Source organism: Orcinus orca, chromosome 12, assembly GCF_937001465.1.
Source record: "Orcinus orca chromosome 12, mOrcOrc1.1, whole genome shotgun sequence".
Taxonomy (NCBI): Eukaryota; Metazoa; Chordata; class Mammalia; order Artiodactyla; family Delphinidae; genus Orcinus; species Orcinus orca.
In genome coordinates this window covers 2,177,270-2,303,245 of record NC_064570.1, presented here as the reverse complement: position 1 = coordinate 2,303,245, position 125,976 = coordinate 2,177,270, and the positions used below count along the sequence as shown (strand labels likewise).

Here is a 125,976-nt window from a genome sequence, read left to right as displayed (position 1 = left end):
CATATGTTGCTTTTCCATATCTTATGTCATTCTTTATGTCTGCTATAAACCTAAAACAATAAAACAGCCAGTTATTTTACCAGCAAAACAGGTTTATTCAGGAGCAGCAAAGAATTGCTATTTGGGACCGGCAACTATGGTGAACCACGTGCAAGTCCAGTAAAGCAAATGAGAGAAAACTCTTTTCTAGAGGACAAGGGGACGTTGGAGGCTGTAATAAACAAAATTCCCTTGGAGGAAATTAGTTTAAAGTGTAGTGGCTGTTCATTGGCTGAGCTGTTTCCAGATAAGGAGAAAAAAAATCTTTCTCCCCACTGCGGGAGATAGTAAAGTAGCATCCATTCCTGGGGGAGATGCAAGGTGCATCTCTTTTTGTTGGCGTCTGTATTGACCTTGAGTGGTACGTGCATGAGAGCTCCCCCTTCTGGCCACCCCACTCTTTTAGTGAGGTTTCCCTTTAATAATTTCCACCTTAATTTATTTTAAAATATCAGATTATCGTTCCCACCTATGTGGGAGGCATGACTTTCTGGCTTCCTTAGAGCCAGTGATCCCAGAGAGCAACATAGGAGAGAGCGCCCTCCTCTGGAACCCAGCCTCCGAAGCCAGACGTCACCATTTCCCTCGCATCCCACTGGTTGCACACTTATGTCCTCCCTGTTCAGTGTGGGAGGACATATGGACCCTAATTAAAGGACATTCTACAAAAGACCTAACCTGTACTCTTCAAAAACGGCGATGTCATGACAGACAAGAAAGGCTGATGCCACTCCAGCTTACAGGAGACTAAGGGGACTTGAGCAGTGGTGACTGTGGACTGAATCCTGAAATGGGAACAACGTCTGCTATGGGAACAAACAAATGGGAACAAAGTTTGACTATGAATGGCAGATTAGATACCAGTGGTAGTGGGCCCAGGTGGCCCAGAGCTTACGGTTAAATATTGAGGAATCTTGCAAACTGGGTGTTAAATTGTTGGTAACTTGAAATCAGCCATGGCGAGCCATTTCCCATGGAAGTGGCAAGTGTTAGGAATTAGGACTCCCCCTGCCTCACCCCCAGTGCACCAGCATGCCACGTGACAGTTGGATTGTGACAACATTCAATTTCCTGATTTTGGTCACTCTACCGTGTAGGGCGACCTTCTTTTTCTCCGGGAGTCCACAGTGAAGTATTTGAGGGTAAAGGGACCCAATGTCTGCTGCTTGCTCTCAAACAGTTCAAGATAGATCAATTAATCGATCATACGTAGATACACATTCATAGGTGATAGACAATAATACAGTAATACAACAAAATGGTGACCTTTGGTAAATCTGGGTAAATAGTTCTTTGTGCTATTCTTGTCACTTTCTGTACGTTTTAAATTAAAAAAAAAACAAAACAGAAACAAAAACTCCAACTCTAATATGCTGTAGGCTATGAAGTCCTGGAAACATGACTGACTCGCAAAAGTCACACAGGATGTAGCTCTTTAGTCTAAGACTCTCATAGCAACTTGAAGTGGCCTTTCTTAAAGATTTAAAATTTTCTTTAAAATGTCTTATGATAGGGCTTCCCTGGTGGCGCAGTGGTTGAGAGTCCGCCTGCCGATGCAGCGGACGTGGGTTCGTGCCCCGGGCTGGGAAGATCCCACATGCCGCAGAGCGGCTGGGCCCGTGAGCCATGGCCGCTGAGCCTGCGCGTCCGGAGCCTGTGCTCCGCAACGGGAGAGGCCACGGCAGTGAGAGGCCCGTGTACCGCAAAAAAAAAAAAAAAAACAAAAACAACAAAAAAAGAAGAGATGGTATATGTATATACACGTATATATGAGACATTTGAAGTGGCTGGGGTTTCTTTCAATGGACATATCCTGATCTCTGTGTGTTGTGTATATTTTATTCTTCTTGTTTATTTTTTAGATTCACCAATTAAAGGAGCCTAATTTTCTATATCACCCATGTTTTAGAGAATGAATTCACATCTATCTTGGACTTATAATAGTATTAAATTCTGTTTGATTTAATTAAGTTAATGGTTTTAATTAATTTATCCTCGCTCTAACATACTGGTCAAATTCTGACCTTCAGCGTCAAGGGTATTTAACTAATGGGTTAAAACAATGGGTCAAAATAGTAACGACAACTCAAAGTGATTTTTTAAAATCTCAATTCTTCAAGAATGAGTAGTACACATCTTCTAAAACACAGAGAACGTACATTTCCAAGGTTTGAATGTACCATACACTGATATGGTACCATAGAGATGGCTTCTTGTACCAGCCACTTATGCTTAGACGTGTACTTAGCAACAAGATAATTAAATTCATAAAGAGGGCTAAACATTGTAAAGCTAAATAAATAAATAAAACCCGAGAGAAGTCGTGCAGTAGAAGAAAACCACTTTCATATTGTCCTTGGCATTGAAGAATATCTAATTTAAAGGCATTAGCTAAGTGGTGAATCTATTATCTGACAGCATTAGCTATCATATCTTAGAGCAGTTAATGAAAATTAGTGAGAAAGGTGATCCTTGCCAGTTGTCCTGGTGCACGCTGCCCCCTGGTGGCTCTGAATGCATCTTTGAGAAGGTAGACTCCCCTTTCCTATCTCCTGCAGTCCATGTCTTCAACCAGTCATTTTTTTCTATTTTTTAATTCCATTTGATTTAATCAAGTTACATTATCTAAACATTGGGAGGAGTATTTCCGTAAAATATTTTGAGAACCAAGTAGACTTGGATGGTTCATCTTAGCTGCTGTGTGACTGTGGGTAAGCTGCCTAACTTCTCTGAGCATTAGTTGTCTCATCCATAAAACAGAGCTTAGAAAACACAAAAATTAGCTCAGAGTATCATGGAAAAAATGCGATGAGGCTGTATATAAAACCAACTCATAATAGTTAATATTCTTATCGTGCTCTCTGTTTTAGACATTCAATACTATCTAGCAATCTTTCTAACTATACATATTCCCACACATGGAGAATTTTACCCCGTTTACAAATCGGAAACCAAGGCACAGAGAGATTAAGGAACTTGCTACAGTCAACACAACCAGTAAGAGGATCTGAACTCATGCAACATGGCTCAAAAGTCCATACTTTTTTTCTTTTTTTTTGCGGTACGCAGGTCTCTCACTGTCGTGGCCTCTCCCGTTGCGGAGCACAGGCTCCGGACGCGCAGGCTCAGCGGCCATGGCTCACGGGCTCTGCTGCATGTGGGATCTTCCCGGACCGGGGCACGAACCCTTGTCCCCTGCATCGGCAGGCGGACTCTCAACCACTGCGCCACCAGGGAAGCCCCAAAAGTCCATACTTTTAACCACGACACAAAATCCGTTATCAGAAAATCTTCGTTGAAATAATGAACTAAGTAATTTCAGAAATGTGTGATGAATATGCCAACAGGGGAAGTAGAGACTTCTCTTTTCCAGCGTGTTAGTGTCGTTCGCACAATCTGTGAAGCATTTATGAGAACTCATAGGTCATGAAGCACTTTGTTCATTCTTCACCTCTGTCTAAACCATCCCGACCTCTCAAGCACAGGACGGCTGACCTCAAGAGAGAAAGCATTAATACTCCTGAGTGCAGATGGAGGGACTATAGCCCCATGAGTCAATATGCATTTTCAATTTCTTGATATTAAAGAAACAGGGACTTTCTATGCCGAGAATACGCAAGTAGGAAGTCAGAAGGCATTTCCCCTGCTCCAGCCTCCTGAACTTATTATCAGAATCTAGTAAAAGAGTTTGTTTCTATAACATAGTCAGATCTCTTCAGTCCATCTTCTCTGTACCCTCACTTCCGCAGCATTGCAGCATGAGTCCAGGCCCTTCTTCTTCTTTTTTTTTTTTTAAAGCAAATTGTCTATTTTTAGGTGTCAATCAGAAATACATTGAAAAATATATGTTCACACAAAAAGTTGTACGTGAGTGTTCACAGCAGTGTTTTTCATAATAGCCCAAACTAGGAAGCAATCCAAATGTCCACTGACTGATGAGTAGATAAATAAAATGTTATAACCATACAATGCAATATTACCCCTTATTAATAGTAATACGAAATGAAGTACAGAGTCAATGCCACAACATGGATGAAAATTAGAATGCGGTGATGTTGCACAACTCTGCAGATGTATGAAAATCATTGACTTGTACACTTTAAATGGACGAATGTACGACGTATGAATTATTTCTCCACAAAGCTGTGACAAACAGAGTGATACACTGAATAACTCCCATAAGGAGGTGAGTTCAATAATGTCAAATCATCAACTGTGTACTGTTTCTCTTAAATAAAACACGGAGGCTAAATTAGAAAATACAAGAACAAGCGGAATGTGAGCACATAAACTGGTACCACATCTAAGGGTATCTTTTCTATCATTTCATTGTAAGTATTTTTTTAAACTTTTAATCCATCAGTTTGGGTGAGATATGGAAATTAATAAATGAATAGCTCTCTTACCTCCCAACTCAAACAATAATGCATTTCCCATTTCTTCTTCCTTAATTTAAGGCTTATTTGGGACATTTTAAAAATTGAATGGTATGTTTCCTTCAGTTAGTAAAATAAACTTTAAGCAGTAGTATTAAAAATCCCATGTTTACAAAGGATAAATAGTGACATCTTCGGCCTTAAAGTGCTCAAGGAAGTGAACGCTTTTGCACAGAGCTTCTACTTTGTTGACTTTATGACAGGAAAAACGCATGCGTTTTAAGGCAAATTCCCCCGTTGTATAAACGACTCCCTGGGAGTGAGGAGTTATACTAACTTTTATGATAGAGTAGTAATTGAAATAATACCCTAGTGACTTCGAAAGTTATCTTACAAAGCTGCTAAAAGAATCGAAATGGAGAACCGTAGCTTAGCTGAAAGAGGAACTCTAGTTGCAGACCTAGAAAAAGCCAAATAAAGATCAAGTGCACCGTGGCCAACTCACTGCCCACAAGTTCCCTCTGCCCGCGTCCATCTCCCCTCACCCCCATCAGCAACAAATCAGATCCACATTTATGTTATTTTAAATTACAAAACTCTATGAGGTAGGTTAATACTTGACAGCTGAGGAAACCGAGGCTGAGAAAGGCCAAGAGGCCTTGAGAAGTAACAAACGGTACAAATCCTCAGACCCAGGAAACCCAGCGAAGGCAGATGTGCTAGTAAACGTTTAACACCTGGCTCTCTGTTTCTTCTTTTTTTAAAGCCCTCATTTACAGTATTTGTCCGTTTCCTTAGTGTTTCCTACCATAGTGGGTTTCAAGCTACCAATGTGATATCATGGGAACACGCCTTGGGTTGATAGTTGGCTGTCATATTCTTCCTTCAACATTTTTCTATCATTAAGAAAAAAAACCTGACTCCACAGTCTTTAAAATTTACTATTGCCTCCATTTCCACAAATGCTGGAGAGATCGCACAAGTCAGAGCCCCCCGCCCCACGTGCATCCCCTCCCGCTTAGTCACAACTGCAGAGCTGTGACACCACCCCGGGGGGTATGGCCACCCCGCTTACTACCGAGGGTGGGTCCTCGTGGCCATTCGGCTGGTGAGTACCCCGATTCCAGAAGCCCCTTCCGAGGTCTGCTTCACATGACCCGATCTGGGGCGACTGTCTTGGTTTGAGTGCCCCAGAAGCAGAGCCTAAGATAAGGCTTTGGGTGCAGTTTATTTGGGACAGGATGCCAGGAAGCACCAGTGGGGAAGTAGGGAAAGGGGACCAGGCAGGGAAGGAACTAATAAAGGCTGTGTTTTCAAGCACGTTTCTGTTTAACTAGAGCTCAAACCCGAAACACTGGAAACTAGTGGACACAACTTAGATGTGCCTCCTGACCCCAGGGGTGAGGGGCTAGCGCTCCTTACCCACTCATTGCCTGCAGGCAGACAGCTTCTTTTCATAGACATGTTACAAACACACAAGTAATTTTTCTACTTCCCTAATTTGGATCCTTTGCTTACCGTCTTTTTTTTTTTTTTTGCGGTACGCGGGCCTTTCACTGTTGTGGCCTCTCCCCTTGCGGAGCACAGGCTCCGCACGCACAGGCTCAGCGGCCATAGCTCACGGGCCCAGCCGCTCCCGCGGCATGTGGGATCCGGGGCACGAACCCGTGTCCACTGCACCGGCAGGCGGACTCTCAACCACTGCGCCACCAGGGAGGCCCCACTTACTGTCTTTTAATTTACTAGTTTCACTTCATAATTCCTAATCATCTCTCTCTCTCTCTCTCTCTCTCTATACATATTCTGCCTCATTCTCTTTAACTCCTGCATTCTCTGTAAGGATGTTTCACAGTTATGCTTTGTAACTAGACTACGGTCCATTTGCATTTGTTTTGTTGCTGTGGAGGTTACTCATATCAGTGGTTACAAACACAAGGGGAAAATACTGAAAGGTCTGAGTCCTCCCTGTTCCCCTACGCACCACCTGGTACCATACCCTAGACTCAGCTACAGTTAAGGTTGTTTTTAATTCTTCTAGTTCTTTTCATTATAACTCTAAATAATATACATCCTGACCCATCAACCGTAAATAGCATATTTTCAAAGGATAAAATTTTATCTTCTCTTTCAGCTCCTAATTGTAAAACTTACATTACTTTTAGTTCTAATGGTGGAAGATTTTGTGACTTTATTTACCTAAGTCATTTTTTATAAACTTACATATTCCCTATTGGCTCCCTGCAAAGGGAGATGAGGAAATTAGTATATTTACTCTCTCTCACCCCCCCCCACCAACGTTACAAGTCTGAGTTCTACTTTTATACTGTCAAGAATTTGCATTCGCCTCTGCAATTATGATTACATCTTTCAAACTTTGCCCATAATTAACTGAAAACACTCAGCAGCATTCACGATATTAGGGGTACAGCAGGTCTGTAGGCAGCTCGCATATGCCTTTCAGCTGAACCTTTTCTGCACCCGGGTCAGCCTCCAGCTGTCAGCACTGAGGTGACTTGGTGTCAGCTTTGGCTTTTACCGGCCACCCTAACCTCCTCCGCTTCGCCCACCGTCCCCAAAGCGCCCGCCTCCGGAGACGCCCGAGGCCCCGCCCCACGCCCGAGGCTCCGCCCCCGCTCGAGGCCCCGCCCCGACGTGACGGCTGGCTGCGCGCCGGCGCCGGGAGCGTGGGCTGACCCGCGTTGCCGCGCGCCGTGCGGGCTGCGGCAACCGTCGGCAGTCGGCGCGGCTTGGGCGGTTGTCTTGGAGAAGCAAGATGGCGGCGACGGCGGCAGCGGTGGTGGCGGAGGAGGACACGGAGCTGCGGGACCTGCTGGTGCAGACGCTGGAGAACAGCGGGGTCCTGAACCGCATCAAGGTTGGGCGGGAGGCCGGGGGGCCGGCGGAGGGGAGGCCGGCCGCGGGCGTCACAAAGGGGCAAGGGACGCATCCGGCGGGCCGCCTGGGCTGAGGTCCGAGCTCGCGGGCCACCTCGGGGCGGTCCGCGCTCGGGTCGAGGGTCTCTCCCGGGGAGCTTCCGGGCCGCGCGGCGGCGAGCGGGTGGGGGGGGGCCCGGCCAGCCTTCGTCGGAGGAGGCCGACCGCGGCGTCCGGTGGTCGAGTCGCCCGCTACCCACTCTGGTCCCGATCCAGGCCCGGTGGTCGAGTTGCTCCCCGCCCCTGGGTGTCCCCCGCCCCTGGGTGTCCCCCGCCCCTGGCCTCTGCTGCTGGGCAGCGAGCCCCTCCCGCTGGCGGTGACGAGCGGGTGGCGGGCTGCTTCTCGGAGTGTACTTTGCAACCTTGACGCGACCGATGGGCGTCATGAAGGACCGGAAATCAGGATCGCAGCCAGAGTGATGGGTGCTGACAGTGCCGGGGGACAGACGGTGGGCACGGGGCACAGAGAGCTTGCGCCCCTTCGTCAGGACGTCTCGGGACGCCTTCTGGTCTCTCTTTGCACCTGCCTGCTGAGCGTTATCATCTTGCTAGTTTTCCCTTTGCCTTTTGAAATTTCAGCTGGTGAGCTTCTTGTCCTGAAAATGTCCTGAGATCATTTTTGTTCCTTTACCCCTGCCCCCCGCTTTTTTTCAAGGCTGAACTCCGAGCAGCTGTGTTTTTAGCGCTAGAGGAGCAAGAAAAAGTAGAGGTACGAAATCTACAAAGTTTAATGACTGTATTCGTTTATGTTTAATTTCTAATTACCTAAAAGCCACTCTAAAACAGTGTTTAGAGGAGTGTGTAGCCAGGGACAATTTTGAACTAAGGATTAAACTTCTTTACTGTTGGGAGAGGGTCAAGATTATTCTCTTTTCGTGTATATTTTAGAGGTTTGGAGTAATCTAAAGAAAGTTAAGGCACCACAACTCCGAGGCCAATAGTAGATCTCATAGATCTCTTTCCCTAGGGGAAATCCAGAACACCTGAAGAAACGGTTTCACAGTTAGTGGGTTTACTGCGGGACCCCTTAGAACCTTTAATATGCTAATATGCACTGTGAATCCCCACCAGGTGGGAGGAATATCGTATGCAGCTTTTCTCCAAGTTATCCGGTCACCCAGTTATTTTATTTCATTTATGTATGTATGTATGTATGTATGTATGTTTGCGGTATGCGGGCCTCTCACTGTTGTGGCCTCTCCCGTTGCGGAGCACAGGCTCCGGACGCGTAGGGTAGCGGCCATGGCTCACGGGCCCAGCCGCTCCGCGGCATGTGGGATCTTCCCGGACCGGGGCACGAACCCATGTCCCCTGCATCGGCAGGCAGACTCTCAACCACTGCGCCACCAGGGAAGCCCCACTCAGTTATTTTAAAATCATGTAGTCTTTCTTATGTCAAAGGTCCTGTCACTTCTCTCTGTATAAGTGTATTTAGTTTTTTCTCTCTACGGCACGTCCTGCCACCATCTTGAGTAAATATCCTGGAACCTGCCGTCAGCAAGCGTTACTCCATAATCAAGGCCTTCAGCTTCCTCTGTGACAAATCAGCCTCTTCTCCTTCTCACTTTAGACCTAGATGCCTTGCTCCTCTGTCACTTCATGAAGGTCTTCACTTCTGTGTTTTTCCAGACATGTCTTCTCTTAGCTGCCTCTTGTTCTTAGCTGGTCTGGACCCCATGGTCCATATCTCAAAAATCCTCACTACCTCGGGCCTCCCTGGTGGCGCAGTGGTTGAGAGTCCGCCTGACGATGCAGGGGACACGGGTTCGTGCCCTGGTCCAGGAAGATCCCACGTGCCGCGGAGCGGCTGGGCCCGTGAGCCATGGCCGCTGAGCCTGCGCGTCCGGAGCCTGTGCTCCGCAACGGGAGAGGCCCCAACAGTGAGAGGCCCGCGTACCAAAAAAAAAAAAAAAAAAAATCCTCACTACCTTGCCTTCCAGTCATACTTGATTTGGGGAAAAATCTTAAGGGTCATTTAGTTGAGCCGATTAACGCCCCTCCCCGTTTGTGTCCGTCTGCGCTCGAGCGGTCCCTGCGCTGGACTGCTCATGTTCCTGGTTGGCGGTTCCAGCCTCTGAGGCCGTGAGCTGCTGACCCTGATTCTCGTCTCTGCTCAGCAGCTCCCACTTCGCCTTCACGTTAGCGTCCTACATCACCTGATTCCTTCACTGTTGACAGACGGTCTTGTCTCTCCCTTCACTAAATAATAGAAGCATCAGATCCTAACTTTTTGTGTCCTCCCCCACAATCTGTCACTCATCTCAGAAAAAGCTCCCCTGCATCTGTGTTCATCTGTTTCTCGTTCCTTCCTGCTTTAGTAGAGGCGACTCTATCTTGTCCAAGAATAATCACTTTCTCTGGGTTTTACCTTCTAGGTGTTAGGTCAGTGCCTCTTCTATACGCTGTTAATCTTTGGCCTCTCCCTTTCTGCTGGCTCTTCTGTTGAGCATGGAAACATGTTTACGTCTCTCTCAAGGAGAAAGCTGATTCCCTGGACTCATGTTCTGCTTTTTAATACCTCTGCAACTTTTTCCCTCAGTTTTGAAAGACTGTGTCTGTCTTATACCTTTCCTTGTGCTCCAGGCACCCTCTAATTCATTAACATCTTAAATCCATTACTACTACACCTAAGTAATTTCTTTTGTTGCTGTCAAGAAGAATCACCTAATTGAGTATATCTCAGTCCTTACCTGTCTCAGTCCTTACCTTAGCAAAAAGTAGTTCCTGTAGTAATCAGTAGTTATAGAATGTGTTTAGCCATCATTTTGTGAGTGACAGTATTTAACTTAATATCTTTGCCAAAATATTAAACTTTAGTCTACATTTTGTAGTCGTTTGGGGATAAATGTATAACACTTAAAATATTTCATTTTTTAACAGAACAAAACTCCTTTAGTCAATGAGAGCCTGAAAAAGTTTTTAAATACGAAAGATGGTAAGATGTTTGTTGTTGTTTATTTTGTCTGTCTCTGAATTTTCAAATCTTGACTCCATTTGGGAGAAATGAGGAATTTCAGATTAGTTTTTGAAGTATCTGATTCTTCTAGGTGCTCATTTTAAATTGTATATTATTGTACAACTGAGTTGCCATTAAATATCAGTGGTCATGGGAAATTGTTGGTTACAGCCAATTTTATTGTAAAAAGCTGATTTTCCTGTGAAAAGCAAAACACTCATCCATTTATGAAATGTCACATTGTGTTACTGATAGTTCCAGACCAATGGTCCTAATGCAGAAATGGCGGAACTGAGATGTTCATCACTTCATTGTATTATTCAAGAGAAGAAATTTGCACTTTGAAACATTGAGAAACTTCTTTTCTCCCTTTACTGTAGTTATCTTACTTCCGTGTCAGTGAGGAGGCCTCGGGCTCCTGAAGACCCTCTCCCACCTTCTCTTTTGCTCTTTGCAGGCCGGCTGGTGGCTAGTCTCGTTGCCGAATTTCTTCAGTTTTTCAATCTTGATTTTACCTTGGCTGTTTTTCAACCTGAAACTAGCACAGTAAGAATGATGCTTTTTACGTCTGTCTCTGAAACTGCCTTTGATACAGATGGGTTCATTACAAGCTGAAAGTTAACAAAATTTGACAACTTACTTAGTTTAATCTTGCATAAAGATTATATTTTATAGTTGATTATCTTTTTCTCAAAAGCCATCTGAGCTGTCAGATAGCTGGCATCAGTGTCCCTGCTTCACATAAGTTGACAGAAGTGTTGTTATAGAGTTAACTTGTTCTGCTCTAAGCCTATACCTGGTAATGGAGACTTTGAATGCAGAGACTTGGTAAAAGAAATATATAATTCTTAAAAATGGATGTTTCATTCCTTAGAAAAATGGCCTCTTTGAGTTTAGAGATGTCTTTAAGTTCTGAAAATATTTTTCTTTAATCTCTGAAAATAACTTTTCTATATTTTGGTGCATTTATACTTCTTTATATCTTATTTCTTTCCCAGTTTCAAGGTCTCGAAGGTCGAGAGAATTTAGCCCGAGATTTAGGAATTATTGAAGCAGAAGGTACGGTGGGTGGACCCTTATTGTTAGAAGTGATCAGACGCTGTCAACAGAAAGAAAAAGGGCCAACCAGTGGGGAAGTAAGTACAGTCCTGCCCTTTGTTACCTGTTTCTGTTTTCCAGTCATTGCCTGTCTAGTGCGGCCACGCAGATTAGTGCATACGTAATGAGTCGGATTTAAATAAAAAGAGGTTATTCCTTCAAAACAAAAGAAGACATACTCAGAGATTGTATAAATGCACATTTTGATGATAATTGGAGATGCGGTAGCTCTGAGGCTGCTGCCGCACCTGTCCTGGGGAGTGATGCTCAGATCAGGGAGTTCAGGGGCTGGGCTGTGTGGAGCCAGTCCCAGCTCCTCCACTAACTAGCCTCCGGCCTTGGTCCTCCTTTGTGGATAGGATGGTAGCCTTCGTTGCAGGCGTCGTGGGGCTTACAAGCGTGAGTTAGTCCACGCGTGAGTTAGTGCATGTGAAATGCTGAGAACACTCAATTGTTGGTTGTTACTTTTACTACTATTTTTAAACGTAGAAGGGCTGAATTATAGACTAGTTAACAATTTTTTGAACTTAAAGGCTTTTTTAAACTAGGCTTAAAACTCTAAGCTGTTGATTTTGCAGTTTCTAAACATTTTCATACTTCGTTTTTTTGATTAGCCATTGTCTTTCTTATCCTTTCTTTTTAGAAATCGTGCTAATGAGATTAATGGTCTGATTTCCTTTACAAACATTAGTGTTACATAAAGATACTGTTTCATGGATGTAGACAACATCGTGACTGTTCCAGATACCTGGTTGAATGTGTGCTTTTAGGTCAGGTTGGTCTGTAGGAATGTGGAAGGTAATGGGCTTTGGACTTGTGATGCTGGAGAAGAACACTAGGTGTGGATTAGCCCGCTGAACTCAGTGAAGCTTGTACCAAAAGTGCATTTTAGCCCCCCCTTAAAAACCAGGTTGCTATGCCCACATCTTTTCAGTCTTTTCTATTCATGATTGCTGAATTAATTCAGCTCTTTCTCTATTTCTTTCCTCTTTAAACGTTACAGTGACTATGTAATGGCAACTGAATAGTCTCCAGGTTCCTCAACTTGAAGATCCTGCATGATGTGGCACGAACCTGGCTTTCTAGCCTTACGCCTTTTTTTGAAATGTGCAACCTTGTGCGTAGGCCAGGTGGAGCTTACCTGTGAAGTGGCTTTTGCTTTCTTGCCTTCCCCCTTTTCTCATCTATTCTGCACCTGAAATGGTACATCCTCTCCCATACCTAGCTGTGCAATGTTACCATCCATGGTCTCTCTTTTTTTTTTTTTTTTTAGTATATTTATTTTATTTTTTGGCTGTGTTGGGTCTTCTTTGCTGCGTGCAGGCTTTCTGTACTTGCAGCGAGTGGGGGATATTCTTTGTTGCGGTTCGCGGGCTGCTCATTGTGGAGGCTTCTTTTGTTGCGGAGCACGGGCTCTAGGCACACGGGCTTCAGTAGTTGTGGCTTGCGGGCTCAGTAGTTGTGGCTTGCGGGCTCTAGAGCGCAGGCTCAGTAGTTGTGGCTCACGGGCTTAGTTGCTCCACAGCATGTGGGATCTTCCTGGACTGGGGCTCGAACCCGTGTCCCCTGCATTGGCAGGTAGATTCTTAACCACTGCACCACCAGGGAAGCCCCACCATCCATGTTCTCTTGACTCTGACTTCGGGGACGTTTTTTCTTGTTTTTACTCACTCCCTCTTGGCAGCCCCTGTAATTTAGTGCCTCATCCCTCATAGTTGTAATAGTTACCTGTTTTTTTAAAAAAAATTAATTTTATTATTATTTCTTTTAGACAGCAGGTTCATATTAGTTATCCATTTTATACATATTAGTGTGTACATGTCAATCCTAATCTCCCAGTTCATCCCACCCCCCCCACTCAGTTACCTGTTTTTGTGGGAGTCGCTTATATCTATGAATAACGCAGCACCAGGAGCCGCTTTTGGAATGTACTCCTGTATTTATGAGAGTTGCTAGTTGATTTTTTTTGAGACAGTGAAGTAAGGAAGCAAGTCAAGGGAAGGTAGAAAGAGTAGATCTTTGAGAATCACAGGACAGTGTTAGTGTGGCGAGTTGGGAAAGCAAAGTGAGAAGGTTAAATAACTCTGGAAAGGAAGCTTGGGGGCATGTTTAAATGTGGCCTGAGTATAGCCTGTTCAAGGTGTTTGGGTGAAATACTCAGCAGGTAATTAGAATCACAAATCTGTTTGCTTTGTGTTTTGGTAAAATTTGAAGAAAATCTAATGAGGATATTTATATTAATAGGAAGAAATAAAAGTGCCAATATTGTATAGTGGTTTTAAATGCTGATATTCTGTTGAGGTATAATTGGTATGTTCATGCTTTATTTTTAAATGTTTTAATTTTAAACTGTGAAATATTTCAGGGTGCACTAGATCTATCTGATGTACATTCTCCACCAAAGTCACCAGAAGGAAAAGCAAGTGCACACACTCCTCCCAGTAAGGTGAGTGGGCTAAGGCTCCACGGGGCTCTGCTTTCTGTCTCTACTCGTTACAAGTTTTGTTGTTGTTAAAGTGCTTTCTTGTCTTTGATGAAGTATATATTTTAATGTTTATTTATTTATTTATTTATTTAGAGAGTCTTCTAAAACTTTAATAAGCTCCTTTGGGACCATTATTGCAAGACAATAGGTTTTTAAAAATGCCATGTAAATATGCTCTTAAATTTTTTGTCGACAATTTATATGTTGAGCCACGTGAGATTTTGATCTCAGTATACACTTTCCATTTTTAAAATACTGAATTTATTAAAAAAATTTTTTTAATTTTTGAAAATTCTTTTGCTTTGATATTGTTTTGAATATTGTATCGTAGAAAGAAATATGCTGTTAAATAACAGAATTGTAGGATGTTTGGATTCATTTGGTGCTTTGAGCGTTTTGTCCTTCAATTAACAAGGAAATTTACTTTTCATTTATAAATTGCTGTAATTTGAGAATACCAGGCTCCAACATATAGAATTGTTATGTTGAATACTGTAGACAGGGGCCCAGATTTGGAATTGTAAATGACCATGATTTTTTTATACTAATGAGATATTTTAAGGATTTATAAAAAGTCTATGCACTCTGGTTATATTTGTATGAGCTGTTAAAGTTAAGGCCTTCTGATTTCAGGGGTTTGGATTAACGGAGAAAACAATTGTGTGGAACCTTTGAATTTAAAATCAAGGCTCTCTGTAATAGTAGGAATGGATAGAAAGGTGGTGGTCTGGAAAGGCATCTTCCTGTGCCTGGCTGAGCACAGCACGGTGGATGAACCAGCCCATCTTACCCCAGGGCGGGCTTGGGTCTGATTGTGTTGTGTGACTTCCTCTGACTTCTGTTTGGAGAGGTGCCGTGGAGTACATCCCCAAGGTGGCTCCTGGTGCTGTGTTATTCGTAGATACAAGTTGTGTCTTTTTAAATTAGGTGAACGTCTGGAGGGCAGCAATTGTGCTGCTAGGTTCCTTGCTTTTCCAGATGCCTGGGCGTAGACACCAGTGAATGGTTCCTGTTGCTGTTTATTGCTGGTTCTTTGATTTTGTTGCTCCTTTTTATTTTTTAGATTTAGAAATCAGAGGAATGCTGTGCCTTGGGAACGAGGCTCTCACGCTGCTGGTAGCTGTTCTTTTTCCCGAGGTCTAGTTAGCCTTTCCTAATAGGGTCGGTTGGTCTTGGAAGCATTTTCCCGTGATGCTCATTGGAGGCTGGAACCTGCTGTACAGGGAGAACGAGGTCGTGAGTGAATCTAAAATTCACTTCAAATTAAGTGCCAGATATAAGAGCCTTAGTAAAAAGAAAGGTTTGCTTTCTGTGAAAATATCTGGCTTTAGAGGGATTAAAATTAACCATATTCCAAAACACGTATTAACACCTATAGTATTGAGTTATTTGGAAGTTCTCTTTTTAGCATATTATTTTCTAAAGCATATTGGCAGTACTAATTTTCCACATATTGTGTGTCTTCAAGATAAAATGTTAATGCCTGTTTTACATATCCGTATGCTCTCTACATAAAAAGAGTTTTAAGCTCTATCATGAGAATTATCAAGAGAATCTTAAGTTTTAAGTCAGGAAATGTTGCTCTAAATACAGAGAAGTGATGGTAATTTTTAAGGTGTCTCCAGGTGGTCCCTGCTTCTGCCACCTTCCGATGGTTTTCAGCCTTGCCTGGGCTGTCAGTCGCATCATCGGCCTGCGGGCGCAGTGAGCACTTCCGGACACCGTGGCCCGTCTCTAGTGGGGCTGGATGGGGTCTGTTTTAAGACAAGGCATTCTTTTGGCAGTTAGACCGCAGTTCCCCTGTCGTCCTACAGGGTCTGGATTTGGGATTCCAGCCCTTGCCCCACCCTTTTCTTGCCCGCTTTCTTCTCTCTCTGAGGTCTTTGAGTGGTTTGGGGGCTCTACGAAGGGCCTACAGGGCGCCTCATCGGTCTGGAGAGCACTAAGAGTTCCGGGAAGTTGGGGCCAAGCATGGGGTCCAGCCAGGCCCTTAGAAGCGCGCTTTGTGTCCTCCCGGGGAAGGAGAGGTGAGGCCAGGGCGGGCCCCAGAGGAAGCTGCTGAGGCGTGCAGGCTGGCTTTCTTAGCGTGCTGCTGGACGGAGCGCGACAGGAGTGAGTCCCCACCCACAGGAGCTGAGCAGGGGCTCTGGTCCCTACGTTGAACCCTGGGACTGTTGGAGGGAGAAATTAAACGTGAGCTGAACCACTTTAGGAAGAGTGTGAAGAAAAGACTAAAACAGTGGATTTCAAAATGAAGCATATTAGTTAGATTTTCCATTTTTAAGAAATTTTCTAATAGGAATCTGTATTGGTTTGGTATGAATTAGTTTATTTTTAAAGATTTATACTTTGTGGTAAAATGTCATTTTATTCTCATGCTCAGATACCAAGGTATAAAGGACAAGGTAAGAAGAAGCCAAGCAGGCGGAAGTCTGGTGCCAAGGTAACGCGGGGCGGCCGAGGAGGAGAGCGGCCTGGGCTGGGCCGACCGCCGGCCTCACGCGGGCCTCCTCGGGCGCTGAGTTCCCACTGGCCTAGGGTTACGTTTTCCTTCGAAATGTCACTTTCTTTTATCTGTGATCAGAACATGCCAAAGTCATGGTGACGTAAAAGAAAAAGTAGTCTGACTTTCAGTTTTTATCCAGGTGAAAATCATAGTGCTGTATTTTAAAACTCTGCTCTCGGTTTTGCTTTGAGAATTCCTTGTTTTTTTGGCAACAAAAACAAGTTGAAGATACTTACTTTCCTCTTGAATGGATGGTCACCTATGTATTCTTAACGTTATGATTTTTATCTGAGGTAACTAGAACATCAGACTACTTTTTGGATAAGTTCCAGTCGATGAGTAAAGGCCAGCCCTGGTTTCCTTCAAGACACTTCTGTTTGTGTTGAGCAGCTCGTCAGCCCCTGCACGTGTTAGCCTTTCTGAGCGCTGCCCCACAGCAGACTCACGGGGGCGCCGCTGTGTCACCGCCTTGGCTGCTTTTTCTCCTTCCCCAAAGATCTGAGAATTCGACTAAGCTAGTAGATGAGCTGCTTATAAAATTTAAGTATTGGAGTTCCCAGAAGCATTAATTATCTGTATAGTTCTTACACTTATTTTGAATAAGATCAGGTTATTTAACGTTCAACCGTGTGAGAATATCACTAGTCCTTGTGGAGCCTGTAGGTTTATGTGTAGATTTTTTCAGTAAGTTGAGGGCTTCCAAAATTAAAGGCTTTTGAACAATTGTATTTGCTGTGTTAGCTGGCTTTAGTTCTAGTGGTTTCAATGGTAAGTTCCTGTTACTATATTTGTTCACACTATTCTTTATGCACTACTACATGCGAAGATGTTTTTAAATGTATTCGAGTATGTTGGAACATTTACATAGTGAAAGTCTTTGTTAAGTGCTGGGGGCAAGACAGATTTAACATGGGTCCTCACTTAAGCAGTTTATGGTCAAATTGGAGACGTGAGACAGACCTTAAGAAAAATAATTAAGCATATAAACTAGCATGCTTTTTTATAGATGTTTTAAGTCAGTTTCTTGTACTGTTTTAAAGTATATTTCGTAATATTAAATTTTAAAAATCTTGTTGGTGTCATGAGTTTTAAAGAAGTTAAAACGTTTGAAAGAAGTTGATACGTAGAACCAAAGCCACTAGGAGACACATTTCGCTTTGTGTGCTGGACGCAGGGGCGAGGGCGCAGACATCGTCCCCCCTCTGCGCCTCCCTCTCACGTGCTCTGCGGGTGACTGAAGAGGCTGCACAGGCCTTATTCTGGAGCTGCAGGCTGCACGTCGGGCCCCTTTTATTTCACGATTATATTCCTGAGCCCAAAACACTTCCTCAGCAACTTGGAAACCTTTTCCATTCTATTTCCCTGTTCTTGTTTCCAAATTGCGTCTATAAGAAGTCCGTGTTGTACCCAGCGTTGCCTGTTTCCAGCCCAGCAGAGGAGCCGTTAGCTCTCCCTCCCTCTGCCTTCACCTTTTGCCCTGTGCATGCAGCAGGGTCCCAGTACCCTTAGTATCCTAACTTTCTTAACATCTTAATAATCCAAATCCTGAGCTGCATCTGGTCATGGGGGTTGTCCACAGCCAGGCTCCAGGGGGAGCCGTTCACAGGGTAGGTAGTGGCACCTTCGGGTGGGCAGAGCTGGGAGTGGTAGCCCAGGGCGCCCAGTAGGAAGTGTCTGTGTCTTACTGTTTCTTTTGCCTGCAGGGAGGCACAAGTATTAACTGCTCATTCAGAGACTTCTGGCTGTTTTCAGGGAAGCTATATTCATATCAGAAATAAACTTTAAAAAATCAGTTACATGTTTAACTGGTTTGTACTTAGTATTGTAAGCCCGTTAATATGCAAAGCAAAATCTAAGGGTTTTGAACTAATTTAATTTGAGTAAAAATAAAAGTTACGTTTCTTTTTGTTATTGTTGTAGGACAATAAAGGATGCTAGAAGAGTTAGAATACAAGATGCATAAATATTAGATGGGAGGGCATTTCTTTAACGAGTTAAACATTTTAAATGTGCATTAACACTTCCAGAGTATCATCCGTAATAATCTATTTTGGTGTGAACCGTTTTGTTGTACCAAGCATTGTGCTAGTTGTCTGAAAAAAATAAATGCATTTTATTTATTACAACAGACTTTTGGTAGGCTCCACTAAGGTTTTTACCATTCAGTTGAAAAAACTAAATAAGGTATTTGATGTTTTCGTTTGTTTTTAACATGAAGCTGTTTTAATCATCACATTAAATGTAGCATGGAAGGTTATCCTTTCTTTTCATAATCGATTTTTAGGTGTTTTAAAACTGATTTGTGTTGAGGTGTTTTTTTGCTTCAAGTTCTTAATAAATGACATTTCTAAATTTGTTCCTTGTTTTCAAAATTCTGGGATAAGCCCAGCTTTATGTTGATTTAGGGCATTGATGGGGATCACGTGTTGTGTACGTTTGGGAGCGTGTGTTTCCGCATCTTTTGCGGCTGCCTTCGGGTTTTCGAGCTGTAGAAATGATCCCCGAAAGTATAGTCTCACCTTAGGGTTTTCTGGATGAACAAAACAGTATTACTCTGTACACACACGCGTGCGCACACACACCCCCCCACACCCACCACCCCCTCAATGAAGGGATGCATGTGGGTGAACAAGATGCCAGCACTTGGCCCATAACCCATAATTGTGCCTGGCCTTCTGCTTCAGATCCCAGACTTCTTGTCCGCTGAACCTGCGAGCTGGCTGCACAGGGTAAGAGAGCAGAGCCGCTGGACAGAGGGTAATCTTCAGGCCGATTTCACAGCCAGACATTGGTTCTCATGTGCATCTGTGGGAATTACAGATTGTTTATACGGCATGTACAGAAAAACTGAGTTTTTAGAAAGAGGGGCTTGTATGTCTGTTTTGTGGTTTTCAAATTCCACAGTGTTTACTTTCTAGATAAGTACATTAAACCTTTAAATATATGTGTGTTTTACACACATATACAATGGTAGTAAAACTACTTTTCTAAAGAATTCATTAGTAAGTCATGGGTCACAAACTGTCTTTGGCGGAGTCGGGGAGGGGAGCTGCAGGCTGAAGTGTGGGCGGGGAAGAGAATTAGAATTGCACAAGTATTTTTGAATACTTTTGCAAAACGGGGATGTTTCTTTGGCTTTGCTGTTCCTCTGTTATGAACAGTACAGATTAAGCCTTTAGTTTAGAAAAACAAAATTATTTCTTCCAGGTTTTTAAGACATTCTACTGATAATTCAGTTTTTGGCTACTGGAAAATTGGTAGTTATTTCTCTGTGAAACTTCTTTATGATGCTGATTTGCTGTTAATCTAGAAATGATTGAAATCTTGAATGTGTAAGTATACTAGTAGAAAATTAAACATGCACTAGAACTTCCTTACAGTTTGGCTGTAATTTACCATAAAGCTTATTAGCCCTGGGGTCCATCCAAGGGCTTAAGTGACTGCTGTAGTGCTGTGCAGTAGGCCTCCTGATCTGGAAAGACAAGACTTTGTTATGTTTTATTATAATTACCTCTTAGTTCCTCGGGCAGCTGTAACAAAGCACCACAAAGTTGGTAGCTCGAAACAGCGGAAGTTTACTGTCTCACGGCTCTGGAGGCTGGAAGTCTGAGATCAAGGTGTCTGCAGGATTGCCTCCTTCTGAGGCTGGGACTCTGTTCCTGGCCTCCCTCCCGGCTTCTCGCAGCTCGCAGCAGTCCTCGGTGCTCCTTGGCTTGTAGACACATCGCTCCAGTCTCTGCCATCATGTTGACCGGGCTTTCTCCCTGTGTGTGCCTGTCCTCTCTTGTTGGGACACCAGGCGTATTGAGTTAGGGGCCTGCCCGCCTCCACTGTGCCCTCCCCTTAACTGGTTACATCTGTAGTGACCCTACTTGTAAATGACTGCACATTCTGAAGTACTGGGTGTTAGGACTTCAACTTACCTTTTGGGGGGATGCAGTTTAACCCATAATAACCTCCAAGGCTTCTGAGGTTGTCCAGGGAATGAATTCTAAGGCATTGTCATAGGAATTTTTTTTTTTTTGCTTACATTTCTTTATTTTAAACAATTCTTAATCTTAGCTGTTTAGATTTATCCTGAGTCTTAATTTGTCCACATCTAGGTGATAGAGACTTAAGTAACTGAAGTTTGTGTATGAGACTTGTCTTAAGCCATGATAAAAGTTTTTTAAACAGATCCCAGTCTATTTCAATTTCAGTTATAAGAAATAGACCATATTTTCACTAGACCAGTTCTTCTTCCTGTGTTCTCAATATCAGTTGATAGTCTCCAAAATTGAAACAGGGAGCCATTCTGAAATCTCACTCCTCTCGCAGTTCCCATATTAAATCCATTACCACGTCCTGCTAACTTAACTTGTATGTACTTGTCTGAACTGTCCCGTCTAATTAACCCTTATTCTAGCTGTCAGTTTCCTCATAGGCAAAATGGAATGATATTGTGTCATTCTTGTCAGCATTATTATGCCAGCTTTACAGATAAAGCAATGGAAGCATAGGGAGATCAGGGCCTTGTGTAAAGTTACATAACACAGAAGAGTTGGGATTTACACACAGCATCCAGCTGCTCTACAAATCCCTTAAATCCCTTGTACCTTTTTTTTTGGAGTTTTACTCAAACAGCCTCCTAACTGTTCTCCTCTTTTAAGGGTTTTGGCTCTTCAAGTTTGTTTTTTACGTAGTCACGTGATCTTTCTAATCTGCAAACATGGCTCCTCCGTGAAATCTCTCTGTGATCTGGGACCTGTCTTGCTTTATTCTGCTGAGCCTCGCTTTAACTTCACACTTTAGCGATTCTGAGCTCTTTGTGTTTCTTGGTGCGTATCCGTTGTTTCTCAGTTTTGTGCCTTTACTCTAGCTAATCCACTGCCTAGAATACCCTGTCCTTAACTCCTGTCTTCAAAGCTCTGTTTATTTTTAGAACTCAGCTTAGACATCTTTACCTCCAAGAAGACATTTTAAAGCTTCCTTTTTTTAAAGTTTGTATTTGGTGTGTCCCATGTGTATCTCCATTATTAAACTTACCGTTTAAAAATCTAAAAAATAAAAAAATAAATAGATCCCAGGGTATATGCATCGTGAGTTGATCTGTTGTTGCTCAAAAACTTTGGACTTCCTCCATGGAAAATTGCTCTTAAAGTTTTGCAGTACTTTTGTTTCAGTCTACAGAATGTTTTGATAAATGCTTCTCCTCTTAGTGTGGATTTTTTTTTAATAGTAAAAAATATTTGGAATTAAGTTTAGTGAATTCATTACTAACCCGGTTAGGTAATGGTCTTTTTGATAAAAAATGAGCCATAGTTACGAAGTGATGACACATTCCTATGTGATTTAGAAATTGATTTTGACAGCGCTTCCAAAGCAGATTGCGTGTTTTTAAAGTTTAATTTTACTCCACAGATAAATAGAACTATAATTTTAAAACAAATTATTATTTTAAAAAATACGTATTGTGTTGAACATCATAATGTGCTACTCCATGAAACTTGTCTTCCTAAAACTAGTCTTTTGTTTCATAGCAAGACTAAAACCTGTCAAAAATAATCATGGATCTATATTGGTTATTAAGTTCAGATAGTTCATTATATGGACTTAAATTATGTTGCTGTGAATTCATGGGGAGGAAAGACTTTGTTGGAATAATGATTGTTTCCTGTAATGCGCTTTACATTTGTATTTGTCCGTTTCATGTCAGGTGTCCTTTTCAATTTTCTCACGGATGTTTTGAAGGAGACAGTCTTGCACTGTCTCAGTATCTGTAATCATAAATGTGTTTAAACAGCACAAGAATGCAGGGTATTTATTTCCAAATGCATATTCCTTTGAAAAGATATAAGTCAATTTTTAAAATATTTATAAATGAGAAATTATAACGGGCATGAATACACTTAAGAAATACATAGGTGGGTGGTGCTTCTCTATAATTGATAATAATAGGAAGACTTCAAGAAAGTTATTGGGAAATTTGAAAATGTGCCTGCTTCTTTGAAAATATCCTATGTTGTCTAAAAGGGTGATAACTTGGTATTTATTTCTCCAGACATCTCTTTTTACAACCATTGATGTATCTGTATTAATAACATATGGAATGTATAGCTCTATACAAGGCCCTAAAAATTGTACAGCATATATCTTACCTTCTGTCAACTAATCATGGCCTCTAATTAGTGTAAAACTGTAAGTGTATATCTTACTGCATAGTACCTTCTGTCTATACACAGATTGAAAGTGCAGTCATCCTTAGTGTCTCCTTGAGTAATTTCTAACCGGCGTTATTACCACTTTTCCCCAGCTGCCCATCCCTTTTTCCTTACCTCCTGGTAATAATTGGACTTGGAAAAGACTACTGTGGTTCAATTCTTGAGGAAATTCATGCCTGAGAACATTAAATTCCTTAAAATTACATAGTTAGTAGTCGAGTGTGGACTACATCACACATTCCATGTTTCAGGAGATGCTCATCTCACACACTGTGGCATCTGACGCAGCACTGCTCTCTGTAGTGTGAAGGCTGAATCTTGGGAAACTGTCATTTTTAACCCATAAAAACTACAGTTTCATATGACTCAACCTAATAGCAGAGCATAAGCCTTTAGAGCTAACCTCTGGAATCAGACTTTGATATCAGACGCCTTTACTCCCCGGCTTGACAAGTGACTGCAGTGTCTCTACATCTCCTTTTCCATTTCTGCAGAGAAAACAGAACCTGCCCCACACACCATAAGGTTATTTTGAGGATTAAAATGAGGTAACACATGGGAAGCATTTGAAGACTTTCCATAAATGTTAGCTACTTTTATTATTACTATCATGATATTTTGGTTTTGTTGTTATTATTTTTATGTTGTTGACATAGAAGTGTCTAAAGACAAAAAGAAATCTGACCAAGGATAGAATAAAATTAGGTTGTGAGGGTTAGGGCTACCTGAAAACAAGAAAATACAGTGTGCAGTATATTTTCTGCTAACATCACCAGATCAGTAGGACAGGAGTAAAAATGCTTGAGAATTTTGTATGTTGGTTTCAGATATATAGAAACATATACATCAATACATGCATCCATGGACGTTGAAGGGAGGTGTGGAATGGGGAGTTACTCTGAAAGTCTAAAGACCAGTGATAAAACTAGCAAAACTTTACTTTAGAAATGTGAACGGTAAAGGCGGCATCTTTCACCTTGATGTCCGCTGTATTTGGCACTGGATGGAAAACTGCTAGTTTTATTGACGACCACTTTGTTTTAATGCTTGGTTCATTTATGTGATGAACTAATGATAATGAACTAATCTTCCTTATATCCTTTATTAGTAATGCTTTTTATTTGCGAGTTGAAAACATACTAAGGTAATTTATGAAGCAGTGATATATATGTAAGGGGAAATGGGAAAGTTTGTGTATAAATTGGCTAGGTAAAGGTATTTCCATTTGGGGAGGGAGGAGAGGAATGGTACAAACATGTTTGACGTTTTTCCCCTTCAAAAGTTAGTTATGCTCTGAAGCCTGGGGATGAACTGGTAGGTCCGGGGGGTCCCACTGCACCTCATGCAGTTGCAAGACCCCACGTGTGTATGCATGTGCATACACAGAATTGCGTATGTTCACGTGACTTTTTTTATTATTTAAGATGTCTTATTAAAGTTTTATTTCGCCAAGGAGACCTTTTCTCTTTCCCTCTCTTTTTCTAGAAGGCCAGCAATGATGCTAGTCAGAGTGATACCAGTATCTCATCATCAGAACCAAAGAGCAAAAGTAGTCTTCACTTACTGGGCCATGAAACAAAAATTGGATCCTTGTTAAGCAACAAAAGTCTAGATGTCAAAGACAAAGCTGGTCCTTGTCCAGATGAAGATGATATGGAAGGAGATTCTTTCTTTGATGATCCCATTCCTAAACCAGAAAAAACCTATGGTTGGTGAGTAACCTGTGCTTTTATATTATCAGACTAGCGGCTTAAAAATAGAATTTCTAAATGTTTTATGTTTAAGAAATAATGAGCTACCAAATGGTTCTGTAATTAGTGAATTTGTAAGTCTGATTTTGTGTCATTAAAGCCTTTTATGTTGTCAAACAATTCCAAGTTTTGAAGGACCTAGATGTTAATGATCTCAGCAGGTAGGTTTGTACTGAGTGCCTGCTGTATGCCAGGTACCGTTTCAGGTACAGGTGCAACAGTGATGAAACAGGCAAAATCTCTGCTTCCGGGAGCTCATACTCTGGACGGCAGCAGCAATAAGTTAAGAGTCCCCAGGTGCTGTGTCGCCTAGATGCAGCCCGTGTTACAGGAACTGAGAGAACGGAACGGCGGAGGGCGGGAGTGTGGTTGTGGAGGGCGGCCGGTTCTCAGTAGCTGTTGGAGAAGGCCTCACCTCAAGGGCGAGCTTATGGAGGGGAGAGCAGGCCAGGCGTTAAGCTGGGCTGCCGGAGCCCTGCACAGGCAGAGGTGAGTGGTGCGGTGGGTCCGAGGACCTGCGGCAGAGGAGCTCGCAGGAGGTGGAGTCGGGCCAGGGGCCGGGGCCACCGCAGGGCTTAGCTTGAACCCGAGGGGCCCGGAAGCCCCGGGCTGTGAGCAGCAGCGTGACTGCTCCGATGTGCGCAGTGACACGGCCCCCTGGACGCTGGGTCTCCAGGCGGGAAGCTCTTAGGGTTTTCCAGGTGAGGGGTGATGGCGGAAGTGGTGAGCAATAGGCGGTAGGGGATGTATCTTGAGTTTGGATCCAAAAGGATTTGCTGGTAAGTGTGCGAGAGGAAAAGCAATATCAAGGGCAGCTCCGGGGTTCTTCCCAGGGTGAGTAACTAGGAGTTTTTCCAACTGATCGAGGTGAAGAGCAGGGGGAGCGAGGCTGGATCGCGCAGGTGAGCCGCGCGGCGGTCCAGAGCTCACTCTCGACCAGCGAGTTCAAGAAGGTCGTCAGTGGAAAGGTGAAGCCTGTTTTCGGGTGTGGGTGTGGGCATTCAGGGAGAGGTCTGGGCTAGAGGTGACAGTTAGGGAGGCATCAGTCTTGGCTGAGGTCACAGCCGGGAGACTGGAAGAGGTCACCAAGGAAGGGGCACTGCAGCGGGAAGGGGACCCAGAGAACCGGAGGGAGAGGCGTCCTTGGAGGAGGAGGCCCAAGTGAGCAGCTGAGTTAAGTTCTGCTGAAAGTCGCCCTTTGCACTTAGCCCCGATGCCCCTCGCGGGCGGCCCTGGGGCAGTGTTAAAGGGTTAGCGTGGGTTCAGGAAAGCCTGAGGCGAGAGGACTGTATGTGGCAGAATGATTTCCTGATGAGTTTTCCTGTACAGGGTGCAGAGGGATGCGCGGTGGCTGGAGAGCGGGCATGGGGCTAGGAATGTTAAACGGCGAAGAACAGTAGCACGTACGTGTGTTGATGAGAATGATCCGGTTTTAAAGAGGAAAGATGAACGAAGTAAGAGCGGGAGAGGGGAATTCCTGGAATGCTGCACCTCCGTGCCGGCGCCGGAGGAGGTGAGAGGGCGCCGGGCCGGAGGGCGAGCCTGCGGGCTGCTGGGCACTGCCCCGCGTCCGCTGCAGGCTGGCGGTCAGGGCTGTGTGCTGAGGTCAGCTGGTGGCGTCGTTTGCGACCCGCTCTCCGGGGCACGTCTGGGCTGTCGTGCTGTGCTCGTCAGCTTCTGCGCTGTCCCTTGCCTGCATCTCTGGGCCACGGAAGGGGCTTCCGATAAAATCCCCGACAGTGAAGCCCACGAAGCGGAGCGGTTTAATTTGTGAGACGCCACACGCAGTTCTAGAGAGGGGGAACTTCCTGCGCGAACCTGCAGTGATTCTTAGTCTGTTTTGCCTTGCCGGGTGTACTTCATGATTTCGAATCTGTGAAATGTATATTCTTTATTGCCCAGCTCCTGTGTTGCCTACAAGATATATTCAAGCTGCTTGTGTTTTAATGGCAGAATGTAAGAATCCCATTTAACTGTACACTTGTTTCTTGCTAGGAGAAGTGAACCTAGTAAGCAAGTAGGAAGCCTTGCATCGCTCTCGGACGCCCCCCCCTTAAAAAGTGGACTCAGCTCCCTTACTGGAGCTCCCTCATTGAAAGACTCTGAAAGTGAGTGTCTGGAAGTTCCTAGGTTTGCTGACTGAAGACGTGGACTTTGAATGCTGATGATATTTTTTTCTCTAATTAATTAAGTAGTGTATGATCATTGTTTATTTTTTCAGGAAAATATATGTAAAATCATAAAAATAGCCCATAATTTTACTACTCAGTGATATTTTTTGTTAATATTTTATTTTTAAAATTTCTTTTGAGCATGGTCATATTCTCTATATTGTTTTGTATTCTGCTTTTCCTATGCCATGGAAATGTTTTTAGGAAATTGACTTTTTAACCGTCTTCTATAATAAATAGACATTATAATTTTTAAGCCATCTCTTTTTTGGACATTTAAATTGACTTATGTAGGATTTACTTACAATTAATTTTTAAAACTTTTTTTTTTGTTTAAAACTTTATTCCGTAGATAGCACAGTAATCATCGTAAGAATGTTAAAATACTATTCTCCCTTTAGGGATTTGGATCAGATGTGTCTTTTTATATGCAGCAGAGGTAGGGATTGTTAGCTAGACGTGGAATGGCTCTCCTACTGCACACAGATGGTGACAAGACCAAGGATTTCAAAAGCAAAGCCTTAAACATGTAATCATGCAGATGAGCTTTGTACACTATATCATAGTAAATATAGGATTTAATTGGCAGAGTGTTTAGAGTATAAACGTGCCTCTTTGAGTAGAGCTTTATTAGGAAATTGCTGTGGGGTTTTGCATAATCTTGTAGTACTTACTAACCATTTTGTGTTATGTGATAGCACTGTAGTAGGATTTCTCGGGGCACATAAAGTAAACTAGCCATGAGTCTGTTAATTCGGCCCAGTTTCCCTCTTCTTCTCCTTTCCCAGGTATTGTCACCTTCAGTGAAGGAATCCAGAGTGTCATGATCATGTCACTCTTAATACTGACTAGGAAATAATGATTTAGAGAGGGCCTTGAGAACTGGGCACTGAAGAAATAAAAACCAATGAGGAGATAAGTTTGGTAAATGAAATAGCGATTAAATTGAAGCAAAATTTAGATGTTCAAAGGAAAAATAAAACTGATGAGAATAATTAACTGTAGTCCATGAATTCATACCCAGTAGGGCTTCTTATAGAAGGCTGATATCTGATAGTTGGGTAGAAAATGATTTTGATGGTCAGGTTCCAATAAAAAGTAGTATGGCTACAAAAAGGATATGTAATAGTGTGGTTAAAAAAGGGCTGTGTGATACATAGTGTAAGCGTATTATATTGTGTAATGCATAATAATGCATAATGCAGTGTAATTAATCACAGTTTGTAATTTTCTTCTTAGTTTTTGGTTATGATGTATCAACAAACCCTGTACTGCAAAAAAAAGTTGACATGGTTTAGAGACTATTATATTCTAAAAGTCAATTTAATGTGACTATTTTTTCCTGTTCACAGGTAAAAGGGGAAACACAATTCTGAAAGATCTTAAATTGGTCAATGATAAAATCGGATCACTTGGTTTAGGTCAGTAGATTTCCAGTCGCAGTATGGACTGCTTTAAGGCGATTATTATTATTATTTTTTGTGGTACGCGGGCCTCTCACTGTTGTGGCCTCTCCCGTCGCGGCGCACAGGCTCCGGACGCGCAGGCTCAGCGGCCATGGCTCACGGGCCCAGCCGCTCCGCCGCACGTGGGATCCTCCCGGACTGGGGCACGAACCCGTGTCCCCTGCATCGGCAGGCGGACCCTCAACCACTGCGCCACCAGGGAAGCCCTAAGGCGATTATTTTTTAGAATAAAATCTTAAATGAAGTGTCGGTCAGCCTACCGTGAGCACCTCATGCACAGATGGTTGAACGGTTTTTATGTATCCAGGGTTACTGTGTCGGCCAGGGGTGGAGGGAGTAGTAACCACAGCGGATGCTGTCCTCATGGGGTTTAAACCTAGCAGGAAGATGGGTGTTAAACAGGTGCCTTACGGGTACTTTGAGTGTTAGAAGAGTCAGGCCGCAACCTTACGGAAGCGGGGAGTAGTTTGACTTAGCCTAGCCTTGGCGATGGGGGAGCCTCTCCCAGGAAGTGACTGCTCTGCGAGACCTGCTGGGGCAGGCAGAGGGGAGAGCCTGCCGTTCGGACCGCGAGCATAGTGCGTGCCGAGGCAGAGGCGCTTCCCTGGGGCTGGCGGAACGTGGTCCGGGCCCCAGGGAGTCAGTCTGATGGGGATGGACGTGTAACAGGAACTCTGGGGTGTTGTGCCCCGTCCTGTGGCCTGGAGCAGCAGCGGGAGCGGTACTCCTGCAGCAGGAGAAGCCTCCGAGTGCCCTGGGCCACTTGTGGGCACCGTACCGCCTTCAGAACCTTGACGCTTCTGGAATAAGGCTTTAGAGCACAGTTTAGTTCGGGAGACAAAAGTATTAGTCAAAGGCACTCATGTTCACAGACAGGTGCTTCACATGCGTAAAGCTCGAGTCGGCAAACTCTTCCCGTAAAGGGCAGGTGGGCGTTTTAGGCTTTGCGGGCCGCACGCAGCCTCTGGGCGTTCTTGTATTTATACAGTCATTGGAAAATGTAAAAGCCATTCCTAACTTGCAGGCTGTAGAAAAACAGGTTGTGGGCGGATTTGGCCTGCAGGACAGGCTTGTATGTGTGACCAGGAAGTCAGAGGCTAATGTTAGGCTCCAGCCCACTCTTCAGTGACTATTTTGTCCTTGAATTGGCTACAGAAGCCGGAGGAAGGTGGGGGAGTGGGTGGTTAGTTTCCCCCAAATCCAAACTGCAGCCCAGCTGTTCTTTTTAATGATGCCATATAATTCAGTAGTGTAGTTTTTGAAGGAAATGTGTGTCTAATTGTAGATAAATTGTGAGGTGTGTTTATATAAATATAACATATATATCTTTTCTTAAACTTACCAGGGACTGGAGAGGAAGATGACTATGCTGATGATTTTAATAGGTAAGAAAAATGGTTGGACAAGAAATACGTAAATTGTAAACAGTTCCTGAACAGGAAAGTATGACAGGATTACGTTGGTGCTTATTTTAGTCTTTGATTCTCTTGTTCATATTGATTGAAGGTGAATGAAAGATAGTTAATCCAGAATTATACATTGGACTTTGAAGCGTGTTTTTGATTTTACATTAGGATAAGAACATCTGTATTATGTGCAGGGAACTTGATAAGAATAAGAAAAGGAAGTAACATTGAAGGATCAACTCAGAAGCCAGCAGAAGCAGTTGGGCCACTGGGTTGTCAGTGCTTTCGTTCTCCCCTTTCTGATCTCAGTGGGGGAAATTGTCTACATTCGGCTTAAACAAATTGCCCCCTCAAATGGTTTTTCTGATTCATGTGACATTTCTTAATATTTTGTTTTAGGTAATTTTTTTATATATGTAAAGAAAATATAACCTATGACTTGGCTAATAATTAATTTGGAAGTAATATTTGTTGTAGATATGATTAGAAATTTTAAATCAGAGTTTGAGAATTTTATGTAACTGATAGTTTTTTTCCCCCAATTTAGAATTTGTGTTTACTTCCTAACATACAGTTTTTTGAGAGATGAAATTTTTAAAATCTGGGTTTGCTTCTTTCATGCCATTGTGACCATAGTCACTAGTATGAAGCTTAGTGTTCTCATCTGGTAAATGGACTGGACTATTCCTGTGCCCTTGCTGAGTTATTTTAAGGCTCAAGTGAGATGAGATGTATGGAATTAATGATGTGTTAATAGTTTATTCTATTTTATTTAAAGAATTAAAATAATTACATGAAAGATTGAAGAATGCTAGTTACTCTCTCTAAATGTTTATATTCAAAGTTCTTATTTTTCTTTTTTTTTCCCCCTGAAATTAGTACCAGCCATCGCTCAGAAAAAAGTGAGCTAAGTATTGGTGAAGAGATCGAGGAAGACCTCTCTGTGGAAATAGATGACGTCAATACCAGTGATAAAGTATGATGTTGTGCTTCTCCCATGGAGTGCTATCTGTGCCTGTTGCCTTGAGTTACTGTAAAGCTTCAAAACTTTATACTTTTTGCAGGGCAGGAATAGAAAGGCAGACTTAGAGAACAGATGTGGGACACAGGAGGGGAAGGGGGGAGGGTGGGATGAATTGGGAGATTAGGTTTGACGTAAATACACTAGCATGTGTAAACTAGATAGCTAGTGGGAACCTGCTGTGTAGCACAGGGAGCTCAGCTCAGTGTTCTGCGATGGCCTAGCTGGGTGGGGTGGGGGTGGGGAGGGAGGTCTAAGGGGGAGGGGTGTGTGTACGCGTAGGGCTGATTCACTTTGCTGTGAGGCAGAAACTAACACAACGTTGTGAAGCAATTATACGCCAATAAAATAAAAATTATACTAACTAGGAGAAAAGCAGTTGAAAGTTCCGTAAAGTTTATGACGGAGTTTCCTGGTCCAAATCTAAAAAGAATGTCTGTAATGAATGTGTAAAATTGTTTTCAGTTGTCGCCTGCTTTGTTAACTGAGTGCTTGTGAAATGCTGGCGTGTTATTACTGGGGCTTCAATTGCTGTGGGTGTAACTGGGCCATGGTGGGTCAGGATGAGAGTCAGAATCGACCACCTCAGGGTGTAGACACTGTAGGTAGGAGGTCCTTTTAAGAGACGTCAGTATCGAAGGTTTGTGTGTATATAAGATCCCTGTGAATGCAGGAGCTGAAGCAGAGACTGGGGTGTGGACTGTTCTGAGCAGGCAGGGAGACAAGACAGCAGAAACGGGGAGTCAGGGTGTAAAATTAGGAGTGCGTTTTGGAGATCACATTTGACCTTTTCTTGGGCAGAGAGCAGATACTTAGGTGTATGATAGATCTGCGATGTAAGGTAGCATCTCAGGATCAGATATCAGTGCCCACGGTAAACTGGGGGTGAGTCTGCCTTTGAGGTTGTAGGTCGCTACAGCCTGGAGGTGAACCTTGCTTTCCAGAATGAGGAGAGACTCTCCAAGTGCTCGTGACTGTCAGGGACTGTCATGCAGGGAGAAGGCCTTGGAGAGAAGCAGCGTTTTATATGAATCTGGGCCCGCGTTCCTATTCTTTCATGCATGTGCTTTCTCAGGCGAGCTGCAACCTTTGATCCTCGGTTTCTTTATTCGTGAGAGGAGGTGTCAATGCCTCCCTCACAGGCTTGTTCTGAAGGTTAAGTGATAATATATAACGTGCCTTCTCTAATTCTTGAGACGGTATAAGTTTGTAATAATTTGTCTTTCTCTTTTTACCTTATGTCATCCTAAAGAGGCCTGAAAATGTTGCTTTAAAGTTATGAAAAGAGCTACAGATGGGTTATTTTAACAGCCAGTCTTCTTGTTCATGTAGAGTTCAACTGTTAGCTCAGCTTTCAAAAAAATCTCAGAAAAGGAAGAAGAAAGTGAGGGCGAGGACTTCTGCCTGTGCAGCAGTTTGTAGAGCATAAGACGGCGCTTAAGCTACAGCGTAGATGTTAAACATTATTTAAGACTCTGCTTGCATCCTGACACTAGTTCTTTTCTTTCTTTTGAACAACGAAGCTTGATGACCTGACACAGGACCTGACTGTGTCCCAGCTCAGTGACGTTGCGGATTATCTGGAAGATGTTGCCTAGGCGATGAAAGAAGGAAGTATTCTAATCGGCAAAGGGACAAAGGACTCTGATCAGTTCTTTTTTTTTTATCCTGGACAATCTCTCTTTGCTGGAATGTCTGCTCCCTGTTGGTGCCTGTGTTCCAAAAAGATTACAGATATTAAAAAAAATTAACTTTTGGGCTTCCCTTGTGGCGCAGTGGTTGGGAGTCCACCTGCCGATGCAGGGGACACGGGTTCGTGCCCCGGTCCGGGAAGATCCCACGTGCCGCGGAGCGGCTGGGCCCGTGAGCCATGGCTGCTGCACCTGCGCTTCCGGAGCCTGTGCTCTGCAACAGGAGAGGCCACAACAGTGAGAGGCCCGCGTACCGCAAAAAAAAAAAAAAAATTAACTTTTCATTATACTAAACAAAATACTCCTATTTGAGACCATGCGTGGAAGATTCAATATTCTTAATTTGGTTTAGCTATGTGCTTCTCTATGGAAGTTGATTACGCTCAAATTCACTACAAGGAGCGAGTCTGTGAAATGCCAGTATTAAGTGCATAACGAAGGCGCCAGTAAAGCCGTAGGTTCCCAAAGCTCCGCGTGCGCACCTGTGGGGCAGCCGCCTGGGGTCAGGCACTTCGGCAGCAGGTGGTTCTGCAGGTAGTTGGCAGGTGGCCTGGGATTTCTGCAGTCCTGAAGCCCATCACTGTAAGTTACATTTGATAGGTTGACTTTATTTTATATTTCCTTCCATTTGGAAGGTTTGTTAGACCATTAAGGTTATATTAAACTACTCGTGTGTGCTACTTAGTTTTGCTTGTTCTAAAGATTAAAATCCAGATGTGGTTATGACTTTTGATTCATGGAATTGTCTCTGACAGCACTTGCAGTCGCCACGCTATGTCCATGTAAGAAGCTTTATTCACAGGTTCTCCTTGTCATAGTCATAATTTATTATTTGTAAAGATGCCTTGAAACATATTAAATACCAAAATGCATCTGAAACCATTAAGCAGTGCTTTTATTTCAGATCTATAAGTTGGTTATATTAAAATCCAAATTGGACTGTAACAGTAGTAATGGCCTAAGACCATATCCAGTTTGACAAGCTTTATACACTGTACATAGTTTCATTGTAACCCTTAAAAGTTGAGCCAATGACAGCATTTCAGGCAGTCTCGTTTACATTCTACCCATTGTGCTGCTGTTTATGTAGGTTGCAGACATTACTGATCCTGAAGTATCAACAAGCACAGTTGGAACTGATGCATGCGTGTTCATGTGGATGTAAGTAAAGCTGTGACTGTGTTAAATTTTGTACTTTTTAATTTCAGTTAAATTAAAGCTTTTTATTGTCACCTTTATTAATAAAAGGAGCGAATTAGACCTAATTCACTGATCTCAAGAAGTGAACAGACTTTGTGGTTTGTATAATGTTAGTTTTTCATTGCATACTAGTCTAAACACTTCAGAAATATTTACTAGGCTCCGAAATGTAAAGGGAAGTGATCATGTATGGATCAAGGTTATGTGACATTAGAATCTGATTTTATACCATTTAAGTGAAGCTGAGCCATGAACACCAAGAGGAAGCAGGACAGAATGTGGGCCAGGGCAGCCTGGGAGCCGCTCCGCCAAGCTGCCCTCAGTCTGTGGGCCGTGATCTCAGTCTCGGTCAGGCTTTTTGTTTCACGTGAGGAAATAGCGCTGCGTGAAGATGTAGTCTGTTGCTAAAAGTCCCCCAGTGTGCTCACTGTAAAATGTATTTCCTTGGATGTCATCTCTGTAAAAAGTCATTTTCTATAAAGATTGTGGTTCTGTTCTGGCCCTCTGGAATCTGTGTCAAATGTGTGATTTATTTTTGATATTTGATAGGAGCTAGGTTTCTGTGCAATGATTTGAAATCATTTCAATGGAATGATCATCGGGGTGTGGCGCTTTAATTTTGCAGAAAACTTTTGAATAGTAGCATCTGAAATCTGTCATTTTTCTGTTACCCACAGAATCTGATCTTTTTATGGTATCTGGGAGGATGGGGAGAAAATGCCAACTATGAGACTCGCTTTGTCATCAGCAGTACATACATCTGATCCAATAGTTTTAATAGCTTAAAATTCAGCTGTGAAAAAGCTCTCTTTCCACATGTGTCCCTTGATTAGATAGAAGGTTTTGAGTGTGATTAGCATTTTCTTTTTGTTGAGAAGTACATATTGAAACATTAACCCAGGAAATAACATTTTTATGGTAAAACCTGTATTGTACGGTGGAGTTTTTCAAATGTTTCTTTGTGTGTCAGATGTCAATAAAAGTCTCGTTTTATTGATGACGACTAAAGTGAGTGAAAGCTCACGCCCTTTGTATTTCATAGTGACAGTAACCAGGCCCCAGTTGTGCTGACCTTGGTCCTGCCCCGATGGCCGCCGCCTGCCTCTGCCCCTCGCCCCTCTTTCCTCGCTCCAGCGCCGCACAGCACCTGCGAGCTGCCAAGGTGGGTCCTGTCTGGGGTGTATCTGCCTCTCCTTGTCTGGATCGTCCTTCCCACAGAATCCTGCCGGGCTGGCTTGTTTCCGTCTCGTTCTCAGAGAAGCTCCAGCCGGAAGGGGGTGCCCGTTTTCCCTCCCGTCACTGTCACGTTTGCCCTGTGTATTTTCTTCATCTCTCATTGCTGTCTGAGATGCGCTGGGTTATCATCCGTAAGCTCCGTTGGAGCAGGGACTTTGTAAGCAGTGTGTATCCCTGGTGCCTGGAGCGGAAGTCAGCCCCAGTACGTGCCCGGGGAGGATCCAAGGCGACCACATGCACAGATCCAGGGGTCTGGGAAGCACAGGCTGGGGCTGGGCAGCTGCCGCCCGAGGACGACACGGTACGCTTTCAGGGGGACAGCCATCCTTACCCTGAACCCAGGGAGGCCCCCGCTTCAAGTCTGAGGAGTGGCTCAGGGACAGCGGGCCTGGCTGCCCCGCCCCGCCCCCGGCTGGTCGGAGCATTGCTCCTGACGGACGTGGGCAGGCCTCCTGTCTGCGGCTCAGTGTGGACACTGGCACAGGGCAGCAGCGGGGTTCGAGGTTGTGCACTGACGGCCCCGTTGGATGTGCTGGAGGGCAGCGCTCACCTGGGGAAGAGCACGCCCCACGGCCCAGGTGCAGACCCTCCTGGACTCGGCCTCGGGCTGCCTGGGACCCCACCTGGTCTCTGCCCTTGCACGCTAACCCACGCCGCCCTCCTGACATGGTCTACACTGCCAGCCCCCATTGTACGAAGGGGCGTATTTGGTGGAAACAAGTGCAGAGGAAATGAGGGCAGCCACTCTCCTGGGTCATCCACGCTGGACGGAGGAGGAAAGTGAACAGCATGTGACAAAGGCTGAGATGAACCAGCAGAATGGCTTTTCTTGGGGGAAACGATTCAGAGAACAAAGTAATTTTAAAGTAAAAACCTAATTGAACTACTTGAGATTTGAGAACGTTTGTACCTACAAAAGGCTGCTTTGAAAAAGGTGCAGTCAAAATGATCTTTTAAAATTAATTATCTTTGGCTGCGTTGGGTCTTTGTTGCTGCGCACGGGCTTTCTCTAGTTGTGGTGAGTGGGGGCTACTCTTTGCTGTGGTGAGCGGGGGCTACTCTTTGCTGTGGTGCGCGGGCTTCTCATTGCAGTGGCTTCCCTTGTTGCGGAGCACGGGCTCTAGGTGTGTGGGCTTCAGTAGTTGCAGCACGCAGGCTTAGTAGTCGTGCCTCACGGGTTCTAGAGCGCAGGCTCAGTAGTTGTGGCACATGGGCTTAGTGCTCCGCGGCATGTGGGATCTTCCCGTACCAGGGCTCGAACCTGTGTCCCCTGCCTGCATTGGCAGGCGGATTCTTAACCACTGTGCCACCAGGGAAGCCCCCAAAATGATTTTTGATTAAAAAATTGTTGCGCCAAGTCATTCGGTGGACGGATTGAATGATGGGATAATGCAAAAAAAAAAAAAAAAAAAATTAGTAACCTCAAAGGTAAAGAACTCCCTGCACGTGTAGCAAAAAGACCAAGGTGGAAACAGAATGGTCAGGAGATGCGGACAGAGGATTGACTAAGGACTGCAGCAGCTACGTGTCCATCCACAGGGTTAAAACTGAGGCAGGAAACATTGGCAGAAACGTGCACAGGTTCAGAGACACCTGAGTGTCTGGATGAGTGAAAGCCAGGCCCACAGCTGGGTGGATCCTGCTTAGTGATCATTTTAAAGGAATGAGAATGAAATTGCCTGACCGGCTGCTACAAGTAATAGAGCAATAACTACAGAGTTAGGAGGGAAAATGAATTTTGAGCATAGAATTTCTACCCTGATGGAAAAAAAAAAAAAGCAACCTTCCTGCCTTGTCGGAAATGGATCGCAAAGCAAGGTAAGATGGGTCTGGCCTCTCACGTGGCATCAGGCTCACGTCACGTCTCCGCGGGGCAGTCTGTGCTGCTACCGGCAGTGGGAGGGGACTTGTGGACCCCTCCCCACCTTCTGGAGCACACTGGGCCTTTACCAGGGCTTTGCCTCTGCAGAATGGTAACTCTGGGTAAAGTCGGGCCTGCTTCCCCGGAACCAGGAAGGAGAAGAGAGGGCAGGGGGTTCCCGGGCCTGCATCTCAGGGTGGATGGAGAGGAATAGGGACAGGGGAGCAGCAGGATAGAGGTGTCTGGGCCATGCCTTATATACAGGGGTCATTTCGGATATTTTCACCTGAGTTTGTTGTTTTGGCAATTTATGAAATCTTACGGTTTGATAATGAAATTATTTTTCCCGTAAATGTTTAATTTTCAAACCCTTCTAGTTGCTAAAAGCCAATTTGGGCATGTTTTATAAATCACTAGACTATTGGATATGGACCTTAAACTCTCTTTTAAATCATTTATAGTTTGTAAAACTGAATGGTAGCTCTTCCGAAATGGAAATTTTTGATGAATGAGTTCCCTTTTTACTTCAGGCATTTTTACTTCAGGCATTTAGCATTTCTCTCCCCTTTCTGTCTCAGTCCATGTGATGTGTGATTTTTTATCTGACCTTATGTTGAAATTTTGGTATACAGAATGCTGTGCTGCGCCCACCATCCTTAGTCTGGTGTTGGGTCTCGATGGCAGGCGCTCCTGCAGCCCCAGGTGCGTTGGCTGTTTGGCTGGGGTGCCACCTTCCCTGACCCCTCTTCCCCATTGCACACACCTGGGCTACGCTTACCCTTTCTCCTCTTTCAAGGCCCAGGTTAGAGGAAGCAAGTGTTTTGTCTCCTTCGTGTGCCAGGTACTTGTCATCTGTCCCTTTGGCTCCCTGCACATCCCGTTGTGGGGGAAGTATACCAGAATTCCAGCCGATGTTTACAAACGTTTAAGGTGCTGGGTGCCAGGTGCTGTGCCGGTGCGCGCACGCTCTGTGCACAGTCGGCAACGGGGACTTGGGAAATACCACATCTGTGCCACCGCGTGCTGCTCACGGGCCCTGTGAGAAGGTTACAGCAGGACCACCAGAAAGATGATGCCTGAGATGATCTTTGGACTTTGGTTCCCTGGAAACTGGTGGGCTGATGGGTTCTGCCCAGGGTTGCCGGACTCACGGGGAATGAGCCAAGGGCCCTTCTGAGGAGGAAGGGTGTCACCAGCAAGGAAGTGTGGGGCAGCAGAGGTTCAGGGGGTTGAGTAGCAGAGGGATTGGGTGTACATGTTGCAACCACTGCACAGATCAGGATCCTGGACACCTAACTTCTGGCTGAGTGCTGTCGGGCAAGTTATTTATTATCAATGTTCTCAGTTTGCTCAGTACAAGGGGGAGTGAATACTGCCTGACCGAACGGGGCGGTTGTTGTGTAACATAAGTAATGTATGCAGAGTGTTGAGCAGTGGTCTTGGCAAATAATACTCAGTAAATATTAATGTATTTTTTACTAAGAAGGTAAGAGTCACGGGACGTAGTTTAACTTGGATGTGGAGGGCAAGGAGAAGAGAGAGTGCCTTGGGTAATGGCAGATGAATTTCTGTTCCTCTCCCGAGGCCTGATTCAGATGCCACTTCACACCAAGCCTTCTTCCCCCCACCTCGAGCTACCCGCAGTGTAACGTGTTCATGGTCTGGGTTTTCCTTGTGTCCCCGTCAGTGGTGTCCCAACGGGAGTTTCTAGCTGTGACTGCACACCACTTAAAGGAGACCTGGTGTGGTAATGGAATGAAAAACACCCAGACTGTTTGAAAAGTCACAGTATGCCATAAAAATTTATATCAACTATGATTTTAACACCCCAAAATGTGTTGTAGTTCCTTTCACAAGAGAATTATGGTATTAAAAAGTAATTTCTTAGAGCACTACAGGCTGAGCTGTTAAGGGTGAGGTTCAAGCTTGAATGTACAGGGTGAGCATCTTTGTTCAGTCTTGCTGCTGGGGGTCTGTGTGATGAAGATGATGGAACGTCAGAAGTTATCCCGACGTTAAAAGCTAATTGTAACAGGATACTTTCTCAGATCGTACCAAACGTAGTAATTCATGAGTTAGATTTTGAAGAGAAATAATCACTAGGCTCTTGTATTATTCGATAACCCAATGAATGAAGAGGAGTGCATCATATAAATACACTGTAAAAACATTTAGATTTACTACTGATTTGACACAATATATTGATGCAGACCATATTAACACTATGATATGCTGTATGACAAGAACATTAATGAAAAACTGGTGAATGGACATAATTAAAAGAGAGCATGTATGTTACTAAAATGTTACTAGTCACTGAAAAAAAATTGAAATGCTATAAATTCCAAACTCATGTGAAAAAAGAACTCGAAAAAGTTTTCCAAAATTTGACAGTTCTAAAACTTACATGCATGACATTTCCAAAATGAATTGTAATTGAATTCATCCATCGATGAAACTCTTAAAATATGTCAGTAATTGAAAAACCATTTTGATCAGTCATTCTAGAGTAAAATTCTTTTTTATCTCCATAGGAAGATGTTTTTAAAAGTCATTCTGATATGAAGAGGTGATATCAGAAAGTGTGCCGTTAAAGCAATGTAGGAAAAATGTGTTACAAAAATACAGCAGACAGTTAATGAAAATATTTATTTTCCTGTATTTTGCGATGTTTGTCAGATTTATTTATTTTTTATATTGTTACCATCCAGCAGTACATATTTATTATTATTCATGAATGGTCAAAAGACTTACAAGGCTCCTTACTATTAGTATAACCACACATATGAAATATCACTTGGTGACATGGAGTGAAAAGGACAGCTTCATATATACTAAAAATACATACACATGTTCTCTCAAAGGCTCACCACTCACTGCTACAAAAGCAGGAAGCATCAAGCTGCAGGAGTTCCAGTATACACGACAAGTTGAAACATCTCAAGCGTAAAAACTACACTTCAATTGCAAAAATAAAGTTTCTTCAGACATTTTGATCTGAGCTCAAGCAAAGCAAATAATGAACACCAATGAGTTTTATACTATTTAACACACTTTAAAACAGAAAAGGACCAACAGATGCAAAAGTCCTGAAAATGTAGAGGTTATTTATAGGAATGAACAATGCATTTCATCCAAAAAAAAAGTCTACAGCAGACGTGTTTCATCCTGGCTCTCAAATATTTGAGAATCATAATTTACTATATTCAAACAGCAAGTTAAGCCAGATCAAAATGATAAACAGAAAACTCATGACTTCAAACAAGGCATTATTGTCCTTGGTTTCCTTAGTTTCACCAGTGCAAGAGCATCATTCACCTGAAAGATCATGAGTCACAATTAAGAGCACTGGTACAGAACGGCTTCCTTTTTTCTTTAAAAAGTGCCACATCTCATTTAAACAACAACAACACACAATGCTAATGAAAGACCGTTTGTCTCCATCTCTTGTCAATGAGGAAAGGCCAGAGTGATTTTTTTTTTTTTTTTTTTTTTGCGGTACGCGGGCCTCTCACCGCTGCGGCCTCTCCCGCCGCGGAGCACAGGCTCTGGACGCGCAGGCTCAGCGGCCATGGCTCACGGGCCCAGCCGCTCCGCGGCACGTAGGATCCTCCCAGACCGCGGCACGAACCCGTGTCCCCTGCATCGGCAGGCGGACTCCCAACCACTGCGCCACCGGGGAAGCCCCAGAGTGATTCTTTGATTCCAATTCGAAATGGTGTTCACTGGCCAATGCCTAAGGCCTCCAATTTGGAGGAGTCAGGCTGAGCGTTTCTCAGACGTCGTTGTGCTCCTAAGACAGGACTGTCAGTTATCAGTCTCAAGTGGCTGCTGGGGAGCTTGAAGGCGTGTGCAGTTGCACGTGCCATTTCATACTTAGTCATCTGTTCATTGCCGGACCAGTGAAAGGTTCCGTTAACTGATGGATCCAGCATCCTCTTCTGTGATAACTGACGCACACAGTGCCACATCTTTGACGTGTGTGGGGAACCGCTGCTGCCGGTGGTCGCTGTTCGCAGACTTGTTGCTGAACTGCACTTCATCAAACATAACGGTCACGGCACTTTCCTCAAGCTTTTTGACTTCTCCGTACAGGACAGGAATTCTCAAAACAGCAGCTCCTAGATTGTTCTCCAGGATGGCCCTTTCTCCTTCTAGTTTTGTTCTGCCATAAAGATTTAGGGGACTTGGTACGTCTTCCTCTCTCTAAGGTGGACTTGTTCCAGCAAAAACATCATCGGAGCTAATGTAGATTAGAAATGCTCCGACCGCAGCTGCGTTCTTCACCGAGTTCCCGGAAGCATCGACGTCAGGTTGCGAAGCAGCATCCGGCTGATTTTCGACAACATCTGGCCTCTCTCTGCTGCACAATGTACTAGGACACGGGGCTGAAAGTCATAAGTGATGTGATGAACTGCTTCAGACTCCAAGAGCTTAAGCTGCTCAGATTTTGGTCTTGCTCTTCTAAAACCACAGCCGACGGCCTGCCGATTATTCCGCTGAAATTCTGCTAAATTCTTAGCTCTGCCAAGAAGCCTGGTGGCGCCAGTAATCGGAACCCGCCCGTTGGGGCTGCTAACTTCCTCCTCCACCAAAGGGCAGTTCACGGGGACAAGGTGGATACAGAGCTCCGTCTCCTGCCCGCCGTGCCTGCCGTGTTGGCGTCGCCGCAGACTTGTTTTCACTCCAGCGCCCTCGGCCCTCCTCCCCTAGGTCCGGGCCGGCCGATCTGTCAGACTTTTAAAATTTATAGTTTGCTGGGCTCTTGTGTCTCTTCAGAGTATGTATGTTTATAGCTAGCTTTGTATAGGTCATTTCGTATCCCTCCTCTAGCAGAAGGTAATCCCAGATGTTACAGGCTGCTAAGCGAGGCCCTGCCCTAGTCAGTAGGCTAGGAGTCTAGCCAACGGAAAACAGTGGAGACGGAAAAACAGTTTAAGTCTGTTATCAAGGAGCGTTGGTCATTGAAAATATGTAGGCGTCTGAAATTTGAGCAGATTCTGTAGATCAAATGAGAAATATTGAAAGTTTCTTCATGAAACTTGAATCCTGAGAACCTTTGGTGGGAGAGTCCGCAGCGCTGTTGGCACCCGTCTTCTCCCCGTTCTCACAAGCCTTCACGCAGCGGGCATGTGGCCTGCTGGCTACCCGTCCAGAGGGACACATCTGGTCGTCTCCCGGGCATCACGCCTGCTCCAGGGGTTTCAGCGTCACAGAGGCACTCGGCAGTGTGCTGCCGTCAGCTGCTTGTTTTGTACCCTCTGGTTCAATGGCAAGCTTCCTGGTTGCAGACAACAGTCTCAGTCTATCCCTAACTTAGACAGAAATGCAGTTTCTTGGAAAGATACAGGATGGAGAATCAGGCGTCAAACCAGCCAGGAGCCTAGGAAGATGGGTAAAGAAACAGCCTGGTGGTACCGCAGCAGGATTTTTACTTTTTAATTTTATTTTTTCCGTAACGTCATATGGAAAAACCCGAACAAACTTCTTGGCCAACCCTATACGTCTTGGATGCTCAGTTGTTCGAGCACCAGTGGAGAAAAAACTATCCCTTCTCCACCGAACTGCCTTTACTCCTTCATCAGAAATCAGACTGTATTAAATTTGACCTTTATAAAGACCCCTCCCTGAAAGTTTCTCAGCCAGCAAGACTGTTTAGTACATGCCAGAGAAATGTAAGGAATGATAGATGTATTCTCATTTGTTTTTACTTGCCTCTTAAAACGATTTGCATTGGCAACTGTTACTAATAACCACCATTCATAGTAATAGGCAAAAACAGCTGAAGACAACCTTTGCAGTTGGTGGAGCGCTCTCCCAGGAGGATGGGCGTTCACCAGGCAGGAACTTTGTTTCCGTCACCGCCGTCCCTTTAGGTCAGTGACAGATGCTCCCAACAGCTCAGGGGGAATTACTTATTCCTCTTTTACCGGTAAGACTGTGTAAGTTGTAGAGGTGGGACCTCAGCATTTTCTGACAGGATGAGCAGGGCTTCTATCCACCAGCAGAACCAGGACGTAGTTCAGAGAGCGAGATGTGGAGTCTGAGGAGTGGGACTGCTTGCTGCAGACACATCGGGTACTGATTTGCATTGAAGTTTTGGTTGATATCTGTACAGTGGCCTAGACCTGATTCTGATGGTGGCGAGGGCCGGAGTGGACATACCTTGGTAATTTTTCCACGCCCATGGTTATTTGTGTTGTCCTGAAAGTCGAGCTGGGGTTTCCTGGGTGGGGACTGATTATCCCTAAGAGCGATAACCAGATTTGTTTCCTTTGCTCTAGTGTTTCCCCTTCTGTGGTGAGGTGGTGAGGGCCAGATTGCTGTCACCTTACCCCTTTCCGGGGTCTGTACTGTAGGTGAGAAACCCGGAAATAAGAATCTGCAGGCTTATATGCACATTGTTCCTCTCTCCTCCTGAGAGAGGGAAAGCAACTTGATTCTCCCAGTATAAGTAAATCCTCCTCAGGAAGAAAGGGGGAAGGCTCCTGGGTTCTTACTCTTTGGAATGTAATTCAATGTCTCCAGGAGGAGAGATTGCTGGAATATCTCCATGGCTCCAGGGCTTCAAACCCTTTTGAAATGTAAGCACAGATCATGAGAAAGGTGAATCTCTATTCAGAGAAGACCTGCCCTTTGTCCAAGGTCCCAGTAAAATTTGTTCCGTAAGCCCTAACCATGCAGAAATATAGAAATATTTTCTCTGCAGCCTACAGTCCCACACCCAGTTGCTGGTTGTAACTCACCAAAGAACAAGCTGGAATAGCTGAGACAAACTTCGGGGCCAGAAAATGGTCAGGGTGTGCATTGCAGGCCGGAACATGCCGTAATGCAGCTCCTCTCGCTTTCCAGTAATTTGAACAGCTTTATTGAGATATGTACACACCATGCAGTTCACCCATGTCAAGTGTACAGTTCAACAGTTTTTAGTCTATTCACAGAGTTGTGCCACCGTCACCACAGTCAGTTTTAAAATATTTTCATCACCACCAAAAAGAACCGCATACCCATTGGCAGTCATTCTCCCTTTTCCCCACCCCTCCGACCTTCCCCCAAGACAACCACTTCCTGACTCTCGAGAGTTGCCTCTTTTATAAATAGAATTATACAATATGTTATAATATGTGTTCCTTCGTGACTGCCTGCTTTCACTCAGCATAATGTTTTCAGGGTTCATCCGTGTCGCGGCATCTATCACTACTTTATTTCTTTTCATTGCCGAATAATACTCTGTATGGATATGCCATATTTGATATGTCAGTTCGTAAGCGGATGGACATTTGAGTTGTCTCCACTTTTTGCTGTTATGAATACTACTACTAAGAATATTCGCACCATATTCACATACAAGTTTCTGGGAGAACGTTTTCTCTTGAGTACATACCTAGAAGTGGAATTTCTGAGTCGTACAATAACCCCACGTTTAGTATTTCGAGGAACTGCTGAACTGCATTCCCCAGCAGCTGCATCATTTTACATCCCTGCCAGAAGTCTGTGAAGCTTCCAGTTTCCCCACATGCTCACCAACACTCATTTGTGTGTGTGTGTGATGAAGGTGGATATGATTTTATTTTATTTTTGAAGTTTTGAATTTTATTTATTTTTTATACAGCAGGTTCTCATTAGTTATCCATTTTATACATATGAGTGTATACATGTCAATCCCAATCTCCCAATTCATCCCATCACCACCACCTCCCCGCCACTTTCCCCTCTTGGTGTCCATACGTTTGTTTTCTACATCTGTGTCTCTATTTCTGCCCTGCAGACTAGTTCATCTGTACCATTTTTCTAGGTTCCACATACATGTGTTAATATACGATATTTGTTTTTCTCTTTCTGACTTAACTTCACTCTGTATGACAGTCTCTAGATCCATCCACGTCTCTACAATGACCCAATTTCGTTCCTTTTTATGGCTGAGTAATATTCCGTTGTATATATGTGTCACATCTTCTTTATCCATTTGTCTGTCGATGGGCATTTAGGTTGCTTCCATGTCCTGGCTATTGTAAATAGAGCTGCAATGAACATTTTGGTACATGACTCTTTTTGAATTATGGTTTTCTCAGGGTATCTGCCCAGTAGTGGGATTGCTGGGTCATATGGTAGTTCTATTTGTAGTTTTTTAAGGAAACTCCTTACTGTTCTCCATAGTGGCTGTACCAATTCACATTCCCACCAGCAGTGCAAGAGGTTTCCCTTTTCTCCACACCCTCTCCAGCATTTGTTGTTTGTAGATTTTCTGATGATGCCCATTCTAACGGGTGTGAGGTGATACCTCACTGTAGTTTTGATTTGCATTTCTCTAATAATTAGAGAAAAAGAACTGGAAACCAAACAGGAAAAAGAACTGGTCAGTTTTTGCCCAGTAGGATATATACTTTAGGTGGAATTAGCAAACAAACATAATGAGGAACGAATGCTCATTGGAAATTGGAAGTGGTCTGTTTGAAAGAAGGAATCCTGGGCTGTAGTCAAACTAACTGGGTTCTGGACCTCTCAGCTCGGCCCCTCCTGTGGACTTTGCCTCTCACGAGTCAGCTGAGGGTGCTGGACCCTTGGTTCCGTGTTTTCACACAGGGCTGTAGGAGCCCAGGCCTCTCAGGGTGCCTCAGGGGCTGAGGAGGGGGGAATGGAAAGCCACTTATCTGCCCATGACATATAATCAAGTTCTCATATTTGAAAAGAAGAATTTCCCTTTAACAGCTGCCCTGGGGGAAGCTGCTGGGCTGCGTGCCTCTGTTGCTGCGTCAGCATGCTGCCCAGAAGGTGTAACCGCCGGGCAGAAGAAAGCAACGTTTTGTAAAGAAAGCAGATGGGACTTCTCCGCGAGCAGCCAGCATATTCTAAGAAAACATGGTGTGCATACTGTTGTCTAGTGAGTCTTGCTCAAAGTTACTGAGAGTAATTACTAAAATTAATGTATTAAAAGCAACCCTCCCCCCCAAAAAAACCACCCACCCCCCAAAAAAAACCACCCACCTAAAACTGTGTCATGTTTAGGTATTAAATAACATCATCCGTTGTGATATGCCTAGTAGTAGGAGCGAGTCAAACTAGGTCATTTACCCAGTATGCGTTCTGAAGTCTTAGCACTAGAGAAGGAGGTGCAGTTGATCTGCAGCTATTTCCATTTCTTTGAAAAAGAAAAGAATAATTACCACGGGCTTCTGCAGACATTTGGCAATGGGTCTCCTAAGAAAGAGCAGAGAACCTTTAAAAGTTTTTACTGAGAAAACAGAAGACTCTAAAAACTTGGCCATAGAGTGTTTAAACACTCTGTAAGTTTATAACGCTGTAAGGCTATAAAATGGCCAACTTTATAAGAACAAAGAAATAAATATTGGTTGATTCATTATGGTCAAGTAAGGATGGAGAGGGAGAGCACAGGAGACAGACAAGGGAGAAAGTGAAAAAGAGAAATGGGTCGGGAGGAGGGGGGCGGGAGGAGGGGGCAGGAAAGCGCAAGGGCTGGACCCCAGGAAGGAGAGTGACCACGGGGGGCGGGGTGGTGGGGGTGGGGGGTGGGGATCGATGATTCCTGCAGGGAAGGAATGTGAAGCTGTCTTTGTCTTCCTCTTAGGAGACTGGGCCATCAGCTGATACAGTAGTGACCCACCATACACAGTTGTCTTATCACTTCTATCAGTGATTGACTTTTCGGGATCAATTAGCCGCAGAAACTTCCTGGGAAGAAATATTCTCAACTGCTGCGGTGTGGACAAAATCATCTACTAAATTACTTGCTTCAAGATATAAAATCCAGCAGATTTTCCCTTGTCCAGTTCTGAGGTTGCTAGAATCCGAAAGGCAGGGAGGGAGGTATATATATATATCAGGCTATTTTTATAGGTGATGTCTACTCCTTAAGTAATTCTCAAAAAACGAGTTGATAAAAAACTCCAGGATTCTCTGAGGTCTATCTCTGCATGTTGAAAAAGGAGTGAGATCTGTAGTGCTGTGAAATATTTTAAATATCTCCCAATATTTAAAGCCTGTCTGTGAGATTGAATACAGGGCCAGAGAGGCAAACTCTCCAAAAATACACATTTTTTTCATAGCGACTAACTCGTCGTGTGGGCTTTAAGAAGCATTAGAAATATAGGCCACCTTAGAATGCATACCTGAATAGGAAACTTTGCAGAAGATAATCTTGCTATTTCTCTCCAGAGTAGCTGAATTTTCCACTGTGGTTTGGCCTCTGTGGTTTTAGAAATAATTTATATGCTAAGTGCGTGTTCTGTTATATAATAGCAACCGTACTGTAGGTATCCTTGTCCATCAGCCTTTATTCACCATACTTGTATGCGGTAAAGCCCTGCTTAGTAAGATGACTCATAGATGGAGTGCTCTCGTTAATTAAATTTTACCTTTAAATAAAAGATTTGGAAACTTTAACATAGAAAATGTTTAAAATGCAAATCCATTAATTAATAATCGTAATGTTCAGACTAAGACGTCAAAGTAGCTACTATAATAATGCTTTTTTTTTTTCAGGTAAAACTAATTTTAATAATAGATTTTCTCAAACACAACAGATCCAACATACAAAAACATATTTATATAACCCAATATACTTCATCATGCAAAAAGTATAAAAATATTAATAGGCTATTTTACATATTTTAAGTTTAGTTTTAAGTTTAGTTTTAGTTAGTTTAGTTAGTTCAGTTTAGTTAACATTACTTGATTCGTAGTTAAAAGTAACCATGATAGAAATCAGGTTTGGTTCTCCAGTTTTTGAAAGTTTGTTCCCCAGCTGAGTGCCTTGTGTCCAGAAAGAAGGGGAGAATAGAATTAGTGGGAAAACTGGCCATCAGTTAAATTGCCTTTTTCTGTCCAAAATAAAACTTCATCAGTTTATAAAAAAACCAGTTAAAAAAAAAAAAAACAGTTAAATTTCTGATTTCTCCTTAAGAGTACCCGATTTGAGTACTCCCCTTAAAAGTACTCTGATTTCAGTCAGATCGGAGAGGGAGACAAGGCAGCTCTGCTCTGGCGTGGGCCTGGCCGTGGGATGGAAAGACGAAGCAGACGAGCTTTCTTCGGCTCCCTTTACAGCGTTTCTCCTCCCTGGTGTGTCCCGTGGCCTTATTCCTCATGATGCAGCTGGCCAGGCACCGGATCTTTCTAGCAACCTCCAGAAAAACTTGGCTTTCTTGTAATCCACTTCTGAAACACCTTGTACCATCACGTGTGGGGAGAGCATGGGACACATAAAGGACAGATTTTGGACTGAAATCTAATTCTGATATGCAGTACATGTATTAGGGCCAAGTTATTTAATCTCCCTCCAAGCCTCAGTTTGTGCATCTGTAAAATGGAGGCAGCACCTCATTGGCATAAAGGTTGTGAATACTAAGCAAGGAAGCAGCACCCAGCACACAGTGGGTTCTCAATTCATCGTCTCCCCCTCACCTCTGTTTTCGAAGACTTATTATTCCTAAGCAATATGTGTGGATTTTAACAAAGGTCTGTGGGGCCACCAGTATAAAGTCAGCATCTCCAGATGGTATGTCTTCTGTACGTAGGGTGAGGGTATAGAGATAAGTCAGTATGTTGTAAGTACTCCATTTACTAAGAACATAACGGAGTCCTGGGGTCCGATCCTGGTTTCATTACTTCCTGGCCATGTGACTGTGGGCACGTTTCCTCTCTGCTTTCAGCTGTAATGTTTCCTCCTCGTAGGTGTGTGGAGGAAACAGCAGATTACCCATGCAAAGTGCTTATTAGCACACTGCTGGGTGCAGAGGTAGGGACCCAGGCATGGCACCCAGAATTGAGTGCAGCTTTTCTAATACCCTCTGGGAGGTGGAGCCCACTCTCTTCAAAGGGCCAGAAAGGACTAAAATAACCGTGCTTGAGAGCCACTGAAGCACGCCTCTTGAAGAAGTGTTCTAAGAAGTTAAGAAAATTTTAGATCATTTCTCTTTAGGGAGATCTTAGTTTACCTTTTGAGTTTTCCAAACTTGTCACTTAAGATAAACCAACCAGGTCACTCAGGGTAGGCTAGATTCTGCTACGGTGGCAGCCTCATGTCTCGCCCAGATCCGTGTCCCTCCCGGGCCTGGCCCACACTGCCATCACTTGGGGAGGCAAGCTGACAGGGCTCCCCCGTTTGGAGCACCACGAGAGGAGAGAGGACGTGGCTACTTAAGGGCCTTGCCTGAAAGTGCGAGGGATCTCCTCCAGTCTCGTTCACGAAGGAAACCAACTAGGTGGGGAGCTGGAATCTGCCCTGTGCATGTGTACGGACATGTATACAGAAGCAGGGCATTTGAGCACACCAATTCCACCTCGCCCGTGAAAGGACTCTGCATTTCTGGCAGCGCTGCACTGGGGGATGGCAGGGTACGTGGTCCTCTTTGATTCCCAGAGGAAAATTCCAAACAAGACCCACCATTTCACGGCTGAATTTACAGTGATTTTTAGGAATAGCTTTTTCGAGGAACTAATGATCGGATAAAGATGGATTTGGGACCTAGAGACTTGGAGCCTGGAACTGTGATTTTATCTAAAGTGAAAAGCTGAATATCATTGCTCCTAATAAAAATTAGGTGTTCAATAATTTTTGCCACTGAGAGGCTGATAACAGAACCTCTAAGGAAAAGACAGCGGGTTCATACGGACCATATTCCCACTTCAAGTGTCAGCAGGAACTTTTTTTTTGGTGACAACTTTCACGCCAACAGATCTGTTATTAAATAAGGCCCCACGAGTTCTGTGTTACGTTGGGAACTGGTCTTTCTTAAGATGTGTGCCCAGTGTACACATCTTCAAGTAAGTGGTAATTTTAGAAGATCTCACCGATAGCAGCAGATGTCTGGTTGGCTTTAGCATAAACTGTGTCCACTGATTGAGATGTCACTTAATATAGAAGAACACACAGCAGAAACACTCGGGGATTGTGAGTAATGGAGTGACAAGGGTACGTCCTTCTGCTGGGAGGGTCGATTCCAGGGGTTAGGGGGAAGGATTAGAGCTGTGCAGACAAACTGAAATTGACAAACAATAGGCTTGTATTTTGTCCCATTTGTAGAGTGTATTAATGTGGAAAAGTGAGTAAATAATGAACATGGGGGGCAGCAACATACCTAAAAATGCTTAGTGCCTGGCTCAGAGTGGGTGCTTGACAGTTGCTTTAATGGAACTCCATCAGCGCTCTTGCTGTGTGTTAGCTCTGTCCTGGAAACCTGGGGAAGTCCCGGTTGCTACAGCGAGGCCCTTCACAAAAGCCTCAGTTTCAGGTCCTCAAGTTGAGACATCCTTTTAGTCAACTTGCAGAGTTTCTGGTTACACATTCTTGCCCCTCCCAGGGTTTATTTAGTGGTGGGAGAGCTGGGAGGGCTGCAGACCTTCCAAGAGCGCTCGGTGGATCCTAGATCAGCGCCCGGTCTGTGTTCTGGAAACTTGCTGCCCAGCGAGTGGTCCCTGCACTGTATCAGCACTGTGTCTCCCAGGGCTTGTTAGAAATGCAGACTCTCGGGCCCACCCCAGGGCTGTGGTCCCAGTGTCCGTGCGTTCACAAGATTTCAGGGGATTTATGTGCTCCTTAAATTTGAGAAGCACAAGGCTCTCAGAATTAGAAATGATGGTTTTCTGGGTTCTCATCTGAGAACGGGCTGTTGCACAGCTAACCAAAGAAGCCTGCTTCACAAGCCCTGAATTTTAAACTTCTGGTAGGAGGAGACATGTCTTCTGTTTTCTTCCACACTTTGATCTCTAATGACCACACTCGGGGCTCCTCATGGAACAGAGAGATGACACACAGCTCAGCCCGTAACAGATGACCGGAGGACAACCACGTGAGAATGTTCTTGCCTCTGCTGCTTAGACGGGTCCATAGGCCCCGTCCTCTCTGGCCACCCTGGCTCTGTCTTGACCGCATATCAGCACTTGCAGCGCTCTAAGTCAGCCAGCCGAGGACAGCGTACCCCCTGAAGCAGCACGCGTAAGAGGGGCTTCCATCTTAGGACGCGGCCAGTCCTTTAACTATCTGCTTGTGGGCTGTCTTTGTTCTGTGTTGTTCCTTTCATCTTATGCATTAATCTAATTCTTTAACTGAAGTGTAGTTGTAATATTATACGTTACAGGTGTACAGTATAACGATTCACAGTGTTTAAAGGTTATTTACTCCATTTATAGTTATAAAATACTAACTGTATTCCCCATGGTGTACAATACACCCTTGTAGCTTATTTTACACATAACAGTTTGTACCTCTTACTCCCCTCCCCCTATTTTGCCCCTCCCCCTTCCCTCTCCCCACTGGTGACCATTAGTTTGTTCTCTATATCGGTGAGTCTGCTTCTTTTTTGTAATATTCACAAGTTTGTTGTATTTTTTAGATTCCACATGTAAGTGATATACAATATTTGTCTTTCTCTGACTTATTTCATTTAGCATAATACCCAAGTCCATCCATGTTCCTGCAACTGGCAGGATTTCAATCTTTTTTATGGCTGAGTAGTATTCCATTGTGTATATGGACCGCACCTCCTTTCTTTGATTCATAGCTTTCATTGCTGCTTCTCGTGTATCTGGCCCTGCTCCGGAGAGCTAGCCCCTGGTTTCACCTTCTGCCCGTCCTGGGTTGCAGCCTCTGGTCACCCTCGCCAGGTGACTCCAGGTGCCTCCCAACCCCACTAAGCTTTGACCCTGGTGCATCATCTCCTCAGCCTGCTCAGGGCCCTTCTGGATTCTACCGAGACCCCAGGAGGCGGGAAATTGGACACACGTTAAAACGTGAACTTCTTCCGTGAAGGAGCTGAATTTGTTTGTTGCAGCGCCTGGAATCACGCAGGTGTTTAGTATTAAATGCCGGATGTTAGACGTCCACCTCCTTTTACGACGAAGGAAGCCTCAGGAGAGATTTGTTCCCATCCTAACAACAAGGCGACTCCAGGTCATCTGTCAAATCACAGCATTTCTTAAGCCCTTCAGAGAGCTTCAGGTGCAAGACAGCCATGTGGGCCGAATTCCGAAGAGAGGGAGAGCCCCGAGGAAGAGAGATGAGATGCATGAAGCATCCCAGGCTCGGCACGGGAAGGAGGGAGAGCTGGCTGTCCTAACCGTGGCAAAGAGAGCAGCTGATTGCAAAGGATCCTTAAAGGCCAGAGATGGGCTGGAAGATCAGGTTCAAACAGCGGGGCCTGGGACACAGGGACGTTCATACTTGCTTGCAGGCTCTTCTCTTCAGCCTCTCCAGGTGATCACAGGAGTGCTTGGGGGCAGGACCCTGGAGAGAGTCCACTCAGTGGCACAGTTTCCCACGAGGACTTCAGGCTCCTGGGAAACAGACATAACACTCTGTCCTTTTCCCATTACCCTTTTCTGCCAGGAAGCAAAAACCTTGAGCTACTGAGAGAAGAGCTGTTAAATCTCTTGTCCAGGGACAGACAATGATCTGCTGCTGCTAGGGGTGGGACAGGAAACTTTCTCCCACCCAAGACCAACCACAAATACAGGCAGAGTGGAGCTTCCATGGGAAGGAGGAGCAGGAATGCTTTGAAAACCTTATGTCAGTGGTCCCCAACCATTTTGGCACCAGGGATCAGTTTCGTGGAAGACAGTTTTTCCACAGAGTGGGGGTGGGGGGTGCTTTGGGGATGATTCAAGCGCATTGTTTATTATGCACTTTATTTCTATTATTATTACATTGTAATATGTAATGAAATAATTATAGAATTCACCAGAATGCAGAATCAGTTGGAGCCCTGAGCTTGTTTTCACTTGCCACTCACTGATAAGATTTGATATGAGTCTGCAAGCAATTGATGGTCTCTGTGCAGTCAGACTCGCTGCTAATGATAATCTGTATTTGCAGCCGCTCCCCAGCGCTAGCATCACCGTCTCAGCTTCACCCCAGGTCATCAGGCATTAGATTCTCATAAGGAGCACGCAGCCTAGATCCCTCGCGTGCGCAGTTCACAGTACGAGTTGTGCTCCTGTGAGAATCTAATGCCACTGATCTGACAGGAGGCGGAGCTCAGGCGGTAATGCGAGCAATGGCGAGCGGCCGTAAATACGGATGAAGCTTCGCTCGCTCGCCCGCCACTCACCTCCTGCTGTGCGACCTGGTTCCTAACAGGCCACGGACCGGTACCAGTTGGTGGCCCCGGGGTTGGGGACCCCTGCCTTATGTCAAGGCCCAGATTCATAGGGCTTACCTAAGGCTCAGGACAACAGGAAATCCCTCCTCCTACCACCAGGAGCTGAGCATGAATCATAAACAGTAGCTGTCTATTTCTGCAGGAGGGGCAGGGGCAGGAGACAGAACCTCGGTCTGGCACAGGGACCCAGGAATGGCTGAGGGGGGGGATGGAGCAGGGACACTGAGAGAAACCCACCAGCACGTTACGCACTGTAAGGGAAGGCAGCCTGTAGTGCGCTGGAAGTAATGATTAAAGACCCCAAAATCTCAAACCCAGCCCGACTCCTGACTAGATAGATAGACAACCTCCTCACCCCTGGAACCACACATACAATGATCTGTTATGAGCATAAAAACTACTTACTTTGGTCTCTGCTGTTTCTTTATGCATGGTTTTCAGCAGTCAGTCCAAAGCTGATACTTTAAAAAGCAAAGCAAAACCAAACCAAACCTAATCATTGCCAACAGATAAAGCAACCAGCAGAGCCAGAACTAGCGATGACCCAGATGTCGGAAGTCTAAGATAGGGACTTTAAAATAACCAGGATAGGGAATTCCCTGGTTAGCCTGGGAGTTAGGACTCGGTGCTGTCACTGCCGTGGGCCCAGGTTTGATCCCTTGTCAGGGAACTAAGATCCCACAAGCTGCACAGTGCAGCCAATAACTAAATAAATAAATAAAAATAAAATAACCAAGATAAATATGTTAAATTATCTAGAGAAAAAGATATATAGTATGCATGAACAGATGGGAAATTTCAACAGAGAGACAGAAACTATGAGAGACAAATAGGAATGCTACAAATGAAAAAGAAATGATATAAAACAAAGAATTCTTTCGGCAGGCTTACCAGTAGACTAGTCTCAGCTGAGGAAAGGTGAATGAACTTGCAGATAGGTCCACAGAAATGTAAAAAGTGATACACAAAAAGAAGAAAAGACTGAAGAAAAAATTATAACAGGGCCAGCAGGAGCTCTGGGACAATATCAAATAATCTGACACGTTCAGTTGGAGCCCCCGTATAATAAATAAAAGGGAAAGAATAGAGCAGAAGAAACATTTAAGGAGATAGTGGCTAAGAATTTTCGAAAAATACTGCAAGATAACAAACTCCAGATCCAGGAAGTTCCGAGAACCCTGACAGTAGAAATACAAAGATAAACAAGTAGACTGCTAAACCCCAAAAGCACAAAAGTCTGCCTCAACATATCATAACTAAACTGTGAAACACCAAAGACATGGAGAAAATATGGAATGCATCCGGGGGTGGGGATGGGGGTGGGGAACATTACAGAAAGAAGAAAAACAATTACAATAGATTTCTTGTCAGATGTTCAGCAAACTAGAAGGTAATAGTGTGGTGGCACCTTTAAAGTACCCAAAGGAAAAAACAATCTGTTAATCCAGTCAAAATATTTTTCAAAACTGAAGGCAAAAATTAAACTTTTTCAGACAAACAAGCTGAGATAACTATGTGAACAGACCTGTGCTGCAAGAGATGTTGCAGGAAGTTCTTCAGGCTGTAGAAAATTACACCAGGTGGAAATTTGGCTCTACACAGAGAGATGGAGAGCACCAGAAACAATAACAGTAAATATTTAAAGTGTTTTTTCTTACAGCTTTTTAAAAGATTGTTGACTAAAGCAAAAATAGTAAATGGGGTTTTATAACATATGTAGAAGTAAAATATATGAAAATAGTTGCACAGATGATGGGAGGGGGAGGAGTTGTAAGTATAAGGTAAATGCAAACTACTAAGATACGATACTTTGAAATTTTCAAAACAAAATATGTAGGCTTAAAGTAGTCATTTCAGATCAGTTGCTAGTATCAATGAACATTGTTGTACATGGAAAAGTATAATGTACGAGGGTCAATCTGAGACTTAAAATTTGAAGGAAACAAAAAAAAATACTCGTTATCATTTAGTTCAGTGGTTCTTCAGTTCAGCCAACATCAGAATCATGTGGAAGAGTTGGTTTAAAAATGGAACCTTCTGGGCCCGGTGCTGCGGATCTCCCCGAGGCAAGGCCTCCTGTTTCACATGGACCCTCCTAACATGTGTCCTCCTGTAGCGCATGGTGGCGACCCTCAGGGGAACAGGTGCTGCGTCCTTGGTTATGGAGCCGAGTCAGGGTAGGCCAGACTCAGGGGCAAACGGACGTTCTAGCTGCTGAGAGACTACAGCCTGGGCTAACGTCCAGAAAACCCCCTCCTTCTAACAAGGAGTCGTATCTTGCAGTGGTCAGCGTGGAGAAATCAGGATCCCTGGGAACAACTGTGTGTCCTTGATGAATCTAGGAACTTGGGGACCATGGAAATTGAGGGCCAAGTGTGGTCGACCACAGCAGCCTCTTGGTGTGGGCCTCTGTGTGGTTCAGAATACGAGGCTCTGGGTCATGGCGAGATCCCACTGCCCTCTTCCCTCCAGACAGAGGTCACAGATCAGCAGTATCTCTTCAGGGACCCAGGTGGGCTCTGGGTCATGTGTGCAGCATGTTCCTTGGGGCCAGGGTTGGGCAGACAAGGTTGCCATGAGTTCCTGAATCCACCGTGGCTTTGGTCTGGAGGTGAAGATGAGAGCAGAAGTAGCCATCGGTGTTGGGCCAGATCACCAAGAATAGGGATCAGCCGATGTGTGGAGAAGTGGGGTTGGCGGGGAAGCAAGAGCTGCGTCCAGGCTGGGCTCCTTGGAACGCGCTGCGTGGGCAGGACGGAGTGGGCGACTCCTTCACTGGAGGACCTCAGATGGGAGCGGGAACTGGATTTGTCCCCCTCCTTCCACGGAATAGCAGGTGAAGGATTTTCTTTTTTCCTCTTCAGAAGGGGAAGTTTTTAGGCTCTGCTAAATAATCAAATGAATGGAAACTGGCGTCCCCTTAATTAGCCTTGATTTCCGCCAGGTGGTAGGAGGAGGAGCGGCCACCCCACCTCTCGTGGCTGTTTTGTTTCTTTTCTTGTTCCTCCATACCTACTTCCTCCACTTTGGGGGTTCCTCTGTAAAGCACTGGCTGACACAATGGTTGTATCTGCAAACCTCATACCTGAATGAGTAATTTTCCTATTAATCTTTTTTTTAAAGGGCTATTTATTTATTTAATTTTTGGCTGCGATGGGTCTTCATTGCTGCGCCTGGGCTTTCTCTAGTTGTGACGAGCAGGGGCTTCTCTTGTTGCGGAGCACGGGCTCTAGGTGTGCGGGCTTCAGTAGTTGTGGCACGCAGGCTCAGTAGTTGTGGTTCGCAGGCTCTAGAGCGTAGGCTCAGTAGTTGTGGCACACGGGCTTCGTTGCTCCGCGGCATGTGGAAACTTCCCAGACCATGTCCCCTGCATTGGCAGGCGGCTTCTTAACCACTGTGCCACCAGGGAAGCCCTCCTATTAACCTTCTAAAGAGATGGTTCCCAAAACACATTATCAGCTTCAGGTCTGGAGCTGTAGTTTAGCTGCTCAGTGGAAGTCTTTCACAGTCTTCTGACGAGCTGGACCAACATAAATTAGACCTACGTCATTCATCTCTTACGATGACTTAGGCATCACCTGTCTGTTCCTCCCCCTCTTAGGTCTTCACTTTGTCACATCCGCTACCTGTCAAATGCTCCCCTAGGAGGTGGCTACATCCCCATACGTCACACACGAGGAAGCAGAGACTCAGAGCGATGAAGTAACTTACACAGACCTCCCAGTTAATAAGCAACAGAGCCAAGCTTCAGATGCTGATCGAATTCCAAGGTCTGTTGAGCTGTGTTACACCCTAGTCCAGTCAGGACCTCCGTCTTGGTACGTCTACCCCAGTAACCCTCCCACTCCAGTCACGTCCTGCAGTGTCCTACTGGTTATTTACTTTCATGTCCTAGGCTTGTAATCTTTGTTTAACCAAGGGGGAATTTTAAGTTTAAAAGGAAATCCAAAAGTAATGTAGCCCAGTGTGGGATTCCATCTGTTTCCCCGAGATGCGTTTGTCCAATGGCCAATCTTCGTGTATTCCGTCAAACTAAGGAGCTTCATCTGACGAGACGGTCGCAGCATCTCTGTGGCCTCTGGTAGGGTGGCAAGCGAGGGGTCGAGAGGGAGGACAAGCTGGAAGGGAAGTTGCTTGGCCCCACTGAGCTTTGAGCACATGTCCCACAGGAAGGCCACCTACTTTTATTTCTCTTCACCTTAAAACCTCTTCCCCTTTCGAGATGACAAATCACAAAATCGGCCTGTCCCAGATTGTGGCGAGCTCCCCCACCTACGACCTGATCAGGTCTCAAGATTGCTGCAAAAACGAGATAAGATTTTTTTGTTTTTTTAGCACTTTTGAGATAAGCTTTTGAAAAACCCACACTCTTTAATTTTTGCGTGCCGATCATACTTCAGTCATCCATTCACTCAGCAAACCTTTCTGGAGCCCCTGCCGGTGGTGAGGCCCTGTTCCAGGTGACTGGGCATCTGCAGGAGTCAGCAGGCTCCTTCTCTCTGGGGCATGTGCACACTAGAGGCTGCAGACAAAGGAACGACCGGTGGGACAGTGAAGCCGGGAATGGGCCTGGAGCCGATCGACTGCCCGCCAGTGGGCAGGGAGGGAGGAGACTTGGAGCAGACACCTAAGGAAGGGAGGGCCCCCCGAGGTTGTCTGGGGGATGCGTTCTCGGCAGAGAAATCCCAAGGACGAACGCCCTGAATCAGGGATGTGCTGAGCAGACTCCAGGAAAAGCCCGGATGCCAGGGTCCCGGGCGTTAATGGAGGGGGTGGGAGATAAAGCAGGGAGGGCGAGAGCGTGGGGCGGGTCCTGTGTTAGGGTGCCCTGTAGGTCATGGTTAGGGAGCAGACGTGTACTGGGGGCACCCTGGAGGATTTCGAACAGAATACAGACATGACTCGAATAACTGTAGAAGTCCCACAGGTCTGTCGCGTGGAGGACAGAGCGCAGAGGGCAGGAGTGGGCGGGGGACCCCTTGGAAGGTGAAAGCACCGGTCCAAGTGGCCGGCAGGGAAGGAGTGAGAAGCTGAGGGATTTGGGATACAGGAGTTATGTTACATCCCGAGGAGGTAGCGAGGGGATAGGCTGATGTGCTTGGTGGGGAGGAAGAGAGGATTGGAGTGCCCCCAAGGCCACAGCCTGTGCCACCGGGGTGGAAGGGGTTCGGTTGCCTGTTGCTGAAATGAGCTTGTGGACAAGCAAGTTTAGGGAAGGAAAACTTCCTTTGGTTTTAGACAGGAGATATTTGAGATTCTTCTCAACGTTCTGAGCAGGGATCCTTATGTCTGGAGTTCCAGAGAGGGGTCCGGACTGTAGACACGGTTTGGGGGTTGTAGTCAGTTGAATAATGTCTCCCCCAGATTCATGTACACCTGGAACCTCGGAATGTGACCTTATCTGGAAATAGTCTCTGCAGATGTAATTAAGCTAAGGGAGGGGACACAGACGCAGAGAGGAAGGTGGTGTGAAGGTCGGGCAGGGACGGGAGTGATGCGTCTGCAGAGCAAGGAGCCCCACGGGCTGCAGGCCCCTCCCACAGCCAGGAGGGGCCCGGGGGTGGCGTCTCCATCGGACTTTCAGGAGGGACCAGCCCTGACCCTGCACTTCTGGCCTCCGCAACCGTGAGAGGTTACATTCCTGTTGTTATGAGCCAGCAGTTTTGTGGAACTTTGTGAAAACGTCCCCAGGAAACTAATACAGGGTCTCAGGGTAGAGACAGTGTTGAAGTGAGGTCCAGGTGAGGTCACAGAGGGCCCAGCCCAGGGCAGCCTGATGTCCAGGGAGAGAAGGTGAGGAGGGCCCAGCAGAGGAGCCTGACCAACCTCTTTTCTTTCATCAATTCCAACGGAATTTAGAACTAGTAATAGTGGAAAACAGTAGGGCGAGACTGGGGGCAAGTCTGCAAGTCGCTCTGGCGGAGGCGGGAATGAGGCTGTGCTGAGCTCACGGGCATCGCATCTCACTCCTACCCCTGGGGCCAGTCCTGGAAATCGGCCTACCTGCATCTTTAGCTGCTTGGGAGGGGTGTCACGTGTTTTAAAAAGTCAACTTCATTGAGATGTAATTTACATACAACAAAAACGCATTCATTTTCAGGATTGTTTCAGTGAGTTTCCACAAATTTATACCAGTGCAACTACAACCACAACCAGAACAGGAAATGTCTCCACCACCCTCGAAGGTTCCCTGCGCTCCTCTCCTGTCGGTCTCTGCCCCGCCCCGCTCCACGCAGCGCTGATGGCTTTTCTGTCACCGTACGTTAGCTGCTTCCCCCCAGATTCCGTGTCACGGCCTCACGCAGGGGGCCCTCCTCTGGGGCGCCTGCTGCTCTCCGAGTCTCCCACGGGCGCCCTTGCATCCAGGGTGTCCTGGGCCTGGAGGCGCTGCTGCGTCTCTTCCCCGAGTCCTGCGTTCAGTGACATCAGCTTGGCTGCTCGACGTCGGCCAGAGTGGGGGGAGCATTTGCTTAGCGGGGATCGGCACGCCTACCGGTCAGGGCTCTTCCACTCCTGGGGAGTCGGCTGATAAACACGTACGAGTCCACCACCGTCCCGACCGTTCACAGAGTTACTTCCTGATCGCTGTTCCGGCCGCGCTGTCAGGAGACCCGGCATCTACGCTGCTCCCGTCTCCTGGCCCTGCTCACACCTCAATCCCCCAAGGATCCTGAGAGCTTGTCCTCGAGGGCCTGTCCCGCTCCGCTCGCAGAGGCACGGCTGGGGGAGGAGTGGGACCTCTGATGCGTCCCCTCGCTGGAACAGGCGGGGGGCGTTTTCCGTTGTCACGGCTTCCGCGACTGGGAGAAGAGGCATCGTGGCGGGGGGCGAGCGCTCCCCTGCTGTGCTAGGTCTAGAGCGTCGCACAGGCCAGAGGGGTTGTCACGGGAAGCTGGTAGCACCGCCGAGTGTGGGTGCCTTCTGAGCGCGCGCAGCTTGACTTTATTCCCGGTGCGCTCAGCTCCCCGCTGCGGGGGCAGAGGCGCCTCGGACCCATCTTGTGGGGGAGCGTTGGGTCCCGGTCACCAGGCGACGCCTGCTTTCTTCACAGCTTCTTTCCCCAGGAGCTCTGGACGCTCTCCTGGCCAGTGGACTTCAGCTGAGACCACCCGCATCATCGGAAATTTTAGTCCTGCTGAACCTAAGCAGGAAAGGTATTTCTCTTCTGCTAGGGGCACCCTGGCCCTGAGGCAGCCCTTCATGCAGCTTGCCCCCAGAGCTTCACAGTGTTGCATGCTCGGAGTCCGAGCACAGCCTAGCGGAGCCAGCGCAGAAGGTCTCAAGGCAGCTGGCCGCCGCGGCCTGCGCGGTCCACAGTTACGTAACAACTTCTGAGAACCAAGGAGATCTGTTCCAGGCCTTCCTACTGTTTCTGCTGCGGAAGAACGGAGACTGTCCCCCTTGAAGTGACACCTCCTCCAGCATATCTGCTGTTGTCACCTGTGTCTCCACAGCAGCTCCCACCGTGAATTCCTCCAAGGTTCGCGATTATCTTGTATTTGTAAAGAAACAGCAACAATTCAGTGCGATGCTCTTTATCTTGACACAGACCCCTACACCAGCCACAGGAGAGCGATGGGTCTCCCAAGACCCCAGGACGCAAGGGCGTTCCGTCTGGGGCTGCGGTCAGACAGTCCGGGGACCGTGTGAGCTGCATGGGTCAGTAGCCACAGCCTGTCTCACTTCCAGTTTAAGCTAGTGGTCTCACGTGACCTAAGTCACTTGACCATCTGTACTTTGTCACCCTTCTGTACAACAAAATCTCCTGAACACCTTATAACTCGGGGCTGTTTTTGTTTTTTGTTTTGGTTTGGTTTTTTTTGCGGTGCACGGGCCTCTCACCGCTGTGGCCTCTCCCGTTGCGGAGCACAGGCTCCGGACGCGCAGGCTCAGCGGCCATGGCTCACAGACCCAGCCGCTCCGCGGCATGTGGGATCCTCCCGGACCGGGGCACGAACCCGTGTCCCCTGCATCGGCAGGCAGACTCTCAACCACTGCGCCACCAGGGAAGCCCCTCGGGGCTGCTTTTAACACCGGTCGTCGGTCTCTGGTTGGAGCACTTTGTGAGTCTGAATGTGTCTGTGAGCACAAAGCACACTCAGGCGCTTCCCCACAAATCAAACAGCCACAACCGTACAACCGCTGCTAGAACTGGGAGCTGAAGACCCCTCAGACGGCAGCTCCAGGGCCCACACAGGGGAGGGATTCCCTTTACATGGCCTCCAGCTTCAGAACTCACTTGAGGCTGGTGAGTTGTCAGACAGTAAAGATTCTTTTCATCTGTTAGAAAGTTCTCCTTTGGGGGAGCCGGTATCTACCGGAACTTCCCTTATTCTACTTCTGTCTTTGCATTTAGCACAGTTCCTGACATAGAATTAACCTTCAGAAATTATTAGGGGAACTGAGAACAAGACTGTTCCTTCCACAGGCCTGCTCTTTAATTTTGAAGATAGCTCTCAGGTCGTCCCTGATCGTCTCGTTTTGGAAGCAGACACATACAGTTCCTGTAATTCTTCGTGAAGGGGCACAGCCCCAGGTACTCAGCCGTTCAGGCTGCATTCCTGAGCGCGGCTCCCATCACTTCTAGGATGTGGTGCCCAGGCCTGGAAAGAATGATCCATTTGCTCAGCATAGACGCCTGCAGTGACCACCTGAGCTGGGTTGATCGCACCAGTGGCCCCAAATAACAGGCTCCAGCACCCCATCCTCTGTGATGTGGTCTCACAGATCTCCCATCAGAAGGCAGACTCAGCTTCCCAGACAGTGAGCCTGCCTTGGCCTGAGACTTGCTTTGGTCAATGGGATGTGGCAAAGGGGTGGAGTCCAGTTCTGAGTCTAGTCCACATGTTTATAATTTCCTTATCTCCTCTTAGAAATCTCCCTTATCACAGGAGAGGCTTGGGCTATCCTGGGAAGGATGAGAGAACACATGGGGCACAGACAGGCCGTCCCAGCCGAGGCCATTCTGCACCGGCCAGCGGTGGCCCACCTCGTGGCTGAGCACAGGTACATGAGCAGGCCCAGTCACGTCGGCTGTCTGGCCCAATCAGTATAACCACCTAGCTTACCTGTAGGCTCATGAGCAATAATAAAGGGTTAGTGTTGCATCCCATTAAGGTCTCAGGGTTGTTTTCCATGCAGTGTTATTTTGGCAATAGATAACTGATATATCATATAACTAGTGCCACCCAAGATTGGATTATCTATTATAGTGGCTTACATCAAACTTGTGATCAGTTACCTTTATCTGATAATTTTTACATATATCAGTTTCTTTTTTAAAAAATTAACTAATTCATTAATTAATTTTTGGCTGTGTTGGTCTTCGTTGCTGCGCGCGGCTTTCTCTAGTTGTGGCGAGCAGGGGCTACTGTTCGTTGAGGTGCGCCGGCTTCTCATTGCAGTGGCTTGTCTTGTTGCGGAGCACGGGCTCTAGGCGTGTTGGGCTTCAGTTGTTGTGGCTTTCGGGATCAGTAGTTGTGGCTGGTGGGCTCTAGAGTGCAGGCTCAGTAGTTGTGGCGCACGGGCTTAGTGGCTCCGCGGCATGTGGGATCTTCCCGGACTAGGGCTTGAACCCATGTCCCCTGCATCGGCAGGCGGATTCTTAACCACTGCGCCACCAGGAAAGCCCCATATATCAGTTTCTTGACCTGTGCTGTTCAATATGGTGGCTACCAGCCACGTGTGGCAATGGAACATTTGAAGTGTGGTGAGTCTGAATTGAGATGTGCTCTAAGTATCAAACGCACTTCTGATTTTGAAGACTTAGTACAAAAATGGTAAAGTATCCCACTGATATTTTTTATACTGATTACATATTGAAATGATTATGTTTTGGAATCACTGAGTTAACATTTTTGAAGATTGCTTTTCCCAGTTTATTTTGACCTTTTTAAATGTGACTACTAGAAAAATTTAAATTACATATGTGACTCACATCATGTCTCTGCTGGACGCCATTCAAGACAGTGTCCTTCTAGCCCACGTTTATAATTTTCTTATCTCTGTGTCTTATTGCTTTCACCTCAGAATTCCAACCGCATGAAATAATATAGAATCTTGAGCATTATCTATACTATTAGTTATCCATCTCAAATCTTATAATTCAGCAAATTTGATAGGCATTTTTTTCCTACTTGTATCCAAGTCATTGATTTAAAATAATTCTGATGACCACAAGATCAATATAACCCCATAGCATTTCACCAATGAATTATTTCCATACTGAAAAAATGATTTACCATTTCTGGTTGTAATTCAATCTGCTGAGAATCTGCCTAAGAGTAATGTCATTCAGCCTACATTTTACCAGTTTATTCAGAAGGAATTTTAAACGTTTTTCTAAAATCAAGGTATATTTGATAAAATCAGGATGTGCAGGAGGTAAAGTCAAAGTCTTCAGTGTGGGAGGTGTTTCCTGATGCACCAACACACTAACATGTCAAGAAGGACGACGAAGCAGGAGCCAATAGAGATGGTGACGTAGGAGGCTCCTGAGCTCCCGTGCTCTCAGAGATATGCCAGATACACAGCCACACAGGGAGCAGTTCCCTCTGAAAGAGGGACAGGGACTAGCCGAGTGACTCCTATTCTTCAGGTGAATGAGAAAATACCCACTTCTAATTCTGTAGGAAAGACAAAGACACACTCTTGCCATCCCTGGCACAGTGCCACACAATCTGGAGGGAACCCCCAAATCCCAGCTTTCCCCTGAGGAGCATCAGGGGCTGGCTGCCACTTTTCCTGGAGGACACTTCTCATGCCTTCTCCCTTCATCCCGCTGCAGTAATAAAACCAAATCTCCAGTGTCTCCCTGAAGGGGGTATGTACCCACATGTGTACAGACAGAGTGACAGACAGGATGGATACAAAAATAAGACCCAACTATATGTTGCCTACAAAAGACTCATCTCAGTTTTCAGGACAGAAGTAGATTGAAAGTGGAGGGATGGAAAAAGATATTACATGCAAATGAAAATTTAAAAAGCAAAGGGTTTTATATATACTTATATCCTTTGCTCATAACAGACAAAATAGACATTAAGCCAAAGACTGCAATGAGACAAGGAAGGTCATAATATAATGATAAAGGGATCAATTCATCAAGAGCATATAACAATTGGAGATATTTTTGCATCCAACATTGGAGAACCTAAATATATAAAGCAAATATGAACAGATCTGAAAGGAGAGATAGACAGCAATACAGTAATAGCATACAATACAATGCAATAATACCTCACTTGTAACAATAAAGAGATCATCCAGACAGAAAACCAACAAAGAAACATTGCACTTAAACTACACATTACACCTAGTGGAGCCAAACAACATACATAGAACATTCCATCCAACAGCAGCAGAATACACATTCTTCTCAAGTGCACATGGAACATTCTCCAGTAGAGATCATATGTCAGGCCACGGAGTAAGTCAATAAATTAAGAAGATTGAAATCGTATCAAGCACCTTTTCCAACCATAATGAAATGAAACTATAAATCAATTATAAGAAGAAAACTGGAAAATTCACAAATATGTGGAGATTAAACAACAAGCTACTGAACAACAAATGGGTCAAAGAAAAAATAAAAAAGAAATTTAAAAGTATCTTGAGACAAATGAAAATGAAAACACAACATTCTAAAACTTCTGTGATGCAGCAAAAATAGTTCTAAGAGGGAAGTTTATAGCAATAAACATGTACATTAAGAAAAAAGAAAGATCTCAAATGAACAACTAACTTTACATCTCAAAGAACGTCACACCTCAAGGAACTTGAAAAAGCAGAATAAACTTAGCCCAAATTTAGTAGAAGGAAGGAAATAACGAAGAGCAGAGCAGACCCAAATTAAATAGAGGCTACAAAGACAATAGGAAAGATCAATGAAACTAAGAGCTGGTTTTTTGAAAAGATAAACCAAATAGACAAATCTTTAGCTAGACTTACCAAGAAAAAGAGAGAGAGAGCTCTCAAATAAAATTAGAAAGAGAACACATGACAACTGATACCACAGAAATACAAAAGATCATAAGATACTACTATGAATAATTGTACACCAAAAAAACCGGACTACCTGAAAGAAATTGATAAATTCCTAGAAACATACAACCTACCAAGACTGAATCCTGAAGAAATAGAAAATCTGAACAAATCAATTACTAGTAAGGAGGTTGAACCAATAATCAAAAATCTCCCAAAAAACAATGGCCCAGGACCAGATGGCTTCACTGATGAATTGTACCAAACATTCAAAGAAGAATTAGTACCAATCCCTCTCAAACTCTTCCAAAAAATAGAGCAGGAGGAAATACTTCCAAACTGATTTTATGAGGACAGCGTTACCCTGATACCAAAACCAGAAAAAAAGCATTACAAGAAAAGAAATTACAGTCCAGTATCTCTGATGAACATATAGGCAAAAATCCTCAATAAAATATAAGCAAACTAATTTAAACAATACATTGAATGGATTACACACCAGGATCAAGTGGGATTTTTCCAGGAGGGCAACAATGGCTCAACATTGACAGGTTAATTAATGTGATTCACCACATTATAAAAATGAATGATAAAAATCATATCATCATCTCAATAGATGTAGAAAAATAATCTGGCAAAATTCAGCATCCTTTTATGACAAAACTTCTCAACAAACTGGGTATAGAGGGAATGTATCTAAACATAATAAAGGCCAGGTATGAAAAACTTACAGCTAACATCATACTCAATGGTGAAACACTGAAAGTTTTATCTCAAGATCAGGAACAAGACAAGGATGTCTGTTCTCACCATTTTTATTCAACACAGTACTGGAAGCCCTAGTTAGAGCAATTAGGCAAGAAAAAGAAAAAAAGACATGCAAATCAGAAAAGAAGTAAAATCGTTTCTATTTGCAGATGACATGATATTATACATAGACAACCTACAAGACTGTACAGAAAAAAAAAAGGTTAGAACTAAAAATGATTTCAGTACAGTTGCAGGATACAAAATCAATATTAAAAAATCAACTGCATTTTTATACCCCACAGTTAATGATCAGAACAAAAAATTAGGAAAACAATTCCATCAAAAAGAATAAAATACTTAGGAATAAATTTAACCAAGGAGGTGAAATATCTGTGCACTGAAAACCATAAAACATTGATGAAGGAAATCAAAGAGGATACAAATAAATGGATTGGAAGAATTAATATTGTTAAAATGTTCATTTATCCAAAGAGATCTTCAGATTCAATATAATTTCTGTCAAAATTCCAGTGGCAATATTCACAGAAATAGAAAAAATAATCCTAAAATTTGTACGGAACCACTAGGGACTCAAAGGAATCAAAGCAATCTTGAGAAAGAAGAACAAAGCTAGAAGCATCATGCTCCCTGATTTCAAACTCTATTATAAAGCTCTGCTCATCAAAACAGCATGGTATTGGCATAAAAACAACCACATAGATCAATAAAACAGAATAGAGAACCCAGAATAAACACACATATATGGTCAATTCATTTTCCACAAAAGAGCCAAGAATATATAATGGGGAAAGGACAGCCTCTTTAATAAATTTTGTTGGAGAAACTGGACAGCCACATGCAAAAGAATGACACTGGACCCCTATCTTACACCTTACACAAAAATCAACTCAAAATTGATTAAAGACTTGAACATAAGACCTGAAACTGTAAAATTTCTAGAAGAAAATATAGGCAGTAGACCCCTTGACATTGGTCTTGGTGATGATTTTTTTTTTTTTTTTTTTTGGCGGTACGTGGGCCTCTCACTGTTGTGGCCTCTCCCGTTGCAGAGCACAGGCTCTGGACGCGCAGGCTCAGTGGCCATGGCTCATGGGCCCAGCCGCTCCGCGGCATGTGGGATCTTCCCAGACCGGGGCACGAACCCGCGTCCCCTGCATCAGCAGGCGGACTCTCAACCACTGTGCCACCAGGGAAGCCCGGTGGTGAGTTTTTGCATTTGACGTCAAACACAAAGACAACAAAAACAAAAATAAGCAAGGGGACTACATTAAACTAACAAGCTTCTGCACAGCAAAGGAAACCATTAACAAAATGAAAAGGCAATCTACTGAGTGGGAGAATATATTTGCAAACCATATATCTGATAAGGGGCTAGTAGCCAAAATATACAAGGAGCTCGTACAACTCAATAGCAATAAACAAACAAACAAACAAACCCAATTAAAAATGGGCAAAGGACATAAATAGATGTTTTTCCAAAGAAGACATATAAATGGCCAACGGGTACACAAAAATGTGCGCAACGTTACTAATCATCAGGAAAATGCAAATCAAATTCTCAATGAGCTATCACCTCACACTTGTTAGGATGTCTACTATCAAAAAGACAAGAGATAAATGCCAGTGAGGATGTGGGGATAAAGGACCCTTGCCTGCTGTTGGAATGTCAACTGGTACAGCCACTATGGAAATCAGTGTGGAGGTTCCTCACTAATTAAAAATAGAACTACCATATGATTAAGAATCCTACTTTTGGGTATATATCCAAAGGAAACTAAGTCGCTATCTCGAAGAGATATCTCTCCTCCCATGTTCATAGCAGCATTATTGACAATAGTCAAGATATGGAAACAACTTAAGGGTCTATCGATAGATGGATGGATAAAGAAGATGTGGCACCTTATATACAATAGAATCTTATTCAGCCATAAAAAGGAAATCTTATCATTTGCAGCAACATGGATGAACCTGGAAGGCATCATGCTAAGTGACATAATCTGCACAGAAAAAGACAAGTACCACGTGGTATCACTTATATGTGGAATCTAAAAGAAAAAGAAAAGTCAAACTCATAGAAACAGAGAGTAGAAAAGTGGCTGCCAGGGCTGAGGGTGGGGAAAATAGGGAGAGGCTGATAAAGGTTGCAAACTTTCAGTCTTAAGATGATTAATGTCTGAGGATCTAATGTAGAACATGGTGATCATAGTTGATATCACTGTATGCATAATTGAAATTTGCTAAGAGAGTAGAACTTTAATGTTCTCTCTCACACACACAAGAGTTAATTATGTGAGATGATGGATGCGTTAATTAACTCAATGAGGGGGAAATCCTTTCACATGTATACATATGCCAGATCATCGCGTTGCACACTTTAAATATCTTACAATTTCATTTGTCTATCACACCTCAATAAAGCTGGAACAAATAAAAGAAATGAAGTTGGTTTGTGATGATGTGCTCATAATGTTTACCACACTCTTCTAAATGCTCACACAAATATTTATGAAGCAGTATGTTCTAAAATATTTCTGGGGTGCCAAGTCTAGTCTTTAGTGATTTTTTTTCCCCCGCTTCTCCACCCCTTCCTTTTTGGGCATCAGGACACTGATCATCTGCAGTTCCATGGGCATCCTTCCCCCTCGCCATCCTTCTCAGGTGTTAGAGGCCATTAGCCTCTTCACGAAACTCACTCAGACCATGCAGAATCTGAAGAATCATCACTGAACTGTCTTAATCAAGGGAATTCTATGTATCCATTTCTAGCCTAAAATTAAAAGTTATGTTCAAAATCAAAACTACAATGAGGTACGACCTCACACCAGTCAGAATGGCCCTCAACAAAAAGTCTACAAACAATAAATGCTGGAGAGGGTGTGGAGAAAAGGGAACCCTCCTACACTGTTGTTGGGAATGTAAACTGGTGCAGCCACTATGGAGAACAGTATGGAGGTTCCTTAAAAACTAAAAAGAGAGCTACCATATGACCCAGCAATCCCACTCCTGGGAGTATATCTGGAAAAGATGAAAACTCTAATTTGAAAGATAGATGCACCCCAATGTTCATCACAGCACTATTTACAATAACTAAGTCATAGAAGCAAACTAAATGTCCATCAACAGATTAATGGATAAAAAAGATTTTGCATATATACACAATGGAATATTAGCCATAAAAAAGAATGAAATCATGCCATTTGCAGCAACATGGATAGGCCTAGAGATGATCACACTAAATGAAGTAAGTCAGACAGAGAAAGACAAATATCACATGATATCACATATGTGGAATCTAAAAAATGGTACAAATGAACCTATTTACGAAACAGAAAGAGACTCACAGACCTAGAAAACAGACTTACGGTTACCAAAGGGGAAAGGGTGGGTGGGATAAATTGGGAATTTGAGGTTACACACTACTATATATAAAATAGATAACCAACAAGGATCTACTGTCTAGCACAGAAAACTCTACTCAATACCTTGTAATAACCTATCATGGAAAAGAATCTGAAAAAAAATACATATATATATACACACATACATATAACTGAATCACTTTGCTGTACATCTGAAGCGTTGTAAATCAACTATACTTCAATTTTAAAAAAAGAAGAAAAACAAGAAAAAAAATTTTTAGAAGTTATGTTCATGGAAGCAAGCTCAGTTTTTCACTTAAAAAGTGGAAAAAGTTTCACCTGGAAGTTTGATACAGTTCAGTACCTTTGCTAATACCCCCTACAGCAGAGGGGGACCTGCTACAAATGCAAATTGCCTTTACAAAAGGAAAACTTCTGCCGTAGTTTTAGAGCTTTTCCTGTGTCTGCAGGTACTCAAGAGCCTTTAGCTCAAAATAATCCATACAGCAAAGAGGCACATCTGGAGGGCATGTCCCACACCCCTCACCCACAAGTCCGGACCAACACACAAGCCTGTTGGCGCATGGCGGCGCTCAGCCTGCTGGCCTCCAGGGAGCAGTTGGATTCCTGACGCAGGCCGTCTCATCCACACCTGGGCCGACCAGGACTTCCTTCTCTCCCCACCTCTGCGGCGTGTTGGCTGGCTATTCAGCACGACTGGCTGTGTGTTGTTATGTATGGTTTTTTGGGGGGTTTTTTTGGGGGGTATAAAACATTTATTGTTTCACTAGGTTTTTTAAATCTGTTTTTAAACAAATTTTTATTTTATATTGGAATGTATTTGATTAAAAACTTTGTGTTAGTTTCAGGTATACAGCAAAGTGATCCAGTTATACATATACACGTATCTATTATTTTTCAAGTTCTTTTCCCATTTAGGTTATTACAGAATATTGAGCAGAGCTGCCTGTGCTATACAGTAGGTCCTTGTTGGTTAACTGTTTTACATAGAGCAGTGTGTATATGCCAATCCTTAAAAAACTAGAAATAGAGCTACTGTATGACCCAGCAATCCCACTCCTGGGCATATATCCAGAGAAAACCATGGTTCAAAAGGATACACGCACCCCAATGTTCATTGCAGCGCTATTCACAATAGCCAAGACATGGAAGCAACCTGTGTCCATCGACAGAGGTGGGGTGTTTAAAGATGCTCTGGGAAGTTATTCTCATGGGACCAATACAACCCAAGATATTCTGACATGGCACAAAACCGCACTGATTTGAGTTTCCACCCTTTAACAATCACCCAGTAGCATACAGGACAGAATTCTCTCCCTCTCCTTCATCCTCTTCCTGTGTCCCTAAACCCCAGATCTCCTCGACGCTGCTCTGGGCAGGAGGTTCAGGGGCAGGTAAGACGTCGGCCGTTTATTGTTTGAATCCCTCGAAGTGAGTTTCCTAATATGGACGAACGCAATGGTCCCCCCGCATCAAACACTGCTCGAAAAGCCCACGTCAAACCTCCTTATCCTGTCTCCTTTCCAGGACCAGCCAGTCTCCGCACTGTCCCCAAGCCGCCCAGAGGGACCTCCCTCTGTCCATTGGCTCCCACCGTTCATTCTCAGGGATGGCCTGCTCAGGGGTCCGGTTGCTGCCCAGGGGTCCCCTTTCCTGCCCAGGGGTCCTGTTGCTGACACTGTCTCCTTGCACACCTGGCTTCAGGACTCCTCCCAACTCTAGCTTGGGTATCTGTACAGTTTCACACCCCCAGGAAACCCCCTGGTGGTTGGTTTATGCTATCTTGTATCTTTTGTGTGTCAGGTGGCACTAAGTGGTCCTACACAGAACAGAAAACTGAAGGCAGTTGAGCCTTCAGCAGGAAGGCATTGGAGTCTTCTGTCTAGGTCAACGGGGCCAGCTCTGCTCCACCAGCCCTCAAGCAACCCAGCAATTCCTGCTCAGCCGTCCCCAGTCGCTAGGGGGTGGCCCCAAACTCTCAAAGGAGGTGGCATCCTTGTTCCAGCCAGGAGCATGGACGGACAGACAAAGAAGAGGGGCAAAGGGCACCCACATCTCACAGCCAGCACTTCACCACATGGCCGCTCCAAGATACCAGGGAGGCTCGTGTGCAGACTCGGGGCCTTTTTTCAAGGTGCCTCTGTGTCCAGGCAAAAATTCTATTACTGTGCAAGAAGGAGAGACCCGAAATTGGGGGAAATTAGTCTCTACGACAGCACCCACCTTTACAATCTTCACATATTCATGTCTTAAAGGAGCAAAGATGTCCTTTATACTTGACACAGGATCCTTTATACAGGATCACCCATGGGCCTGAAGACAAAACAATTAGGACGTTTCGGGTGCTTGTTCCACGGGCTTTTGCTGGTTCAGATGTGAGGCTGTGACTGCACCATCTTCCCTGAGCACAGTGTAAGCATGTTGTTTCCATTCTTCCTACAAAAGATGCAGGTTCAGCCAGTTCAAAACCAGGAAATGAACATGTGAATGGTTGGAATCTCATGACACAGGGAGGAAAAGCTGTTCTCATCCTAGATTTGTCCTACAAATGGGGCAGCCACTGCTGAGACCCGAGGAGCTGGGACAGGGCTCAGTGCCTGCCACCAAGAGCAGTGGGGGAAGAGGAAGCCAGCCCCAGGGGAGGGTGACACAGAAAGTGCATGTGGTGCAGGGCCCTCCTGTCAATGATGGTAATTAGCACGCCCAGGGTTTGCTTGGTTAAAACCACGACCCCCCAGGAAGTGAATGGGGTGACATGGGGAGCAAAATAAGAGACAAAAACTTTTGTGGACAAGAAAAACAGGTTTTGTTTACAGGCTGCTTAGAGAAAGTATGTAACTAACGACTTTTACTGGTATCAACTAGAAGGACTAGGCATGGACATGTCATTTCTCTCACTTTTGTTCGTCCCAGGAAATGTCCCAGAAACCAAAGGTCGTGATCTGGAAGACATTCTGATTCCAGGGAATGAATGAAGAATGGAAGTCTGGACTTGGAAAAATCCTAATAAATCTTAATGAAAAGTTTCAGATTTTAGCGCAAAGCAGACACTTGGGAAGTATTGGCCAAGTAACTGAAAGAAAAATATTTGAGGACAATTTTATTATTTACAAGTTTTATCAGACGGTTGGAGAGAGACACAGCTCATGAGTTCACTATTTTAGATACCTTTTCATAAGTGCTGTTATGTTAGTAAACATCTGAAGAATGTCAAGGAGGCTGGAAAGGAAACTATGGTCCAAGGTGGCAGGTTGAAAAACACAGACTGTGCTCGCTGGAGTTGTGTGGGGCACACCCTGTGTAACTCTGAACAGCAGTCCTTCTCAGCGTCACTTATGTTTAAATGAACATTCAAGAGCCCTGGAGAGCTGTGATGTGGATACAGAGCCCAGGTGGGTTAAGGAAGGTGTCCCTGTGGGGTGTGGATGGCAACCCAGACTGGAGATCAGAACCAAAGCAAAGTGAGAGGGTAGCCACTCAGCAGGGCAGCGGTGGTGATGGGAGAGTTGTTACGAAGAGGGAGGATTGATCAAATTGGTAAATATTCTGAGGATTAATGGAAGCCATGTTTCCCATGGTCAGAGAAGGAAATTATAAATGTGGAAAGAGTAGAATGAATCCTACTCTTGAATCCTGCTGATTTCAAATTGGAGATTTTGGTGAGAGTCGGGGTTTCAATATATGTACATAGATGTACATGTAAATATAGATGTATCATACATGTGTATGTATGTGTTTGCACTACCGTATGTATGTGTGTATGTGTGTATATGTAAACATAAATACACTCTTTAGATTTTTCCACCAAAATCGGCTGGGAGCAGACACCCCTGTAGCAATGAACATGCTAGACCCAGCTATTAGATTCTATGTTCCATTCTCCACAGAAAAAAAAACCAGACTTGGAGAAATGGCAGATCCCAGGGCTGGGTGGGACTGGGAAATTGCAAGATGGGCTGAAACCAAGAAGTAAGGAAATGCTCAAATAGTGACAGGATGTCAAAAGGATATTTTGGTCAAACCTGGAGAGACTTTTTTTTTTTTTGCGGAACGTGGGCCTCTCACTGTTGTGGCCTCTCCCGTTGCGGAGCACAGGCTCCGGACGCGCAGGCTCAGCGGCCACGGCTCACGGGCCCAGCCGCTCCGCGGCATGTGGGATCTTCCTGGACAGGGGCACGAACCCGTGACCTCTGCATCGGCAGGCGGACCCTCAACCACTGCGCCACCAGGGAAGCCCTGGAGAGACTTTTACATCAAAATAAATAATGATGTTATTATTAATGAAAGTAATAATGGGTTATTCAGTAACCTACTGAGCAAAATAGGAATCCGTGATCCTGTTCTGACGTAAATAAATCGGGAGAGGAGAAAGCTTTTGGTAGCAGAATGCCAGCCTTTCAGCGTGGAAGGACAGGTGGATGGCAGCATCACCAGCGGGTACACTCATAACAATAAGCAACCCAAGAAATATCCAGGTATGCTAGAGCCGGCAGTGAAGGTCTGATGAGGGTAGGGCTTATTTGCAGTCTCAAAACTTCCCCTCATACAGTACTTACTCATTACAAAGGGAAAAGGATGACTTCACAGTGGGGAAGTCTGGCAGATACCACATTCATCACGTGATCACAGTTAGTGCAAGCCGAGGGACAAGGCATCTGGTAGGGCCCACTGGGAAGAGCACAGCACCAGCTCTGTGACATTTCTGCCAGAACTCTGTATCCTGTGTCTAGACGTAAGGATACGCGAGACAAACCCAGACCGAGGACTGTTCTACAGTTGTCTGAGGTGTCAAGGTTGGGAGGCCAGGGAAAGACTGAGAAACAGATTGTGAAGGAGACTTTGAGAACTAGGCGCAATGTGAGATTCTAGGTCAGATCCTTTTGCCCTGAATGACTTTAATGGGACAAGTGGTGAAACTTGAAGGGTCTCCAAGGACTAGATGGGGGGTGTGGATCTGTGCACAGGAGCTAATTCTTCCTGCCTCAGCATCTCAACACATCCTCAGCTCTACTTCCTAAGAGTGCAATATACAAAGTGGCCACAAAAAGTTTCTTTTAGGGGCTTCCCTGGTGGTGCAGTTTCAAAGACTAATATATTACAGAATATCTTCTCTGATCAAAATAAAATCGAATTTTAGAAATAAATAATGATGTTTACAAAAGCCCTAATTATTTGAAAGTTCAACAATATGCTTCTAAATAATCCATGAGTCAAAAAAGTTATGAGAGGGCTTCCCTGGTGGCGCAGTGGTTGAGAGTCCGCTTGCCGATGCGGGGGACACGGGTTCATGCCCCGGTCCGAAGTTTCTTTTACATTTTCTGCCCACTTAGAGACGTAAGGCATGATGATGGTAAGGAAAATGGAAAAATACGGTGTCAGTAAAGGAGAGAAACATAAAAGAGGATTTGGAAGAAATTATTTAGTGGAGAGTAAGAAATGAGAGAAATATGTTCATCGGTTGAGTGGTTCAGCCAGTGGAATCAATATTTTATTTGTATCATCACTGTCCTTTTAACATCAGACATTTGGTGCTTTGATTAACTTTTTATTTTTATTTATTAAAAATTTAAAAATTTGACCATATGTTGGTTCTGAAGCACTAGCATATGGAAACAGGCAAAACCAATGAAAACCTTGCCCTTGGCAGTTCCTAGCTGAATGCCCTAATGTGACAGCTGCTTAGAAATTTAATTCTAAGAAATAATGAGGTTATGCTTGGGAATGGTAATGACTATGTTCAGCTTCTTCAGAGTTTAAGACTTCACACTGGCACCTTTTCTCAGGAGAGGTGGGAGGGAAAGCAAGCAGATGAAAGATGGAGCCTTTTTGTTCTAGTCATTGAAACTTTGCTTTTCATTAATAATTATGGCAATCCAATACAGACTATGAGATGCCAGCAGGCAATATTTCTAAACAATTACATCTTAATATGTATATTAAAGGAATTACATTGAGGATTCGAATGAATAAATCTTCATGAATTATATTCACACAGAATCTCCAAATTCCTTGCATGTGGTAGCGTGTTCTCAGATCTTCACAGTTCAGTTTTCTTTTTAGTAGTTGATGGTTCTTATTTAAAAATCATCTACAACATTGTTCTTTTTGCTCTATAGGAGGCAGAATGTGGACCTATTTTATTCTTTCAGAATTAATGAATTTTGTGATTAGCACTGGTTTCTTCAGCAAACGTGAAAAATTTTACTTCCAAATGGCTGTTTTGTTTACTCTGCTAGGGTCCCGTTGGCATCCTTTTAATTAGGTGTTTCAATAAACAAAGCCAAAACACTCAATTGTAAAATATGTTTTGTACGTATTGAAAAAAAGTATGTATTAAAACGGAAGGACACATTTATCCCAGGATGAAACTCCGACAGTGTTTACATGTTTCATAAGTTCTGCATAGTTTGGGGTTTGCTAGAAGCAGAAGCTGGATTCTAATGGAAGTATTTTACAACCTGGTGGGTAGTCCAGGACCCTGGAGAGCGACCGAGGGCAGGGGGAGAGGGGCAGCCAATGAGAGCAGTGCCGTCCTGCGAGGCCCCTTGCAGCAAGGACCCATTGTGAGTAACTGGCTTGATTCCCCTGGGAAACTCTGGCCCCCCACACACGGAGTGGGGCCACTCCTGTGGGTGCTGGTTCTGCAGCGCTTCCTGTCTGCTATACTTGGGTCAGCAGGCTCTCGTTTCACAGAGATTCCGGGCACAGAGGGAGGATGCCTGAGGCTGGAAGCCTGGCCGCTGGATTAGAAGGTCGAGGCCTGAGGGCACATGAAGGGAACGCACGATATCTGCTTGAAAATCACTTTCAATTATGTAGAAACAGTAAGCGTTAACTAAAACGTCTGGATAAATGAATGTGGAAAAAATCGTGTCGCTACAGCATACGCTGGTCGAATGAATGTCTTATTGGTGATGAAAATGTAATTCTTAAACTTACCAGTGTTTGCTTCTTTCTTTCAAGCTGAATGTCTTTGGCTCTTACTAAGTTTTTTTCAGCAATGGCAAATATTGTCAAGAGCTAACTTACATGTTTATGATGATGAAAGATGACTTCTTGGAAGGAATATTCATGCTCTGCACAGTTCTCAGTCCTCTTGGGGGGAGTGGGAATCAGAACAAGGTGTCTATTATTTTCTGAGCTACCGTGTCCTCATCGGTAAGTGAGCACGATGCTGAGGACCTCACAGGCTCTCGTGAGCACTAGAGACAAAGTATAAAACGTGTGCATACAGCGAGTGCCCCATTGATGACCAGGTTGCCACCCTAGCAGGCTGTCCCAGTTTTTTTTTTTTTTTAAATGAAGAGTGATATCTTCCCACCCAACTATTTAATTAATTAATTAATTATTTTTTTAGATGTTGGGATTTTATTAATTAATTTATTTTTGCTGTGTTGCGTCTTGGTTTCTGTGCGAGGGCTTTCTCTGGTTGCAGCGAGCAGGGGCCACTCTTCATCGCGGTGCATGGGCCTCTCACTATCGCGGCCTCTCTTGTCGCGGAGCACAGGCTCCAGACGCACAGGCTCAGTAGTTGTGGCGCACGGGCTTAGCTGCTCCACGGCATGTGGGATCTTCCCAGACCAGGGCTCGAACCCGTGTCCCCTGCGTTGGCAGGCGGACTCTCAACCACTGCGCCACCAGGGAAGCCCCTGTCCCAGTTTTAACGTGCATTATTTGCCCTGATGAAAAATTTCAAAATTTGAGTGAATTTTGGTTTCAAAGTGATGAAGACTTGAACACCCATTGAAACAGACAGTCTCCCGGTCAGCGGGCTTATCAGTGAACCAAGGTCATTCCTTTTGGAAGGAAATGAGGATGTGTGAATGCAGGAACTTCTGAACGCCATGAGTCTCCAGAGTTATGGAGATGAGGTGTGTGTCACAACGATGCCTCTGCAGAACTGGTTGCTTCCTTGGAGGAACACGTGAGCTTGCAGTCGATCCCGGTAAGACACCTTGCTTGCTTTCTTGGGGGTGGTTTATCGATTCTTTGAGGACAGTTTTCAGGAGATCTGGCTGAAAGACAGCCATGCAGGTATGACCGTCACCTGGAGCTGGAGGAGTTTGTGCCGGACACTGGGTGGGGCCTGGGGCAGCCGCCTGGGCTGGATGGGTGAGGTCTTCCAGGGGGTGTAATGTTTGAGAGCGATGTGTAACTCTGGTGAGCTGGACCTAATGCTATGAGGTGGCAGTTCTGTTGGGAAGGGGTGGGGCAGGTTCCCGGGGGTGACCTGGATGGGACGGTGATGCCCATGGTTCCTGAAAGCAGTAGAAATTCCCACCGTTAATCATCCTGAGAAAGAGATCTTGGAATGAGGGGCCAGAGCCATGGGAGCACAGAGGGACGTCTCCCTGCCCAGCGCCTCTGCTGCTGGGGCTTGGGCTCTGAGGCTGACTGACTGCCTTTCCAGTCGGAGCGGCTAGTGCCTTGCCCAGTGCAATGGCAGTGAGGTGACCACCCAGGAGCCAAGCAAAGAGGGCGTCTGAGGGTCCCCTGAGGACGGCTCTGGAAATATGAAGTCACTTCTAATAGCAACCTAAGTTCCCACATGGATTGGAGCTTCCATTTATGAATCCTCAACCTTCAGTAAGATCTTGTTTAAGAACTAGTCCTTAGCATGCCGTGGGAATACAGATCAGGGCTCAGTCCATGCCTGAGGGTAATAAAGAAGGGGGAGCAAAAGCCCTCTCTCGAGGCCAGCATGGGAGTGGCAGCAAACACTCCAGCCTGGACCACCCTGGGAAATCCTATCTTGTTCTTGGACCCATTGAGAGCTGGCATCTTTTCAGGTCATCCAGTAAATGGTTTAGGATAAGATAGTCTCATATGTCACGTCAAACCCCAAAGAGGGCAGATAGATTGGGGCCTTCCTTGTGGTAACGAATTTCAACCCAGATGCCTGGGTCCCCAGGAGTATCCTCGAGAACACAGGCTCTTTCGATGTCAGAAGACTTATCTGCCACCCTATGACCCATGTGCGTCTTTTCAAAGCAATACGACTTTCTGCTTCTGGGTCTTCTCGGCCATACTGGCACCAACGTAGTGAAGCACTGTGCTGTCTGGGGTGACATGCCATGTGCTCAGATGACTAAATTAGTCCAGAAGGTAAGAGTCAAGTAAGCAGCCCGATGGAGAGGAGCCCAGGATCACCTTCCAATTTCACGCTTATCTGTAGTGTGTTGAAAGCTTGTAGGGTCATGTGGACCATGGCAAGGCCTCTCTCGGGGATGCTCGGGGATTTCCGACGACCTGGGCAGCCACTTTCTCTGCTAACACCCCCTCTCAACCCCTAGGCACGCTTCTCTTTCCACTGTGGGTGCCTGATTCTGAAGACCATCTCTTTTCTTCATTCTTGGAAAGCACCTCTAGCATATGTCTAGTGTACGCAACAGAATTTTACTTGACATTTGGGGGTATTGGAGTGCTGGGTACATCACGGAAAAGACCAGGAAAACCTAAAATCAAATATTAGAAATTTCTGCTCACGTTATTTTATTATGCATGAGTAATGTCTCCCAGACTGGTGTCTGGACCTACATTTGTTTGTCCAAAGCACCATTAGCAAATTTTCCTAATCAATAAGGACAGATAACACCAAGATTACTAACATTACTAACACTATTGTTACGTTTGTACTTGACATCAAAGAGGGCAATTATATCCCATCAGAATGTATTCCTTGACACCAATGTCAGAGACATTGTCAATGCAGAGACCCATGTCAACCGTGAGCTGGACAGACCCCGTTTCTGAATCTAGATGGTGATCATTATGCTTCTTTTCGATGAATCTGTCTGTGGGCCATCACTAGACTATCGTGGGGTGGAGTGATCCTTGGATGGTTAGAAGGCCATGTTATACTTTTATTGCACAGCCCACTGGCCCTCTGTCTGTCTTACTCAGCTGGCTAAACCACAGCTCTTGTTGGGTTCAGCTCTCCTACTCCCTGGCTCTTGTGTCTATATAATGAATGTGTCTAGAAAAGGATAACAAACAATCGTCGTGACTGGCCTTGCTTTAAATTCATGGTTGCTCACTGATGTTGCCTGGAAGTTATGTAATTCTGTCCCCCTTTCATTCTCCCTCTCCCCTAGACGGCTGTTGCATTTCTTTTCCTCTCTTGTCAAAGCTCTGATGCCTCTTTTTCCATCTTCACTCTCAGCCAATGACCTGGTTTCCTTTTGCACTGTGAACAAAGGAACAATCAGAAAAGAACCTGCATAAACACTCACCACCACATCCACCTGTGTACTGTGCCTGTGGACGCTGCCGCCTTGCCTATAACTGAGGAAGTCTCTTGCTGGTGCAGTCTCCCAGCCTCCTCGGTCCACTTGGGGATGGGACCGAGTGCTTCTCCCTTTTCTTTCTTGCATAGTCAACATTTTCCTCCTTACTGGGTCATTCCCACCAGTGTGTAAACATCTCTCATTTCTACCATCTTAACGACAGATTTTTGGACTCCAGAGTCATCTCTAGCTCCTGACCATTTCTCTCTTTCCTCTTGTGTAAACTCTCTGAAATAAGTGTTTGTATCCTCTCCTATTTCCAGCCCCCTTCCAGCTAGGTTTCCCCATGCCACTCAGCAAAGACTGTCAGGGTTGCAATGATTGCATGCTGCTAACTCTAATGGTCATTTTTTTTTTCAGTTTTGTGTTGCTTGGTCTGCTAGCAGCATTGACATACTTGATTATTCTCCCCTTCTTGAAATACTTTTGTGCTTGGCCTCCAGATCTCAGGCACTGAACCTCTTCTCTTATCCATCTGTGCCCACTCCCTTGGTGATCTCATCCACCCATAAGCTCATGACCCTTAAATTTACATCTCCAGCCCAGCACTGTCCTCTGAGCTTCACTTTCAGATAAGCAATTATTTATTGTATTGGTATCTCCACTGGGATATTCTAATAGGTATCTCTAACTTCTCAAGTTCCTAGCTTAATTCCTGATATCCTCTTCCATCCTCAACCTACTGCTTCTGCAATACTCCCATTTTATTTAATCAACTTATCCTGCTAATGTTCAGGTCAAACACCTTAGAGTCATGTTTTGTGCTTCTCTTTCTCTCAAATCCAATATCCAGTCTGTTGGCAAATCTTGTTGACTTTATCTCCAAAACAGACCCATCATATCTTACTGGGATGTTCTTCCTAACTCCATCTGGGTTCCCTGTAATCTACGTTTCACATTGCCACCAGAGTAATCTTCTTAAAATGTGAGTCAGACAATGCTTAAAATGTAATGTCACACAAAACCTTCCAATAGCTTCCCATCTCACCCTAAGGAGAAGGTAAAGTCATTACAATGGACTGGAAGACCCCCTACCTGGCCCCTCTTACCTCTTTTATTTATTTATTTTTGTGGTACGTGGGCCTCTCACTGCTGTGGCCTCTCCCGTTGCGGAGCACAGGCTCCGGACGCGCAGGCTCAGCGGCCATGGCTCACGGGCCCAGCCGCTCTGCGGCATGTGGGATCTTCCCGGACCGGGGCACGAACCTACGTCCCCTGCATCGGCAGGTGGACTCTCAACCGCTGCGCCACCAGGGAAGCCCCCCTCTCACCTCTTTGACCTCAACTCTCCCCACGCTTCCTGGGCTCACTCTAGTCACACTGCCCTCTTTGGTTTCCCCTGAACATGTCAGGCAGATGTCTGCATCAGGGACAGTGCCTTGCTGTCTCTTTGTCCTGAAATGCCCCTCCCCCATATAAACACATGACACACTCCCACACCTGTCTCAGGGCTCCACTTAAGTGTCACCTCTCAGTGACACCTTCCCTGTCCACTCGACTTAAAATTGCCTCAGCAATCCCTATCTGTCCTCCCTGCTTGATTTTTCTCCATGGCACTCATTACTTTCCACCATATTGTAGATCTTTTTCTTTATTTTGTTTGTGGCCCAGCTCCCGTGACTGGAATGTAAAGCCCACGAAGTCAAGGAATCTGTCTGTTTCACTCACTGCTGCAACACTTTGGCCTAGAAAAGTTCCCGTCACGTAGTAGAAGCTCAATAAGCATTTGCTGAAAAAATGAATGAACTGTGGCTTGGTGTAACGTGGACCTGGAAGACCCAGGCCTTATTTTTTTGAATCCACTACTCCTGCTTTATAGACTCTTGAGAAAATTACTTAACATCTTCATGTGCTAGTCACTTTCCATCTGTAAAATGTTTTCCCAAAATCGTTTGTCAGGATTAAGCGAAATGATAAATATGAAAGCTCTTTCTAGTTTTATTAGATGTGTTAACATTAACAACACCATTTATAATCATATAAAAAAGGGAGGAGACAGTCAGACAAACCAGGGACGAACACTCCCACTTCTTGCCCAGCAGGGTCACCGGTGTTTTCTACCAAGGGCCAATTTAGAACTTTCCGTAGGGGGATTTGTGGCTTGACTAATTCTATTTTAGACTTCAGAGAACGTAACCCAGATTCCCCCTCAACTTACAGGACTATTCCCAAACTGAATAGCTGCTCTGGGGATATAGACACTCAGGTTTCTGCTATCCCTGCACAGGTCAAGTTATAACATAATGGCCACACATTGTAGAAAGTGGTGGAGAAGGCAATGTGAATCTTTTGAGGGCAATATTTCTCCTTTGCAACTGGGTTATGCCTTCTTTTGGAGCTGATCGTTGACCTACATTATTTGTGATGTGCAGATTCTCAATTTATCATATCTTTACTTTTAAAGGATAAGTCATGTGGTTTTTTAGGCTTTTAAGCCAGAATGTGGGTAGATGACTATAAAGTTCATTAGGTATTATGTGGAGCTTTTCAGAGAACTTTATAATCATTCTGATTAATTTGTAATTTCCAGGAAGACTAAAAAGTATTTCACAGACTAATAATTCTGAAACGAGAAAAAAACTTGTCTCTAAAATTGAAATTATTAAGTGACCTAGTTGCATCAGCTTGCCTTCCTTCCTCCATCTTATTTTTTACCTTCCTACGATCTGAGGTGTAGCTGGAAGAATGAAGCTTGTGGTGAGACGTTCACCACACCAGCCAGTGTGGGCAAAGTAAGAGCACGAGCGCAGGCACACGTGAGGCGCAGGCGCTGAGCCCGCAGCATCAAGCCGCTTTACTCCGTATGAAGGCCAGTGGCCTTGCGCTGGCGGAGAGAAGTCTAGAGATTAAAGAAACCTGACGTTCAAGAAAGAAAACTCCTGTGGCTGTTCATTTGCGGAACAAGAAGCTACTTCTTCACTGGTAAGTTTTTATTTCATCCTGGGATTTAGGAAACATTGTATCCCTGTTGTCTTGACTGTTTAATGCTTTGAAGATAAAAGAAAATTGCGAACATTTATGGTATCAAGCCAGGCATTGATTGTCACTTAGACCACTTAGCCGCACCGTGGGGAGAGAAGGGGAAACACTAACTTTTGCTGAGTCCGTGATGTGCTGGCCACTGTTCTAGAGACATCACCTGTGTTATTCTAAGTAATCTTATGTTATGTTATGTTACGTAATTCCAACCGCAGTCCTGAGAGCAGGTGTGGTTAAAGGGTTAGGGAGATGAAGTTACACCATCCGTGGGTAATGTGGGGGGAATCGAGGCCCTTCAGGTCGCCTCTGCCCTGCTGATGGTGACTAGCACTTGTGAAAGGACTGCAGGAACAAACCACAGCCACCTTTGAAGGCGCCATCACTTACGTGAGCCGTGACTGTGAAGAAGAAGCGCACACTCTACAAGCCAAAACCAGAGAGTCTCCTTAACTTACCATTTGTGAACATGCTGGGCTGCACCCCTGTGCCCCCGTGGACAGAATGAGGGGTGCTGGTGGATCTAAGTGTGGATGAAGCATGGCAGGGCGGGGTGGGGGGTGGGGGGAGGTGAGCAACTGTGTGAAGGGGGATAGGAATGGACCTGGAGAGCAGGGCGGTGCTCTAGGTCAGGAGCACAGGGCAGGGGCGAGTCCCACATCACGAAGAAGAGAGCCCCAGGGCGCTGACAAATGGGGGATGGGATGGGAGGAAGGGCTGGGGCAGCCTGGAGCCAGCTCAGCAGAAGGTACAGATCCGCGTGTGGACGTACATCCACATGTGGACCTACTCACGGGTCTGGTTCAGGAGAACGGATGAGGCTGCATTCATGGGAAGAAGTTCTCATGATAAAATCATCTTTCAACTGAAAGTGACAAATGGGTGACAATGAGTTTCACTGTGTTGTGGGTTCATGTATGTATGCCATTTAAAAAATACTGTTATTCTGACACCTTATCTTTGATAAAGGTGGCAGGAATGTACAGTGGAGAAAGGACAGCCTCTTCAATAAGTGGTGCTGGGAAAACTGGACAGGTACATGTAAAATTATGAGATTAGATCACTCCCTAACACCATACACAAAAATAAGCTCAAAATGGATTAAAGACCTAAATGTAAGGCCAGAAACTATCAAACTCTTAGAGGAAAACATAGGCAGAACACTCTATGACATACATCACAGCAAGATCCTTTCTGACCCACCTCCTAGAGTAATGGAAGTAAAAACAAAAATAAACAAAAGGGACCTAATGAAACTTCAAAGCTTTTGCACAGCAAAGGAAACCATAAACAAGACCAAAAGACAACCCTCAGAATGGGAGAAAATATTTGCAAATGAAGCAACCGACAAAGGATTAATCTCCAAAATTTACAAGCAGCTCATGCAGCTCAATATCAAAAAAAACAAGAAACCCAATCCAAACATGGGCAGAAGACCTAAATAGACATTTCTCCAAAGAAGATATACAGATTGCCAACAAACACATGAAAGGATGCTCAACATCATTAATCATTAGAGAAACGCAAATCAAAACTACAATGAGATATCATCTCACACCAGTCAGAATGGCCATCATCAAAAAACCTAGAAACAATAAATGCTGGAGAGGGTGTGGAGAAAAGGGAACACTCTTGCACTGCTGGTGGGAATGTGAATTGGTTCAGCCACTATGGAGAACAGTATGGAGGTTCCTTAAAAAACTACAAATAGAACTACCATATGACCCAGCAATTCCACTACTGGGCATATACCCTGAGAAAACCAAAATTCAAAAAGAGTCATGTACCAAAATGTTCATTGCAGCTCTATTTACAATAGCCCGGAGATGGAAACAACCTAAGTGCCCATCATCAGATGAATGGATAAAGAAGATGTGGCACATATATACAATGGAATATTACTCAGCCATAAAAAGAAACGAAATTGAGCTATTTGTAATGAGGTGGATAGACCTAGAGTCTGTCATACAGAGTGAAGTAAGTCAGAAAGAGAGAGACAAATACCGTATGCTAACACATATATATGGAATTTAAGAAAAAAAAATGTCATGAAGAACCTAGGGGTAAGGCAGGAATAAAGACGCAGACCTACTAGAGAATGGACTTGAGGTTATGGGGAGGGGGAAGGGTGAGCTGTGACAGGGCGAGAGAGAGTCATGGACATATACACACTAACAAACGTAAGGTAGATAGCTAGTGGGAAGCAGCCGCATGGCACAGGGAGATCAGCTCGGTGCTTTGTGACAGCCTGGAGGGGTGGGATGGGAGGGTGGAAGGGAGGGAGATGCAAGAGGGAAGACATATGGGAACATATGTATATGTATAACTGATTCACTTTGTGATAAAGCAGAAACTAACACACCATTGTAAAACAATTATACCCCAATAAAGATGTTAAAAAAAAAACAAAAAAACAAAAAAAAATACTGTTATTCCATTAATATGACAATACTGGAGGCATTTGCTCTAATCTTGCAGTATGTCTTCTCTTACTAAACATCCTAATCCTTCTGAGCCCTCGCCTACCTGGAGGTCTCTTATCTAATAACATCAAGCCTCGAAGACAACTTGAGAAAGAGGAAATGAACACAAGAGGAGACTCTTGCAGCCAAAATAGATACCACAAAGCCCATCCCCTCTCCCAGGGGAGACCCTCAGGTGCACATTCAGATGTACCGACTCTTATTTTAGGTGAGGTTCTGGTAAGTAGGGCTGTTTGGTTTCCCAGCCCAGAGCTTATAGAAGCAAACAGTTTCAAGCGGGAAGGTCACTCCTGGAGTCAGGCGCCGGGAGGAACACGGCAGGAAAGAGGACAGGGTGGGATGGGAACACCCCAATATACAGAGAGGACGACTCGATGTATTTCAGTCTGGGGCCATGTAACGCACAAGCAAATAGCCCTCAGTATTTGAGCGACTTCTGCTTGGAATTTGGTGCTTTCCTGTAGAGGAGAAAAGCTCACGTCTGCGGTGGTGACAACAAAGGCATCAGAGGCAGGGCTGGACCACGGCGATTTTATTAGAAGATGCATTTGAGCCAGAATTTCATCAACCAGGTCTCAAATTTTAAAATACTTAAAACTGCAGACGATCAACCTCAGTTGGAAGTTAATTCAGAATTACCTTCCCCCAGGACAAGGTGAATTAGACATTGCCAATTCCTCTGTCAAGTACACTCAGCATCCAGCGAGCTCTTCATGGCCAGGCGAGGTCTTAGGATATACAGAGGATTCCATGTCAGAGAAGGTTGATATCTGTGAAATGCGTTCCATTGTACTTTGCACAACTTCTTCTGTTTGGGGAGTAGAGGGAGGAGTTGGATGCATGAAAAAAGAGAAAAGGGAACAAAGAAAGGATGAAGATGTGAAGGAGGGGGCGGTCTGAGCAGAAGGTAAGGAGTGAAATAGAGGGGAAGTGTTAAGATGGTGAGCGAGGCCGTCGAGGGGGAGGTGCAGCCACCCAGGACCAGGGGAGGGCCGGCGGCAGATAGAGCAGGGCTCGCCCTCAGCCCTTAGCAGGAGCCACTAGGACTGGGGTGCGGCCAGGCCTCTGCACTTCCCCCCTCAGCCTCCTTCTGCATGGAGTTGGAAGGACTTCACCCTCCCTGTTGTCTGTCTCCCTGCTCGTCATACCAACCACCTGAGATTCCGGGGGTGAAGGGAGGATGAGCCACAGGTTAGCGCAGCCCCTGGTCTTTCCTGCTCATGTGTGGCCTCCTGGGCAGCAACGGCCCCAGGGGTGTTAAGAACTGCAGGCCCGCTCGGTCAGAGTCTGGAGAGGGGATTCAGACCCTCACTCCGTCTGCTCACTCGGAACCCCTCCCCGGCCCCCCTCTCCGCCCCGCCGAGGCAGAGAAATCCTCAATCCAAAGGCTCGTTACTGTTTCGGAGGCGGCGGCTCCTGCTGTTGTGTTGTTACGTTTCTCTCCCCAACCATCTTAGTGGCTGCTGAGGTGACGGCCAGGAAAGCAGCGGGGCTGTTGTCACATTATCATGACCTCGTCCTTTCTCATTTCTGTAGGACCTTTATAAGTCAGCCTGGCTGTTCCCGTTAGACAGAATGAAAACAGAGGCCTGAATCTGGGTCACCGAGGAATGCAATGAATCAGTGGAGGCCCCAGGCCCTTTGCTTGGCTGCCCTCCCTCCCATGCACAGAGAGCACCGTCGGGAACTGGGGCAGTGATGTCTTTACGGGTTCAAGGAAGGAGGCTACATATTTTATTTGCGGGTTTATCTAACATCAGAATTGTTGGATTGGAGGTCCCCAACATAAAAGGACGTATGGCTTTCAGATTTGTTTCTGACCGATAAACAGAGGTTTTAGGAAAATAAAAGCCACTGTCTTGTATGTAAAATTAAATGAAAATGCAATAAAATAGCTTAGTCTTCTTTGGCTTTTCTGTCACTTTTAGCCTTTTCAGATTCTGTAAAATAGGCTGAAGTGATTTGCATAACTCCTCCCATGTGCTCTGGTCAGGGGTGGGCGTCCTCTCTCCAGACCTGAGGTGGAGGGACTTGCTGGCCTCCTATGCGGTGTCTGCCGGGGACCAGCCCCAGTGCCCTTCCTGTCCTCCTTCTTGATTTGGTAGAACAGGTGGAAAGGGGGCCTTTCTGCTGTCCCCACTCTGTGATCTAATCCTGTCTATCCTGATAAAATTAGTCATGCCCTCGTTGAAGAGTTTTGTGATATTTTAAAGTTAAGTCTGAGAAAAGCCAATCCCACTGGAAGTTAGTTTTAATGCTACTTAGAGCTCTTTCATTGATTGTAATAATCTCACTCTGGTTTTCCTGTTCTGAGCCGGCAGTCGTGTCCAACAATTCCTTTCACCATTTACTGTAACTGATGTGAAGCAAAATAGCATGTTCACTGTTCTGGAAACTGATGGAAAAAGTGGTGAATATGGGAGCAGTGAGACAATGAAGATTATCAGGAAATATCTAGAAGGTGTAATTTCTGCAGAAGTGAACATTAGTGATATCGGCAACAGTTACTACAATTAGTCTTTTTACAGTTCTCAGAGATTGTTTCATTGTACAACCAATGTATCTCATTATTAAATACATGGAGAGCACAAAGATTTAGAAACAAAATTATATTTCTAGCCCCCCCACCAAGCAACCATAGTTATCATTTCAATATATTTCTTCCCACACCCCTCCCCCACACCCCTCCCCACACCCTCCCCCACACCCTCCCCCACACTCGCCCCCATGCCCCCCACACCCTCCCCCACACCCTCCCCACACCCTCCCCCACACCCTCCCCCACACCCTCCCCCACACCCCTCCTCCACACCCTCCCCCACACCCCCCACACCCCTCCCCCACACCCTCCTCCACACCCTTCCCACACCCCTCCCCCCACGCCCTCCCCCACCCCTCCTCCATGCCCTCCCCCACACCCTCCCCCATGCCCTCCCCCACACCCCCTCCCCCAACCCTCCCCACACCCTCCCCCCACACCCTCCCCCACACCCCTCCTCCACACAGTCCTCCCCCACACCCCATCACTCCTTCCTCCCAGCTTTTCCCTCCTTCCACCATCTCCCAGAGCTTCATTTTTTAGATCGGGTTAATCTTTTCTGTTTAACCCCCTTTCCTCTGGCACACGATCTAACAGAACCTTTCTCTCCCCAGCATGTCTGGGGAGATCAGCAGGAGGAGCGCACCCACTCCATGGCTGGGCAGCCTGGGTGTCTCAGAATCCCTCCTTCCTCCCGGCTGAAACCACCTCCTTCCACTCTCCTGTCTTTTGGCCCACATCCTCCTTTTGGCACAGTGGAGAATAAGGCCGTTCCTTTTCCTTGCTGGCTTTCTTCACACACTGAAGGCTGCAGCTTCCCTGAGGTTCCCTCCCGACCCCCTCCTTCCTGGCGTGTGCTGGTCCCAGGCCCCTTCATCTCCCTAATCATGCTCTGCCCTCACCATGGCTGAGTAGAAGGGCTCCCCGCCCCCGGTCCTCAGTGCCGTGACTTCTATTAGATCCTGGTCTGCCCAGGACAGCCGTGGTCTCAGCTCTGAGGTTTCTGCATTCTGGGAGACCAGGACGGTTGGCCACCCCAATCCTGGCAGCCCGTGAGGAGGGGGGCTGGGCGGTTGCTGCTGGCGTGAAACGTTGACTCCCGTCTCTATGGTGTGAGGGCTGACTCCCCTCCCGCTGCTGGTCCATCAGGGGACACCAGCTCCTCTGTACTCCTGGGCTGTGCCTGAGGGCTGAGCAAAGCCTGGAGTCAGAAGACCAGCGCTTTGGGTGTTGAGATGGGATCTGTGCAGGGGGCAGTCTCTGTTCCCACAGTCACAGCTAAAAGCGGGCGTGGGCCGGGGGTGTGGAGTGGGGTCAGCAGTGGTGTCTGCTCAGTCCCAGGGCTCAAAAAAGAAAGCCTCACTTGTGCCTGCTGCCCCCCTCACGCCGTTCTACTTCTTTGCGTCTTACTGCCAGGTTTTGGTCTTTGTTTGATTTTTTATTCATGCATTTAAAAATTGAAGTCTAGGTGATTTACAAAGTTGTGTTAGTTTCTGCTGTACAGCAAAGTGATTCAGTTGTACGTATAGACCCTTTTTTATATTGTTTTCTATTATGGTTTATTACAAGATACTGAATATAGATCCCTGTGCTATACAGTAGGAACTTGCTTACCACAGCCAATTAAAAATTTTTTTTTCTACATCTGTGGTCTTTATTTCCTGAGGCCACACTATCGTCTTAGATCCTTATCATAAAGCTTTCACTTGAACATTCAGACTGAAAGTTTATCTTCCAAGAGCACCGTAAACACGAGTGATTAACTCCAGAGGTCAGTTTCAGTCCTCAGAGTCTCTACTCCGCAGGTCTTTCTTCAAGCACTTTTCTCCCTTTGCTCCAGTAACACTGTATTGATTTCAAGGGACCTATTCTTCTGGCCACTTCTTTTCTGTCTTTTTTCCTCACTTCAATCTGTTCTCCTGTTTCCTGTGCTTAAGTGCAAGCTCCCAGAGCTTTCATCTGCATCTCTGAGTTCAGTTACAACCTCCTGTGCATAACTCTCCCTGCATCTCATGCTAGAGCGCCCCTCTAGGACAGAATGAGAGGGGGGAGGGGCGGGGGGAGGGGTTGGAGGCAGAGAGGGAGGAGGGGGAGGGGAGGGGAAGGAGTGGGGAGAGGTCAGCTCTGGGGGTACGTACCAAACACGCGGGAGATCTGCACTTCCCGTGTCTCTAAGCTTCACCTAAAGCCTTCACAAATCTCTCCGCTTCATTTTATTAATGAGGAGACGGACACCCAGGAATTAATTTCAAAAGTGGCCAGCCCGTGGCTGACCCAGATCTAAAGTCAAGACTCTGCAGTTACACAGTACTTCAGTCTCCTCAACCCCATGTACCTTAAATGAATCTCATTTCCTTCCCCTTACATCAGCTTCTATACCTTCTCTGGTTAGAACTATGTTAGAAACTTAGAAATAAGTTTCCAGTTCTGATTTCCCTATTTCTGTTGAGGTGGAAAATCTGGCATCATTTTTACTCCTTCTTCCTCTTGCTTTTTACTGATTTTTCAAAACATCATTTCTTCTTCACATTTATCCCAGAAACGCATAAACTTCAGGGTCGGATGACATGGCTTTGCGTCTTGGCTCTCCAAGTTGTGAGATGCGTGAACTTGAGGAAGTTGCTCTATTTCTGAGTTTCAGTTTGACAACACCAGCACCCTCTAGGCTTCTCGTGCAGATGAACAGAGCAGGGTGAGGGGAGCAGCGAGACGCCTGGCTGTGGGCTCTGGGCTGCCTACCTCTGGACGGTTTCCTGTCCACGTCGGTGCTGGGAACTTGCTCCCTGTCACTCCACAGCTCACAAAACTGCCACGTCTTTGCGTTGTCACTGAGACCAAGTCCCAGCTCTTCGGCCAGCCTTCCTCGACTTCCCACTGCAGCCCAGCCCCTCCACTGCTGCCCAGGCTGGTCCAGGACGGTGCTTTCCTGCCACCACACCTTTGCCCTGAGACTCGCCCCCTCCCCCTCCCTACTTGGCCAGTGGGTCAGCTCTCCTGGCTCAGCTCTGGCCCGTCCCCACAGACACTGTGCTCTATGCCTCCTCAAGCTCTCCGCATTCTCAGTCCTGTGAAACATCACTCACAGCCTTGAACTCACTGCCTGAAATGTCATGTGTTTGTGCCTCACCTCGGCAACTGTGCAAGTCCCTTAAAGGCAGGAAGTAAATCACATACTTTAAAGCGCCTCTGTACGTGGTGCAGAGCACGGGGTAGCTATCTGAGGGTTTAATTTGCAGCAGGCGAAGGAGATCGGTGTGCCCCTGGCTCTCTAGCAGTACAACGTTCAGGCTGCATCGTTCAGTGCGTAGAGTGAAAAAGAGTGTCAAACCGTGCAGGCCCAAAGCTACAGCACGTGCCCCGAACACGAAGGCTGTACCACCCGAAATCTTTGTCAGTTCCAGAATACGAGGGGTCAGCGCGGTTGACGATTCCGTCTGTAAAATGTGCTTCTGTCCCTACTGGGGAATTTGCTGGCGGAACGTGATGCATAGCATTTCCGTATTTCTAGATGGAGGAAAATCTACCAAGCCACACCACAAGGCGCAGACCTGAGCCGCTGCTGGACGAGATAGTCTGTTTTTAGAGTTGCCCGGCTTCATCTCTCCAACAGCATCACTGGCCTACATTTCTTATCCCCCCACTTCCAGCATCTCTTCTCACTGTTGGCTTTCTTGGGGAGGATAGTTTTTAAACGAAGAAAGCCCGTTTTTGTTTTAATTGTTGTTCTTTGTAACACATCTCGTTTCTTCAGAAGAGGATGAGAGCTCAAGCTGAAGAGGAGAGAAGGGCTCCCGTGACTCATTGCTGCTCAGCAAACGACCTCCCACTGTGGTGGCTCAGAACAATTTATTATTACCTCTCGAGGCTCTGGGGTTGGCGGGGCTCAGCTGAGCGGTTCTCAGGAGGGGCCTGTCATGCCGTTACACCCAGAGGGTGGCTGGGACCCGAGTGGTCGGAAGGCTCCACGGGGCTGGCTGTTGTCTGGGGTCTCAGCAGGAGCTCTGCGCACGCTGCCCACACGTGGCTTCTCTGCAGAGCCTGGGCTTCTCAGCCCAGCACAGAGGCTGGCTTCCAAAGAAAGCACAGCCCAATGGGGAGCTGCAGGGCTCCTGTGAGCCAGCCTCAGGAACCCCGGATCACTGCTTCTGACGTAACGATTGGTCAAGCCGGTCAGCAAGGCCAGTCCAGACAAAGAAGAGGGAAACAGATTTTACCTCTTGGCACGGGAGCCGCGTGCTCGTTTTAGAAGAAAAGGCGTTGAAGCTGGCGGTCTCCAAAGGCTGTCTAGCACACGAAATGCACATCTCGTTAAGATACAGGTAACACCGACATCAGCTGCGTTCATTTTCCAGGTCCCCGAGATCCCAGCACTCCAGCCACAAAACCAGGACTCAAGCGTGTCCCTCAGAAATGCTGCAAACCACCATCTGCTGGGCCTGCACAGGGGCCGGCAAATATCAGACACAGGAGCTGTTAATCAGTGAGGGCCGAGGTCCTCTGAAATGCCAAAGGCAATCGGCTTTATCTGCCACAATCCCATCGGCAGATACTGGTGATCCGGGCGTCGTGCATCTTTGGAAATTATCCACAAAGTTGAAAATGTATGAAATCCTTGTTATGGGTCTTCCCTGGTGGCGCAGTGGTTAAGAATCCACCTGCCAATGCAGGGGATGTGGGTTCGAGCCCTGGTCCGGGAAGATCCCACATGCCGCGGAGCAACGAAGCCCGTGCACCACAGTTACTGAGCCCGCGTGCCTAGAGCCCACGTTCCACAACGAGAGAAGCCACCACAATGAGAAGCTCATGCACCGTAATGAAGAGTAGCCCCCCCCCGCTGCAACTGGAGAAAGCCCGCGTGCAGCAACGAAGACCCAACACAGCCAAAAATAAAATAAAGAAATTAAAATAAAGAAAGAAAGAATTAAAAAAAAAAACCTTGTTGTCCCTTAAAGGAACATTCGATATCATCTGTGAGGAAGTCCATTTGATTGAAAAACTTTATGAAATTTTTGCCTAAAATCACTTTAACTCTTATAATGAAAAAATGCGTTTGTTCATTATGTACACACGTTTCTCAAGTTCCTATTTTTCCTTTTAAATTCTTCCTTCTCAGGGGAACCCACTTGTATTCTCTGCCCTGCTTGTGTGGCCAAGACTCCCCTTCCTTCTAATTAAACAGGGGCCTGCAGCTGGACAAGCTGCCTTTCCACACCCCAGGGTGAACCCCGCAGTTAAGAGGAGGGGTCCCCAGGAAGCCTGGACCTACACAGGAGTGTCACAGCCAGCCTCACCGCAAAGTGTAAAGCACTTCCTACTTGGTCGTGATGTTTATTTACCAAACTGTCCCTGGACTTTGTTCTGAATGAATTTTTCACACCTACTGTCAGACTTTCAGACTGGAAACTATTTATGTAAAGTGCATCACCGCATTGTGTACTTCTTGCTCTTTACATCCCTCACAATGTCATGCAAATGAGCAGCAGATTTTATTTAAATGAGGTGAGAGCTCCCAGGATCTGTAACGTGGGACACGTTCTAGAGAGAGAAAACAAAATGGGTCTGAGCTTCCCAAGGATGACATATAATTTGGATTTTACTTTGAAGTACAGAAGGGGTGCTGGGGCAAAGGACAGATGAGGACCACACAGGCCTGGAGTTCCACAGAAGAGCAGCCTTGTGCACGGCGTGGGAAGGCCAGAGGCCCAGGGCTGGAGCTGCTCGGAGGCCAGGACCAAACCCTCTACGGATTCTCCTCCCTCTGGGGGCAGAGAAGTCGTGTGAGGGGCAGGGGTCCCTCCTGGGGGTGTCTCCCACTCTTCTGACAGGCGGGCCAGCATGGGTGCCGAAGCGTGTGGCTCCGGTGATGAAGCCTCCTGGCCCGTCGTGTGGCCTCACAGTGTCGCTTTTCTCAACATGCTGAATCCTACTCACTGTTCTGCCTTGGTCCTCAGCGAAGTCAAAGCTGTGTTTCTTGCTTTAGGCAGGCCAGTTCTAAGGTGATAATGAGCGCAAAAGGGTTTAGCTTCCCACCTTCTTGCTAAACAAGACCATCAAAGGGGATTTCAGAAGGAACGGGCAGAAAAGGTGTGTGCGGTGTGTGCGTGACACCCGTGCCCCCAGCCCCTGAGGTGGCCTGCTTTTTCCTCTGCCAGGAGCCTGGGGCCTGGTAGGCAGCACTTCCAGCAGCTTCCACCCAAAGCAAGAAGCAGGACCTCGGAGGAGGTGGTGGGTGGTGATGAGAAGCAGGGGATATGATGGGGCAGCAGTGGGAAAGGCAGAAAGGACACACTCCCTTGCTCTCCATCCAGGGATCAGCGGTCCAGGTCAGGGACCCCGAGGGATGTCACGTGAAGGGCTCTTTTCAAACAGAGGAGGGGATGGGACACCCGTGTCAATGCAGAATCGTAAGCTCCATCAGGGAAAAGCAAGTCAGGACGTGGAGAGAAGCGAATGACATTCAAAAGGATCATCGTGAGGGAGGGAATGGGACGGTTGCGACATCGGTGCCCTGGGATCAGAGGTCGGCAAGCACCTCAAAGTCAAACAGAAAAAGGCTTTTCTTCTGTAGGGTTGGGGAAGGAGACAGGGATGAGCAGAAACTTTGCAGGGAAATGACCCACAATGGCCGGGAAGAGGGTCCCGCTGTGCTGACGATTCCCCAGAGAAGCTGACAAGGGGACAGGTCCACGTTCAGTATTGCTCAGACTTGGGGACAAGCCGCGTTCTGGGGTCTGGAGGAAGGAGAGACCCCTGACTAGCTCTTAGTCAAGACAAAGCGGAGGGTGGGCCGTGGGCAGCTTGCACAACTCAGGAAGAGAAAGGAAGCTAAAGAGAAAGGAGGAGGGAACATGTCAGTCAACCTGGTCTTGCTTTTAATTGATCTTCGCTATAAAACTTTGCTATAAATTTTTTTATAAAACTATCTCCTGGGACTTCCCTGGTGGCGCAGTGGTTAAGAGTCCACCTGCCAATGCAGGGGACACGGGTTCGAGGCCTGGTCCGGGAAGATCCCACATGCCATGGAGCAGCTGAGCCCGTGAGCCACAACTACTGAGCCTGTACTCTAGAGCCCGCAAGCCACAACTATTGAGCCCGTGCACCACAACTACTGAAGCTCGTGCTCCTAGAGCCCATGCTCTGCAACAAGAGAAGCCACCACAATGAGAAGCCTGCGCACCACAACGAAGAGTAGCCCCCGCTTACCGCAAGCAGAGAAAGCCCACGTGCAATGACGAAGACCCAATGCAGTCAAAAATAAATAAATAAATGTATAAGGAAAAAAAAAAAATAAAAAAACCTATTTCCTGAGACTTGAATCACAACAACACACTACATCATGGTGAACACTTTTATGATTCCAGAATTCTTTTTCTTTTATTTTTCTGTCTTTTTTTTTTTTTAAATCGCTTGTACCCAAAAATGAGTTCTCCAAATGACTCATCAATTGCTTTTCCTTCCATCAACTGCTATACCTAATGACAGGGCACTTGTTAGATCTGTCACCTGCCATCTCATACAGATCGAGTGCCCAGCTTTTTAGCATCTCACGCTTTTCTTTTTTTTAATTGAGAGATAATTGACATATGACATTATATTGCTTTCAAGTGTACAACATAATGATTGGATATTTACATGTATTGTGAAATGAACAATAAGTCTAGTTAATATCCATCACCACACATGGTGTTTTTGATCCCAAATGATACAATAGTAATACTTGTGTTTTTTTTATCCCCCCAAAAAACTAGTGTTTATTGAGTAGCTACCCCACTCCAGGCACTGTCCTACCAGCGTCACATGAACTGAGGCTGTTGTCCTCCGTGACACTCTGAGGCTGCCCCGTCATGGTCTTTATTGTACAGAGGAGGGAATGAGGGGTGAATACAGGCAGGGGGCTCCAGAGGCTGCATCACTAACCACAATGCTCACACGGCCCTTTCTAAATACTTCTAAATCTTTCCAGGCAGCCCGCAAAGTGCCCTTGCTCCCAGAGGTAACTGACCAGGAGACGGAGTGAGTGTTCGAGCATAAACTCATTGTCACACCTTGAAAGGCAACTCAGAGTCCTTCTTCTGGAAGATAACAGCACCCAGGTCCCTCCCTTCTCAGCAACTTTACCACCAGCTCCAGGGAGTCATATGATTATTTTATAACCTACAGGATATAGATGGTTAACCATCTGTATTTGGGCAAATAGGCGTTCCTTTTACATAGGAAGTGGTAATTCAGCGATTTGCTTTTGGTTAATTCTGGTCTCTCACTGCTTTTTTCTTAATGACCATTAGAAAGTGCATCTGGTTAAGAGAATCACACTGGTGCTGTGCTTTCCTGGGGTGTCATGAGGGGCGTGTAACCGAACTGGGCACTTTGGATCACGGCGTTTCTCAAGGTGAGCCCCGCTAAGCCCCCTTGACTCCTTTTAAAAGTGTATTTTCTTCTCTGATACCCGCATCTAAGGAATATTAGACATGCAAGTGCTTTACTCTTAAGAATTCCGGAATGCTGGCATGCTGTCTGTGTTTACACTAGTGAAACATTCTCGCTTTCACACATACAGTGTCCTAATAGTTTTAGGAATCGTACTGTGTGTTCAAGAAGCTCGCTTTCCCTCTAAATGTACAGGAAGTGATTTCACTCTAATTGCCTCGAACTGGAGCTTGGGCGATGGTTCGGGCATTGCTTCATAGGGGAAAAGTCCAGGGGGCACCTGTCTGGAGAGCAATTCTTTATTTAAATAAGTACGTAAAGAGTTTGCGGAGCTAACACCTGAGCTAGAATAATGTTTTGGCGGCCACGCAATAGGTGATTTATGCACCGAAAGATGACGAGTGAGGGTCTCGAATAGCTGGAGATGGACTGGGAAGGAGCTTTTCAGGCAGTCATTTAAGAGAAATTGATTGGGTGGAAATTTTTATGAGACTCAGTGAAATACAGGAAAAGCTCTGATAATGGCTGCAAATGCCACAGTGATTGTGGAGTGAGTGTCTCATGACCATAAAAGAATGCGCAGCGGTCTTTAAAAGAGTCTGCCGTAGGTTCCATCCAAAGCCTGTGGAGTTGCAGAAAATAGCTATTGCAGAGATCAGTAAAGAAACAAATGCAAGGTCTGAATTAATGAATCACTAATTCTGGAAATGATTAGAGAGATGAAATATAATTTCTGTAATGAAAAAGAAAATGTAAAAGTGAGCTTTTAAAGAAGCAAAGGGAACCAAAAGAAAAAAAATGCAAACTTATATACCAATCACTGGAAAAAACCCTCTGGCTTCTTTCTTGACCACTCTTATTCAAAAGCAGAAGGAAGCCAGACTAGGGTTTCAGCTCCACTGATGTTCATCTAAAAAAGGCTAAAACACCCATGGTTCAAATGAATTAAGAGAAGCTACATTTATTGAGTACTTACTTTTGTAGTTTGTGAGATTCTGATATACATATCGTTTAAAAATAAACATATTATTTAAGATCTTGTGGGAATTTTATAGTCCTTCAGTAAGACCTGCTGGAGACAAGGTGAATTAGGTCTCTAATTCACAGCCCTAGAGGAACTGCAGTCTTCCCATCTATAAATGGGTATAAGTCTACCTTAGAGGGTTTTTGTGAGGCTATAAGGGGTAATAGATGTAAAGCAGTGATCCCAATGCCCAGTGTGTAGTTAGAACTTGATTTCAAGCGTGCACACCCGCTTTCCACACACTCAACCAACATACACACGCATACACGCATGCAATGCATACACCTGTATATAATATACCTACATATGACTGACTATACGTGTGTACACAACATATATACATGCACACACATCACACACACATCACACGCATGCAATGCATAACACGGCATACATACATATACCCATACACACAATGCGACACACATACACGCATACACATCACACACATCACATGCATGCAATGCATAACACGACATACATACATATACCCAGACACACAATGCGACACACATACATGCATACACATCACACACACATGTACTCAACATATGTACACATACACATTTAGTTCTTGTTCCTTCTCTTGTGGGCCGTCACTATTTATGAAAATAAACACAGATTTAAAATCTTCTGCTTTAACTTTAACAAACTATTAAACTTGTTATGAAATTTGTTTAAATCAAAAATTTAACAGTTTCCTTGCTGATAATATTTTGTTAAAATTATTCATATTTTCCCTGTATTTAATTTTGTTGGGTAGATTCTGCCCTTGGCCAAATGCACAAACAGGTTGAAGTCGGTCTGTTACCCACCCCCTTCTGCTTTTTCAGCCACCTCTTCTCTTCTCTTGGGGATCTTACTTCCTTTTTGCTGCCACCCACTCCTGGTCCGAACAGAGAGCAGACCAGTAATCGACAGACAGACCCTGCGAGGCTGTCCTTGGTCAACTGATACCAGTGAAGACGCTGGCTGCTAATGACCTAAACTGTTCTCTGCCTGTCCCTGGTCCTCTGCACGTGACCAGAGGGCTTCCAAAGCCCTCAAAGACCAGAGCAGAGGAGAAGCTCCTGTGAAGTGGAGACCGGGGGGCGGCCTCTGGTGGATTTGAGAGCAGCTGAGTAGGGAGAAGGGGCACTGCCTGGAGTTTTCTTTTTTTAATTTTTTTTGGTTTTAATTAATTTATTTTATTTATTTATTTTTGGCTGCGTTGGGTCTTCGTTGCTGTACACGGGCTTTCTCTATTTGCAGTGAGCGGAGGCTACTCTTCCTTGTGGTGCAGGGGCTTCTCATTGTGGTGGCTTCTCTTGTGGAGCATGGGATCCAAGCACATGGGCTTCAGTAGTTGTGGCTCTCAGGCTTAGTAGTTGTGGCTCGTGGGCTCAGTAGTTTTGGCTTGTGGGCTCTAGAGCACAGGCTCAGTAGTTGTGGCTCACGGGCTTAGCTGCTCTGCAGCATGTGGGATCTTCCTGGACTAGGGCTCGAACCCATGTCCCCTGCATTGGCAGGCGGACTCTCAACCACTGTGCCACCAGGGAAGCCCTATTCTTTTCATTTTTGAATGAAGTAGTCAATTAGCTGTTAGTTTCTGAGATACCTTCTTTTGCATATTGTACCTAATGAAAATGGTACTAGGAAGCCACAGTGTTTAACTGCAAAAAAAAAAAAAAAAGTAAATTAGCATTTAAAACACTATGTTAAGAATGTTCATCTAATTAAGTAACATTAAGTTTTCCTTGAAGTAACACTTTTTTTTTCCTGGGTTGTAACAAAATCTTTGAAATGTGACAGTTGGGAGGCAGACGCTCTCACCATGTGCATACGTTGAATCTTGGGACTTCAGCACATTTACTTTTTATTTAAAAGAGTAATATATTTGTGGTTTCAAATCTTAAATGCAAATGTCATATGAAGGTTCAACTTATCACTGTGTGTCTCTATAAGCGGACGAAAAGCCATTCAAAGATATATCTTTTAGGGGCTTCCCTGGTGGTGCAGTGGTTGGGAGTCTGCCTGCCGATGCAGGGGACGCGGGTTCGTGCCCCGGTCCGGGAGGGTCCCGCGTGCCGCGGAGCGGCTGGGCCCGTGGGCCATGGCTGCTGGGCCTGCGCGTCCGGAGCCTGTGCTCCGCAACGGGAGAGGCCACAACAGTGAGAGGCCCGCGTACCGCAAAAAAAAAAAAAAAAAAAAAGATATATCTTTTAATAATAGATGAATTCTAAGTATGTCCACGATGAGAAAAGAATCCGTCAGGAGTTAGCGCGAGGCCTGTGCACTTTTCCTTTCATGCAATCTGAGTGCTGGATACACTCCTACTTGGAGGCCGGCGTGGAGACCAGCTTGCTGTCTGAAGATAGAAATCTGTTCGCCTTAGTGATATCCCTCACCACCAGGCAGTGCCAGCGCTGGACAGAGCCCGGAGCTGCTGGCCACCGGCCGGCATGTGGGCCTGGCATTTATACTTGTCTTGGAAGGAAGCAAGGAAGGAAGCAAGGAAGGAAGGAAGGAAGGAAGGAAGGAAGGGATAGCTCCTCTAGCTCAGCTTTTTCCAAAGTGTTTTCCAAAGAACACCGACTCTAAACTTCCTGTGGGTGGGCAGGTTGGGAAGGTGTGGTTACTCAGCAAGGCTCCGAGCCATGGTAATAAACCGTGACATAAATACCCAAGAGGAGGATGCAGGTGGTAGTGTTGCCCAATCTCACTCAACCCCAGAGCAATCTTTCCCCTGCTCTTCCTTTCTCCCTCTCTCCCGCTGTTCTTTGTACCCAGAGCATCTCCCAGGAACTCACTTTTAAATGCTGATCTAAATTCCAATGATCTAAGTTGCTGGACGCTGGAATTCCAGGTGAAGCCCCAGTTCTCACCCACAAACGTGCATTAGAGTAACCCGGAGACAGTGTGAAAGGAGATGGTCCATGATCACAGCAGACATGCACAGGACTCCAGAGCTTACCTCACCCCCAACTTTACTGATGACTCAGAAGACACAGGCAAGCACAGGCACAGGGTGACATCGCTTTCCTGGAGGGGCCCTGAACCATCAGATACAGCTTACTAAACGTGGGTTTTGGTTTCAGATCAGTATGAAGTGTTATGAGCAGCACACGTGAAAACACTGCTCTCAGGGCTCTGCAGGTTTGACTGCTCACCGCACAGTTGGAGGCTGCCTCTTTCCCGTGCCCCGCACCCTCCCGTGGACGGGGCTCCAGCGGCCCCCATTCTCCACATCCAGGAACAAGGGTGTTGTCTGCCTCAAAGCTGCTCCGTCAGGGCCTCCACAGGCAAATGCACTTAGCTTGGTTCCAAGGAGGCCGGTCAAGGTTAGTCCTGCCCCCGTGTCTCCAGCTGGAAGGGAGAGCTGCACCTGCTTCAACCCTTTCCTCACCAAAGAGCTCATCACCAGAGACTCTGATTCAGCAGGTCTGACCCACATCACACCCACCTCATGCTCTGTAAGGACTCACCACTGTGCCTGCCAGAGAGTTTGCCGTCCCCCAAGGCAGCTCGTGTCATTCTTACTAAACGGTTCAAGTGTTCTTTCTAATGTTTGGTCGAATCTGTGGATACCGTCTCCACTCACTGGGCACATTCTGACCCTGTGCGGGGACGGGTAAGCCTAGACCCTCTTTCAAATGACAACCTTGCGGGTAGTTGATGACCTCATTCCTCCCTGGCCCTCCCTCCGTTCAGGTGGAACATCTCCAGTTCTGGCACATGGGGGTCTGTCTTCACCATCATAGCCACTTGGCTTCAGTTGATTCCAGCTGGTCATTTTTTCCGTAGCTCAACTCAAAATTACTATGTAAGTCTGATCAGCGTAGACTTGATGAAACTATCACGTACCTCATTCTAAGCCTTGCAATAATTTGGCCTAAAAATAAAACATCCATTACTTTCAACAGGCTACATTTATTGAGCATTATTTTAGTTTTCTATTGCTTCCATAACAAATTACCACACATATATTTAACTCTCAGTTCATTAGAGAAGGTACGAAATATCTATTTTTAAAATGTCTTAATATCACAATTTTCATAACAGAAAGTCCGCAGATTCTTTCTCCAAAAAGTTGACTATTGCTGCTCGAGATTTGAGGTAAGTTACTTGAGGAAAAAAGAAAGGTTCTTTCCATGTTGTGGTGCCCCTGATGCCAATCTGTCACCAGCACAATTTCCTCCAAACGACTCACATGATTTTTGTAATGAACATGGTGGTCTGGGCAGGGTGAATCACTTCCAGTGACTGTGAGTGCCTCGCGTATGTGTCAACCTGAGAGCAGCCTTTTCTGAGAACACTGATTCTCAACCACAGAAGCATCATGTTCGTCATCATGCAGATTTCTAGATGGTTGACACCCAACCGTTACGTAACACTATCCCCGAAAGATGCAGAACGTACAAATTTGGGTTATTGTGATTTATTCTGCCATTCTAGTCAGAAATAAGAGTAAATCAAAGGAAATTAAAATAACGTCTCAGGAATAGACATAATTCAGACCGAACTTCTAAGGTCTCTGTTTGGAGCGCACCCCCCGGCAGCATGGCCTGAATATCTGGTTTCTTGTGGTACCAGCTTAGACGCTCCTGCCGACACTCAGGACATAGACTTTCCTGACCCTGGCCTTCTCCTCACCAGAGGGAGCCCCTTGTTTTTCTGTACACCCCACTATTGTTGCTAGTATTGCACGTTTTATAATGATTTGTCTACCTGACAGCTTCTTGAAGCTGGAGCTGACGTTCAGTGCATCTCGGCATCCTCTGTTTCTCCTCAGTAGATACTCATAAACATCGGTGGAACTGAATTCAATTTGAATTCAGAAAACATTATCTACCACAGTGTGGTTAAAAAGTATCTCCCCTAAGTGGGGTTCCAGCTGGGCCAAGATGCTGGGTCATCCCCTACCTCATTATAACTGGGCTGCCATTCCCACCGTTGCCAGCCCCACCTCCATATGGTATGAAGGCCTGACACCCCAGCACCCCGCAGCTGCGTCTCACCAGCACCCATGTTGCCTCCCCAGGTCTGGACTCCGTCTGGGCTCAGTCCCTGCACAGCTCCCCAGCAGCATGGTCTCCACGGCAGCCCTGTGTCCCCGCTTCCGTGGTATCCCCTCCTGCTCTGCTCCCAGCCCCCTTCCCACGCACCTGTAGCCCACCCCTCCCTCAGTCTGTACCTTTTCCTCCTTCTGGAGTCCTTGAAAGTCCTTCTTCCCACACACCTTCCACAGCCTGCTCAGTCCCAAGTGAGGACAAGTCCCCCGCATCAGCGCATTTGTGTCAAGCTGTGTGCACATTATTTTTATTAGCTTTTTGAGGCATAATTTATAACAATAAACATCACCAATTTGAAGTACACCCTTCAGTGGGTTTTGACAACAGTCACCGTCCTGACAGGGAGCATCTCCCGCACCACAAAAAGTCCCCGAGCCTGGCCCAGGCGGTCTCTTCTTCCGACCCCTCACCCACGGCAATCACTGACTTGGTTCCTGCCACTATTGTTTTGCCTTTTCTAGAATTTCATATAGATGGAATAATGCAGTACATGGGTCTTATATGTTTGAATTCTTTACCCAGAAAAATGCTTTTGTAATTCACGTGTGCGGAGCGGGCGTCAGTAGCCACTCTTCATCTTCCGGCTGCGTTCTAGGTGTGGAGGGGGAGCAATCTACACATCTGTTCCCCAGCTGATGGGCACTGGGGTTCTTTCCAGTTTGGGGCTGTTAAGAGTAAACTTTTGAGTACAAGTCTTTCATTTTCATTCTCCTGGGTGAACACGCAGGGGTCACTTGTGGTTCACGTGGTAAGTGTGTGTTTAACTTATGAGAGACTTTGACTTGTTTTCTCAGAGCGGGTCTCTGCGCTGCATCCCCACCACTTTGGTGAGCACGCGAGGCTCCACATCGACTTCCACAGTCTTGTGTGCCTTTCTGATTTTAGCCAGTCTGGTGAGCATGAAACGACTTCTTATTGCAGTTTTAATTTGCATTTTCCTAATAATTAATGACATGGAGTGCCTTTTCTTGTGCTTATAAATACATCTATGTATTTTCTTTGGTGAATCGACTTAAAATTTTTGCCTGATTCTTCTTGAGTTGTTTGTCTTCTTGACATTGAGTTGTAAGGGTTCTTTGAATATGCTGGCCACAATGATCAGATATAAATTTACAATTTTTTCCCCATGCAATGGTCTTTTTCATTTTCTGAAGCCTTTCGAAGGGCAGAAGTTTTAAATTCTGATCAGTTACAATTTATCAATTTTATAACAGTTCATGCCTTGAGCAATTTATACAAGAAATCTCTTTCATTCCCAAGGGCGTGAAGATTTTCTCCTATGTCTTCTTCTAGATGTTTTATGGTTTTAGCTCTCACATACAGCTCTATAACCTATTCTGAATTATTTTTTTGCCTACGGTGTGATATAAGGGGTTTGGATCAACTTTTATACATGAATATCCAGTTGTTCGGGCACCATTTACTGAAAAGACTGTTTTTCCCACTGAATTACCTTGGTAGTTTAGTTAAAAATCTGTATTTATTCTGTTCTATTGATTTATGAATCTATCCTCTTGCCAATACCACACTGTCATAATTGCTGTAGCTTACAGTAAGTCTTGAAATCAGGTATTGTGAGTCCTACAATTTTGTTCTCTTTTTCAAGGTTGTTTTGGCTATTCTAAATCCCTTGAATTTCTTAATAAACTTTAGATTTACCTTGTCAATTTCTACAAAAACCCTTGCCACAATTTTGATTTGGGTTTTGTTGTATCTGTAGATCAGTTTGGAGAGAACTGACATTTTAACAATATTGAATTGTTTAATCTACATATGACATATCTTTCCATTAAGTTAGATGATTTAATTTCTCTCAGCAGTGTTTTGTAGTTTTCAGGATATGTATACATCTTGGTGGATGTATTCATAAGTATTTCATTTCATGTTTTCTGATGCTATTACGATTTTTTTTTCAGTTTCAATTTCCAAATGTTGCTGGGGCATAGAATTACAATTGATTTGTGTCCATCATTGGTGTCCAGTCTGATGTTAATCCTAATCAGTGTATTATTATTATTATTATTATTATTATTTTTTGCTGCACCGTGAGGCATGTGGGATCTTAGTTCCCCAAGCAGGGATCGAACCCATGCCCCCTGCAGTGGAAGTGCGGATTCTTAACCACTGGACTGCCAGGGAAGTGCCCCAATCCATGTATTTTCATTTTACATATTGTGTATTTCATCTATAGGACCTTTCCTAGGTCTTTTTATGTCTTTCATGACACTCCTCGTCATGTCTATGCCTTCCTCTACCTTCTTGATCACATGGAGTTATATTTACAGTAGCTGTTGGCGCAACTTTTTGTGCTAATTCTATCATCTCTGTCATTTTTCTGTTTCACACTCTTCTGTTATTTTAAATGTCTGTGCTTTAGTCAGTTTGAGCTACTCTAACAAATTACCACAAACTGTTGTTTGTTGCTGAAACAACAAACATTTTAGTTCTCACGTTCTAGGGGTTGGGAAATCCAAGATCAAGGCCCCAGAGGATCCAGGTCTGATGAAACCTTGCTTCCTGGTCTGCAGTCTTCTCACTGTGTCCCCACGGGGTGCAGAGCAGAGAAGGGAAGCAAGCCCTGTCGTGTCTCTTCTTGTAAGGGCACGAATCCCATTGGGGGTGGGAGGCCCCATCTCTACCTGCCATCACACTGGGGGTTCAGCTTCAGCATACACATTTTGCGGAGCTGCAAACATTCAGTCTACTGTGGTTTGGAAATTTTTGTTTGGGTGCCTGACATTATGAGTTTTACATGTTGAAGGCTGAATTTTGTTTATTTCTTTAAATAATTTTGGGCTTTATTCTGGAAGGTGGTTGTATTATTGGAATCAGATGGATCATTTGAGACTTCCTCTCAGGCTTTGCTCTGGACGGCAGGTCCAGAGCAGCATTTAGGTCAGATTACTTTAACCACGTTACTCCTAAGATGGCGCCCTCCTGAGGACGCTCCCAGGGCCCTGGGATGTGGAAGGTCATGGTTGCCACTGATGCCGAAACCCCGCCTCTCTTTACTGGTGCCGAGTAGAAATGCGGAGACAGAGTTTTGGGTGAAGTAGAAAAGAGTGCTTTTATTGCTTTGCCAGGCAAAGGGGGCCACAGCAGGCTAGTGCCCTCAAGATGTGCCCTCCCTTGAGAGGAGGAAAGGCTCTGTAGTCTCGGGTGGGAAATCGGGCGGCAGACAAGGGTCAAGCGGCACATTCTTCTTGACTTCAGCAAAGTTTCAGAACCATCAAAGCTGGCGTCAGGTGGTCCCGGGATGGGCTCTGGTGGTCCTTGAGGCTATCGTGCCATGACCTTCTTTCTGGAATGAAGAAGGCTCACAAAGGGAGGGGTTGTTAGGGAGTGTTTTCTCCAAGAAGTAAACACCAGGTGCATAGTTCAATTCTAACCAGAAAACGATCATTTTCAAATGGCAGTTAAGCAAGAAGAAAAAGAAAAAAATACATATATATGTGGGGGAGAGTGGCTGGATGGGCTAAAAGAATAAAGTTTAACGTGAGGGAGGCTATCGACTGATTTCTGTTGCAACAGCGATCTGGCCATGGGAGAGCTATTTCCAGCCTGGGAGGACACTGTGAGCCCCGCTGCCCATCCTTTCTGGTGGTTCTTCCCCCAGTCGCGTGTCGCTTCCCGTTAGGGACACCACTCTGCTGGTCTCCTCGTTTTTCTGTGTGAAGGGCCTCCTCTCCCAGCCGCCCGTTCTCCCTGAATTCTGGTCCCAGTCTCCTCAACTCAGCAAGAGGGCCATTCTCTGGGTTACCCCCCTGCTCTGCACTTGGGAACTGCTCCCCTTGAGAGCTGGGGGCTTCGCAGAGCTCAGACCATTGCCCACTTCACTGGTCTCCTGTCGGGGACCATAGTCCTGTGATGTCTGTAAACTGTGATTTACTGCATTTTACAGGCTTTCTTGGTTGTTTAATGCGTAAGGTGCATTTGGTCTCTGTTAATCCATCATGGCTGGAAGCACAAGTCTTGAGTTTTGATTGATACGTTTAATGGGATAATCTGATCGACGGGTCCACTTCCTCAATATGCTTTCGCAGCACAGAAGCTCTGTATTATGCATCTTCTGCATGCTCTGAAGTGCCCATTAGAACTCTACACTTGCAGGCAATTGCAAAAGTGCAGAGGGGAGCCCAGCCTCCCTGCAGTCCTGTGTGCACAGCAGGGACCGGAGCGGCAGCGAACACTCAGTGTCCAGGCATCCGGGAAGGAGTGGGTTCAGGCCACCTGATCTGTGACTGGGAAGCAACAGCGGGAGAATCAAATGATACAAGAAGTATGTTCAGAAAATCCTTCAGGGTGACCTCTGTGATCCACCGAATCCTTCCCCCAGATGTCAGTGTTGACTCTGGAGGTGGGGACTGACTTGGCGCAGGTAGATGGGTTATGGGACACATTTCTCCTTCCTGTCTGAGCCTCTGAGGCCCGCATTTCTGCTGTTCCTTCGTCTTCTTGACGTTGCTGGGCCACATGGCACGGGGGGAGCTGAAGGAGGAGAGTGAGTGTGCATTTCACAGGAGTATCAGGATTCCAGGACAGGGATTTTGCCGGGGGTGCGGCTGGATAATAAAGCAGGATGATGAACACCACCAAGCAAAGAAGGATGAGTGAGTATGGGGAGAGCAAAGAATCCTTCCTTCCTTCCTGTTTGTTTCAAATGATAGATTTCAGAGTCCTGCGTGCTGAGACTCCAGCTCCATCCTTTCTTAGTCTCCTGGTGAATTTCTTGAGCCTGGACCCCGTGTCACCCCTCTTGGCGTTCCCAGCATGTCACATGGTCCATCAAGGTTGTTTGGACTGTAGTCAGGCTGACCCGACCAGGCTGGTCACACCGTTTCACAAACACGCAGCGCTCAGTATTCCTTTTCAGCCAGAGCGGTCACCTGCAGGTGACCTGTTCTCCAAGGACCCAGAGTGGGCCTGTCCGCAGAGCCTTCCCTAACCACGCCGACCTGAACCTTCCTTCCCAAACTCTGGTTTCTGAGGAGTATGATGTGTTTGCCCCAGTAGATTAGTGGTCGTTAGCTAGACTGTCCATGGGACGTATCTGTGGCTTTTCAGGATTATATATATAAAACCATAAATATATACCCAGCCTTTAATATTACACATAATATTTTCAGGCTAGGACTATCAATTATAAGTATCCTAGCAACATCTACACTTCTATAGGTTTTGTTCAGTGGAATCTTGTGAATGTAATTAATTTGAATTTTGCAGAAGGTTTTTCTGCAGATCAGATCTGTGGTTTTGCTGATATCGCCCTTTTTTATGCTCTAGATCAGGGATGGGCAAATCACAGCCCACGGTACCATGTCTGGTCCGCCCACTCATTTGTGTAGCTGTCTGTAGCTGCCTTCACGCTGCACCCGCAGATCTGAGTAGCTGTGTCAGAGACGACAGGACCTGAAGATCCTAAAATACTTACCATCTGGCCTTTTACAGAAGGAGGTTGCTGACACCAGCTCTAAATGAATATTTCTGTGTAAAATAGTGCGCTGTGCACTCTTGGTGTTGAAATGGGAAGAAATCTATTTCCTTAATTCTCTGGCTCTCTGAGAATACTTAGCTGTAATGCATTTTGCTTTCTTTCCTCCTTAGATTCACTTCTCTCCTATTCTCTCCGCTGTGAGCCAGAGGAGTTGAAAATCCACTCCCCTTCTAGTCCAGGCCCGGACACTCTGCCCAGATCAAGCACCACCATGAGAGAGGTGAGCATCTTTTTTTTTTTTTTTTTTTCAGAGTGGCTAAACCATTTTATTTTCCCACCAGTGACATGATATAATTTTTCTACGTACTCGCCAGCATTTGATGTTGTCACTATACTTTTTTTTTAACATCTCTATTGAGGTATAATTTGAGCATCTTTTTTATTTTGGTTGGGAGTATAATTTCGGTCAATCGTGCTCCTTGAAAATGACACTACTGCTAACTCTATCTGTGTTCACTTTCCAGGAACCCATGAATTCCACCAACATCTACGATGCCAATGAGGATTATTTTGGGTTGGCTAATAGTTCAGATTACTCACTCGATGTTGATAGCTTTCTATGTTCCTTGCAGGAGGTCAGAAAGTTCTCTGGGCTATTTGTGCCACTCGCTTACTCCTTGATATGTGTCTCTGGCCTCCTGGGCAATATTTTGGTGGTGGTCACCTTTGCTTTTTATAAGAAAGCCAAGTCTATGACAGACGTTTATCTCCTGAACATGGCCGTCGCAGACATCCTCTTCGTCCTTACCCTCCCGTTCTGGGCCGTCAACCACGCTACTGGCGAGTGGATATTCAGCAACGTCATGTGCAAACTGACCCGGGGCATCTACGCCATCAACTTTAACTGTGGGATGCTGCTCCTGACCTGCATCAGCCTGGACCGCTACATCGCCATCGTGCAGGCCACCAAGTCCTTCCGGCTCCGGTCCAGAGCCTTGGCCCACCACAGGATGATCTGTTTGGTCGTGTGGGTGGTGTCGATCTTCATCTCCAGCTCGACCTTCATGTTCAACCAGAAATACAAGCTGCAAGGCAGCGACGTCTGCGAGCCCAGGTACCACACCGTCTCCGAGCCAATCCGGTGGAAGCTGCTGGTGCTGGGACTGCAGCTCCTGTTCGGCTTCTTCATCCCGCTGGTGTTTATGATATTTTGCTACATGTTTATTGTCAAGACCTTAATTCAAGCTCAGAATTCCAAAAGGCACAGAGCCATCCGCGTGATCATAGCCGTGGTCCTTGTCTTTCTGGCTTGCCAGATCCCACATAACATGGTGCTTCTCGTGACCGCCGTCAACCTGGGCAGGACGGACCGCTCGTGCAGCAGCGAGAGGCTGCTGGGCTACACCAGGAACGTCACCGAGGTCCTGGCTTTCCTGCACTGCTGCCTCAACCCGGTGCTCTATGCCTTCGTCGGTCAGAAGTTTAGAAGCTACTTTCTGAAGATCACGAAGGACCTGTGGTGCGTGAAGAGGAGGCAGAAGTCGCTGGGCTTCTCGTGCTCCCGGCTGCACTCGGACACCCTCACCTCCCGGCAGAACAGCGAGACCGCGGACAACGACAGCCCGTCCTCCTTCACCATGTGACGCCACCCAGGCTCGGCGCGGACGGGCTAACAGGCAGGACAAAAATGCATGGGGCGTGTGGACATGAAGCCAAAGCGAGGGGGGTCTTTCCTGCAAGGTCAGGGCTGCACGCGCTCGGGGTGCCAGCAGGCACTGACGGGCAGCATCCCCCAAACTCATTTGACGGGGATGCTCTGTGCCCCCGTCCCTGCTGGCTGGCATTCTGCAAAACAGGCTTTGGGAAATGCTGAATGAAAATGAATTGCTGACAAACGTGAACACTTTCAGGAATATTCACGAAGCAGCCCTAGACCACAATTTCTTCTGGTCGTCGCAAAACATCCCACGGCTTAAAAACCCAGAATGGATGGGCTTCCCTGGTGGCGCAGCGGTTGAGAATCCGCCTGCCGATGCGGGAGATGCGGGTTCCTGCCCCGGTCCAGGAAGATCCCACATGCCGCGGAGCGGCTGGGCCCGTGAGCCATGGCCACTGAGCTTGCGCGTCCGGAGCCTGTGCTCCGCAACGGGAGAGGCCACAACAGTGAGAGGCCCGCGTACCGGAAAAAAAAAAAAAAAAAAAAAGAAAAAACAAACGAATGCCCTCGTGTAACTCGTTTTAGGCAGAAGGTTAAACGTCTTTCCATCGTGATGGTTACTGTTGGTGTCATAATAGCAAAATGGGCTGGCCTGAGCTTTATCTCATTTCCCTGTGAAAAAGTGTGAGTTTTTTCTCATTTCTCAAGCATGAGCTCATAAAAAAGCAGAAGAAAAACAAGCTCAGAGACAGAAGAGGTGGCTGCATGAGCACTAGAGACACTTGTCACGGTGGATAAGGCAGTTGAGGTTGTAACCGGCCGTCAGGAAGTGTAAGTTTGCTTCATTTCCCTCTGTGACTGGAAATTCTCCTCTAAAAATCCATTAGACTGCATGCACTTAGCATACAGAAGGGGCTTAATAATTATTTGTTTACCAGAACACAATAAAATTGGAGCTTATAGTGCAGTTTAAAGAGTTAGTCGTTTAAATTTTTTTTTTTTAATAAATAGAGTACTTTTTTAAAAAGAACCAGGAAACTTTACTGAGACAATAATGTAAGAACTTTTGTTCATTTCCATCATGGAGTTGAAGAAAGCTGTGTGGAGGGGACTCTGGCAGTGACGAGCTTCAAATTAGCTTCTCAGAGAGCTTGGATCACGTTGGCTTCTGCTGCAGTAAAGTGGTTTTACCTAAAGTCTGAGCTTAACTATGGAATCAGTTTTTAACAAATCTCTTTGCGTTAAAAGTTCATAGAACTCAAGTTTTGAAAGTGCTTTGTAAATATATGAACCTAAGTGGAAAAGCATCAACCCATCTTACAAAAACACAAACACGGGAATTCCCTGGCTGTCCAGTGGTTAGCACTCTGTGCTTTCACTGCTGAGGAACCAGACTCGATCCCTGGTCGGGAAACTAAGATCCCACAAGCCTTGAGGTGTGACCAAGCCAAACCAAACCAAACCAAACAAGCAAAGAAAAAACCCACCGATGCTTATTAGAAAAGTCCTGACATGAGCTGCAAAGATACTGACGTGTATTTAACGTGTTATCTGAAACTTGCTCTTGTTCTTACATGCTTCAGCTACAGCTCTACACGAAATTCAACATGATCTCTTAAGATCCAAAGCCTGTATTTTTAACACATGGTTTTGGCTTTGCAAAATAAAACTGTTCTGTGGGTGAAGTAGGAACTGTCTTCCAGTCTCAGGGCTCCGACTGGGAGACCCTGTGTTCAGGGGTCCCACGTCCTTCAAATCTGTTAGCGTGTGACTTCAGAAATCAAAGCAGAGGAGGCGTTACTCAGATGCTTCTTTCGGTTTGACCAGAGCACTGATGAGATGTGTGAAAGCGTGTTTCAAAACCGGCACAGAAACATCACGCTGACTCGGCGAAGCTGGAATCAAGGTCTTCTGCATCTCCGTCTCCAGAGGAGTGAAACTTGCTTCTTTATGCAATAACCCTTTGCAGATTTCAGCCATAGTGAATAAAGGTGTTTCTAAAATGTGCTACATATTTCATTTCATTAAATGGCATCCTTTCTTCGTGCTGCCTTGGGCATCAGAACAGGTCATCAACAACCGTTTGGTGCTGCAGAGGCCGACGCCCCCGGGGGCCCGGGGCTGCCGGGGTCTCTGCTCCTACACTAAAGGGCTCCGGACTGTTCCTTAACGGTTCCCGGGTCTCCTTTTCATCTATTTCTCGTATCTTCTCTCACTGTCAGGCTCTGGCTGGACCTTAAGTGTGTGCCTTTCGTCCCTCCTCTGACTCTTTGCAAACATTGTTCCACTGTGTTTGGGGATCATCTGTCTACACTTGTCAGGACTGTGTATTAATAGGGACAATGGGTTCGTGCCTGCCAGGCTGTTATTAATACATTAATCATATGCACATGTGTAATTTATTGCATATGCATGTGTGTGTGTTTATGTATAATCACATCTATGTGCTGACCAGAGGATAATTTTTCTTGGTTCCTGTTACAAAGTAGTTGAGACGCGGTCTCGATCAATTATTTCTGGATAACTGAGATTTTACTATATGTATATCTCAGCAAAGGTGAAAATTCAGGCACGGAGGAGGTATTATCTTGCAAATTGTATGTTGATTTGCTTCTGAGGACAGATAGCCTAGCTTTTAAGTGAAGCCAGGAAAGTACAATATTTTTAAATCCTTTTAAGATTTCTGATAGTGTGTGCAAATTCCAGGCGTTCGGGAGGTATGAGGACACAGAATCTGGTCTAAATGAATACAGTGTGTTTGCTTAGAGCCTACTGGTGTATCACTTTGGGAGGGCTGCCGTAACAAAATATCACAGACCAGGCTGCTCAAACAACTGACGTTTCTATCTCCCCGTCTGAGATCCAGGTGTGGGCAGGGCTGGTTTCGCCCCAGCCCTCTCCCCTTGGCTTGCAGGCGGCCGTCTTCTCCCTGTGTCCTCACACAGTCGTCCCTCTGTGGGGGAAGTGTGTGACCTCCCCTTCTTACAGGGACACCAGTCACATGGGATGAGGGCTCACCCTGATGGTATCGTTTTAACTTATCAACTGTTTAAGGCCCTCTCTCCAAATACAGTCCCGTTCTGAGGAATAGGGGTCAGGACACCAACGTGTTAATTTGGGGGGACACAAGTCCAACTAGCCCATAACAACTAGGTTTCTAAAGGCAGAGCAGCTTTTCATATTCGAGTTAATTTCAAACACGTGATAATTCATTTCCGGGTGGTGTCCCCCTTTCTGGTAAGGTGGGTTCCAGGTAGTCATTCCCAGTTCAGGCTTTCAGTTTTCAGGTGCATGTCCCCATAAAATGAGGATGACGACGGACACTGTGGTGCTGGTCAGCCACACCTGCCTGGTCAGCCCGCACAGGAACTGAGCGCTGACGCTCCCACCGCGGATGGCCCTCCTCTGAGGATCTCTACTGGCCCGTCTGCCGCCCTCCATGCCCCCTTGGGGGTGGGGGTTCTCCCGCCTCCCTGCTTCACCCTCCAGCTCTTCAGTGCAGTGGGAATTTCCCCAAACTTGGGCCACTTCTGTACTTGATGTCGAGAGCACCCTCTTCTCTCGGGGGCCTCAGGGTGGCGGGCAGCAGCCGTGGCCGCAGAAGGCAGCTGTGACGGTGCCGGGGGGGTGGGACCCCCTTCGCCCACCCATTTGTATGAACAGGGCACTCCTGGCTCGAGACTTCCGAGGCCTCTGTTATCTCATCCGATTCCTAGAGCAGCCCGTGTCCTCCCTCACAACTGCGGGAAGACCGTTCGAATCGCTGCAGCCCTCACGGAGTTCAGGTCCTCGGACGTGGAGCTCACTGCCCCGTGGGAGCCAGAGGTACCTATGCTGTCTTTGTGCCCAGGGACTTTACGCGCGGGGAGGCTGCGGAAGCAGAGCTCAGAACGAGCAGCTGTGACTTATTTGCACGTTTTATGGTTCAGTAGATGAACACCCGCCACACTCACTGCGAATTGCCAGATGCTGTCTTACGTCCTTGCTCGAGTTGCATGTGCTAATATGCTAATTTTCCTGATGTTTTATTGGGAAATCTACAGGAGAGCTAGCAGTAGGAGCTGTATCTTTTCTATCCCTTGGTTTATTTCTCCCTCATATTAGAGTCCAGGTAGACAATCCAGGACACTAGCGGGATGCCGTTGTCCTCAACTTCAGCCTGTCTTCATGGTGCAAGGGGGCTGCTGTAACTCCCTCTTTCACATTTTCACCCCAGGCTACAGAAAGAGGAAAAGGGGGAGGCAGGTGGCCTTTCTTTCAAGGGCACAGTCTGAAAGTTGTGGGAATCACTTCTCCCAACCTATTGGCCTCAACTTAGTCGTGTGGTTACAGCAAGGTGAAAGAAAGTTGGAGAAATGTCTCCCGCTGGGCGGCCACGTGTCCGCACACGTGTAATAACAGTGAATACACCACAGTTTTGTCACCATGGACTGTTACTCTGTGGGAGGGGAGGGGAGACGGTGGGAAAGTGAACTTCAAGGGAAGGAAGGGCAGCTGTACCACTCACTTCAAAAAAAAGAGCAAAGGTTGCAAATTTTAAAGAAACGTTCAAGTTGCAGTAGAAAGAACAGAGCACAAGAAGCGGGGATGGTCTTGGCCAGGGTCTCTGAGAAGAGGGACCGGTCCAGCCCCCTCCGCCCAGGAGTGGCCTCCCTCCCCACCTTCGTGATAACCTGGTCACTCTGAATTGCCCCAAGTACCGTGTTTGGAATCAGGGTTAATATTTTAATGAGAAAGTTTTATTTCTCTGCCTCACTTTGAAAGGTTAACTGGCTCCTTGAATTTAAGAATTTGAATTTACAAAGGACATCTGGCGTCCTTCTTCTGAACCGAGCGTGTAGGCGCTGACCCAGCACATCTCTCCACGCTAGTAGTGAACAAGTGCATCTATGAGACGCTGTAAAGGGGTCCTTACAAGGGTCCTTACTTCACCGGAGATGTGCTGCCCACTGGCCTCCTGGACGGGGCGCTGCCGCCCCCTGCTGGACGCAGGCTGCAGTCATGGGGCTCCAGGTGAGATGCCCCTGCATCTGGTCTGCCGGTGTGAGTGATGGGCGAGGAGGGGTGGCCGCACTGGAGACCCCCATCAAAGGCTGCTGACAGCCTCGCCTTTGGGGAAAGCTTTCCCAACGAGCTGTCCTCGGTCACCCGCAGACCTGACTTCCAAGGTCAGGTCTCTGCCACCACGCAGAGATCCTCCACTGACCCACCGCATCTGGGGAGCAGGGGCTGCGGGGTGGCAGTTCTGGAGACGTTCATGACCTTGGTGGCCATCTCCTCAGACCCAGGGGCCACCTGCCTCTCAGCAGCATCTCCAAACGTGTCCTGGCCGGGGGCGTTCTCTCCCGGGGCTCATCCTCTGTGCTGCAGTGGGGGCCCCTCCTGCTCTACCCGCCCCCGCGACGCGGAGCTGCTCCGACTGGACTCTCTCCCTCCCCACGTGCCCCCCACCCAGGCCGCCTCCCATTCCTGGATTTCCGCCCCCCACCCTCGCCCGCCACTTGCTGATGACAAGTCTGGAACTTTCCCCAAGGTTCTGGGCTCGCAGACAGACCTGTCTCTTGGATGTGCCCACCAGATACCTCCACTGGGCCTTGAATTCCACACTGAACTTGACAAGTGCTCCGTCTTTCCCAGAGAGCTGATTTGCCCCGGCCTTTCTCTTCTTGATGACTGTTGCCTCTGCCCACTGTGTTTACCAAGCCCATTCCCTGGGGAGCCCCTGTTCCAGGCTATCTCCAGGCCCGCCGGCTCTGTCTCCCAGCACATCTCTGCATAGCGGGGCCCACTGCCCCTCAACCCACCACATCTTCTTTCACACAGACCATTGCAGTAGCACCATGGCCTGTCTTCTCACCCTCCCTTCTGCCTTCACACTGCAGCCCGAGTGGATTTGTAAACCCAAAGTGCATCCTCTCTGTTCCCTGCTTAACCCCTTTCAGTCACTGACCTTGCAGTTAGAAGACAATCCTGACTGCCCCCCCGCTGGGCCTGACATCCTGGACCCCATTGCCCCTACCCACCTCAGGCCCCTCTCACGCCCAGGGTCCCAGCCAGAGCTTGGCCCCCTTCCTCCCAAGGCCATGCCTTCCCTCCTTGGCACGGTCCTCTCCACCTGGATGGTCCTTTTTGGGCACGGATCACACTTGCTCATCCCGCCAGGTTTCCTTGAATGGTGCCCTTCTTGGTGAGGCCTTCCTGACGTCTCTCCCTGACCCGGGTGGGTCCCCATGCATCCTCTTGGTGGCCTCCTAGCCTCTCACACTTTCCCTCCTCCGTCTGTCCTATGTATTTCACTTCTTAGAGTCTGTGCCAAACTCTAGACGAGCCGGCGTTGGGGCAGGATCGTGTCTGTCTCACCAGTGACGGCCAGTGTCTAGCACGTGGTTCCACACCCAAAGCGTGTTTGTCTAGTTAACACACAGAGGAAGACACAGATCTTAACACTTTCATACTCAAGTACCTTTTCTGCCCGACTCTCCCTGACCTCTGGGGCTGGGCTGCAGCTCTGATTCCAGTGCGCTGTGTGAAAAGCACACATTCTTCTGTTCAAACGGCAGAAGGTCCCCAGGGGCGGCCCTGTGGTCGGGGGGCCATTTTTCAAGTCCGTACCCTGTGCCTAGGAAGCCTGGCCTGTCGTCGGCACTTGGTTCCTAGCTTTGCTCTCCATAAATACTTTGGTCCCACTTGAAATGCCAGCATTGCTGTTCCGATTTGTCTGGGCAAGAGGGTGCAAGTCGCAGGCCCCGTGAGACCCAAGCTGAGTGTGGAGGTGGGACAGCAGACCCAGAGGAGCAGACGCAGAGCCCTCTGTGTGGGAATTATGACGACCCTCCTGTTAAGTCACAGCTGGGCTTCCTGCACCCTCACCTGGTGACTTTCATACCCTGTGCGCCCACCCTCGGGGCTGAAGGAACCTGTCGATGTCTCACACCTGAGGAAGAGACACCGGCCGGACACTCGCCAGGAACTTCGGCCCAGAGGTCTCTCCAGGCTGGTGACGGCCACCATGGCTACCAGGCAGCTGGGCAGGACCAGGAGGGGAGCATCCGCCTGTCACCAGCACCCAGGAAGCCCCTTCCCATCTGCAGACACTCAAGCTACTGTCCGGTGTGAAGGGGCAAAGAGCCTGTGAGTCCTCTGGTCAGAATCCACTGGACGTCCCTTCCATCACTTGCCCACTGAGGACGCAGAGTCCCTTTGTCTGCCTCTCTGCTGGTGAATCTGTTCACTTTTCTCAGTCTCCTCCCATCACACACACACCCCCACACCCCTTAAATGTCAGGTTGGGAATTTAATTTTCAAGTATTGTGACTGCTAAGTTACCATGGTCTCTAGGGAACTATGGCAATTTTCCAGGTAATTCTGCTACTGTGTTTTTATTGTTTTCTTCCTTTATCTTAACGGTGTTTACCTTTGTATTGGCAAAAGTAATAGCTAATGCATTTTTCTAGGCAACCAGCTCTTAAAATTTTAGGATGCTGGTGTTGGGAATCAAACTAAATGTTTTAGCCGTAGATTAAAGCTGTAATGCTTTTAATGTGTTGTGGGTAAAATGATATAATCACAGGAGAGTCCCAGGCTTGTTAATAAGAATAACAGGCTTGTTATTACGCAGCTGGACTGGAGTCTCAGAATCATAGAAGTATGATTGCATCAGAGTTCTAGTAAAAACGAGAAAAGTGAGTCATTAAAGACTTCGGGAACGTCTCCCACTCGACGTAGAAATTCACGTTTAGAAACAAAAACAATGCGTCTGAGTCTCCCCGAGCCGAGCTCGTGGCTGCCTGGAGGAATTATTTCCCTGAAACACATTTATTTTCTCTAGAACGGCCAGTGTGTTCACACCCCAGTTTCCTGTTCAGGATTAAAGAAGGTTTCTTTTGCCTGTAGTTTTAATTTGGGAATAATTGCTATTATGAAATATACCTTTGTTGAGTTTTAATTGACAAAAACCTGCAGTTCAGAACTGGTGACTGCATTTCATGCAGGTGCTGGATGGGGTTAGGATTCTGGTGAGACCTGGCCGCTTTTTTCTTGCTAAATGAAAAAAGGTGTCATACGAATGTATAGGTAACAGAGCAGTTCGAGCTTTTGTCCAGAGGTCAGAAACAAACCTACCTTCTGCGCTGAACATTCATGTTGAACAGGGCTGCACAAACATACAGCCGGATCCGAGATAGGCTGAATCTAACCGAGAACCGTTCAGGTTCATGTTGAACAGAAACCAAATGCACGAGCTCTGGGGACTCTGGACTGTCTCCAGCACAGGCACAAGAAGATTGTAGACAAAAGCCAGAGACAGGGGTCTGAAGCGTGTCGGGGGAGAAACGAGGGTGTCCTAGGACAGGAGGACGCTCTGGATGAGAAGGGGACAGAGGCCCAGGTGAAGCCTGCAATTAAGAGCATGAAGAGATGTGAGTGAGAGAGACTGGGGGTGATGGAAACAGAAATAAAGGGATAAAAGCAAATCTTTTGAAGATCTGCGCGGGCAGCCACCACTGAAATCGCTGCCTCTGCTAAACGGGAAGGCGGAGGAGAGCCCTCCTTCCCGAGGGACCGAGCAGGTGTGTGCGCAGATACAGGGATTTTTTAGAGAAATTGACTCCGATGTCTGTGAGGGTGACAAGGCTGCAGCTCACAGGGTGCAAGCTCCGGCGGGTTTCTGTGTTCGGTCTGGGGGCAGAATTCCTCCTTCTCTGGGAAACCTCGGGGCTCTGTCTCTAAGGCCTTCTCCTGATTGGACGAGGCCCACCATGTTATGTGGGGGGTCTCCTTTGCTCACGACACCGACCTCGTCCACAGGCACCTTCTCACAACAACTGGGTTTGTGTCTGATGAGTCGCTGGGCACCACTGTCTGGCCAAGCGGACGCAGACAATTAACCATCACACTTACCCGGGAGGGGAAACTGAAAACTGCGTTTGAAACTCAGTGAGGTGTAGCTCAGGGTCTACAATGGCGTAAACGCTCGCTGGGACCAGGAAGGACACACACCGGCCGAGACGCAGGGACTGGTAGGTGAAACCCACCCGAGGAGCGGGGCTCCAACCCCACCGATGCCGGGGGAGTGTGCGCCCAGGGCTGGCGGATCTGCCACTTTTCAAGAAGAGCTGAAAATCTGAACTTCTAAAAAGGTAGAGTCTTGGTTTTTTTTTTAACTACGTATAATATAAAGTCAGTAAAAATAACTTGTGAGTCAATCAAAAGCCTTCTGTGGGCTGAACGCAGCCCTTGGGCAGCTGTTAAAGAATTCTGAGATGGAGAATGATTTAACCATCCAGACGCAGCAGCAGGCCGGAGAGCCACCTCCCAGGGCTGTCAGATTGCTGCAGTGATGGCGCAGTGCACAGCTGGGTGACCGGGGCAGCGGCTGTGCGGGGCCCCTGAGGTCTGGGCCCGAAACCCCGTCCCTCCCTCCCTCTCTCTCCCCGCGTCCACTGCACACAGATCTGTGTCCTCCCCTCTCTGAATCTCCGTCTGCCAGGGCTGCCTGGGCATCTAGGATCAACGGGAATCCTCTGGAGCACAAGCTCCTGCCGTGATCTCCCTTTACAGGATCAAGAAACTGCTGAGGATGTCACGTAAAATGTCACAGAACGAAGACTGTGGTCTGGTCCGTGCGAAGTGGCCCATTGGGCAAACCGTCCCATTTGAATGAAAATGTGGAAAGCATCCTGTGCTGCTTGTCAGGGGCTGGACCTCGGGTAGAAGATTCCATTGTGTTCCCTGACAGCCCAGCCTGGGGCCAGGAGCGGCCCTGGGAGGAGGGGGGGTCTGGGGGTCGGGGGGTCTCAGCTCCACCCAGCCCTTTGGCACACTCAGGTGCCTGTTCCCGCATGACTTCTGGTGACATATCCCCGTCTGGGGAGCAGGCGCTGTCTGGAAGTGCGGCCCCCAGGGCTCACCAGGACGGACACTAGAGCACCCCGAGGTGTAGAAAGGAAGGTGGGGCCCTAAGGAGGTCGGCGCCCTCTGTTATTCTTTTTTTTTTTTTTTTTTTAACATCTTTATTGGAGTATAATTGCTTTACGGTGGTGTGTTAGTGTCTGCTTTATAACAAAGTGAATCAGTTATACATATACATATGTTCCCATATCTCTTCCCTCTTGCGTCTCCCTCCCTCCCACCCTCCCTATTCCACCCTCCAGGTGATCACAGAGCACCGAGCTGATCTCCCTGTGCCACGCGGCTGCTTCCCACTAGCTATCTACCTTACGTTTGGTAGTGTATATATGTCCATGCCACTCTCTCACTTCATCCCATCTGATGCTGTTCTTGATTAGAACACTTAAGAAAAAAGTTCCGTGTAATTATATACTTTTCCAGTAAAATACGTGAAAGGGAGATCTTGTAGTAGTTTTGGTGAATATCACGTGCATTTGTAAGTTTTCATTTAAGATATTCTCCAAAAATCATCTTAGTTCCCTCTGTCTGTAGATGTGATGCTGTTTTATTCACTCCTTAGGGAAAGGAGGACTGAGCCTGACCCAACCAGGACCCCGAGCTCAGTGTGTCCAGACGTGTGGGACCAGGAGGTTTTATCTCGCTGAGCATCTCAGAGGACACACCAATCTCCCTGGGCACACACTTGCATCACCTCCTCGCTGCAGACGTGCAAACAGCGTGGCCATGCGGCTCTAGGGGGGCAGTTGGAAGCCGTAAGTGGAGAAGCTGGAATTCCAGCCTGAGAATACCCGGCCTCTTCACGTACCATCTGCCGAAGCACATTGCTTCCTGTTAGTTCTTCGGAAATCCGAGGTCTTGCCTTCCGTTATCCTCTGCTTACTACAGCTCACACTTCCAAGCATCCCACTAGGTTTCTTCTGGGTGCCTGGGTTTGACTGGCCTTTTGGTGGCCTTTAAGACAAGCTCTCTTTGCAGGATGTTTCCAGAAGTCTCCACAAGGGGCGCGTGATACTTTTGGTTGACAACGAGCAGGGCTGACGGGGTTAAATGCTGGCACGGGATCACGGGTGCCTCACACCCTCCCGCGCATCCCCCTTGCCAACCCTTAGTGGGAAGTTCTCCCCCCGCCCCGAGGTCTGCGGGAGATTCTTCTCTTCTTAGCGCATTTCATTTTGTCCTTGTCTTCTTGTCGGGTGACCCGAGGTGCGGGAGTGAGATGCACATCGTTCCCGGGGACTGATGGCCAGGACAGGGGGAGAGAGGGGGCCACAGCTGCAGACTCATCGGGGAGCCCTCGGGAAGCCGCTGTGATTGGTCACAGCTTCAGGTCAGCCACGTGGGAGGGTTGACACCTCTCGACTGCTGCAAGTCAGGGCTGTCGTCTCTTCCCAGACAGCCTGGTACCAGCACACGGCTGCATAGAAGTGGGTCCAGTACTGGCTGGCGAAACTCGGCTCAGCACACCCTGTGTGTGCGAGTGTAGACCATCTACACCCTCAGACCACCTGCCCGATTAGTGGAAAGCCTGTCGGATTACAGAGGAAGAGAAGATAAAAGAGCCCGGACCACGGAGGAGTGTCTGTAACCCCGCGTGAGAGGGAGAGGCCACGGGGCTGGGCTGGCGGCAGAGAGAGGCAGGCAGAGACTGGGCTGTGGGTGCTGGGTGGGGGGAGGGGAAGAGTGTGAAGTGGGACGGCGCCTCGCACGTCCCCGTTCTCCTTTTTTCTGATCACGGCCCACAGACTGCTGTCCTGCAGGGGCCGTTTCACTGAAGACCCCATGACATCGAGCGTGGATGGGTCAGGACATGGCCCTGGGTGGTCAGCCGTCCTCCCAGCCGTCCTTCCAGGACAGGGTCGTCGCCCTCACTTTTCAGATGAAGACGTAACCTCCACAAGGTGATGTGCCTGAGGTCCCTTGGCCAAAGAGCAGCAGGGCTGAGCTCCAGCCGAGGCCGAAGGACTCCCAGCTGGACGGCAGCCTGTCTGGTCCTGACTTCAGAGCCGAGGGCACGTCCGGCGTCTGTGGCTGGGATTTGGGAGAGGAGTGGCGCGACTCTGCAACCAGGGGACGGCTTCTCTGACCATCCCCGGTGCACTTGTCCTCAGGCCTATGGTTTCAGTGAAAAAGAGCCTTAGAAACGACCCTGTGTGAGATCTCGGTGGGTTAGAGAACAGTGCGGCCACAAACGAACTCATGGTGGGCCTGGGTCTGGTGCTCCGGGATCCAGGCACAGGGATGTCTTCTTCTTAGTCTCTGACGTTATCAAGCATTTCCCGATTTTCAAAGAAGCATTTCTCTACTTCACGTCCATTAGGATGGCTACTCTAAAAAACAAACAAACAAACAAACAAAGAAAAAACAAAACCAGAAAACAACGAGTGTTGACGAGGGTGTGGAGAAATTGGAGCCCTTGCACTGTTGGTGGGAGTGGAAACCAGTGCAGCCGCTGTGGAGGCAGTGTGGAGAGTCCTCAAACAACTAAAGCTAGAATTATCATATGACCCAGTATTCCTCTTCTGCGTATAGACGCAAGAGAACTGAAACCAGGGTCTTGAAGAGATATTTGCACACCCATGTTCATAGCAGCGTTATTTATCCACAACAGCCAAGAAGAGGAAGAAACCCACGTGTCCACTGACACCCATGGGTAAATGGAACGCAGTGCACTTGTGCAGTGGATGATTATTCAGCCTTCAAAAGGAAGGAAAGACTGACACAGGCTGCAGCATAGACGAAATCCGAGGACGTCATGTGCAGTGAAATAATCATTAAGATAAAAGCCAAGTACTGTCTGCTTCTACGTATGTGAAGTTTCTGGAGGAGTCAAATCCATAGGGACAGGAAGGAGGGGGTGAGGGAGGAGCTGGGGGAGGGGCAGGGGTGCTAGTGTTTAATGGGGACAGAGTGTCAGTTTGGGCCGATAAAAACGTTCTGGAGATGGACAGTGTCGATGTTGCACAATGGTGTGAAGGTACTTAGTGCCGCTGAACTGTACGCTTAAAAACGAAGACCGTACATTTTACCCCAGTTTTATAAAAGAGACATTTTGAGGGTGACTGTTGTTTGTGGAGGGGGTGTTCCCGTGAGCACGGGCGGTGTGCTCAGGAAGCCTCTGAGAGGCACGTGATGCATTTCCCAGTTCCCGCCAAGGCCACGGCCAAACACGGTATCCGTTCACCATCCCGACCCTTAGATAAATCAAAATCGTTGCCTGAATTCTTGGCAGAAGTTATTATGAAAATATAGAGGAAAAACTTTTCTCCATTAAATGTGCAAATTATATTTTCCTTTGTATTGTGTTTCCCTAGAAGATTCTTTATGATACAATTTTAAGTTTGCCTCTGGATCTAGTGTTTCAAAGTGAATTTTCTTTTTAAAAAACCTATTAAATAGTGGATAAAGTGAACTTTTTAACTTTAAATCTGGTTGATTTGTTTATGTGTTTATTCCACAGATTTATTAAGCGTCTACTGTGTGCCAGGCCCCGTGCAAGGAGCTGACTGGGTGGGGAGAGCAGACGTGAGGCCCACGGGAGGCCTTTGGGCTGGGTTGAGTCAGGCGCTATGCTGGGGTCTGGCTGGGGCATGTCAGAGGTAGGTCCCAGAGGCTGGACCTGAGTGGCGGGTAGGGATTCCCAGGACAGAGACTGGAGTGTCCCAGACAGCACACCGGCACCTGCAGGGTGTGTGCAGGGAGGGCTCAGTGGCCTCTCCTGGATTTTGGAAAGAAAAAGGCGTAGATGACCAGGATTTTGAAACAGGGATGGCATTACCTGAATAGGGAGAGAAATGCACCACTCACATGAAGATCTGGGTTCCTGAATATGTCGGGATTAAGACAGTTCTGAGATTTGCAAGCCTGGCAGCCAGGGCTGGGTACCTGCTGTCTTACAAGAAGCGAGTCACACGGGAAAAGAAACCAAAATCTGCTACTGGGAGCACATAGCTGTGGTTCTCAGGCCCATCGTGTACTCTTTAATCACACTTTCATTTTGAGTCTTTTCCTTTTCTCAGAGAAAATAATTTGGAGAAGTCGAGAACCTTGTCACTCTACGTCTTTAAAGAAGACAACTGTCTGAGTGCAGAGCTGGTGTCTTTGACAGGAGTGACAGGACAGGGTGACAAAAACATCCTCAGAGATGGGTGTTCAGAGGGTCCTGAAGCTTCCACTACAAAGCATCGTCCTTTCCACAGAATCCTTAGAAAATATGCAGAAAAGAATTACTAGAAAGAAAGAATAGCAATAAAACTTTGACCTAGCAGAACTGCCTGACACCCAGTCCACGAGGCTCTCTGTTGAGGGGGCACTGGTGAAAAACGGTGTCTGCAAAGGGCCCACAGACTGTTGGAGACGTAAGCAAAGATCAGGGAATAAACCTATCGCTTGGAAACAGCAAAGTAACACCCACTGAATGTTGTCGTGTGCAGGCTCTGTGCCCAACAGAGTTTTATGTATTATTTGGTCTCCACAATTATCCCGTACTGTCTGTTGTTATTATCCCCATTTTATGGAAGAGGAAAGTTCAGAGTGGTTCGGTGAATTGTCCCGGGTCACAAAGCAGGGAAGTGACCCAGCAGGATACTGACCCAAAGGCCCTGACCGTGGCCAGTAACCCAGGGACTCTCAGCCCTGGCTGCACAGTAATGGGATTAATGAGGGGCCTTTGAACCTACCCATGTCTCCCAGATCAACCGAGTCAGGCCACCCCGGGGTTAGCCGAGACATGGGGGGTTTCAGGAGCTCCTGGACCCCATAGCGAGTCCAGAAGAAGGTCAGTAAGAGCCCGAGAGGCAGTAATGCTGTGAGGAGACCTCCCCGTTTCACCAGGCAGAGCCGCTGGCCGTAGCATCGTGGAGGGAGCCCGGCAGGACCGACCGTGCGTGGGAAGCATTCGTGTCCAGTGTTCGCCAGCAGGCCTGTCTAGACAACCACATGAGCTGGCTTTGCCCCACCTAAGGGCGCCTGATGTCTGTAGATGGGTACATGCTTTCAGGGTGTGGAATTTACTTGTGTAGGGAGTAAAGAATCTAAATGTCATCAGCAGGAAAATGGTTAAGAAACAGCTTCTGGGAAGATGATTAGGTCATCAGTAATGCTTACAGGGAATTTATCATAATATGGAAAATATTTATATTAAATGTTGGATTTTTTTTAAAAGGAGCATTAAAAATTGTATATGCAGTAAGATCAAAGGAAGAAAAATGGAGACATTTCTTTTCTTTGAAAGGGAAGAAACACAGCATAGAATGTTCCCATCAGAGAATTTTATTCGACCTCGTTGCATCTCATCTGGTCACATTTCCCTTCTAAGCCCTTTGAAATTCTGTTCACTAAGGAGGAAATAAAACCGGAGAAAATAGCACAATGCTGCTGATGGGACCCTCACTCCCCTGGGGACACTGGGCACATTATACTTCCGGTGTCAACAGGGTCTACATCCTTCAGAAGCACAATAGTGGGGGTCACGCCGCATTTCAAGTCTGGTTCTGGTAAAAGGAACCTACCCGGGAGGCAAACAGCTCCGGGAGAGGGTGAGGATTTGCCCTTTTCTATTGCCTAATGCCAGCAGTTTTAACCTTAACTATTACAGCGATCAGAGGACTACCTCCTGGGAAAAGCAGAGGTCTCTCCCTGGGGGCAGTACAGGTGCAGCTCCAGGTGAGGCTGCCCGGTGTGGGCTGCATGGGACCCTGTATTACACGCAGACCCCAGGCCTCTTCTAAGCATTTTGGTGAGTCCCTTTGGGGGAGAGCACAACCACCTTGAACAGAGAGTGAGAGATAAGGCAGATGGGAAGCGGACTTTCTAAATCCTTTGTCACCAGCATGAGCTACAAATTCGGGACATAATTTAAGAAGAGTGAGGGGAAAAGATGCAGCCGTTGTTGGTGTCCAGGGGATGTGCCCACCCTCCCTGCAGTGGCCTTGCACCCGGGCTGGTCCCTAGCTGCTGTCCTCAGGAGTTGCCATTGGGTGGAAATCACCATTTCACATGCAAATTGGTATCTCATACTGTGTGTTTCTCCCAGGAGGCTTAAAGCACAGTGATTTTTTTTTAGAGCAGGGGAAGCAGATTGAGTTCCAAAAGTATTCAGACATTCAAACTTAAAAAAAAGTACTAGAAGCAATTTTGAGACGTTTAGTAGGAAAGTATTCCTTATAATAAACGAGGGCACTGACTGTGTTGTCTTGGATGTAATGTGTAAAATCTGTGCAGGTGAAGCTCAAGTTTACCAATCAGTTGTGAGCTAAGAAGAACCGAGCTCAGGACACTTAGACCCTGCGGAACCTGTTTTTAGACCCAAAGCCCCACTTCCCCATGTCAGTTGCCACAAGTCTGTGCAGTAGGTAGAAAAAGAGCATAGAGTTTTTGCATTTTTTGCATTCAAGCATAGAAGGATAAAGTGACTTGCCGACACCAAACAGAGTCAGGACCGCGTCTGCAACACCGCCTTCCACCACCTTCCGCGTCACCGGTCCACCACAGCATCTTTTTCCAGCTATGACTGTGTCGTAGTCATTTAGTGATTGAACCTGCATGGGAATTGCGTAAAGGAGGCTCTGCTCGCTCATTTTGATGAACTGCTCTGCAACACGAAATAGCTGAAGGAAATCCTGGTAAACAACAGTGACACTTGCTGAGTTGCGTTCAAGCTTGTAGTGCAGAATCTTAACTAACCGTCGCGACGGCTCAGCGCCCCCGGGTAGCTGTCGTGGACGCGAGGTGGGGGGCTGGCCATCCTCAGGAGTAAGAGTCTCTGAGCTCACAGCCGGGAGCCTCTGCTTCCTGCTTTCGGGCCCTGAGGGTGAGGGTGTAGAAGAGCTTGCGGTAGGAGCGTCTGAAGGCGGGGTTCGAGAAGCAGTACACCACGGGGTTCAGCACGCCCTGCAGGTAGGTGAGGCTGCCGGTCACGTCGGCGGCGTGGACCATGGAGCTCAGGACCCCGCAGCTGAGCGCCCCTCGGAAGATGGCCAGTAGGATGCGGGCCAGGAAGCTGGGCAGAAAGCACAGCGTGAACAGCACCCCGACCATGGCCACCAGCGCCTGGGCCCTCTGCAGCTTGGGCTGCTTGTGTGGGTCCCGGAACCGCTTCTGGAGAGTCCTGATGATGCCGGCGCTGCAGAACAGGATGAGGCCGAAGGCGAGGATAAACTGGAGGAAGGAGAGGGCTTCCTGCCAGATGAGGCTGAAGGAGGACTCCGTCCTGGGCTCAGAACTGGGGCACTCGGCCTCAGAGAGGAACACGCTTTGGTGAGTGAGGGCTGCTGTCACGAGCCAGACCAGGACCGAGATCCCCCAGGCCGCCCGCACGGACAGAAGGTTGACTTTGAGCCGCGAGTGGACCACCCGGAGGTAGCGGTCCAGGGCCACGGCAGTGAGGAAGGCGACACCCGCCCCACGGCACAGGGACCGCAGGAAGAGCATCCCTTGGCAAGACGCACGTCCCAAGCCCCAGGTCTTCTGCCGCAGGTAGAAGGCGGCGTGAAAGGGCAGGCAGGCAGCCAGCAGGAGGTCTGCTAGGACCAGGTTGAACAAGTAGACG

At 46.3% G+C, this 125,976-nt stretch overlaps 3 protein-coding genes and 1 pseudogene across 6 annotated transcripts in view; 2 read left to right on the top strand and 2 right to left on the bottom strand.

Annotated features, from left to right (window-relative positions):
• The first annotated feature begins 7,097 nt into the window (after positions 1–7,097).
• On the top strand, positions 7,098–32,167 carry CEP43 (centrosomal protein 43). Of its 4 annotated transcripts, none has more exons than XR_004476355.2 (13): positions 7,098–7,290; positions 8,004–8,057; positions 10,229–10,283; positions 10,762–10,850; positions 11,303–11,440; positions 13,768–13,848; positions 16,271–16,330; positions 24,079–24,305; positions 26,340–26,452; positions 27,868–27,936; positions 29,327–29,366; positions 30,024–30,118; positions 30,267–30,363. XR_004476355.2 is itself a non-coding variant. In XM_004278854.4 (13 exons), exons 1-13 carry the CDS (start codon positions 7,189–7,191, stop codon positions 32,004–32,006), a joined length of 1,200 nt encoding a protein of 399 aa, XP_004278902.1. In that variant the 5' UTR covers positions 7,109–7,188; the 3' UTR covers positions 32,007–32,167. The 4 variants fall into 4 exon arrangements, 3 of the variants coding, with proteins under 3 accessions (XP_004278902.1, XP_033259883.1, XP_004278903.1); XM_004278854.4 differs by lacking the exon at positions 30,024–30,118 and adding an exon at positions 31,932–32,167 and having other exon boundaries at positions 7,109–7,290; XM_033403992.2 differs by lacking the exons at positions 8,004–8,057; positions 30,024–30,118 and adding an exon at positions 31,932–32,167 and having other exon boundaries at positions 7,110–7,290.
• Positions 32,168–33,189: 1,022 nt separating this feature from the next.
• On the top strand, positions 33,190–110,526 carry CCR6 (C-C motif chemokine receptor 6). The gene is made up of 9 exons (XM_033403987.2): positions 33,190–33,260; positions 34,342–34,461; positions 54,005–54,142; positions 70,944–71,056; positions 71,558–76,589; positions 81,461–81,852; positions 95,214–95,317; positions 107,035–107,144; positions 107,389–110,526. The coding sequence occupies exons 8-9, from the start codon at positions 107,136–107,138 to the stop codon at positions 108,505–108,507; spliced, it is 1,128 nt and encodes a 375-aa protein (XP_033259878.1). The 5' UTR covers positions 33,190–33,260; positions 34,342–34,461; positions 54,005–54,142; positions 70,944–71,056; positions 71,558–76,589; positions 81,461–81,852; positions 95,214–95,317; positions 107,035–107,135; the 3' UTR covers positions 108,508–110,526.
• LOC101285024 (methionine adenosyltransferase 2 subunit beta-like) lies at positions 39,816–41,581 on the bottom strand (annotated as a pseudogene).
• An 8,146-nt stretch (positions 110,527–118,672) lies between the features above and the next one.
• The window catches only part of GPR31 (G protein-coupled receptor 31), a 7,638-nt gene continuing 334 nt past the window's right edge, over positions 118,673–125,976 (bottom strand). Inside the window, exons 1-2 of the mRNA XM_004278900.3 lie at positions 124,850–125,976; positions 118,673–120,757 (exon numbers count right to left, since the gene is read on the bottom strand). The exon at positions 124,850–125,976 is cut by the window's right edge and continues 334 nt beyond it. Coding sequence (XP_004278948.1) covers positions 125,175–125,976 — 802 coding nt within the window. The 3' untranslated portion in view covers positions 118,673–120,757; positions 124,850–125,174. The remainder of the gene's footprint in view (positions 120,758–124,849) is intronic.

Excerpts from the sequence above, each read along its gene's own strand:
- CEP43 (XM_004278854.4), top strand. The coding sequence starts at position 7,189 with ATGGCGGCGACGGCGGCAGCGGTGGTGGCGGAGGAGGACACGGAGCTG. Across the intron at positions 10,284-10,761 it reads GTTTTTAAATACGAAAGATG|GCCGGCTGGTGGCTAGTCTC; the intron begins GTAAGATGTTTG and ends TGCTCTTTGCAG. Across the intron at positions 29,367-30,266 it reads TATGCTGATGATTTTAATAG|TACCAGCCATCGCTCAGAAA; the intron begins GTAAGAAAAATG and ends CCCTGAAATTAG.